The 123,663-nt window shown below is 44.8% G+C and overlaps 4 protein-coding genes across 5 annotated transcripts; 2 read left to right on the plus strand and 2 right to left on the minus strand.

Moving 5' to 3' along the window:
• Positions 1 to 16,632: 16,632 nt before the first annotated feature.
• Positions 16,633 to 25,047, minus strand: ERH (ERH mRNA splicing and mitosis factor). The gene is made up of 4 exons (XM_065636580.1): positions 24,941 to 25,047; positions 21,576 to 21,663; positions 20,330 to 20,450; positions 16,633 to 17,122 (listed from the first exon to the last, which is right to left on the minus strand). Exons 1-4 carry the CDS (start codon positions 24,941 to 24,943, stop codon positions 17,020 to 17,022), a joined length of 315 nt encoding a protein of 104 aa, XP_065492652.1. The 5' UTR covers positions 24,944 to 25,047; the 3' UTR covers positions 16,633 to 17,019.
• Positions 25,048 to 25,372: 325 nt separating this feature from the next.
• SLC39A9 (solute carrier family 39 member 9) lies at positions 25,373 to 49,309 on the plus strand. Of its 2 annotated transcripts, XM_065636796.1 has the most exons (8): positions 25,373 to 25,549; positions 25,822 to 25,939; positions 31,248 to 31,356; positions 37,346 to 37,537; positions 39,825 to 39,893; positions 41,048 to 41,133; positions 42,955 to 43,089; positions 44,921 to 49,309. In XM_065636796.1, exons 2-8 carry the CDS (start codon positions 25,844 to 25,846, stop codon positions 45,149 to 45,151), a joined length of 918 nt encoding a protein of 305 aa, XP_065492868.1. In that variant the 5' UTR covers positions 25,373 to 25,549; positions 25,822 to 25,843; the 3' UTR covers positions 45,152 to 49,309. The 2 variants fall into 2 exon arrangements, with proteins under 2 accessions (XP_065492868.1, XP_065492866.1); XM_065636794.1 differs by lacking the exon at positions 25,822 to 25,939 and having other exon boundaries at positions 25,533 to 25,549.
• Positions 49,310 to 59,367: 10,058 nt separating this feature from the next.
• Positions 59,368 to 87,614, plus strand: PLEKHD1 (pleckstrin homology and coiled-coil domain containing D1). The gene is made up of 13 exons (XM_065636428.1): positions 59,368 to 59,706; positions 68,351 to 68,444; positions 69,383 to 69,472; positions 69,972 to 70,048; positions 75,776 to 75,867; positions 78,345 to 78,397; positions 80,359 to 80,453; positions 81,381 to 81,474; positions 82,794 to 82,972; positions 83,731 to 83,863; positions 84,439 to 84,583; positions 86,548 to 86,697; positions 87,295 to 87,614. The coding sequence occupies exons 1-13, from the start codon at positions 59,558 to 59,560 to the stop codon at positions 87,453 to 87,455; spliced, it is 1,512 nt and encodes a 503-aa protein (XP_065492500.1). The 5' UTR covers positions 59,368 to 59,557; the 3' UTR covers positions 87,456 to 87,614.
• A 20,939-nt stretch (positions 87,615 to 108,553) lies between these two features.
• Positions 108,554 to 114,377, minus strand: CCDC177 (coiled-coil domain containing 177). Its single transcript, XM_065636481.1, has 2 exons — positions 114,191 to 114,377; positions 108,554 to 113,501 (listed from the first exon to the last, which is right to left on the minus strand). The coding sequence occupies exon 2, from the start codon at positions 113,491 to 113,493 to the stop codon at positions 111,592 to 111,594; it is 1,902 nt and encodes a 633-aa protein (XP_065492553.1). The 5' UTR covers positions 113,494 to 113,501; positions 114,191 to 114,377; the 3' UTR covers positions 108,554 to 111,591.
• Between the last annotated feature and the right edge of the window lie 9,286 nt (positions 114,378 to 123,663).

The raw sequence follows: 123,663 nt of genomic DNA on the forward strand, positions 1-123,663 counted from the left end.
AAATGACTGAAGAAGTCCTCCTCATCTGGCTAGGCAGGCAAGTATCATTTCTGGCAAAAGTTAAGAGCAGTTAATGGACTGGCTTTTACATGGTGAAAGAAGCAGCTGGGTTTGGGGGGAACTAATTCTTCCTGGTACACCCTCCTTGATCTTTTCCTCAGGCTGTCAGCCTGCCTATTCCTCACTAAGCCTTCCAAAGGTCTTTTCTTCTGCTGCTGACTTGAGGGCAGGGAAGCATCCCCACCCACAGATGCCTCCTAGCATGTGCCTTGCTGAGCCTTGAACACAGTGACTCCCCAAGTAGGCTGGTAAGCTTTCCTAATTTCACTTTATAAAAAAGACAGCAATGTCAATTTGGAGGCTTTGAGTTTAAAGTCAGAGCTTAACTGTCTGCTAGTTCACCCGCAGAGACTTTTTCAAACTAGGATCAGCTGGGTCTGCCTCTACAGAAAGCAGCTGTGCCAGAGGCTCTGTCTGGAGAAGGAGGGTGAAGGTGTGCTGGCAGTTAGCTAGTGTGGAGAGAAATCAGTGCTTCTCCATGCTGACTGGTAGTGGATCTGCTGTTTGGGTGCTGTGGAAACTCAATAAAAAGGAAAAGAGGTGAGGCTTTCTCTCTTCGTGCTGGTTCTGTAGCAGGACATTGGTTGGGCTGTGTCCCTAGAGTCCTGCCACGCATGCCCTGAGCAAGTGCTCTAGAAGCCAGGAAATTCTCAGGCTGTAATGATGCCTGGGAAGACTTCAATTAGTCCTGTCTAGGAAAATGAAATATTGATCTTTTCAGGAGCCAAACCTGGGGGAGGGGGTGAGGAAGGAGAAATGAGTGAGGGATGGGCTCCCCTCTGAGGAGGACAGGGTCAGACATGTGGTGGTCTGGCACATAAATGTGGTAGGGAAGAGTTTGAAGTAGAAACAGTTACATCAAAGGGGCCTGGTACCAAGTGTGGCAAAAATCACAGGGGAGTAATTTCTTTGCAGGAGGTTAAAAACAGAAGTACCACATCCATAGCAGTCACGCAGTTGGATCAAATTCAGCAAATGCTTTGTCTCAAAAGGCAAATCAAGTGTTGTTTGGATTTGTTGTGTTTTGTTGTTTTGGTTTGGTTTTTTTTAATACTCAAAAGCACAAAGCAGATTATTTTCTTAGGAGCAGAGGTGTTGTCCAGGCTACGTTCAGTAAGGAAGCTAGGAGATCTTTTTCTGTAGTCTCTTAAAAGGGACTAGCTTGATACAGAGACCTTAAGTGAGTGTCTCTTCATTCTCAAAACCCTCTGCTGTTGGTCTGCAGGGTTTGTTGAGGTGGATATCTCTATCCCTCTAATTGGACTGCTTCAGCATTTTAGAAGTACATACCAATTGCAGAAGCTCTGGAAACCTGAATGCTGCTCTCCCCTCAAGCACACATCCTAACACACTTCTTGCATCCTTTTTTTTTCAGTCAGTCCCTACTGTTTGGCCAACGCAGCTGAAAAGCTCCTGTATCTCTCCCTCTTAGGGGGCCTAAGATTCTTTCCTTCCTTGTGACTTGTGAGCATTTTAAACAGAAGCAAAGAAGCCCTGGAGAACTGCAAATGTTGAAATTAGATGTTTAGATCTACCTGAAACAAAAACTTGTTTCAGTGTTTGTTTTGCTGCTGTGGCAGCAAAAAAATCAGCAGTGCACTGCCCTGTGAAAATAAAGAGGGTGTTTGCAGCGTGCTGGGCTTCTGGCTCTGCTTCTGCAGTGGAGAACTCTGTGCCCATGTGTGGGCAGGAGGTGCTGCCCCTCGCCACTCTCCCAGCTTGGGCACCAGGTAGCGGGGCTGTCAGCCACATTTCTAGGGCTTTGTTGCTGTAGAGCAATTTGCAAACACTTGTGGTACGGCCCAGAGCTGGATCAAAAATATTTCTGTGCCACAGCATGTTGCAAAGGTGCTGCTGGGCAATGGAAGGCTGGGAGGGAAATGAATGACTTTTTGCTTTTTTGACTGATCTGCATCTGTTTGAGAAATGCTGTTTAAATCTCACTAGTGACTGATGAGTAATTAAAACCAGGCCAGAAAGAGGTAGTACTTTGGTGATGGAAATGACACTGGGTAAATGTTCAGACCTGCCTATTTTGGAGTTGGGGACATCCTATCTGAATGGAAATAGTGGCTACTGCTTAACATATCGATGAAACATGTGCTTTACAAATCCGAGTCATTAAAATAAATCCAGCTTCATCTGTACTGCATGGTGCAAAAAGAAAGAATGAGAGAAAAGATAAAATAATCCACTTGAGACAAAATTGTGTTTTAATGTGATTTTGGTGGAAACCAGCTTCTCTGGTTTTGATTTCCATGGAAACTAGTACAGCAACACTGCTTACCACTGCCTGCAGCAGGCCTGAGCTTGGCAGGAACAACAGCAGCAGTGCGCTGGGTGATGAGCTGGCCCGTGCCTGGGGGATGCTCAAATTCATGAGTGTGAACTGAACAAAATGGGGTCACTGACCCCAAAAGCCACCCATGGGTTCCTCTGCACCTCCTGATCTGTCTCAGCTTTCTTTGGCCAAGGGCTCTTCTCTATAAATTTTGTGGTTAGAGCCCAAGGCTCCTTTGCCTTCTCCCTATCTCAGTCTCGGTGGGTGGATCTCAGTATCACCTTCTCCATAGCAGCCGGAGCTTCCTTTAAGTGTGGTGGCTGATGGCTCCTGGGGTGGTCATGAGCTCCCACAGGCTTCACCACAGCTCTTGAGTCTCCCTTCACCTTGTGCCCTGGCACATCATGTCCCATGGGACTGCCATGGGGTCTTCTGATTGTTATGTAGTTTTAACCTGTAGATCTGCTGTCTGCTTCCCATCAGCAGCTGGGCGACCAGAACCGGTCCTGTGGCATAACTCTATTTTGGAATTGATCGCAAAGGTTTCAGAGAAGCGGGGTAGCTGCATACAAAGTAGAGAAAACAGCTTATTTGAAGAATCGACATAATTTTATAATTCACCAGTGTTTGTGTGAATTTTTTTACTGACCAAGATACCTTGTTTCCCAATCTTCCCAACATATCACGAGGGCAAACCAGAAATCATGTCAATGCTGGTATATTTTGAAGATGATGGTTTGCATTTTGCCCTTGCTAAAGAGAAGCAGCATTGTGCCCAGTGCTGTGGCAAGCAGAAAAGCAGTGGAAGGAGAAGTGCTGAAATAGGTATGAGGACACTCCAATGTGGCCATAGTTCCCAGTGCAGAAAAAATGGGAAGATGGCTGATGAGTGCCTTTCAGCCTGATCAGCAACAGGATAAAGAAGAAAGGGGTGTGGAAGTAACAGGAGTCTGCCTATTATGGCTGGGAGTGTTTCTAGGACAAGAGGACTGTGGGTCAGGCTCTGACAGCAACATAGACCTGTCTCTTGTTTCTAATCTCTGCTTTCTGCAGCCCTTCTGCAAGATGTCTCTCTTCTGTTTCAGGGGACAGCTTGGCTTGTGCCAGGCAGCCAGCAGCACTGGGAAGAAGAGTGCTCAGGCTGTGCCTTTCAAGCCTGGCTCCCACTGGAGGGATGTTATGCAGCCAGCAGCAGGGCTGCACCCGTATGAGGGTGTCTGTATCTCAGGCTGCAGCAGAAAGCAGGGCACGGGGATGAGCTGAAGCTGATGTCCCAGCCCAGATGTTGGATCTAGTTGCACACACCTGCTTCTCTCCTTGAGGGTCTCTGAAATAGGCCTGAGTCTCGTTTCTCAGCAGCTCAGTGAGGATCAGACAGTCCAAAGGTGGTCAGGCTTGAACTAGATGATCTTTTCCCCCCATCATCCCAGTGATTCCTTACCTTTTAAAATAAACACAGGAGCTACCAGTGCTACAGCTGGAAATTCAGTGGAGAACACATAATGGGGACTGGTAATACTGAGTTTTGCCTCATCTTACCAAGGGACAGTGCAAAAAGGATATGATCTGGTGTCAGCTGTGATCCTCAGTTACTGCAGACCAGTCACATCAGCTCCCGGTACTCCCTTCCCTTCTCCAAACTGGGAACAGTTCCATCTGGCTGTCACATGAAGTGAACTTTAATTCAGCCACCTTAGAAAAGCACTTTTTCCATAGGAAAGAGGAACCATTTTTGTAATTGGTGTTTCCTAATCAATCTTCTCCTGCAAGTTGTTTAATTCTTCACTGAGTTTTTCTTTGCTTGCTCAATTTCTAAGTTTGCTCTGCTTGCTGTGCAGTGTGAGAAAAGCGAGTTGTCCCTCAGGCATTGGCGTCAGCAAGCAGTTACAATGCAGCTGGAATAATTACCTGTAAAGGTTTGGTGTAATAAACAGTCTAATTTCTGTTCTCCTTTAGCAAGTTTACATCGTTGTGTACAAGTACTGTAGCATTCTTTTGGGACAGGGACCTTTATTTCCCACGTAGTTTCACCATTAATTTCCTTTGAATGAAGTCCGCCTCCATAGATTTTGCCAAGATATATTTGTGAGGATCGGTGTTCCAATGAGGGGGATTCCCTTTTGCCCATGCTCAGGAAAATGGGTGCGGATCCAGCAATCAGATGACCTAGCTATTTGTTACGGTTTAAGCCAAGCTAGCAATCACAACCATGATAGCTGCTTGCTCACTGCCCCACCACCACCCCCAAACAGGCGGGAGAATTGAAAGGGGAGGGAAAAACTCATGGACTGAGATAAACACAGCTTAACAGAATAACAAAATAATACTAACATACCACTACTCGTAGTATATATAGAATGGAAAACAATATAAAATAAAATATACTCAATGCAATTCCTCATGAACTCCATCTGCACTGAACAGGCAGTCCCAGGAAAAGAGAGACCACCCTGGTCCCGAACAGCTGAACCTGGGGGAAGAGGGGAAAAGGCAGAAAGGCCCAGAGGCCACTGCAAAACTGCAGAACAGGAAAAGGTCAAACTAAAAGAACTCCCAAATGGAACTCAGCCAATGCAGAGCAGAGCTGGAATGGGTCTCCATCTCCCTAGCCAGAAAACCCAATTGTCATTAAATAGGAAGCATGATGCTAATGGCACGGAATATTCTTATTGATCAGCCTGGTTGTCAGTCAAGATCTGCCCCATCTATGTGCCCCCTTCCTCGATGCCTCACACCTGCAGAGAGAGAGCCCAGAAAGACCTTGGCTCCCAGACAACAACTAAGATAAGAGTAAGTTCTTACATTCTCTTTGTTCCAACTCAAAAACACTGGAAAGTGTCCTGGAGTGTTATATTTTTGTTCTCAAACTAAATCCAAGCAATGACTGTGCTAGCTATGAAAAATGAAAGTTTCTAACTGCATCAAGAAAATTAACTGGCTTTCAGTCAAACCAGCACACTATTTTAACTGTCTTTTGAATGAGATCATGACATATATTCGATTCCCATGGACTTCCTGGTTTTGATTGAGTCTGCAAATTTATGATTTAACATTGCATGAGGAGCCCGATTATCACCCTTGTACAAATACTTAAACACATATCTGAGAAAAGGAATTAACAATATTAACAATACGCTGAGCAGAAGGGCGAGTCTTTGCACGCACTCTAAATTCAAATATGACTTAGCATCAGTCCAGTTACAGTTCATGAAGTTCTGGAGAGCTTCAGCTTCAGTGGACAGACTCCTTCAGAAGTCAAATTCTCCTCTGGGGCAGCTTTTACTCAGGTATAATGAATCCAGGAATCTATATGCTTTGCCTTAATGGCTGTGTAGGTATCTAACAGTACCAAATAAGGTCCCTTCCAGTGTTCCTTCCGGGGCTGATCTTTCCATATCCAGACAAACACCTTGTCCCCTGGTTGGAAGGTGTGCACTGGAGTATCTAAAGGTATTGGCGCTCTTTCATTTAGATACCTGTGAAGGGAATATAAGGTATGCCTTAATGATAATAAATTATCGGTTAACAATTGTCTTCCTCGTTTCATGCATCTGGTCATCTTTCCCTGCTAAGTTATTTACAGGACAAGGCTTACCATACAGAATTTCAAAAGGATTTAACTCTTCTCTAGCTCTAGGAGTAACCTGAATCCTCATTAATGCTACTAGGAATACATCTACCCATTTCATGGGAGTCTTTTGACAAAGTTTCAAAACCTGTCTCTTTAAAGCTGGATTTGTTTGTTCTACTTTCCCTCTTGATTGGGGCCTCCAGGGAGCACGTAGATCCCACTTAATCTGTAAAAATTTAGCAACCCCTTGTACTACCACCTCAGCTATGAAGTAAGGTCCATTACCAGAGGACATCCCTTCCAGAATTCCGAATTGGGGAATTATTTCTTTCAACAGAGGTCTAATTACCTCCCTAGACTTGCTGGTACAGCATGGGAAAGCTTCTGGCCATCCCGAGAAAGTGTCTACTGACACCGGTGAATATTTGTACTGATTACACTTGGGTAGTTCAGAAAAATCAAGTCGCCAATATTCTCCAGGAGACTGTTGCCTTTTGACCACCCCTGGAGGAGGTATTTTCTGTATTTTTGGATTATTCTTACAGCAAGTCAAGCATTGTCTTACAGCAACATTGGCCAGTTTTTGCATTCATGGTCCTATAGTGTATCTTCTGATACTGGCTACTATGGCATTGTTTCCTATATGAGTCTTTTGATGAACCTTTTTTATTAAGTCTGTCATTACTGGAGCCATGGCTATTACTTGTCCATTATCTGTAATCCACCATCCATCTTCGGACTTTGTACACTTCTGTAGAGGAAGCTGAGCTGATGTTATAATTGTTTCCTAGGAAAAATTTCTTTAACCAGAACTTCATACACTTGGCTATTTAAGGAAGAGAATACTTTTTTCTTGCATTTGCCTGTAGACACTTAAGCCCCTGCTGTGATCCTTCAATGAAATGACATGCAGAGCTACATACAGAATCCAGAAAGAGATTTACCTACTCACCAGTCCTCTTTGTAACCCTCCATTTTCAATATCTCTATGGCATTGCACCGTTGTGTCACTTACCACCCTGCCGTGGAGCAGGAACTACTGAAGTCTTGGATCAAAGGGTTGGTGTGTGCTGGAGTCCACACAGCATCCTGCTCCCCAGCAAACACAGCAAGACAAACTGCGCAAGGCAGTCAGCGTGTCCCATCTGGGTCACCAGAAAATGTCATCCGAAAATCAGGGTTCTTTACCCAATGTGCAATGCACCAATCGTACACACAGAGTTGAGCTATCACTTTATTACGAGATTATGCAATGTCAGGTGTTAGGACCACAAAACGAGCATGCCTTCTTCAGGGTAATTACATCATTTATACTTTAGATTTTGGTTAGTACCTCCCCACATTTTCACTCCCTTTCCAGGATTGGTTAGTAGTTCACATGCGGTTACACAATCATTTTCTTGTACTAGGCATGCTCATGGGTTAAGGTCTTCACCTGTGCAGGGGTCTTTTGACCTGTGGGTGTGATTTTTAGTATTATAATGAGTTTATAATGAGCAAAGTTCATCCAAGGGACACTATCTGACAGTCTTGAGATATATGTTAAATAAACTAATTATGCATGTTCCAGGATGTTCAAACTGCAGCTCCTGATGAGGAGTTCCTTAAATCACTCTTATCTTTGTCTAAAGAGTAGAGTGACTGGGTACTGGTCCACTGCTTGCATATCTTAGGTTAGTCATTGCTGACAGGATACATTCCCTTGATTTGTAACAACTACACTATCTCGCGTTGTTCATCTGTAATACTGCTCAATACACTGATACTTCTCCCCATTAAAATCAGCTTAATGACAGCTGCTGTTTAGATGAAGGCTTAGCTATATGGGCTTTATAATATCTTCTGGACTGTCTTTGCTCCCAAACATGCTGCAGGGCAGGAAGCATGTACATGGTGTTCCAGCAATTCAGGCACGGAGCGCCTCTTGGAGGCAGGAATCATTATTTCTTGGTAATTTCTCAGATTTTTGAGGAAAAGTAGCAAATTGCAGCAGAGACTTGATTCCAAATTGCTGGCTTTACTCAGCTTGGTGTATTAGGCTTGCAGGCTGCTCTGTCCTTTTGGCTGGCCCTGAAGAGTTTTAAGCCATCCCCTAGACCAGGCTTACTGGCACAGGCTGGCACAGTGTGGCTTGGCTGTGGGCTGAGATACTCAGCTGCCATGAGGGAAAGTTTGGTCCCTCGCTCAGGAGTTGCTCTTACCTCCTGCCACATCTGGCATTTTCATCGGAGCTTTCACCTCCAAGAGGTTTTTTTTAGTCCAAATCCCTCAGCCTTTGAAAGCTGATGATGCTGCAGCCATAAATATCTGCTGATGAAAACGGGCATTAAAAATGCGACAGATGTAGCTAAGTCTAAAAGCATACCAACGGGTCTTATGCTTGGGGTTAAATTACAGAGTGTGAATGTTCAGGCTTGCTCTTTCGCAGCTCTTCTCAAGGCTTCAGTACAGCACGGTTAATCTTTTGTATTTTAATTCTCTTAAATGCTATTGTGTGAGATTTGTTGTGTGTTTTTTTGTTTTGTTTTGTTTTTTAACTAGAGGCTATGCATTAAAATGCTGTTGACAAGGACAACCAAATGATGTCAGAGTCCTTCTAATTATCCAAAGCTGAAGTGTCGCCTCTGCTTTCTGTCTGAGTAGATGAAAGCAACTTTCAAAGAGACCCACTTAATACCGGAGCATTCTTCAAGGCAATCAGCTGCTCCAGGCTCTTTTCCCCCCAAGCAATCTAAATGCTAAATAGATCTTTAAAATAATTACCATATCTAAGACGAGGAGCCATTTTCCCCTGCAAACACCTGATGCTCATTAGAAATATTTAATGTGTCACACATCACCTCTGTTTACTCTAAACTTTTTTGGCAGGAGTTTGTCAGGTGTTTGCAAGTTCTGAGCCAATGCTGAAGAGCTTGGGGAAGCCTCTTGAGCACAAGTCCTTTGTCCTGAAAGAGAAGGACTCTGGATTTTTGCAAATCTTTTCCCTTTATCCCTCATTTCAGCTTCATTTTGATCTTATTAAAAATAAATAGTGTCGGTGAACGACACCAACCTGACACCAGCCAAAACCAGGTCCTCATATTGGAGATGAGCTGAGCCCTGAGTTTGCGAGGGGCAGGGCGACAGAAAAGCTGGCTTTAACCTGTCTTTGCAGCTCCTCTTTCCCAGGTCAGGAGAGGACACAGCTGGGTCACTGCTGGCTGCTTACAGCATCGAAGAGCCCTTGTCAGGTGCAGCGGCTGCCAGCGCGGTCACAGGAGTCCCTTTATCCAGGAACCTCTGTAGCACACACTGAATTGTGAACCCCACAGGGCTGTTACAGCGGGTTTCCCGCAGTAAGGGGAGCCTCCTGCCAGGGGAAATCTGTAGGAGGGATCTGCTCGCTGCACCTCATGTGTCTGTCAGGAATCACTCCCCGCCTCGTACCAATGCAACATGTTAATGAAGGAACAGACCCTCTGGGAAAATGGGGTTGCTCGAGGAGGAGCTGTTCTTAGCTCTGACTGCTAAACCTGCTCTACTTTACACCTTGCATGATAATAAAGCTGAAGTTGGACGAGGCATGTATGATTCTAGCCTAGTGGTTCAAGAGCTTTCTGTCCCTGGAATAAGGCCTAGAGCCAGAGATTGCTTCAGGAATTACTTTGCATTTTTATTGTGTAACCATTTAATTTCAAGTTCATAAACAGCCTTTGGAGGAGTGCCTGGAATGCAGGACCTCCTTGCCGTGCAAATGCCCCAACTGCTGCTAGAAAACTGTAATTACTTTCCTTCTGGTGCAGGTCATCCTCAGATATTCCATTCCATACCCCACCATAAGACATTCAGTGTTTTGCCCTCTAATCCCCCTGCCAGCCCCAAACAAGCCTATACAGCTTGGTGAAACAGAGAAAGCAGTGATTTCTGTGTTTATTCTCAATGGCCGTGCTCTGGGAAGGCTTACCAAATCAAGGGGGATGAGGAACACCTTGTTTATGACTTACCTAAGCACTTACAGAGGTAGTATGAACACAGCTGAGACTAAAGCACTTCTGGGTAGGTGTTGGAGCAGATCCTGAATTGTGAAGACTGGGATATGTGTGTTTGAGGCGAATCCAGCTTTGGACAACAGCTGAATAGAGGCTTTTTGGATTCTAGTGTGAGATCTAATGATTCAAATCACAACTACACCCTTTGGATCTGGGCTTCTGGACACCATACATCACCTGGGGTGCAGCCTGGAAAAGCATCTGAAATAATCTGATTTTGAGCCCTATATTTTGATTGGGATTCCATACATCCTCCTTAATGCACGCTTCTCAAGTTCTGGTGCTTCATCACCACTGGGGTTCTTTATCCTGTAATATACTGCAAATAAGATCGAAGGTCTTGAGTGAGTGGAGGTCATGGGACCCTTTCACTGGTGTGCTGTGCATGGTAACGCTATCATCTGTGACCTCTGTGAACTCAGAGCCTCTAGACACCATGTCCATTAGTAAAACAGATTACAAAATCTCAAAGGGGTTTTTTTGGTGTTGCTCAGAGGAGACACGAGCACTGCTGTAGAAATTTTCTCTGAATTAGATGGTAATAAAACCTGACACGGAGGACTGTGAGCATGTGTGAGATGGGTTATCTGGGGGCTCTTCCTCACACCCCCGGGGCCCCACCATCTGATTTGTTCAATCATGTCTTAATCTGACCATAATCCCAGCAAGCTAATGAAAGGGAACTGGCAGAGAAGGCTCTGTGCCTGCTCTAGCGATGAGTGACCAGGCAGATCCTGGAAGCTATAAAAGGTTTTAAGGGGATCAATATTCTCTGTGCTCTCATTTCTAATTGGGCTTTATTGGAGGGCTCTGATTCACACAGAGTTCATTAAATGGACTCAGATGGAGTTTCTATAACTGAGTTTATACTCCCAGGGCATAGGATCAAAATAGCAGCAGCAAGCAATTGTCAAAGCCCCTAGAACTCATCTGGAGAAGTAATTGCAAGAGTGCTGAAGTATTAGACTTCAAAGAAACATGGATGTGGCTAAATCAGTATTATTAATTGCATTTAAGTTTACAAAAAAAGTTATCTGTCAAGTTAAGAGTCACTCTAAAAAACACTCAGTGCCGTGAAGTAGATATTTCAATTAATTTGTAGTACCATTTGCATTCTGGGGCAAATATTTTCTGAGTATACAGCTCCTAAACAGTGACTATACCTGCTAGAATTACATCAACTCCAGTTCTCTCATTCTCATGACACCATACCCAAAACACCAAGCTTGTGGAAAATATGCTAAAAAAAAAATGGAGAAAGACACTCCTTATCTGCCTTAGGTCTATATACACACTTTCATCTTCCCTGCAAAACATCTGTGGAAAATATTACTTGAATAAAAAAAATCCAATATAAACCCCCAACATAGAATGCTTATGTGTATCTGATCAGATAAAAGAGCCACCTAGTCCATCAACCTGTTTCTGCCAATGATCCAGACCAAGAGTCTAGGGGAAAATGTAAGAACAGGGCAATTCCATAGCGCTGCTCTCCCAAAACACTGTTAGGGCCCTCAGTGATTTTTAATGCATTGACATCCTGAGCCAGGGGTGGCATCTTTGTATCTAACAGCCGTTTGTGGATTTCTCTTTACTGGGCTTATCTAAGTAAATAGGAAGAGGGGTGTGTTTCTGTTCTCAGAGGATCTTCTGCATTAACCAATTAGCACTACTTATTACTAGATAGGGTGAGTGTCAGTTTTTGATGGGTGGTAGGGTAAGAGCTATCAGTTAGGTAAATGCACATGTGAGGAGGGAAATGGGGAACTGGATCAAAGTGCTCAGCATTAAACTGCTCATCTGCTGTTGGGCTGAGAACTGTATTTTGCTCTTATGTTACTCCAGGAGCCAAAAGAGAGCTCAGGCAAGTCACACAGGTAGGTGTTTTTTTCCAATCTGAATTACAAGTCAAATGCCTTTGAGGGTGGACCTCCCTTTTCCCTGCAACTAGATTTAAGTGATGTCTAAATTCTAATGACAGCATGCCTGGAGGTACTTATGGATTTTTCTACAGAAACAGTTTAAATGGAGAACTCAGGTTTATGGAGCTTAAAATGTTTTATTTGAGGTGTCTTGGTGCACAGAAGGAGGTTGATAAAAAATTTACTGGCTGCTGTTCCCCTACAAAAGGAATCTGGGGCTCCAAGTGAGATGCCCAGGCTTCCTGTATGGAGGGAGAACGGGGTCTGAGGAGTAAGACAGAAGCCAGTGTGCCGAGCTTGCTGAGTTGCCAAGGTTTTGCAATATGCTAATAAGATGATTAATCCATTATGTATAAGATGGAGGGAAGTGCCTATTTTTCATTGGGATTTTTGGAAGGGAAATAGTTCCTGGAGCTACAACTGACCTGATTTGTGTGCCTTTCTGCCAAGAAATACAGCGGCACAATTTTGTGGTTAATGTAGCCCCCGTTCTCATTTCAGACAGACCTTGAGTCCTCTAGAATATCCCAGGTGAGTGTCCTCATTAAGATCATGTGCTTGGTTATTTTCTTGTGTCTCTTTCTCAGTCTTTCTAGGTGAAGTTGTTTCATTTTGTATGAATAATGAATGCTTTCACTTGGAGATGATAGAGGAAAGGGATAGAGGGTGCAGAGTGATCACTGAACAATTGTGTTGTAAACACAAAAACCTCACATGCAACTCTAGGAGGCATTAAATTATTCATTCCTGGTTAAGACTACGAAGATATCATTACCACAGTACGAAAGACTGGCAAACTTCATTTAGAGCTGCAGGTGCCCAGGATGATAACTGTGTTCAATCAAAGACAAACTTAGACAGAAAAAGAAGAAGAAAACTGTTAAGATGAGCAGAAGAGAAAGCAACCTGATGTTCAAGAAGAAACTACCAATCATATATTGCTAATTTAGCAAAATCGAGGTGGGGAATGATTGCTTTCCTGGGAGATGAGGACAGAAGTACTTGGAGAAAGAATATAAAAAGATGCTACTAGCACAAAGTGGATGCAAATTGAAATGAAATTCACTTGGTCCAGATTCTAGAAGGAGGTTGATGAGCTGAGAAGTGTGTTCTGGAACAGCATTACAAGTGAGGCAAGGAAAGCTGCATGGGTTTGGCACTGGCTGAGCTTCTGGAGATGGTGGGGGTGGAAAAGAAACAATTCTGGGTTTGAGAACTTCTTGCACTTCTTCAAAGAGAAAGCTTGAATGCTGACTCTGCTTGTTCCACTCTGGTTATGTCTTGGTGCTTCTGCTGCATTCCAGTGTCACAATGGAATAGATGTACAACCTAAGAATGCCCTCAGAAAACAAGTCATTATATTGAAATTTATTTATTTTTCACATTTCCTTCCTGGTCAGAACCTGAGAGTAGCTGTAGCTAAGAATAAAATACAGACTAAAGTTTATTTCTAGGCCTATTAGTGCTGACTTTCTTCTTCCCCCTGCAAGTACATTCCTGGATACTGCATTAGGATGCCTTTGCCTCCCAGAGAGATTAGCGGGGGTGTTGGGATGGAGATGGGGCATCGGTGTGATTGCTTTTCTGTCTGTTATCATGCACAGCCTGTTCTACCTTCCCCTGTCATTTTGTTGTGTCCTTGAGTTTTCCCTATCAGTACATCACAGATTTCTGAGGCCTTTTATCTCTTACACAGATTTTTTTTTTTTAATTTTGTTGGGGGCTGGAAAGGCTTTTGGTGTGTGCAAGTGTATGGAGGGGAAGGGGGGCTGCTGGGTGGCAGTTCTGATGACCTCTCAGAACTAAACTTCTGTGACAAGGCATTATCCTCACTGTCCCATACGAACCTTCTTTCATTCAAAGAGAACATCAGAACAAGATCAAATCTGACTGTTCTGCACCCTGTCTTTGTCACCAGGGATTAGTTGCACTGTCTCAAGCCCAGTGAACACTATTGTTGTGTCACACAAACCCACCCATGACTACTTGCTAGCCTGCCATTTGCAGCATTGTCCTAGGTGGTCTGAGGAATGCCAGCCTCAAATGCCTGTATGATATCGGTCAGAGTAGGGATTCAAAGCTGAGGTTTCCCATTTTTTGTTAGACAGGACTTTCCAGTATTGAGTCCAATGGAATGATGGATAACTTAAGTTGGAAGAAAGCTCCAGAAGTCATCTAGTCAAATCCTGCTCAGAGTTGCTCTTCTAACCAGATCAGGTTGCTCAGTGCTGTGTCCAGCCAGGTCTTGAACATTTCCAGGATGGATATTCACCGACGCCTCCAGGCAACAGGTTTGTGTTGGGGGTGTGTGAAACACCACCCTCTGGGTAACTAAGAAGGTAGTAGTTTAAACTTTGGAGCTGTTTCCTGCACAGTCAATGGAGCGATGCAGAAGTTGTTTGAACAGCAATCAAATGCACTAGATGGAAGCACCGGTGCATTAGTGATCTGGGCCGTACAGGTGTCAGTTAGCCAGTGGCAGAGTCCAGAAACACAGCCCCTAAGCACACAGCCCAGTTTGTCTCTTATCCAGGTCTTGTTGACTTACACGGCACAAACGCAAAGCTGTGTGTGTATCACTGATGGCTGACCTAAGACAACAGCACATAGTAACAATCTTAGTTGGAAGGACTACGGAGACATTGTGGGGGTTGCAACAGCAGATCGACTATGGTGTGTACAAAATTAATAACAAATCCCTTGCTAATGCTCCACCAGGGATGGCACTGAGCTGGGATATGCGGCATGGAAGTTTTGCTTGTGTGTCATATGCAAACTCAGCACAAACAGTAGGAATAAAACCTATAAATTGGAGCTTTGCACAAGCCTCATCCAGATAAACTGTTCATACAGGCATAGTTCAGATTACAGTAATGAGGAAACTAATTGCCAGAACAGGATGCTTCCCTGTAACAAATCCAGATGGGTCTTACTTTAACTTCAATCCTTTTCAGACACAGTGAGGCTGAAGCATTTATTAATGGGTCAGAATAGAGAGATGCCTTGTACTGTGCAAACCCAAACATCTCCATCAGTGTATTCCAGTGGCAAATTCATTCCACTGCTATTTCAGTGAATGGAACATTATATTCAGCCAACACTAAGTAACACTACAGCAGACAAGACACTCAGTGTAGAGAGCCTGAGAATTGACTAATGTGGCAGAACTTTAAAATAATTTTCTATTTCAACAGATTTACTCTTGCAGTTTAGGTATAGTGAGTACATGTTATGCGTCATTTTATCTTGAGAGAAATACTGAAGTTGGCACTCCCAGATTTCAAGGGAAAGTGGGTACCTAAAGCGAGTGGTTCAGATGCCCAGTGAGGCTGAGACTCTCCACAGTTACCAGCCTCAGCCACAACCTGTCTCCTGCTGGAGAACTGCTAAATTATGCTCCTTGCCCCCCTAAATACTCCTCTTCCCCCAACCCTATCATAATGGTAAACCAGGAAATTTATAAATTATGTCTTAATGCTCTCCAGGGTCTAGCAGACACTTAACAGTTTAACAGCAGTTGAAAAACAGAAGCTGGAAATTGTTTTGTATTTGTAATCCAGCTACTGTTGATTTTTCAGTTTATTAGCTTGATGGATTGTTTGAGTTTCCAACACAGCTGAGTTCCAGTAAAATCTGGCCCTTACAAAGCAGTAATTGCAAGTGTACGTAACTGTTCACGTGCTCTAAAGCAAAATAGCTGGAGCGTTCCCCTCCTCCCTCTGAGAATAAGTCATCTTGAGGAGCATCCTTGCTTTCCGTGCATCACGAACTAGCACATTACTTGGTTATGAGATCACAACCAGCAACTTTGCAACGTTCTTGCCTCTGAGGCCAGTGAAAAATCCGGTGGTTCTTCCAACCTAAAAAATCCTACGAGTGGTGAAGTCTCCAAGTCTTCAGCAGCTATTACGTATCACTTCAGTGAAGTGACTTCATTAAAGTGAAGCTACTTCATTAAAGCTCTACTGTAGACAGTCAAGTTGACCTCGTGTTCTTTTAAGCTGATCCATTTGCTATGAGGTCCATCAGAGACTATTGATGTGCATTAATAAGTTAACTGCACTGAAGAGAATTACATTCCTCCATGAATCCTGGAAATGCTCCTGGTTGAGTATACCTGTACAGTCTAAGACTCAAATCTGTACTTATAGTAGACAAATTCTAGGCTAACACAAAGGAACGAAGCACCAAGCCAGCCTTGCTTTTCTACCTGCTGCACTTTTTGGTCTAACATATCCTTCAATTCAAAGATTCTCAGTAGGAAAAATTACAAAGACATCAGCATTCCAGATATCCAGGGGCAAACAGAATTTTACAGTGTGTGCAAGCAGATAAGTCCTTATCCTTTGTAAAGAGAAAATGCAGTTTGGGGCAGATTCCCATCAAAACGATTTGCTTTGCCTGTTCCCTTATCAGGGGAAGGCTGGAAATAAGACTAATTCATGGGGTCTGTGATGTGATACATTCAGCCTGCACTTAGCCATTGCCTATCCCAGAGCAGACACACTTACCTGAATATAAATGCCTGGTAGAAAGATCAAGTTTAGAGTGTGAGAGGGTTGCTTTGTTTCCCAAAGATCCCCAGGAAAGAGAGCAGTCAAGACTAGGCCAGAGAAATTAACTTGGCAGGCCAGAATTTCAGCCATTCTGTGATGCAGCAAACAACTGTTGGTTCTGTCCACATAAGCTTTCAAGCCCTGTTCTTCAGCAAACAGGTGAGGAAGTTTTCATTTGTTGTTTGGCAAAAAACACAACATTCAGCACTCAAAGTTTAACTAAAGGGTATTTTTTTTATTCCCCATTAAGACCGTCTCAAGGACATAACTAAATGTTGGAAACCCCACAGAAGGGCACATACAGTGAATGTGGTGAAGTACAATGTGAGCAGCCCCAGGGGTTCAAACAAGATGGGACCATTAGCTAACCAGAGGAAAAAAACAAAAGTCTGCTAAAGATGTTGCACTTTCTTCTCCATTTACACTGAAAAAAAGTCAAATCCAGCAAAATCCTTGCATCTCTAACAATACATTCAGTCCTGGCTAAAGAGTTTAACAAGATGGCAACAGGATGACTATAATACAAAACGTTCACTACTACACTCTGTACACACCTGTTGTCCAAGCCCTCCCCCAACCCCACGTAATGCTGGTGCCCCCATTATTTGCTTGCTTGCTGGGCCTGCCTGCGGAGGAGGACGTAGATCTTCTCCTTTATCCAGTCTTTATTGTACGGCTGGTATGTCTGAGTATCAGCACGGTAACTGGAGAGGAAAAAAGGAATTAATATAACGTCAGTCTGTTCTCTAGTACATCTACCAGAAAAACTTCACAAATAATTAAGCATCTCAAGTGTACGAGGCAGAAAGTTGTGTACAGAACAAAAGTTATACCACAAGTACATGGGAATTGACATTTAACAGACATTCATCCTGATTCCTAAAAAACAGCCAGCAGATCAGAAAGAACCCAAAATAAAACTAAATGCTCCAAGGACTACTGAGTGACTGGATCACAGCATCTTCGCATTTTAATTTATGAATATAATTGCTAACAGGAGACAACAAATGGAGAACCTTAACATTCTGGAGCTCAGAATGAAGAACAGTTCCACCAGGAAACAATCTAATTTATCTTAATGAGCCAAACACTTCTTTACAACTACTTTAAGCAAGTGTTCATATGGAGTTTTCAAGGGTTCCACTTCTGTCTGGAATTTTGAGAAAACAAATAAAAGCACAGTTTTCCAGGAGCACTGTGCCCTTGCGGCCAAGAAGGCCAATGGCATCCTGGGGTGTATTAGAAGGGGGGTGGTTAGTAGAACGAGAGAGGTTCTCCTTTCCCTCTACTCTGCCCTGGTGAGACCTCATCTGGAATATTGTGTCCAGTTCTGGGCCCCCCAGTTCAAGAAGGACAAGGAACTGCTGGAGAGAGTCCAGCGCAGGGCCACGAAGATGATTAAGGGAGTGGAGCATCTCCCTTATGAGGAAAGGCTGAGGGAGCTGGGTCTCTTTAGCTTGGAGGAGACTGAGGGGTGACCTCATTAATGTTTATAAATGTATAAAGGGTGGGTGTCACAAGGATGGAGCCAGGCTCTTCTTGGTGACATCCAACAGTAAGACAAGGGGTAATGGGTTCAAGCTGGAACACAAGAGGTTCCACTTAAATGTGAGAAGAAACTTCTTCTCAGTGAGGGTGACGGAACACTGGAACAGGCTGCCCAGGGAGGTTGTGGATTCTCCTTCTCTGGAGACATTCAAAACCCGCCTGGACGCCTTCCTGTGTAACCTCATCTGGGTGTTCCTGCTCCGGCAGGGGCATCGGACTAGATGATCTTTCGAGGTCCCTTCCAATCCCTAACATTCTGTGATTCTGTGAAGATACACTCGTAGATGGATGACAAAGGATTCTTGCCAGTGACAGCAAGCTTACATCTAACAAACAAGGACACTTCATAAAAAACAAACTGAAAACAAGAACCTACAGACATATTTTCTTCACTACTCAGGGACAGTTGAGAAAAGCAGAAAACTCAGTTACTCAAGACGCTATTGAATTGAAGCAGAATTATACTAAAAAATGAAAGCAAATTGCGTTATCTGTGTAGATTCATGCCCTCCTTTCCCCCCTAGCTGTTAAAAGTCAAATGTTTTTTGATTAAGATGGTACTTCTAGTGAATTCTTCAAGAACTACTGAAGTCCTAGTCAGTCTTTAAATCTCAGTACACATATGTCTAATCAGATAAGAAAGCTGAGATGTCCATTAGTAAAAAGCTAAGTAAAAATCCAGAGTTAACTCAATCCAGAATAACTTACAGTGCTTACCTAATGAAAAAAACCCTAAGAATACTGTTTCTAAGAAAACCTTGTTATTTAAAACCCAGCATGACTGGTTCAAGCCCACAGAAAGACTTTCAGTATATATTGATATAGTAGTAGTTAGTAGTTTCAGTGCACTATAAGAAATATTAGTTTCAGAAAAAGGATTCCCGCCCCTGCCTCAATCCATTCATAATCTTGCACTGTGAGACCAGATAGCAAGTACTTTAGGAATCTCCATGAACATAAACATGGCTGGTGCACTACGTGCTCCATGTGCCATCTGGTGGAAAACTCTAAAGCTCAAGTAGAATTTGGCATGACACTGAGTTTACAAGCCTCATTACAAAAGGCACAAGACTGTACTAGAAAGCAGTTGCTACTTCCTAAAGCAAGAAGCTAGCTTCGGTCTGTTAGATAAACAAAACCAAAGCGTATTTTTCAAACTGCACCAGCCCAGCACTATGACACCTGAAGGTCAAATGTGGCAGAATGTCTAAGGACAAGGTAACTCTGCAGAAACTGTGATCCTGTTTTACTTATTCTACTGAAAACTTTGGTAAATGGCATTTGTAACAAGTCGCTATCAGTAACAGATTCTATATGTACATGAGAATGCAAAGGAAAGCAATCTGATGCTCAGGGTTTTCTTAAACAGCTTTTTACTATAAACTGGAATTAACTGGCAAAGACTGTTCACTGTGCAGCTACACAAGTACTCAAACAGGGATTTCTGACAAAGCAATACAGCTGCAGGAGTGTCCACACTAGATACTCACTAGCTGAAAAAGAGTTTCTAGAATTTTGAGATTCAAAAGCCAAATACCATGTCTTTTGTTATGTGAATATGAAATTTGTATCCTTATTCCTACAGAATTTCCACAAAGTTGATACCACTGTCATATCAAACCATTAGCCTGAAATTTATGGTATGGGAAATACTCATGATCTGGACTAAGTGATTTAGTTACAATATTATGTTCTGAATAGTGAAACTTAGCATTTGATTTCACAGTGCAGTCAGAATGGAAAGTACACAAGACCACCTTTGCTTGCCCACAACACATAGATGAGAACTGGAGAGAACATATTCACAAGAACACTTAAACAATTAGCTAGGGCTCCCTGGAGGATTGATCTGTTCCTCAATCACTTCATTAGGATTTACAGAAACTTCCATCTTGTGGTATCTTGATCAAAATAAACAGTTGGCTGCAACACACTTCTGTAGACTTTTACTGTACTAGTATAGCCCTCAGCTGAGCAAAATTCCGTAATCATTCTGCCTCCTTAAGAATCAGATCAACTGCACAAAGGCAGATACAGCCTCAATTTAAACAGATTCTAGCATTAATAAAATACGAAGATGAATTAAACTGTTGGACTTCAGTATTTGAAATGCTGGGAGCTTCAATGTGATGAAAACCCAAGTGGAACTGTCAGTTTCTAAGCTTTCTTTAGAGATAACTTTATTCCAATGCAGTTAATTGGAGTGGGCAACAGGGCATGCCAGCTGCAATACTGCTGCCTTGCAAAGTTATTGCAAAAAACACCCAGAACCTTACCGGATTTCACAGAAAACATCTAAGAGTTTAGCTGGAAGATTCTGACTTCTCTAAATCACTGAAATGGACTCGTACAACTGAACTTACACAAGACAGCTGAGGTCTGCCAAGTCATCAATGAAGTCAAACAATTGGCTGATATCATACGTAATGGATGGACTGTTGGGATTCATTCTCTTCAGATGCTCTTCATACATTTTACATACTCCTATCGAGAAACAAGATTAACAATATAGTATTAAAAACCCAATAACTGTATTTGCTGAAACTTCTTCAGCAATTGAACTAGAGATATCAGGGAAGTTCAGAGATGTCTACCATGAAAATAGAGACATAAACGTCTTAGATTTTGCAGAGCTGAATGCTTTTGTTCTAGCTATTTGCATTGAAACATTACACTAATATTAGAAAACCAGGTAAGATGCATGGAAAGAAGCAATATCATCATCTAGAGGAAAAAGTTTCAATTATGTCACAGATGTAACTTTCCATACTGTAAGCTCCAACAGAAACCTGAAAATCTTTCTAATAATTTTAAGACAGCAATTGCAACATGAATTCCTACTGTACAAACACCTGAGAAAGCGAAGAACTAATGTTAAATAAAGTTACTCAGATCTCAGAAGAAAGATCTTTCTTGATGAAAGAGTCAAACGGGGACACTGAGGTAAGAGAGACAGCACAAGCCTGTCTATGAATTTAAATCTCTTTTATTTAAGCTACCCCACAAATAATTTAGAATGCTTTTGTTTGCCTTGCAAAACTTCCTGGAATTAGAATTTCTAACATTAAGTGAACTTTCACCTTTAAATCATACAGCTGTAGTATTTCCATCTCCTTTCCAAGCTTAGCATGTGCCTCTTAGAGTCACACAGGATTTTTTTCTTGGGAACACATGCCATGAGGCTGCGAATTATGTCTCAACTGCTCACATACTTTCATTTTATATATTATTTCCAGTAGCAATCTTTCCTTTACATGGCTAGCACACAAATTAGTGAGAGAGCTAGGCTTTGATCCTGCAATGAAATGCATTCGGGCAAGCCTGCTGCATGGCCTCACCAAGAATATTGCCTGCTCTCACAGACTGAATATTGTCCAATCTAGTTAAATCAAAAAGAGATGTTTAACATAAAAAGGAAGTTTTAAAACAAAGAGTAACTATTTTCTAGTCTGCTAAAACATTAGTAAACTAAAAGCATGTGACATTTCACATTTTCTTAATTACCTTGGGAAAACACAAACAGCAACTTATTTTCTTACTAAGTAACTTCAGGAATATGTAAAAAATGGGGTTTTAACAACAGTTTTTGACTACCATATCTGCACCCACCTTCCATGCACTCATTCACCGATTCATAATCAGCATATGTTCTGCCTTCTGGCCTCTTGGTAGGCTGGACAAGTAGAATTGTGTGAGACTGAAAACCAAAACAAAATAAACATGAAGAAAGCAGGTTACTTGCAAAATTTGACACACAGACATTTTCCAAATAGCATTTACTGTTCGTGTAAGCTGTGTTAATAATTTTTATTTCTACTCAGTTCTATCAATCCTTATGTAACTTTAAAATGTGTAAAATCACCAGTAAAGCAGTTACTGTGTTGAAAAAAATACCACGGAAATAGTCATTTCTATTTAAACACAAAAACAAAGCTATAAAGCCAATGTATGAAAGTTATGCCCTTAGTGCATTTACTTATTTTATTCCAAACACAAGCTGTTAATAAGACTTTAATTAAAATAATTAAAGAACAAGGAGGGAGCCCAACTTCACTGTTAATCTCACCTTAAAGATTTTAACAGAAACAGCTTTTTTAGTTATTCATCTAATACCTAGGGAAAATAAATTATACAACAAATCCCTGCTTAGTATTCAAGATTATTTCCCACAAAACAGATGCACTGATTTTTCATACTTCAGTGAGTCTACTGAACCTGTAATAATGGCACAGATAACTGTTCCAAATGTCAGAGTCTGTAAGCTTATTCTTCTGCAGGAAAGACTTAAACCTGTGGCTTGCATTAGTTCTGTAATATTTTTCACTTGGCTACAGCAAGTAATTTGAGCAAACAATAAGCAAGATTTCTGAAGTGTACACAACCTGTGATCCAATTAACAGGTTACACAGCAGAGAAAGTTTGCAAGCACACTACAAAACACCATTTCCAGTGCTGCTAATTGGATCTGACACATTCAATGCTGATACATGACGTGAGCACAGAACGTGTAATATTCATGGAGGCAACTGCAGAGTAAGACACACTGGAAACAAACACCAAAGCATATAATTGGGCTTAAACTAATCAGCTGCTGATAGAAAAAACCCTGACTTGCACTTCGGACATATGAGTGAAGATACCAGTTCAGTGTCCATCAAATGCAGTGATGAAAAAGAAAAATGGCAAATATTAGGATTTACAAGGAATGTGTAAGAAAACAGTACAAATTTTTATACGACTGTAGTTTTCAGTACTTTAAATTCTGTCTCAAATAACATGGCAGGAGATTCAGAAAAGCCCAGGAAAAAGTTAGACAGAGAAACAGAAGCAGTAAGACTTTTCCCAATAATAAACGGAAAAAGAGAGGAATTCAGAGCCACACACTGTAACAAAAATCATACAAAGGAGATGAGACCACTTCAGCCCACTTTAGTGTACGCCAGAGGATGCTAGATTTGAAAGGAATTCCCCAAGAGGAGCTGGTATCTGGCTGTTCCTAAGTGCATTGTACTTGAATAGGCCTGTCTTACCACGGAGTCCAAATGACTGCCAAACTTTATCATAAAATACTTTTCCCAGCACCATCATTTTTATTTGCTGGTCACTGATGACAAGGGTTGGTTCTAAGACTTGCAACTCTCATTTCCTGGGAGCATTTGGCTAAAGATCTCTTATTAACAAGAATGCACAAAGTGTATCAGCCAGTTCAGTCAGTGTGTTCTAAAAAAAGCTGTGCTATTTAAGCATCAGAATGTCTTGCAAACTGTACTTGTGGTGTCCGATTAAATACACATATTTATCTCTTTCAACTAAAATCAGTCTTAAAAAAAAAGTTGTGTGTGTTTGACAAAACCTAAGAGAGCATAGATGAAACTGACCAGGAGTTACAGAACTGCATAACTGAGTGAATTCTGTATTTGGCCTCTCAGTATCTCACTGGTGAATCATTTTAAGCTTTCTGGCCTGTAGATATCCAGGCTATTCCTCCCATTATTTAAGTGTTAAATGAACGTATAGATTCTGAAATTATCCCAATAATCAGATTATAGAAAAAAATATCAGTGAGCCAGACATGTAAGCCAGTTCTTTCAGAAATTTACAGCAGAAATTATTTTGGCTTCTGACTTTAAACCATTTATCACTTCAGACACTTTACAATATCCATATCAGATACTGGCCTGGAATTATTAAAATTAGTGCCATTGGGACCATCTGTATTGTAGAGCTAGTACAAGAAAGTGACAAGCTCAGAAGGCTGAGAGAAATTTCCTCCAGCCAGAACCAGCCCTACTGAATATGCGCCTAGGTGACAGAGCAAAAAAATCAGTGCCATGAAAAACTATTCTGTTTTCCTATAGGTATAGATCTTGTTGTTAGGAAAAAAAAAACCAAACCAAGAAAAGATCCATAAATCTTCATGCGTTAGGACCAGGTTATCTGGAAGAGCCCAATACAAACTCTTATTATTCTGATGCATATGTTGGGTTTTCTTGCGTTTTCCTTAAAAGCACAGTTGTACTGGCTGCTGCTAAGCAGGACACTGAATGAGGTACCACATGGTTTATACTACACCAATACTGGACTTCTAGAGAGCACTTTAGAAACTGCTCCGATTACTGAAAAGACTAAACAATGAAAAAAAAAATAAACAAGTATTGTAAGAATAAGATGCTCAGTGATGCAAATACAAGTAGTATCCTGCACACACCTACATGCCTTTCAGCTACTTCTGATAGGCAGAAAAAGGGGTTTAAGTGTCACCTTTCACTTCAGAGAGCAGCGACAGGCTTTGTGGCTGCTCATCCTAGCAGAAGCTAACTGTTTTTGAGCAAGTGCCAGGCAGATGTAGAACTTTGCTGGAAACCCAGAAGCAGTCATCGTTCCATCACAAGGCAAAAACTTGCTTCAGCATATTCACATTTATCAGGCGAACGCAACACACTGCTGTGGCTGGTAGGCCTTTGTGTTTCAGCGAGCCATTCAAACGGCCCACTCAGATCCCTCCCCCAAGTGCTGGGGAGGAGCAGGGAAAGCAGCGCGGGCAGCAGCGGCCGCAATTAGCGCCGATCAGCCATTTAAGGCGGACGCACCGAACGGAACCGCGCAGCCGGCGCTCGCGAGACCGGGCTGCGCTTCCCGGAGCGCCGCGGAAGGGGCGGGAAGGGGCTCCCGGGCGAGCCCGCTCCACGCCAGGGCGGGGAGCGCCCCCCGGCTCTTCCCCCCAGAGCAACCGGCCCCCGCGCGGGGAGGCCCCGGCGCGCGGCGCTTCGCGAGGCCGCTGCCCCGCCAGCACGTGCTGCCCCCCGCCCGGGCCCGCGGCCGCGGCCCTGCCGCACTGCCCGCCGCGCCTTCCCGCCCACTGGCGCCGGCGCCCGCCCCCCTGCCCCAGGGGGAAGGGAAAGCGGCCTAGGCGGTGCCGATTCCCCCCCCGGGCAGGCGCGGGGTGCCAGGGGCCCCGGCCCGACCCCGCTCACCATTGCGGCTCCCGCTCCTCAGCACCGCCGCGGAGAAGAGGCGCCAGACGATGCCCCACAAGCCCCCGCGCCCACCGGAAACGCTACGCTAACGGCCGACCATAGAGCTGGCGGCGCTAGAGTGCCGCTCAGCGCACGCGCACACAGGCCCAGGCCGGCACTCGAGCGCGCGGTGCCACACGGCGGGACGCAGAGGATGCCGGGAGAGGCCGAGGGCACCAGGCTGGAAGGGGCGGGGCGCGCGGCCATCTTTGATGAGGGAGCCGTCTCTTCCCGCCGCGGCTCGCGCGAGGCGCTGGGCGGCCGCGGCGTCGCCCGCCATCTTGAAGTCGGGAACGGCGTGGAGCAACGTGAGCGAGGGCGGGACGTGCCCCGGAAGGGGAAGCGCTGGGTCTGGGGCTGCCACTTGGCCTGCGAGGCAGCGGTGGGGCGGTGGGTGAGGGGCGCTGCGGTGCGCGCCGTCCCGCAGGTTCCCTGCGCCTTCTCCCCACGGACGCGGCCCGCATCAGGCCGCCCCTCCGCGAGGAGCCGCCTCGGCGCCCGCCGCTCCCCGCCCGCCTGCCTCCCCCTGCGGGCAGCGGGGCGTAGGGGAAGGTGCCGCTGCCTCAGGTGAGGGCCGGGCCTGCCCGGGGCCGGGCCGCTCCCTCCCTCCCTTCAGCCGCGCAGGTGTCGCCGCGCCGGGGCTCCCTGCCCGTGCTCCCTGCCCGCCCCTGCAGCGGTGCCGGGCGGCCCCGGCGGGAGCCCGGCCGCTGGGGGCCGAGCCGGCCGGAGCCGCCGGGCAAGACAGACATGGCTGAAAGCCTCTCCTGGGAGCTCGGTGTCTGCACGGGATAAGGCGTGCGGGGCGAGGTGGAAAAGTTGCTGTTGAATTTCACTTTAAGGGACCGGAGGGAAAGCAGCGAAATGGATGACTTCCGCTCCATCTGCCTGCTGTCGCTGGCCATGCTGGTCGCCTGCTATGTGGCAGGAATTATCCCCTTGGCAGTTAATTTTTCCGAGGTAAGACAGCTTTGTCAAATTGCCAAACCGCTCGTTGGTTGCCAAGGGGGAACAGCAGAAACTGGATGGAGAGATCAACCAGGAGGGGTTAGTGCAGTCCCCTTCCAAGTGTGGCAGTGCTGTTAGGGGTGATGTTGTAACTTTATAAGGCTTTTAAGGAACTCTCATTCAAAAGTGCAGTGTAAAATTATGCTTGTTCCACAGTGTGTATAAAAGCCATTTAAGTGGGCCAAATTTGATCGAAGCATCTTGGCTACAGATGAAGCAAAGTAGCAGCATGTAGTGGAAGGGCATTATAGCAGCTGGACATAGTTATTCTTAGACGTGTCAGAAACTTCTGATGTCAGAGATTAACTTCTATTAAGTGTCTAAACTTCTGTTATGCCTCAAGTTAGGGTTTCTAAAAACAATTTGGAGAACATTGTCAGAAAACCTAGTTTTGGTTCACAATTTTGTTCACAACTCATGCTGCTGAAAAGTTAAACTCTGGCTCTTTGATGACAGCACAACTTCAAGTCGTGCTTCTATCCTATGGAACACAAGGCACTCTTTTGGAAAAATATCTTGGATACGCAAGGTGTTTTTAAAGGAAAGGGAGACTTTTATGGGTTGAATGAGTTTCCAAGTGGTACAGGAGTTCAAAAGTGAATGTATTTGGGTGCTTCCAAGAGATGATTTTTGAGGAAATTATGATTGTTACAGGCTCTGACAGTCTCCTAATATCCTCTAATACCTGAGGGGTTTTTTATCTTTCTAAGTGATAATTGTTGTATACAGATGTGGTGTAGTGAGAGTTTAGTTTCTCTGAGCTAGTAAGAGCTCTCTCAGGAAAGGTTTCCTGTTTTTGCTGGGACCAGTGCTGCTTTTGGAAAGTGGAGTTCTGGAAGAGAGATGTGACTTGTTCTTGCATCAAGTCAGAGCTGGTTGCCCCTGTCCTTTGGTCCCTTCATTACTAGGAGGCTTTGGGAGCAGCAGGCTCTGGACAGCGTGGAAAGAAAGGTGTTCATTTTGCTAAGAGTACAGTTCAGCTAAATGGGTTACAACATGAGAATATATTCTGAAGTCTTTACATAAACACGAGCATAGTTCTGTTTTGCCAGTGCTTTGTCTGATGCTTGGATGGTCCTTCACTTATATGACTTCGAGGCTGTTGCTTCCACTGTCTCACTCTTCAAAACTCACTTTTGCCCTGAAGACTACAAAGGATGTTCTTGCACATTTGCTGAGAACACTGCCTAGCCTGCTAATATTGTCTCTTTTGTTATTTAATTCTGCATTCCCTCATGTATGTGCTTGGTAGTTACCTGGTTTCTCTGACATTATATTGTGTTGTTTGAAGGTAGAGTTCTTGTTCTGTGTTTATGAGGCTTATTTATATAGTTGGATCAGGGGGCTCCTAAATCTTTTGGGGCTCCCAACAGCTGCAGGAATAGAGATCTGTTGTGGATCCAAAAGCATAGCAGTCTGCATAAGCAGTAATCACATATCTATTAGCCTTTTGTGTGTGCAGTATTTTACCAACGGTGCACAAATATGCAGTCAAGTTTATTGTGGTATCTTAAGCTCTTGGAAATTCTTGATTCAGTTTTACTCTTGTGTTAAACAGGATATTTTAAGGATACTCGTGCTATGCTGGTTTAAAAGGGGAGCTGAATCTCTCTGCAGATTATCTGCAAGTGCTAACTAATCCTGGAAGTGTCTAATTAGAAGTTAGAATTGTTTTGTTTAAAGTGATTGCTTGGGCCTGTGCAACATGGACATGTCAAACTGAAATGACTGAACTTTGCACTCTACGGTTTGCAAAAAGTTTCACGGAAGGCCTTAGTGAGGAAAAATGTCTCCTTCCACTAGCCACCTATAATGGTTAGAAAACAAAAATTAATGCCAGGTGCTGGAGAACAATAAAAATATTCATTAGCATTAATATGTGTTTCTCAGATGAGTTTTTTTGTCATGGAACATATTGGTTGTGTTCTGATTTCATGCTGGTTTCTATTCTTTTGATTAGATTTGGACATTCTTGAAAGTATAAAATTTCAGCAAAGCCAGGTGTGACTAAACATTGGTGGTGAAAAGTTACAGACTGAACAGAGCTTCACTTTTTTTCTATGTGCAGATGTACCCTTTCAGTTTAATCCTAATTGACAGTACTCTGTTGGGCTGGAAACAACGCTGTACCAGCTCTTGAGACTATCTCTTAAGTTGCAGCCTAGATGCAAAAAAACCCCAAAAAAACCCCAAAAACCAAAACAAAACCCCCAAACATTTAAAAAAACCCCAGAGTTCTAGCAGTTTGAGTCTTGTGCTGGTGTAATAGAGGTGGGCAGTGTTGACTGGGGTGGGATGGCTTGCTGCTGGAAGTAGGTGTGAGCTTTTAGATAGGTCCAAGTAAGACCTTCAGTGCCGTGCAGATTTAAACCAAACACTGAACAGTGGAACGGCTTGCTCATTTAATGAATTTAAGATTTTTTTCCCCATGCATTTTTTTTTTAGCACTATTTAGTGCGTTGCTTGTGTTTTTAACAAGAGAGGCACAATTGTGTTCATAACTGAAATGATGTGATTTCTTGGATAAAATAGATGACTTTTGCCTGTCTGGGTAGGCTGCAATTATCAGATTGCTATATTCACTGTGTCTACATATTTCGTACTGAAAAGGAGTTGGAGACTTCTTTTGAAACAGTAACTTGTTAGTGTGTATTATTTTCATGGATCTTTCAAATTCACAGTTGCCCAAATGAAAGCAAGCAGTACTCTGTATTTGCAGTTGTAATAAAACAGTATTACTGCTGACACTTTTTCCCCTGTATGTAAAAGATATTATAGTGCTGCATTGTAAAAATAATCTTGGTTTTCGATGTTAAGGTACTGTATTTTTGCAAGATGACTTTATGAGCAATAGGTGTTGAAGATTATCTTTTCATGTAGCCCGCCACTGTATAACAATTTACCAAGGACAATTGTAACAGACGCCAGTGTACAGTGCATGTTTTTTGGAAACTTTGCAGGTGTTTTCATCTCTTGCATATTACTGTTTGATTTTTCCCAAGTAATGCTGTAATTGTTTCCATCTGGTCACATTTGGCTTGCTTCAGAAACCTAGTTCTGCATCTCTCTAGAGCTTCCTATTCTGTACAAGTGTTGCCTATTTTGGTGAGATTAAACGCTGTGGTACACAAAGGTCACCGTGGTACATAAAGGAGAACAGGCACGTGACAAGTGGTTTCCCATTAGTCAAATGCTGACCTCTGTCTCCAGGTCCTCAGTAGTTAACACTGTTATTTTGGTAGCACCCAGGCATCTCATTGTGCACAGAAGATGATGATGATGGTTTTGCCACAAAATGTGTGCTACACCCTTGTTACGAGGATCTGAACTCCCATGGTTGCTACGTGTGATATGATAAGGGGTTTTATGGAAATGATGAGAAACCACCTCTGCAAGTTGATATATGTTAGACTCGGTTAAATGTTTATATAACTGGATTTTCAGTACATGGCTTTCACTTCAGCCTGTTGGTGTTGTAGTCATGGAAGCAAAAAGTAATAGTAAGCTGTTCTTATATGAGTAAAACACAGTTCAGTTTGGGAGGGGTGATCTCTCTAAGCTTTTGCCCTAAATGAGGGTATAACTAGAAAGATAACCCTTACTGATAATAGCAAGTACTTATAAGCTCTTTGTGTGTGGTTTTTAATCTTGTTATAGAAATTCTTCCTGGAATATGGACTAAACTATTTTTCTTTACTACAAAAACATAAAGTTGATGTATTATTGTTAGGGTTTAATTGCAAATCTATTTTAGAACCTGCCTTTGCAGAGGGAAAGGGGATTGTTGTTGTCTGTACTTACCTGGAGAGTGGAATACCATTTTATATTGCCCTAAATGCATTTACAGTCTTTAACTCCTTTTAAAATGCTACTGGAAGGCTTAGAAATGGTTGTAAAACCAATAAGGACTGGTCTGCATTTATGCATCTCCCATTCGGATCAAAAAGAAAAAAAAGAATGACATGAAATGTGTATTAGCACCATTATTAGTTTGACAGATGCAGTTATCTCATTCAAACTTTCATTTGAGTAAGCCTTTTAAAATTATTTTTTATAATTCTGCTTTTGGACCTATTTTGGGAAGTCAGTCCTTTCTACCGTATTTTGTAGCCACCTGACAGTCTGCAAATGCTATGATAACTAGTTCTAAAACTTCATCTGGCACCTTAGTTGTTTTTGCTTTTGTTTTGTTTTTGTTTTTTTTTTTTTTAAATACATGGAACACATCATCAGATCTTTCAAGTACAATTGCAGTATCTTACTCTTGTGTTACTTTTTTATCCATGGTTTTATGTTTTTAAAGAAGGTCTGTTCTTCAATGATACCCTATTAAACAGAAGGCCATTAAAGGAGAGCAGTTTTAAGGACAGGCTTCTGCACAAGAGTGATGACTGGTTTAGAGACTGAAATATATTAATAGTTCATCTATCATGTAACTGCCTTATAAAAACTTCATTTCTTCCATCTCTCTAAACTATAGGCAAAAGCAGAGCGCCTGCTGCTTTTTTCTCTCTCTAAAATATTCAGTTTCTGTAGTTTTAGAATTTTTCCTAGCCCTTTTCCATATTATAGCTGCCTTAACAGTTTATACTCATACTTGACTAATGTACTTCTGGCTGTAGTTGCATTTGCATTATTGGTTCTCTTGTCTTTCTGTATTTGCTTTGGTAATTTAGTTTTCTTGCTTGTATTTTCTTTTATTATTTAGATTGACTTTTTTTGGGAACAGGCAATTTACCTTGTGCTGTGCCATACCTAGCAGAGGTTTTTGGGAACTTTCATTTTTAAGTATCGTTCGTAGTAGGAAGGATGTCTTTGAAAACAAACTCAGAATGAGGATAAAACGTAGAGTTGCAGACATGCTTTTAAACTCAGGCTCTTTTAATCTTTCTTTGTCTCTGCAGGCCTTATGGTTTGAAGGCCTAGAGGGTGAATTAGACCCCAGTAATCATTAGTGCCAAATATAGCAATTGCTGCTATTTTCAAGTATGCTATGTTTCATTTCTTTGTCTGATGTTAAGAGTCAAATGGGTCATCTTTAACTTTCATTTCCTCCTTCAGTTGATTGCATCAGACACTGGATACGTTCACTTTTCAGAAAGTTAATCATTAGAAATACAGGACTATGCAACTGGGGCCCTTGAATAGAAACCAGCAAGAGGTTTTACAGGACATTCTCCCTTCCTCCTGTGTTGATGCGGGAGAGTAAAGAAAGTATTTTCATTCTTAAGGATGATCCTTGCTTTGTGCTTTGTTGCAGGAGAGATTAAAGTTGGTGACTGTTCTGGGCGCTGGGCTGCTGTGTGGAACTGCCTTGGCTGTCATTGTGCCAGAAGGAGTACATGCACTTTATGAAGACATTTTGGAGGGTAAGAACCAAACCTATGTCTGTAGGTGGCCTCGTTCAAGATAACTTAGGTCATGGTGTTATGATCTACTGGGGCTTGTTTCTAGGGCTTTTAACATGAGATTGGGGGGCGAGTTTCACAGCAGCATGACACAAAGCTGGCATAGGATCACAAAACTGCCATAGGCATGATATTGTATGTTTATGGTGATTTGACAGAGAAATGTGATCAGGCTGTGGATCATATGACTCTTGCTGAGTGATCCGGTCATTTGTGGGTCCAGGTACTGTTCACGGAACCACAGCCTTTTATGCCAGGTCATCTGTGGCATTCCTTATTCTGCAGAGAGTTAAAACTTACACCTCCTTTGAAGTTGCAGTGAAAGTTAAGGGTGCCTTTGGCAGACAATGAAATTGTAGGCTATTTGCTCTTGCTTTTTGTAGTTTAGATTAGTTCTCATTAAAGCAATTGCAGGAAGTGTTTTATAGATCTATATGCACTTGCATCAGAATAATTTCCTCATTTGAAGCTGAAGAGCATCTTGGAATTAAGTTACCTTAATATACTTGGCTGAAAATTACGGTTCTATGGGGCTAATTTGCAGAGTAGGGGGCATTTCTTTCTTGGGTGGTAGTGTCCATTACACATAGATATCTGTGCGTGGTTCCAAGTTCAAGCATCCACAGTTCTAGTCTGGTGTCACCAGTCTTCAAAGCCTCATAGCCCCTAATGAATAGCTCAAAGCTAACACTGATTGTATGTCTTGTAGGGACATGAGTGTGGGGAATATCTTATTCCCAAAAGTCTTAGTAAAACTCAGTGTGAGGTTATGATGTTATTTTAAATAGTCAGGGCTCATTACCTCTGTTTGGAGTGCACTTTAAATCTTGCTTTAGCTTGGAGTCTGGTGCTATTACATTACCATTGCATGTATGAGATTTTTCCGGTATTGTCAGAATCAGAAATTTGTCTGAAGGTAAACAGCAACAACTTAGCGGTCACAGGAGAGAGGACTATAAAGTTGAAGCTGTAGAAAACTTTGCAAGTGTCTACCATTGTTACTAATCTGAGATTGAGAGATAATTGTAATACTCTTCTTTTCTTGTGCTACCTTTTTTTTTTCTTGTTTCTACACTGGTTTATATTTCTTTTTAGTAACATGCTTTAATTTTTACTGTTTCAGTTTCTACTAAATTTATGTTGTGGAGCTTAGATTTAAAGTAAACAGAAGATAATAAATAAAATCATCTTTATCAGAAGTGAAAGAACTTCTGATTATGCTTTTATACTGTACTGTAATTAGTGCACTCTAATGCAGGGTGTCTCTAATGAGCTGTAGTTGTGGGTTTGCTCTCCATTCAATTTTAATTCTAAGTAGACTAAATTTTTCTTGTAATGATATGGCTAGCAGTAAATACAATTGCTGTGAAGGTTTGTGGTTTTTTTTCACTAAGTGGGGCATACTGTTCATGTATGAAATCTACAGCCTGCTGTTTAGAGCCATATGCTATATAACTTAGTTTAGTATGTGGAGAAAAAAGGCACTTCCCATTACTGCAGTAGTAATACCGGAAGTATTTACATAGGAAAAAATAATTTGTTGTGTGAATGAATTCACACTCAATTCCTAACTCAGAGCATCATGACTAAAGATACTCTATCTGTAAAGATTTTTTTTTTTTTTTTGTATTGCAGAGGGGCAAAATTCATGGCTATTATAGATTAAATACAAAAAAATATTTCTAATAGTTAGGATATTCAAAGTTAAACTTAAGATTCTGAGAATTCAACAGCTTTCAGTAAATTTTCTTTATAGCTTCATCCATGTATGTAATTAAACCTAGAAACGTGCCTAACGGAATGTTGAAGTGTATTCATAAAACTGGAAAAAAAAAAAGTGAAGGGGAGAGAGGTGTCTGCATTTGTCCAGTTTAACTCAGAGACTGGTTGCTGGTTATCAACACAAGTGTTTGTCATTGATGCAAAATAATTTACTATTACTTCTGTATTTTCTCACAGGCCACAGAATAAATAATTTCTAATTTTTGAGCTTGTAGGGTGAGAGCAATTAGTATATCAGGATACAGATTATTATTTGACCATAAACCTATGTGTATGTAGTGAAACCTTGATTTGAGTATTACCAGCAAATAAAATTCCTTTGGCAACTTCAGTCCTTTGTTTTAACGGGCAAAACTGCGTAACCGCTGTCAGAAAGATTGCCCTAGGTTACCCACTATGTTTTATGGCTTGAAGTGATCTGAAGCAGTTAAATTTTTAATGTAGGTGGCAACAATTTTGTGTGGTGTAAAATTATTTTATTAATTGATCTTGTTCAGCAATGATATGCTTGCAAAATCTTTCAAGGGCCACTAAAGCTATTCTGATGTGCTTTGTCTGTAGTGATGGCGTTGTGCCAACATTTTGCACAGTGGAATGGCTGCACAGTTGTGTCTCATCCACAAAGGTGTGTGAATACTCCAGCAAGAGATGATGTGCTAGAGTAAGTCAAGCTTTTGCTGTTAATGTCTAAAACTTCTGAAGAGTAGTTGCCAACCAAAAGACCTCCCCAAAATGATGAAAGTTTTACTTTTGTCACTTAAGCCACAGATATTGGGAAAGCCCTAGTGTATGATATGCTCTGTTTTGTGTGTCGCCATTCTTTTTTTTAAGTTAGGTGCGTGAAAGTTGCACTGTCACTCACTTTTTAAAAAAAATTATTTAGAATGAACTTCAAGAATGCAGGGTTGAAACAGGAGCAATAGTGTGTGTTGAATTGTAATTATTATAATCAATTTAGGCTTTAATATCCTTATCTGATTCAAGCAGAACAAATCAGCTGTTCCAAAATAAGAAAGTTTTCCAGTGCTAAATGACTCCTCCAAAAGCCTAGTTCGTTCTCATACTGAGAAAACATTCCTTGCTGTTAGACCAATGAAATAATCTAGTAAATACCCTAGTTTCTTTTATGTGCTATACACTAGTCCTCTTACCATTAAATGTGATTAAAAAATAAATCGGTAACGTTTCTAGTAAAGATTTTTTTGAATTTCTGGTGGAAACTTCTTGCCTAATCAATGTTGTTTCTATGCAATATTGTCATCAAAGCATTGCTGTCCTGTGAAATAGCAAGAAATACAAAATGAAACCAGGAGGGGTTTGCACATGTTATTGTTTTCAAGTCACTTTGGAAGAAGTCTTTCAGAAAAGAGAGAGTTCATCTGATGGATAAGGTCGAGTAGGTCATTCCAAACTTCAGGAAGAATTAAAAGGGATAGATAGGAACAAGTGATTAATACATAAGACTGTTGTTTTTACACCCTCCCATCAGGTATTTATATACATTTGGAAGATTCCTCTGAGCCTTCTCTTCTCCAGGCTGAACAGTCCCAGCTCTCAGCCTTTCCTTATAGGAGAGATACTCCAGTCCCATAGTCATCTCTGTGCCCTTCCAGTATGTCCGTGTGTGTCTCGTAATGGGGTGGCTAGAACTAGACCCAGTGCTCCAGGTGTGGCCTCACCAGTGCTGAGTACAGTACAAGGATCGCTGCCCTTGACTTGCTGGCAGTGCTCTTCTGAGCATAGCACAGGGCTTGCATGGCGCTTTTTTTTTCTCCACAGGGCACACTGCTGGCTCTTAGAATCATAGCAGCATTTTGGTTGGAAAAGACTTTTCAGATCATGGTAAACTTTGTGTCCACAAGGACCGTGAGGTCCTCTTCTGCAAAGCTGCTTTTCTGATTGTTGGCCTCCAGTGTACCGGTATCTTGAGTTATTCCTCCCCAGGTGCAGATCTTAAAATCAAGTCAGATCTTAAGAGAAAATATAGTTCCTGATTAAGCATTTGAATATAACAGAGTCCTCTTCATGTTCTTAGGTTATGTTGTAGTGTTAAGTGTTGCTTTGTGAGGAAGTGAAAATTAGTGTGTCGCTTCTTTATATCGGACTGTGATTCCTATTTTCTCTAGGGCACTGGGGCTTTGCAAATGGGTTCTGTTTTTTTATTTGTTATTCAAAAAAAATTTATCTTGAGTTCCCATGTTCCAACAGGAAGGTTGCTTGTACAAGTAACTGTGTTCTCTAAGCGTAGGGGAGGGACAGGAGATTTTACAAAAATAATTACAATTAGAGATCGTGATACCGTCATTGGGTCTAGCACAGAAGCATAGAAGAAGCAGCATTTTAGTAGAACTTTAAAGAGATTTGCTGATGTTAACTGAAGCTGCCAAATGTGGTGGTAAGCATTGACCGTGTTCCGGAATAGAGGCAATGTGTACTGGATCGTAGGTAGTTCAGGGCCTTGGAGTATAGCATGCAACTTAAATATCTGGCTTGGCTTGAGGTAGGAGATGTGGAAGTAGATTTACTGTGTCTGTTCTCCCACTGGAAACATGTGAGTAATACTGTGTGTAAAGCACCTTACCTGCTGTGCAAGTACAACTGTTTATAATAACAAATACGCCAAGGAGCATTAAATGCCTCTTTTGCATCACCCAAAAGGGTTTTCTAGCCTGATGTCTTGTCTCTGCCAGAGGCCATAAAGGGAAATAGAAAAAAAAAATAGTATCTTATTCAGGTGAGCACAGAGTCTGAAGCCAAGAGATCAGATGTTTACTGTGCTCTATATGGTAGCTGGGAACTTAATTCAAAATTCCCTATTCCTGATCTTTGCTTGTACCTTTCTAACAGTATTTCTGTATGCTGTTGGGAGAAGAAGGCTTAGAGGTGAGTCTTCGCTAATATCAACTGGAAACAATACCTAGAATTTTGCTAAAAAATAGCTCTATTAAATCTCTTCCACATAAATGTACTAAGGCAACTCTTGCCAGTCTTTGGCCAATACTGAAAAAGTTTTGTCCTTTTGGACACTGTTCTCCGTGTCAGATGGTATTGCAGAAGCAGTAATTTCCTGTGGTCATGAGCAAGGTTGGAGGATCTCATGGATCGATTTAGGGAGCTACTAGGCTGAAGACTACTGGAAGTGTTAAATACATGTGCTGGAAAAGCCTTCTTTCTCGTCAAGCCTGTGTAAATTCAAAGCGAGACTGATGTAATTTCTGTTGAAATGGGTGGGAATTTTGTATGTGGTGAGTATTTGCTTGTGGTGAAGATAAATGGCAACCTGTAAAAGTTGGTAAAGTTATTACATCTTTGGTTTCTAAAAGTCATTGTAGGTAGACACATTTATCACTTACTAACCTATGAAATATTTGAAAATGTTTCTAAGTTATGAACTGTGGAGCAAATAAAGCATTTTATACTATGGAAACTTAACTAAAAACCCATCCAGCCGTCTTCCTTCTTCTTGCAGTTTTAGAGTCATTCCAAGTTCACCTAGTTTCAGGGTAGCTCAGTGAGACAAAGTAAAAGTTTTGGGGTAGTTATGGAATTAAAGCTTGTGTAAGGAAAAGGAACAACCACACAACATTCAACCACCGGGCTTGGACTTTGGGTTTCTAGGATGGTACTGACATTTGTAGGGCTGTGTGCTGACTTGACTGTTGTTCTAGTCTTTATCAATGGAATGTATCAATTCTATCTTGTTTAACTAGACACTGATGCTTTGAGATATAAAGTTCATCTTCTTAGAGATTAAATTAGATCTCTTAGTAAATGGAACCTATTTGATCTCATCCTGTATTTTCTCATTTAAATGAAGATTATGACTTAACTGCTTGACAGTATCTCTGAATACTGACAAAACTGGCAACTTAAATTAAAAAAGGAATTATTCAGCAATTTTAATCAATCAAATTGTTTTTAAAATGCAGCATTTAAACAAAGTAGCGTGGCTTATCAAGTATTAATGCTTTCTTTGTTTTTCCATGCTGAAGATGTATGGGGAGAGGCCAACCAGACAAATGCATGCTTCCCTAAGTAAATGGTCTAAGACTGATCTTAGACCTGTGTTGTCTAGAGAAAGCGTGAGGAATACCTTCAGCAAAGGAGGAGAAAAGTGACCATGCCACGTTCAGTCCCGTCTCCTAATCCATTTGCTTGCCTGCCACAGGGAAGCATCACCCAGCGAGTGAGATGCAGCGTGTGATTGAGTCTGAGAAGGCAGTGGAAATCCCAGCTGTACATGAGTATGGCCATGACCATTCCAGGTTGCACGCCTACATCGGTGTGTCCCTTGTCCTCGGCTTTGTCTTCATGCTGTTGGTGGATCAGATTGGCAGCTCTCATGTGCACTCTACAGATGGTAAGTAAAGACTCACTTAAATTGGACTTGCTAATTTGTTTTAATTAACACGTTGGAATTTTTTTGAAGGCTACTGAGACTTAATTTTACCTAGTCATGTGCAGAGTTTCCGTAGGTGCTTTACAAACTTAAGCGAGGTCTGTGCGAAATATTCTTGCTGGAAATTTGTCTTGGAATTCAGCATATTTTAAGAGCTTGCTTCTCTAACATGAAATCACTGTACAAGCACGTATGGTGGAGGGGGGGAGGGTGACTTGACACCTGAGTTATTGTCTGTTTTACAGTATCACCCATAGGGGATTTCTTTGGCTTTCCAAAAAACTTCAGGTTAGTCTTGTCTTTGTTTACTTTTCCTACTTAATTGTCATAGATGTAGGTACCTTTTTGTTCTTTGCAAATTTTATCTTAAGTAGGGCTGCAGAAATGACTAGATGTAAGCTCTGGTCCTTTACTGTAACTGCACGGTTGAATTCCCACACTGGCCTCGAGCCTCACTTTCTTCAAATACTTCCTGCTTAGTCCAAAAACTTCATTGCAAGACTCTCAAAATGCCTACAGTTGCTTTGTTTCCTGCTTGTGGCAGGCCCTCAAAAGTTAAGGAATCGATCTTGAAAACAGAGTAAAACACACACACAATGGGGATGTGTTCTGGGTGGATCCTTGGCAGTGCACAGGTGCGGCTGCTCAGATGCTTGTGTGGAGGGACAGATGGGAGGCTGGTGCACGGGCTGTGTCACCTTTGTGCTCCTGGAGAAGAAATGAAGGCACAGCTGTGGCCAGCTGATTTTCAGAGCTTTTCAAAGGAAACAAAGGCAGTGAGGATGACAAGGGGATGCAGGCAAACAACATTCAGGAAAATCCTTGTTTTGTAGGGGTTATGACCCTTTCATGTGTCTCTCGTCAGAGCAAATACCAGGAGAAAATTGGTTATGATCTGCATTACATACGCACACTACAAAATAGGATATTAAATAAAGTTTTATCTAGTCTGTACCTCTGTCACAGGAAATGTAGGAGTGTTTTTTGTAACATTTTTAAAGCTACTGAAGAAAAACATTTTTCTTCTTTGAACGAATATCTGGTAGTTTTGTTATCTCCCAAGTGGCTAGATTTTACTTTTGTCTAAACTAGCAAAATTCTGTAGACCAGAATGGAGGCATGAAATTAAATGTGAACTCTCTCTTTGAACAATTTTAGTTCTGGTCAATTCAAAACAAATTTAAAGGAAATATTATTTGTGAATTTCTCCTATTTGACACGAGTATACTATCGCAGTCATCCAAATGCAGCTCATGCAATTGCTCAAATAGGCTCCCCTTGATTCAGAAGATCAATCTGACCAGAGAGAATACATCAGTTTTTAACCAGCTTACTTCGCTGACCTGATTCACTGGGCAACTATATGGGTGCCTGGGCATGAAGAGAGGGACTGGAGAGCAGGGAGACAGGCAGGAGGAAAGGAACAGGACTGGACTTTCTGTATTGGTGGCCCTGGGTAAGTGTACTTACAGTCACCTTACTGATCACAGGTATAACTAAACAGCTGTTCAACTGTTTGGAATTAAACAGTTGAGTAATAACATGTTTGTCTGCTTGTGTAGGACTTATCTCCCTGTCCTTTGCTGTGATTCTGAGTAACAGTTTCACTGGTGGTTGTTGCCCTGTTGAGCTGTATGGTGAACAAACCTGCAAATGTCCTCGAAGGGGCAGTCAAAACACTGGATCTCAGGCAGCACTGGCTGCATTTCTCTTCTGTAGTGCATAATGTTGGAGGGGAATCTTTATTACTGCTGCCATTATGAGTAGAATTTATTGCTTACTGAGTGTTACCAGAGAATCAGTGCAATAGAGACTACCTCAGACTGTCACCTGAAGGAGAATGCCAACATTGGGCTATGTGGGGAAAAATAATCTTGACTTTTGGAGTAGCTCTGGATTCTGGGGATGCAAAACTAACTTTTTCTTCCCTTTGGTGGCATAGAACTTTAACATTTGGTTTCAAGAGGTTAAGAGAAACGACTGCTTCTGCCTGTATCAATGATCCTGTAAATTGCAAAGAATTGTGATTCTGCCACTTGTAGGTTGGCAGAACTTTAGGTGATTTGAAGGTGTTGGGTATCAGACTACTTTAAAGTAAATCTAATGCAGAAATACGAAACCTAATAGTTTTTGAAGATAACTGCCTAAGCAGCTGGTAGAGACATGTGCAGTGATACTTAAACATTTTGTTCCAGCATAATTTATGCATTTGTTCTCTTTATCCTAAATTGACTCATGACTGTTTCAGATCCAGAAGCTGCAAGATCAGGCAACTCCAAAATCACCACAACACTGGGACTGGTAGTCCATGCTGCAGGTAATGTGGGACATATTGTTAGCACCTGACAAGGACTTCGGCTGCTGTGTGGCGCATCTTTAGATGTGATAGAAACACTTGCGCTTTTCTTGAAGGTGGCTTTTTATTAAAAACAAACAAACAAAAAGGCAGGATTGGGAGAACTAAGGATCTTCCCCAAAACCTACTGGGAAAACTTACTGCAGTGCTCAGAATATTTTGTGGAATTTTATTTGGGTACAGGATTTTCATTCCTTTATTCTCCCCATCTGAAAAGTTGTCTGATGCTCACTCTCTGCCTCTTTAATTCCTTTGCTGGCTGCTTTAGCTACTAAATTTTGCTACATGCTAACACGTTTCATAAGTAGTATGAAACACCTCTGGGTTTGCTTGTCAGTTGACTTTTTTTTAAAAAATATTAAGTTTTTTTAAAAAATACATTGTGGAAAAAAGGACGTTATAGGGTGGAGCACAAAGATTTGACTGAAGCACATTTGAGCTGATCTGCAAGGACTGAAAAAGTTATGCATGTGTTGCAGTCAGTCCATGTTCGTGTTGTAATTCTTCACTATATATGTGCGGTATGAATATGGTGCTTTTTAATCTCTCCTGGTGAAAGTTTTTGTCTAGGTAAGTCGTAAGATGTTGAACAGGAAGATATTTCTTCATTAAACAAAGTGTCTATACATTAGGATTAATATAATATCAATTTCCTATTTCATTTAGACAATATATTAATATTAAATGATAAAATTTGAAATTTGAAAATTCATTTACAGGGTAATAATTAAAACTTTCAATGCTTAGAAGCTAAAGCAGATTTTTTTAATTTAGACAAGGAAGCCACTTCTACTAAAGAAGGCTAAAATAAACTTGTTACCTGGTTCTAATTTGTCAAGAGTGTGTCAGTACTGAGTAGATTCTTAGTATGGTTTTTATGGTCTTGGAGAAATATGAGACAGCTCCTGTTGAGGGTTGTCTGAAATCCTGAAATTGGTGTGGCTGAAGAAACAAAGGGGAGTGAATCACATGTTGGGCTGGTATTGTTAATGGCATTTTCAGTAACACGACTTATCAAATCAACATGTTTTGTGCTTTCAGCCATTGAAGGGGGGTGGTGGGAAAGCTGAAACTGATGTGGAGGAATAATCCATGGTTTTGTACTCCTGTTTCAGCTGATGGTGTTGCATTGGGTGCAGCAGCTTCTACTTCTCAGACTAGTGTCCAGTTGATAGTGTTTGTTGCGATTATGTTGCACAAGGTAAGTCATCATCCAAAAAATCTTATTTTTCTTTAAAAGACTCTTAAAGCATACAGAAATTACTGAAGATCTTAAGTTTCCCTAGTGATGTAAACTGGAAACGTGTAACACCGTTGAAACGAACAGTTTAGCAGTATAGCTTCAATGGTGTGATGTGTGACAGAACAGCAGATGATGGATGCTAAGTCTGAATGGGGTACACATGACAGAGGATTTTGGCTGCCAACCTTGTTGCAGTGGTTGGGAGAAGTCTTTTAAAAGTAGGGAGAGAAGAAGGGTGAGAGGTTCATGAAGAAACATGGCAGCTTCACACCAACTTTTTCCAAAGCTAGTGTGGTGGTGTGGGACTTTTTTTTTTTTTGAAAAACAAAAATCCCCAAGATTCTTACTGCTATAAGAGATGTATTCAGAGAAGTTCTAGAGGGTGAAGCACAGAAGTATGTACTAGCATATTCAGGGATGAAAAGCAGTTTTATGGTGATTATAACAGCATTTTGGTTCTGTGATATATTAATAAAATAGGAAGGATATTTGTTATAAAGGGTTAGTCTTTTGAAACCACTTAATATCAAAGTACTAAATTACAACTTCTGGTTACCTCTGTTATTGTGGTAGCTTCAACATCAGTCATGTGCCATTTCTGCGGGAAAATATTTTAAATGTTTTTCTGATTATAACAAGCAAACAATAGGAAGATCTTTTTTCCTTAGTGTTTGTGCAAAGGTATCTATTAGATAAATGTGTGCAGATACATTGACTTACAGTAGCACATGCATATATTACCATAATTAGACAAACATTAATCCAAAATCTTGCTTTCATAATTGCATGTTCAAAATGTTAGGAAATCCAGATCTAGCATGTCTTTTTGCTGTGAATTTTAGTTTATGGCTATTACCAAGTGGAACTTGCTTTTTATTGTTCTTAATGTTCAAATTAACTGACTTCTGAAATTGTACGAATTTCTCCTGTGAAAGACTATAAAGAAATATTTGGTATTGAAAGAGAAATTTATTTCTTCTTTGGTGTCTTTCTTATTTTTCTGGTCTTCTGATACTGACTGATGCTCATCTTATCTTTTTTCCTTCACTCATGGTTTCCTCCTTCTAGGTTTAAAAAAAAAACCAGAAAGGATTCTGTGTATAGAAAATGCTCAATACATTTTACTTTATATCTTATCTTAAAAATGTCAGGGTGGACTGCTATTGTCTTTATGCAGGGGAAAATATAGTAAACTCCTTGAGTAGTGGAACAGCTATGACTAGTGGAGAAGAGACTGGATGCCAGCAGAGGGAGAAGGAAGTATTTTTTTGCTTCCCAGTGGGAACAGAAAGGAAACTGAATGATGAACTAATCAAAAAGCTTTTAAGTCTATGTTTATGTGAAGGCTGACAGTTATCTTTCTTTGGGAATTTTTCTCCCCTCCATGTTAATTGTAGAATTTTTCTGCTGTAGATAAAGAAACTGTCCCATCTAATGATGCATAGTAGTATCAGGACGAAAAAAGAAATTACATAAGTTAATGAAGACTTAGGGATTATACCAATGATTCATGTCAGAATGAACATTTTAGTATTTATAATGACTACACAAATATTTTTACTCTGATAGCCAGAACACGGGTTTCCATGAGGTACTGTTATTAAGGTAGGGCAGTCTGTGGAATTCTGTTGATTTGGGTTAACCGTAACATACTTGTACTCTCCTTGAATTTCTTCCGATTCAATGCATTTCAGTGTAGTATGTCATATTTCAACTTTATCTCAGATTTCAGGAGATTTTAGAAGGTATTGTATTACCAGTGAATATTGTTTTTTGCAGGCACCAGCTGCCTTTGGCCTGGTTTCCTTCCTGATGCACGCTGGGCTGGAACGGAATCGAATTAGAAAACACTTGCTGGTCTTTGCGTTGGCAGCACCTGTTATGTCCATGGTGACATACTTAGGGCTGAGCAAGGTAGGTCTGCAGTTTCGTTCTGCCCAAAATGTAGCTTAGTGGTGGATTTTGGGGTGAAGAATATCATAAGAGGTTCATGAAACATAATTCCAAGCTGCTTGAAAAAGTTAACAGAATGGAGATAAAAACAAAACCAAAACAAGCAAAGAAAAATCCCAACCAAAACAAACAAAAAACCACACCAAAACCAAATGGATAAAAAGATAACAATATGAATGTGTGAAACAAAAAATAACCGATGGTTTCCATCAGAACCAGTGATACAACTCCACTATAGAGTTTTGTATAGCTTTATTTAGAAGGTTGATTGCTGTCTTTTTTCTGCTGCTCTCCACTAAGAACTTAACAATTTACTCATATACCAGCTTTTATCTGATGACTGTATAACTGAGTAATTTTCAGTGTTGCTGCGTGTATTCTGATTTTAATATGCAGGTAGCAACTAATCTTTGCTAGTTTCCCGCACCAACCCAGAATCGGTCCTATGTGTTCAAAGTCCATTTCACACTGTGTCAGAAGTTGAATTCTCAGCAAGAACAACCTTACTTGCTTCTCATACTCCTTAAAGCATAGTCTTCTCTTGGGTCTATACAGCAAATGGCTACTACGCATAAGTGTATCATCTCTGTCCAAATTAAATGTTTCTGCTTCTCATAGCATTTCCTATGACACTCCTGTGTTTTGAACTGCTATGGGCCATGCTGGTGGCAGACTATGATGTTATTTTGTAAAGAATTTAACATGATCTCATGAAACTCGAAGTATGAGAGTAAAGATGAAGTAAATCACCTGGGCTAATCCCTTTACTTGCTGGAAAGGAGTTATATTTGATATTGAAGTACAGGAGACAGCAGAAAAGGTGGGGTTTGTAAATAGATATAAGAATGCTGTTTGAGCATTCTTTTGATGTAGACTCACATGAGTGAGATGTAGACTCACGAAGAGCTGGTTTTGCATTTTGCACTTCAGAAAGAACAGAGAATTGATAAGGCAGAAGGGCTGTCATGGTGGTTGCGTAGTTCCACAGCACAAGGTGTATCTCTGCTCTTTGGAAAAATAATCTGAGAGTATGCCAGAGAACTAACATCACACTTGAGTTGGAAATTGTTCAAGAAGTATTTTGAAGCTGATATGAGTGTGTTTGCATTTCATTACATTGAATGATGTGTAGAATAATATGATCTTAATCCTAGTATGCATGTGAAGAGGTGCTTAGTTTTGATCCAGAAGATGCATTTCCTTATGAAGTTTGCATGGAAATTCTGGAAAAGTTTTCCATGTTTACTTGTACATATGAATGAAATATTGAAAGAGTGATGATTTGGGACTTAAATCTAGCAAATCTTCTCTGACCAGCAGGCAACCAGATATTTAAAGGCTAACATCTACTTGTTTAGAAAAAGGAAAAAAAAGTCAGTCTTGAGTGTCCTTCCTAAAATTTGTTGCTTTGCAATCTGAATTTTATTTTGTTGCGAAGCACATTTTGTCGTTTTGCCATGTGGAAGTTGCTGTGACATGGTCAAACAAGATGCTTCTGCACAGACTGTGACTTTTCTTCTGTAAGGGTTCCTAGAAGTCAGAAGTGAACTAACTAGGATGAGATGTCTTTCTGCCCCTACGTCAACTTCAGAATGCCAGTTGTTGTGCATAAGGTGCAAAACACAAACCAACTCATTAAACGATTGTTATTGTGAGAGAACAAGAGTTGACGGAAATCCATCTATGTCTGGACATTTACAGATTTTTTTTTTTTTTTTTTTTTAGTATTGGTTTAAGGGTTTCTGCTTATTCTATTTTTTTGTCTTTTTTTTTTTTTTTCCCTCCATTTCAGAGCAGCAAAGAAGCCCTCTCAGAAGTCAATGCCACCGGAGTTGCTATGCTGTTTTCTGCTGGGACTTTTCTTTATGTTGCCACAGTTCATGTCCTCCCAGAAGTAGGAGGAATTGCTCATAGCCACAAACCTGAATCAACTGGAGGAAAAGGACTCAGTCGTCTGGAGGTGGCAGCCCTAGTACTAGGGTGCCTTATTCCTCTTGTTTTGTCCATTGGACACCATCACTAAATGCTCAAATTTCACGGTTCTCCTCCTCAATCTGACATGAACAGTAAATGTCAGCTGCTTCCTTTATCATTGTCTCTTACTCATCATCCATCCCATCCACTTTATGGAGTTCAGAGGGAACGTTGGTTGCAAAATGAGGAATACTGGGAAAGTTTTTAGTGTAGCAACATGTACTTTGGCAGCCGGACATAAATTCTGTGTAACTTTCTTTTCTGAAGACATTTGCTATTTTAATTGTTACTTCTGGCCCTATTCTCAGGGAAGATGGAATTTGGAGTTTAAGAAAGGTGAGTGGGGAAGAACCTAGCGACTCGTCATGGAATTGCAATCACCAAAGTATCCGGCAATTCAGCTTTCATAGCTGAGGGCAAAGACAAAGGATGGCTGCCTTGTGAGAGACTGAAGTCTTACTAATGAAGAAAGGGGCTCTCCCCCAGTCAGTTCTATGTTGTCCTGACAGTGCAACTGGTCCCTGTAATGTTTGTCACTAATTGTATTGCAAAAACGGTCTACACTTGGAACTCTGGACAACACTGCTCTTGTCACAGAAGTGTTGCTGTTAGGAAAGAGGTGAGGTAGACAAAGCATAGGATTAGAGTAGGAAATCAGCTGGTTAAGAAAGTGCAAATGAGTTTTGCAGTGTATTCCGTTATTTAAGACAAAGGATAGAAGCAAGGAGAATATTGTTTTGGTTGTTTGTATGCAATTGTTAATACATTTTGAAAAGGTGGTGTTCCTTGGGAGTTGGTCTTCATCCAAGTCAGTAAAACACAGGCACCAAAAATTTTAGCAGGAATTAAGTATTGGGTACTGTGATTACACTACTGCTACTGTTGAGAGAGAGATCCGTTGTGTCCTTTAAAATCGAGCAGTTCTGGGCTCTGAGGAGTAGAAATCTGATGGAGACAGCTGCACCAGAGAACTTCACTAGCTCATTTTCAGAAGTGAACTGCTGAAATCGGTGGGGGTGTGGGGTTTTTTTCATTAATTGAAAGTTATTAAGGCTAACAAAACTGATATTTAGTTAAATATATGCTGTAGATAGAGTACAAAGTGTTTCTAGAACAGTTCTAAACAAAAAACCCCAACAAACACAAAACCAAACTGGTTAGGCATTTTGCTTTTCCTTTGGGAATTGTGCATTCGCCTCTTACTGATAAGTGTTATTTTTGGTGAATCTGCTGGAGGACTCACTGCCAAGTGCTGATGTCTCTCACTGCAGAAGAGCGATGAAAGATCCCTCCCTTTCCAAGGCACAGCCTTCTCTTGTCAGGCACCATTTCTCTTATGCAAAACATATTGTATTCTAATAACTGTAGTGCATTGAAAAGTCAGGAATGCTTGATGTGCACAGACTGAACGTAAAATTCTTACTTTAGGGGAAAACTTTTTAATGCCGTACCCTTTTTAAGCTATACTCTGTCTGCACTTTTTAAATATAATATTGCCAAATATATTTTTCTTTTGATTTTTTGTTTGTTTGTTTGGATTTTTAAGGCTTGAAATATCTTCTTAACTGAAGTGCTTCTTGTTTCTATTTGAATGATTGTGTTTTGTTTTTCATGACACTTGTTACTTATACTACACAGGCGATCGTGCCTCTCAACTTCTTTACATTTCTGTCATTGTCCTGTTTGTCTACTAGTTTAACAACGAGTATGGCCTGGCTATTGGACTGGTGATTGCTTTGTCTGTTGGCTTTATAACAATACAGGTGTATCCCAAGACTGAACCTAGTACTGATCCCCAGGAGCGTTTGTTCATGTGTGTGTGTTTTACTATATAATAGGTGAATTTAAAAAAATCAGTGCAAAATTATTAGAAATCTTCTTTTCCCACAAGACAGTATTTTCAAATGTAGTTAGTGTTTTAGGCATAAACAAGCATTTTTGACATTAGACCTTCAAAAGTTAGTTCTGTTCTGAAAAGCCACTGCAAAATTGATGGCATGGATGAGGTCCTCTCTTGCACATTGTTCAACTTTTTTTTTTTTAACATACATATGCAACTACTAAGTTACCTGTTTAAAACATTTAGTGATACAGGTTGCTGACAGATGAGGATGATACACAGAGATGTTTACACCAGGGCTCCCAGCGTTTTTCCTGATTGCCCCCTAATTACTTTCTTCTTTGATAATCTCACTGCTTTACCTTGCTTAATCTTTCCACATAAATGAATTGTTACCCAAAACTGGAGAGTTCGCAGGGTCTGCAGCAGAAGCAGGAGATTGCTTAGTGCAGCATCAGATTGGTTACATTTTGTAAACCAGTCAGGTTTTTTCTTTAAACTGTCACCTGTCACTTGCTCGTCCACCCCACCTCCTCGGGCCAGCTGGCATCCAGACCATGTTCCACTGCAGCCTCGTGTGTAACAACTGCAGCAGTTTAGGGAGGTATTGAGGTCAGGTCCCATTTCACACATTTTGTTCCAGTGTTGGAGCGCGTGGATCGTACCTTCTCGTATGGATGGTTGTGCATTGATGAGGAGGTGGCAGCCAGCCTTGTCACTGCTGACAGAACCTCTGGCGTATTAATCCTGCGAGGTGCCACTGCTGAGAGGTCTTGTTGTCTTTCTGTCCCTCAGATCTGTTTGCAGTTTCTGAGGCAGCCACCAGAAAAGGTAATATTTGGTTTGTCGGTGCAGGAACTATAGATGCCAAGTTACAGCAGCAGGTGAGGGACTTTAAATAAAAACATTGGCAGCTTAAAATTGGCACCAAAATTCTGATAACGTGTACTTTTCATTTCGGCACTTGGTTAAGTGATAGAAGACTTCTGTGTTTTGGTTGTTTGGTTTGTTGTTTTTGTTGTTTTGGTTTTGTTTTCTCCTCTACCTGTTTAGAAGTAATGACAGCACTTTCTTTTGACTGCCTCTATTATCTCTGTGTTGAGCTATTATTTTCAATTCTGTAGCTGAAACTGCAGTGACTAAGAAAGCTCTTGGTTATGTGAGAAGGAGAGTATAAAATTATTTTCTTGAGGGAGAATATTTTAATGAGCTAAATAAAATGGTCCATTTTATAATATCTTCTTTTTTTAACCTGTCTCCCCATCCGTCACAGTAAATCCAAGCACTGCATGTAGTCAGGGCCATCTGGTATCATTTTCTACTCCTCAGGGGCCCCTGGTGCAAACAAATTCCTTGTGCTCTCTCTGTTAACAGTCATCTCTGCCTCTGTGTTCTCCTGTGAGGTAGGTGGCAGCAGGTCTAGCAGGTAATTAACCAAGTGCCAGGCACGTCCCCCTTTCCTTCTGTAAACCCCTCTAGGAAATCTATAATCTTCTCATCAGCTGTTCTTTCAGTTAATGATTTCTTAATTGGCAATAGGAATTGGACTAAACCCATTTCCATTGATCCCGGTGTGTTCAGGTACTTTCCTTACTGTTTAATTCTTTTATTGTTCCTTATATAAAGAAGGGAAATATTTTTTTTTTTCAACACCTGATGACAGCTGCGGAAGCTGCACTGACATAAACTTGAGGAGGGCAGAGCTGTCACACCAAGATAGGAATGTTTGATAGCTATGACCTGTCAGGTGGCCGGGTGTTAAACACAAACTCACTGTTGACTTCAATCCTCCTGGAAGTGGTTCTATGTCTGAAAGGCTCATGTTATCCAAGAGACCCAGGAAAACTACTGTGCTTATTCAGGAACTAGTTCAGTCTTCAAGGAGCTTTTAACAGTAGCAGATGTGTCTGTGTGGTATCAGCTCTGTGCAGAGTAAGAGAGATGCTGTGGGACCTAGGAAGAAGAGGAGGGCAATGTCTTTGTGTTCTTTTTGGTGTGGAAGGAGGAGGAGTGGTTGCGGGATGGTGAGAAAGTTTATGATGAATTTCAGATTCTTCATGATGAATTTCAGATTCCTGTTCACCTCAATCTTCTTTTAAAAATAAAAGAAATATATTTTTTTCTTACTGTCCTTTTATTACATCTCTTAGCAGCCTTGGCTTTCCAGGGAAAACATTGCGTGGTCATTGCTGTTTACCTGACTCTCATGTATGGAACTGTAATTTTGTCTCTTTTTTCCAAACCATTTGTACACAAAATCATTCCATGAATGGCTGCCTTATAATTTTTCCACTTAAATTGTGAATGGTTAAAACAATGTTGCTGTTTTCAATTTTGTTTTATTATATTAAATTTTTACTAGGTGCAGTGCTTTGGAGTTGTCTTGTCATTTACTGCATGGGGTTTTGTGACAGCTCTGACAAAGAGAAATGCCATTCTTAAATGGGATGCAAGCGGTGCAGACAGTACGTTTTATTTTCATATGTGTGTGCTGCTTTTCCTAGTGATGTCTGAGCACCTCCTGGAAACCTGAAGTGTGAAACCGCATGTTGGGAGGCAGTCTAGTGGGTCAATTTGGACATGGGTATGAATGAGTTTACAGGTGTAAATACAGAAAGGATTTGATGGCTCTGCTTGAGAGGGGTGTTTGACAACTGTCTCCCACAGAGTGTTTAGGAGCTGACATTGCCCTGAGGCTCTGTCTTCCCCACCTCACTCCCAGGGGCATCTCTGAAGCTTTACAAGGCAGACACTTCTTTGGAGGGCCTTGGCTTGGGATTGCTCCAGGCCACACTTAAAAGGCTGGAGGACACATTTGGGCTGAAGAAAATGGAGAGCACAGGATGGAGTGAAAGGAGTCTTGTCAGCCCCAAACCCTAATGCAAATATCAACTCCATTCTTTATGGAGGCTTTGTGACAAAGTAGCTTTTCTCATATATATATATGTGTGTGTGTGTGTGTATATATATATATGCCTTGGTGATTTGGATTAAAAGTCGACTTGAAATATGTTTGCAAACATGTGAAGAAAAGCCTAGCCTGCTTTTTGTTCTTGTGTTATGGGGAAAAAACGCTGATGAAATTTTTCTTGCCCCTGTTTTGTGGTTTGAATTTTTTTCCTACCATCTTTGTTGTTTTCAGGCACTGAGTTGCAGCTCAGCTTTCCTTGTGACTGCCCTGTGGTCCTACTGCTTGCATGTTTGCAGCTCTTCACTGTTGCTCTCTGTCTTCACAACTGGCACAGTCGTTCTCGCAGGCAGCTGCCTTCTTTCTGCAGCGTACAATGAAATGAAAGCCTGTGTTAAGCCATAGCTACCTAAGTTTTCTCTCTAATGCTACTAATGGTGGTCTTCATAATTGAGAGTGAATTGTGTTCTTGCTATGAAAAATCATTGTCTTCTCAGGCTCTTAGATATCTCTGGAAGGGTTTTATTTGGCTCTGACATAATTTTGAGTTGCAAACAATAGCTGGAAATTAAATTTTAGTAGTGGTGCCTGAATTTATCTGGAAGGGGTTTATTTGCCTCTAACGTAATTGTGAGTTCCAAAGAATAGTTGGAAATTAAACTTCAGTAGTGGTCTCTAAGAGATGCTCAGGCAGGGATTATGAGGAGAGCTTTGAAAATTATGTTTTAACTGAGCAAAGCCTTGCATCACAGTCTTTATTTTCCTATGGGACACTTAAGACTCGCCCTCATGTCCCTGATGCAGGGATGGTACCCACCAGTCTGCCAAGTTTCGTAGCACATGGTGGGAAGGCACTGGCTGAATCCAGTCTAGAGCGCTGATTGCAGAGTGGTGGAGGCTGGAAGGCACCTCTGGAAGGATTCTGGTCTAACACCACCCCTGTTCAAGCAGGGCCATTTAGAACAGGTTGCCCAGGACCATGTCCAGGTGGCTTTTGAATATCTCCAAGGATGGAGACTCCACAGCATCTCTGGGCAACCGGTACCATCAGCCATGCCCACAGTAACAAGGTGTTCAGAGGGAACCTCATGTGTTTCAGTGTGTGCCCATTGCCTCTGGTCCTGTCACTGGGCACCACTGAAGAGAGCCTGGCACCATCCCCTATGCACCCTCCCTTCAGAGACTTATATACAATGATGAGATCATTCCTATAGTTGCCGACTTGATGCTGTTTATAGAGATTCTTGCTCTCCATACTCTCCAGCTGCCCTGTAAGCAGGATTGGGGTTTAGACATTGATTTCCAGGAAAGGGGAATGATGTTCTTATAGGATGGGTGATGTATGCATTCCCAAAATCTTCATGCATCCATTTAAGAGAGAATCTTGTTGGAGATGATTTATAAGCAATTCATTTTAAAAAATGATTTTTTTCTTCAGTTGCTATCTACAGACTTATCTGGGATTCTGTCACTTTAACAGTGTTTTAGCTATTTCGTGCAAGCAATAAGCAATCTTCTCAGCTAATTTCTTACTTTTGATTTTTTTTCTGGTAACTTGTGTGGTTAGGAAACAGTGTAATCTCTCGATACTGGCCTAATCACAAGAGAATACGGTTAATGTGAAGTCAGTAGGAGAACTGGAGCAAATGACAGTGTTGCTGTTGTAGCTAGCACAGGCGGATGCAAGACCATAAGGATGGGAAGCTAGCGCGTTGCCAGGTAGGCTCTTGGTTTTTCGGCAAGCAAAATTCAGTTTTAACGGTGCAGCATTATGTGGTATACTAGCATTCTTTTAGTGTGTTTAATAAAAACATCGTCTTGGTGAGTGGAGACTTAACCACTGCACTAAATCCTTTTGGAGATGTGAGGAGGTGCTTTTACCACTAAAAAATATTGAGGAGCTCTGGTGTTGCCAGTTTCTTGATGATGGCTGTAGAGTGCTCCTTCATTTGGTAAGGAAAAAAAAATTTTCATCAGCATTTTTATCAGGGACTCATTAGGGATGAGCACAACAGCAAGAAGATGATGAGCTGTCATCTGTTGTTCCAGCTTACAAATTAAGCCGTTCTCCTACCAATAAGCGCAAGCCTTATCCAAACATCCCTGCAGGCAGAATTGCACAACATTCCACCCTCTTTATCACAGCACTTCTGCCGCTTGTCTGAGATGTCTGGAGATTAACCAACCCTTCTGGTGGATGGCGTGTTAAGAAAAATGCCTCATTCAGAAAACTTGTAGAGCTAATTAAAAGTAAGCTGTATCATGCTGACTGACACCAAAGCTATATAGTATTTAGAAAATCTAAAAGGCAAGGTGAAATTATTAGGGGAAAATTGCTTGTTCTGTATCTGAATGCACATCCAGTGTCTGAAGTGGTAATTACTTTATGATACATGACCATAGTTATGTTGGAGTCTGAAAGTTAATGGGCTTCTGCTGTCTGAAGAAACACTTCAAATGAGATACTCGTTGTTGCACTGGGCTGATAAGGGCTGCTACAAACCCTGCTTACAAGCCTTAGTACTAATCTGAATGACTCTTGCTGTAACACCTCTTAGTCAAGCTCTCCTTGCTTGTGTTGGAAGGGTGAAGCTGTATGTAGGCTGAGTCACATTTTAGGGCTGCAATGGATTTCCCATGTTCTGTTTTCTCTCTTTGATAAGAGAAACTGAGGGATGGCTGATCTTGAACAAAACTTTGCGCTCCTGGTATCTGCTCTGTGCAGATGCTTCATGTGAACGTGCTTTGGTGCACGTGAAGGGTTAAGCAATGGGTCTGCCTGGGAGGTTTTCTGTGCTCATCCCTGCAGTCTGCACTTCAGCAGTATCAAAGAGGCCTCATCTACAAAAGCTGTGTGGCAGCATGGCTCACAGGAGGGTACATGGAGATGGGTGAGGGATGTGGCCCTCTTAGCCTGCTCTATTTTGTGGAGAGTCGTGTGTTGATGTACTTCCTTGCCAGGCAGTTTATCTTCCATCTGGCTGACCGTTCTCCTCAATGCACAGGGTTTGCAATAGAGCTGTCATGGTCTCCTGCCATGATAGATGGCATCAGCAGATCTTTGCGCCTCTGTATTTAGATAACCACTGAGAATGTGGATAAGAAGGAGGCAAGATGCATATCTTGTTCTTGTCCTGTGTCTGCACACAGCACAAGCTCTGACCTTGCAGTGACTGGCTGGGAGCAGGACCAGGAAAGTGAGAAACTTGGAGGCTGCTGCAGATCAGGGCTGAAGGGTATAGCAGAACGTATAGGTGAAGGATGTAAAGAATATTGGTGTTGTGATCCCTGCAGTCTTCACTCCTGAATTATGTCCTAATTGTATAGTGTCCTTAGCGTTCAATGACCATAATTGTAGGGGTAAAGAAAACATTGAATATGTATGCAAGAGCAAACATGGTCTCTGTGTGCATGTGCTGGGCATTTTATGGACTCTAGGTTAAATAAAAACATAGTTTAGCCAATCCTGTATTCTGGATATGTATTTATTGTTTAAAAATTAAGCCTATGACCTCTTTCCCTCTTTTGACCAGAGAGAACAATGTGGGTGGAAATTAGTGGACTGCAATCAATATCTAAACTTTCACAGCTGAGAAACACCTTGTAGGAAGTAGTCCTGCACCTGACCCTGTTTCAGAAACTTGGAGTGCAAGTTCAGATCTACTGACTAGTGTTGAACAGCTAAGGAGTGTGCTTCTCCAGAGTGGGCAGCCATCAGCCCTGGATCTTGTTTACTTCTTGCTGGGCTATTTTGTCAGATCTTAAAGGTGTTGATAGTGCTCCAGTTGTTTGCCTGTGTTTAATACATAGAGGTATTACATTTTTTTTTCCCCTCCATTATTCTGCCAAGGAGACTCTAACAAATCCTTCTGTTATGCAGGATTTGGCTGGCCATTGTACCCAAAATACTGCACGGGTATATGTATTCTTGTGATGTTTGGGATTTAGTACCAGTGTCATAGGTGAGGAGCTGTGGCTGAGAGAAATCAAGTTGCACACTTAAGTCAGGTAGGGATATTGCCAGGGCTGGAAACTAAGCCCCAGTGTACTAAACTCTGCTTCCACACCCTCATTACAAAGGCAGTGTTTTTCCTGTGCTCAAAATTAACAGGACTGAGTAAGCAATTGCACCTTGGTTCTCTGTGCTGACCCCCAGAATAACTGCTCTAAACCTTGTTGCTGATCTTTTGCTGGATCTCTGAGTGTCCTGGCACCACAGGATGCAAAAGGCAAGAAAGGCTTTTAAAATTGCTGAGCTGGCCTTTATGTAGCCCATGCTACTCATGTGGCGTGTGTGTGTGTCATGGGTAGCCCTTGGCTTGGCTCTGTTTTCTATGTAGAAGGCTTGCAGCAGAGCTGGCTAAGGTGTCGCTGCTGAGCTGTGTCACCTTGTCCGGCCATGTCCTTGGTGCGACTCTTGTCAACTCTTGTTGCTGCTGTTACGTTTGGGATTGGGTTGAATAACGTCGATCACAAGCGGGTAAGACATGGGTAAAATGCAATGCTCTAGGGAAGGTAAATAGCAATGCAGGTGGTGTGCAGGCTGAGCAGCAAGCCTGTCAGTGCTGAACACCGTTACAAAACCTTATTGGGGAAAGGTTTGTTCTTCCCTGTCCCCATGCGGAGGTTCAGCTCCCCGCAGTGAGGAGGAGGGTTCCCGTTCCCCCTGCGCCCTCCCACAGCCGCAGAAGTGGGGCTGGCTGAGCGCTGGGGCTGGTCTGGCAATGGTCACTGTGGGCAGGCTACACCACCTGGCACAGGGAGGAGGGCTGGGGGTTCATCATCTATAGAAAGAAAGAAATCAAGCAAGCAGAGCTGTGTTTATTTACTACTGTTGAACAAGCTACTGGTTGGAAGCAGCCTGTTAAACAGAAAATGCTTAGTACTGGAATAGTTAATGTAAGCCATGTGATCACTTTCTTGTATTTAGGCTTAATGGGGGGAAAACCAGTGTCTTGCAGGAAGCCGATGGGCTGTCTTCTGGAGGAACCTTATTCAAATGTAGCTAATCACTCTGATGTATTCTAAAGTCCCTAAAAATGCCTTAAAAACCAAAACCAAACAGAAACAAACAAAACCACCGGAGTGAACGAGTCTTCTTTCAGAAGAGACCTCTTAGTAGGATTAAATAATAGTAAATAAAAAATCTCCTTTAGATGCTGAGAGAAATGGTCGCTGATTGACCATGATGTTAGTCCCTGAACAAGCCACCCCCCAAAAGCCAGGCTGTGAGCACTTACTCTCCATAAGGCTATGGGGCTGGCTGTTTGCTGTCAAATCCTTTTGCTTCAGGAAACTGGCATCTTATTTTCTGTCTTCCTGTAAGTCTCCTGAAGTGGTGCTACATCCACAGCTAATAGTTTGATTAATATGACTCATGGGTCATCCAATGTGGATCTGGGTGTGTTTGAAGGGGTGGGACTGATGGAGGGCTTTGGAACAGGGCACCAAGACCACGTGGTTGTCACCGAGGGGTGATGTCAAACGGAGTTATGAATCTACAGAGGCTCTTCACTTTAATGCCCATCCGCTGAATAACTCTTTTCTTTGAGCTCTGCAGGACAGGTCTGACTTCCCATCTGACACTGAAAATAGAATTACATGTGAAAGAAACCTCATTTGTCAAGCTATCACACTAGAGATGGATTGGCGGTTGCTTTTGTTCTGCTTAAAATAGCCTCTGCACACAACTGTACATCTGGGAAGCTGGAGCATCATTTTGATAGGTACACATGACGTTTTGTCTTTGCAAGAATGATATACCATAAATGAAACCTGAGCGAGAACCTCTCTTTGTTTCTCCACATTGTTCCAGGTACCTCTCATAATTGCTAATGGTTCTCTGGGTTGAAAATGGCTACAGAGCCTACCAGAAGCCGTAAGAGAAAAGGGAATCTATACTGGAAGGCAAGATCTGAATCTTTCCAACTCTGCAGCAGCTCTGATCCAAATCTCAACTTCCTGGCCCCAGCCCAAGGATTAGGCTGTTCTTTTCTGCATAAAGTACTATTGTAAGGCTGCCCAGAACTTAAAGGTATAACTTTTCACAAAAAAAACCCCAAACAAAACAACAACAACAAAAAATCAAACCCCAACAAACACAAACACAAACACCCACCAAACCACTTCACTGGCTGCAGTTAGCCAGTATCTGTATCCTTAAACTGAAAGGGTGTACCTTCCGTTTGAGGGGTGTCCTGTGATGATGGAGTGTTATTTCTGTACCAGCTTGCACTACTGTCAGCTTCAAAGTTGGTTTTTGAGCAAAATTTTAATGGCTTGATATGTAGGAAAGATAGGGTCAACATACTAGCAAATAACCTTTCTGTGGAGAGATGGGTTGTATTGATATAGGAATTTTCCGAGTGAAGCTCTGGTGGTTTCTCTTCAGGATGTACAGCTGTGTTTCCCCTACAAGCCATCAAGAATGAAACATCTGTCTAAAATCTTGAAATTATTATTCTGAAACAAAAATGTTTCAGAGAAAGCGAGTGAGCCTGATCTGTATCCCTGGAAGGCAGGGCTGCCTCAGGTTGCTGTGCATGTATTGGATCCAACCAAGTAATGGCTTTTCGCCTATGCCGCTCTCCTTGAGAGGCAATTCCACAACCCCCTTGCTGTGACGGTTACACATCTTCTCATTTATTAATGGCCAATTTAGGCCCATTTGTTTTATTGCATGAATCGACCTTTACCAATGCATTAAGAGGGTAAAGAATGCTTGAAACTAGACATCAGTCAATTTTTCCCCTTTGCTCTTGTTTAAACAAGTCCTTTTAGTCTCCTGTCATATTATGAGTAGCTATACCTGTGATCATCTCTCAAGTACTTTTCTGCATCTCTTCAGGGCCAGGGAATCTGTTCTGCCAGAATGGTACAGAAGGGATCAGGTGTGGGTCTGGTACAAGCGCTTATGTCTGCCCTTGCTTCTGGTGCAGATGATGGTGCATTCTTCTTTTTGCCCTGGTGTAACACAATTGTCCTGCTAAGGTCTCGTGTACTTGGGTCTCTCCTCTGCTCTTATGCAATGATGAAGTCCCAGATTAAATACATATTAATTATCTCTATATACGTCTATGTGCTTTTGGGGCTGTTAGGTTTCACCAACATCTTGCAGCAAAAAACAAATCTGCTCGTTTGCTTGTGCTTCCCTAAGGATTTCTGTCTTCTGGAACTTGGAGAAGGCACTTCTGCAGGACCAGACTCTCCCTGCTTACCATGGAGTACTCTTTTTCTCTTGACTGCATTTTATGGCAGAGTTTTTTTTGATCCTGAAGATCTTGACCAGTTGAAGGAAGTTTTGTATCTGACAGAACATTGAAGAACCTTTAAGCTGTCCATTATGCCATTAACTTCTGGTTTTGAGAGACAAGTTGCTTGGACCTGTTGTGTTGCTCTCCTGTTCTTTCCTTCAGACAGGCCCCCAATTTATTTAGATTAGTACACACATCAAGGAAATGTTAACATAACCACTGTCATTACAAATTAATTTGCCAAGACACCAGCAGTTAGGAAATTCACCCTGCTTCTGTTTAGTGTCCTCGTATTGCTGGCTCCTGCCCATGTTTAACTCTTGGTCACTTGACAAAAGCAAGTTGTTCTTTTCCTTCCCTGGAGCTGCCCACTCTGAACAATTTGCTGTGACTACTCAGGCCCTTGCTTGTCCTAGAGGAGACAATATCTCAGGTTTTTTTGATGCTGGCAGCTACAGACCTGTTTTCTCTCTTGGTCTGTGCAAGATAAAAATAAGTAAAGAAGCAAAGGATGAAAATCTGCTTTTCCTCACTGCAGGTCACTGCTATAGGGTATTGCATTGCTGGCTCAGTACAATGGCAGGGGCACAGGATGACCCTTACGTCCCCATGTTCTGTGACTTTTCACTGCACATTTATAAATTAAGGTGATGCTGTTGGGACCAGAATCCTTTTTACCCTTTATGCAAAGTATTTCTGGGGAAGCTTTTCCCTCTCCTGGTTATGATTAGTATTTTATTCTCAGTGCAGTGTACGGAATGGTCATTACAGCATTAATACTTCTCTTCTGCAATGCAGTGTTTTATTCAAGAGTTGGGGCTCAGGTGAGATAGATGCAGTATCTGCTGCTCTCCCCTGTTCTCCACTGTCTCCCATAATGTCACTCTGAGATGGGCTTTGATGCTTCTCAGGACACGTCTTGTCTGGGACCAAAAGGCCGGTCACAGACAGGGTGACAGAAAGTAACACAGCACCGAGTTTGCTGACTCTCATCTAACGATCAATACTGACTCTTCTCAGGGACCTGCATCTATAATTTCTCTAATACCACATGCAGCCTGTGAGCTTGAGGCAGACTGTCTGCTTTTCTTCTGTTTAAGATGCTTTGCAAGTGCCTGTGACCACATAAAGCTCAATGAGCCTGTGTCTGGTGCTGCGATCCAGCCTACACTATGTCCTGGGTTTCTAATCTCCGGGAAGGAGAAAGGACCGTGTGTCTGCAATGTGTCACTTCTGAACATCTGCCTTGGAAGGGCTGACGTTTGGCAGTTATAGCATCAAAATCGATTTGCATAGGATGGCACAAGTTAAAACAGGAGCAGAAGCCTCACAGCCTGTATGTGTCTGTATTGTACACGATACCCCAAAACTCCAGATGCTTTACCAGGCACGATGCAGGCAGTTCTTCCCCAAATCCTAATCCTGGAGGGAAGGCAGGATGCAGGAAGGAACAATATGATGCTAATATGCTGTCCTCTGGGCATAACAAAAGTCAGGTTCTTTTGGAGGACTGTGTTTGTGTCTCTTCAGGGAGGGAGGGTTTCAAGAGAGGAACAAGGGCTTGGAGAACCAGAATAAAAAGCTTGTTGTGGGAGTACTAAACAGCAGATGAATGGAGACTCACCTGAGCTGTGTGACATGTTCCCATGTCTCTGTGCTGTGGCCAAGAGGGAGCTGGTACCCAAGAGGCAGGGCAGAGGCTGTGCTTGCCACATTTCCAACATGCAGCAAGGCACAGAGACAGGCAGAATTTTATGCTCTACCTGTGATCAGCAATGGCCCTTTAAGGCTGAGAACGGCGTGCAGCATGGACACTGCCCAGTCTAAACCCAGTAGCCACGTGAACTGGACCTGGGTGGGCAGTGCCAGGCTGGCACAGCAAAAGCCTCCTGGTGGCAGAGGGAATCTGATGGAACTTGCTGGCTCACACCTCCTCTGCTCCTCTTTTCCTCAGGACAAATGAGAAGAACCCGTCTCCAGGCGCAAGGTTTTGGGAGTATGTGTCAGAGATGCCTGACACTAAAACGTCCATCTCGCCCTGATTTTTGCCGGGGGTGCTGCAATGTCGAGTGACATAACCTTCTAAGCTGGCTCTGGTGCAGCGGTATTTTGGCTTATGTTATTGCTGGGAGCATTCTCTCTGGTGAGCTCTTTTTGCCTCCCTGCGTTCCTGATCTCTGGCTCTCTTCGCTCTTTTTTTTTTCTTTGCCTGGGATGCGTTCTGTCTGTAATGCATCAGAAAGTAATACGCAATGAGGAAACTCTCATCATCTGTGCATCAGGGAGAGAATTATTGACTGAGTGCTGAGCAGTCAAGTTATTGATTCAAACCGTAGCCCAGTCTCTCCGTCTGCCGCTTGGAGTGGCTGGTTACGTCCTTCTGGTTCATTGCATTTAATTGGATTCCCTGAGCTGCCACGCAGAGGGAGAGAGTTAGAACCAGATCCAGCTATAATGTTTTCTTCAAAATCCAGCTCCGTTTCCCCTTCTCCATCCATGGAGCAGGCAGATTCAGACGCTCTGGACATCAGCACCAAGGTGCAGCTCTACGGTGTGCTCTGGAAGAGACCTTTCGGGAGGCAGTCGGCCAAATGGTCCAGGAGGTAAGCCACAGTCGCTGGGGGATGCTCAGGTGAAATACAGAGCCTAAGGGTGCTGTGGTGAGTGAGAGCCTGAGTGCTTTAGCTCTTCAAGTGTGGAGAATGAAACTTTGGGCATACCTTCCCTGCTGTTCTGAGTCTGCTTTACACACATGGCACCCCAGGGTGACATCTTCTTCATGCACCCAGACCCTGTGCTACAGACCCTTCAGGTGGGAATAGGGACTGGCTGCCTCCTCTGGATAGTCAGCCTGCAATTGTTTCATGAAAGAGGAAGAGTCAGCTCTTGTATTTTGCCCCTAAACAACTTGACTTTGTTTAATAGCACTTGTTAAGGCTCTTTGAGTTCTTTGGGTATGAGAGGTCTAGGTTGAACTGACTGTGTGTGTGTGGTCTGCGGGGGGTTTGTGGACCAGCATCAGTACTGGCAGTGATGGCACACTGGGAACAGAAAATGCAGAATCCCTTCCCTGGGGGGAAGGTGGCTCTGAATTCTCTCCCGTGTGGTGCCAGGGAGCTGTAAGCTGCTGTATGTTGTGTATCCACAGCCAGGAAGTTTGGAGCCAGATAACATTTGCTATAACCTTTTACCAAGGATGGAAGTATGTTCTATAATACCGAAGTGATGGGTCAGTTTGAGGTTTAAAGTTGATGCAGTTTCTTTATGTGAATCGCTGAATCTCACAGGAGAATTTTCTGCTGTTTGTCAAATGATAAGACGTGACTGTTTATGGATGGGAAGTTGCACAGAAACATGGCACAGCTCTTTCTCATTGCTCACTGGGGATACATGATCCAATGGATTAAGCCTTCCAGCATTCCTGGATGGCAGATTAATGTCACTGCTGATAGACATCATTGGCAAATGACTCAGAAGACTAGCAGCCGAGAAACTTGCATTTTCACCCTACCGCTGCCAGAGATGTGTTTTGTGACCCAGGATTTCTTGTTGTGATCTATGAAAGAAGGATAGTAGTACTTACCTGCTGTTAGTAGTTTGATATCTGCAGGTGAAAAAGTCTGCCAGAAAAGCAACATAATGTTGTTTTCTTGGCACCCCTCACCTTTCCACTGGGGAAAGGCACAAATGAGTCATCAACAAAAGGCAGCACAGGAAGCCTGGTTACCTCTGGAGCTGAAAGACAGTTTTGTAGCCTTTATAGCATAGTGTCTCCAGGCTTTTTGGAAGAATAAATTAACTTGCACGTGAGCAATGTCTGTCAGCTACCTCTGGTACTTAACCTTTTGTGGGTACCTTTTTGCTGCAGTCTGCAGTGCAGACACAACGCATCCAATCCATTCCTAAAGCCAGTTTTCCCAGTTCTGCTGTGTGTAACCGCAGTGCTGTCCAGTCTAAACCTGTGAAGACTGCATGGCCTGAAAAAATAGTTAGATGTTGCTTGGGAAGCAGTTTTCTGTTTGTAGCCATCTTTGACATGTGTGCATATTTTATTCTGTACTTCCCCTCTCTCTCCCTGAAAACAATGGCCTTTTTTTCACCCCAGAGAGAGTTTGTGCTGATGCTCCCTACTCAGCTCCCAAACATTGATATTTAAATGAATTATGTCTGGAAACTAATGTGACTGTTATAGAAAAGAAGTGCACAGAATGACGGAGGGGAATGTAATTTGCCATGGAGTAAACATTCTTAAAAGGCTTTCCTCCTAATCAAAATTTCTTGCAGGCAAATGGCCCATCTCTGCTCTCTCTGTCATTATTTATTCAGTGCTGTTCTATTCCTAGAAGTCACTGCCATCTTCGGCAAGTGGTAAATATTTAAGTGATAGCAGGTGGGCAGAGGTGGGGGAGGTGGCCGTGGGGCAGGGTGATGTGGAAGGTTAGCTGCAAGCACGGCAGCTGAGGGTCCTGGGGGACCAGAGACACGTCTGTGGGAGGAAAACACAGGGAATCTGTAGGGTTTGGGAGGGAGGGGTTTATGGAGTAAAAAGACTGGAACAGGAGGAACAATAAGTTTTTTTAAATCAGAGATTTGCTTTAAAGTAAAAAAAATATTTCACGTTATATGTCAGTCATTATGGGGGGATGAGGAGGAATTCGTGCGTTCCCCCACCTGTCCCCCGTGCCCAGCAAAAGACACAGCTGGTCAAGTGCATTATTTTGTGAAAAGGAGATTATTTTATGAAAAGGATGTTTCCCACTCCAGTTAAATGAAGAGAAAAAAATGACTATTGCTAGATACATTTGAGGATCTGATCTCTGAGCAATGTAGATTTCATCCTGAAATCTTGGACCACTCCTTTTTATCTATTTAGTATTTACAGGTAGTACCTTTGCTGTGAAGTAATTTTGCACCGGACAGTAGTACTGCTCCTTGTCCCAAGGAAAATCTTTCCAAGCTACAGGAGATAAGCCAGCCTGCAAGGGGAGGACTGATCACATCAGGCCATCAGCCATGTGAATGGGTCTGTGTAGCTGTTCGGAGATGCACGACACTTTCCGGCTTGATCCCATTCATTTAGATGTAGCAACAGTGCTGCTGGAGACACTGAGAAGGAAAACAAATGTTTAAGGGGAGGATGGAGGCTGACTGGATAACGGATCAAGGAAAAAAAGTCCAGGCATGGTGTCCAGAGCTTTGGTGATTGAAACCCCAGGTTTGGGGATTTTGCAGCAGTAGAGGTTATGCAGAAAGGGATAGCAGAGCCCTGGTTTAGGGCTGGCATCTGGTGGCACCTGTGAGGACAGTAAGACTTGATATGAAGCAGTTGTCTGGAGCACTTTCAGCCCTTTCCTTTGCCCACACAACGGTCTATCCTGCAGTCTCGGGAATTGTATGCTGTCGCAGGTACTGATCAAGAGTGGGCTGGGTGCTCCTTGCATGGGACCAAAATGCCTGTGTTTATCTGCCAGGTTTGAGCGTGCTGCCTTTCAGAGATTTATTTTGAAATGCCATTAGCAGCATCCTAGCTCATGTCTCTCCAAGAGAAGAAGTTTTATTCTTTGGCTAATGCGAATTTTCTTTCCTTGTAAAGTAATATCCTTCCAGGAGACATGCAACCATTTTCTGGGTTTACTGGCACTTTTGACGAGCACAGTTTAAGCTGGAGTGACTTTGGAAAGTCATACTCTCTGTCCTTGACTTCCGCTCCTCCTAAGCTGCACCCCATTCTTCCTTCCTATTAACAACAAGCAGTTTAGCCTCTTCTCTACTACAAAAATTGTTCTGGTAACAGCATCAGCCTGGCATGGGGTCTGGAATGAAACGCACAAGGTACGTACCTGCTCTGGATGTGGCGTGAATGGGACTCTGCAGCTTTGCAGGTAGGAGGTGACAAATCCTTCTCTACTGTGAATAATCTCAGCCCCATACAGAAATGTCAGGCTCTGAGCTGACTGTCAGTCTTCTGGTGTGAGACCCCAGGCTAAGGAGGACAGTTCCAGGAGGGCATTTGCTCGGTGATCAGCCAGAGTCAGAAAGCAAGGTGGAACATGAAGAATTGAAAAGAGCAGAGAAAAAAACACAAAATATGCTTGTGCCTCTGAGTAAATCCATCAGAGGTGCCAGGTTGTGGCTGGAAGAAGGGAAGCACAGCACAGTGAAGAGAGATTTTATCTTCTCTCGGACCAGTCCTGGCTGTGGCACTGCAAAGCATGCGCGTAACCTTGTTTTCCAGCAGACTGGCTGCCAACGATCACTGGATGCGGTCACAGGACAGATGGAAAGGGTAATTGTTTAAGGGTGTTCTCTGCCCTAAAAAAGACTAGAAAAAGGGCAGCATGGTTCCTGCTGCTGAGCAGCATGTGTGTGCCAGTGTGCAGCACAGGGGCAGCCGGCGCTGCCGAGGCAGCGGGGCTGAGTCGAACAGACCGTGTGCTTTGTGCTTCCCTCGTGTCCTGGTACTCTTCCCACTTGGCTGGTTGCTGTCAGGAAGCATCCGCCTCTTCCCGCTCCCAGCCTGGCTGGGCGCTGCTGCAGCTGCCAGGCAGCGGGGCAGGAGGCAGGCGGGACAGGAAAAGTGAGGGACGCGTATTGTGGTCTCTGAGCTGATGTGCTGATAAAGACCGTTTGCTCACGGTTTTCCTGAGCTGTCCCCAGGGAGAGAGAACTGGGCTGATCTGGTAACTGGGATTTGCTTCCTGTGCTCCTGGACTGGTGCCCAGAAAACCTTCCTTGGAAGGAAGGACCAGTGAGACTGCTGAAGTTTTATGAAGTAAATACTTAACGTGGGCCATTGTCACTTCAAAAACTTTCGCAAAGATCAGCTGATTAATCTTGTTAGCCCTCTACAATACCAAGAAAGCATTTTATCCCCAGAGATCAGGTATTTCTACTTGTCCAGTATGGAGCTGTTGTGTCTGATCCTTGCAGATGACACCTCTGGCTTTTCATCCAAGTCAGTCTCTTACTGCTTCTCTTCTATTCCAGTTTAATTACACTGAGCTTTCAGTGGTTTCTTAGTGCAGGATCTAATGATGGGGTGAGTGACCCAAAGGAGCTAACCACGTGTGAATGGCTCTTGTATTCCTTGTGCTGCACGTGGAGTGTGGATGGCTGTTCTGGGTCTTCTTACCTCTTTCTTGTTCGTTGCTGCTCTCCAGGCTTTTTGAATGCTGCTCTGTTTTTAAATCTCTTCTTTTTTTTTTATTTCTTGTCTTTATTCAAAGTCTCCCCCTGTCTTCCCCACATTCCTTTTACTTCTGCTGTCATATCTGGGCATAATTCACATACGTGTTCAGTATCTTCGGCCCCTCAGTCCCAGCCCTAACTGGGTGTCTCTGCCCATTCTCCTCTGGGCCTTTGCCCTTTCTGCTTTTTCTCACCTGGCTCCTGCTTTGATCCTTACATTGCTCTTGAGTTGTGCAACTCTTTCTTCTTTTCTTTCTCACTTCATCCCTCTTTCCATCATGCTGCATCAATTGTCTTTGTGTTGTTGTATGGAGATTTTGTCCTGAAAGTCAAAGTGGTGATCTTGCTTACTTAGATGTTGCCTTCCAGTAGAGGAGAGATGAGGGAATATGATCTGAGCATAAATACATTATGTGCACCAGCTAACCAGATTTTCAATGCTTTTCCTTCATTTTTACCTGTGGGGGGTTGGTACTTATTATTATTGTAATAGGAGTTAAAAACTCCTATTTTTTATATTTTCATTCTAAATCCCCAGAGATTCTGTCCACATCTGTGAGCTCAGGTATCTAAAAATTTATCAATGTGCCAAAGGCACATCATTTTTCTGACATCTCTGCTGTGCTTTGTTCTCAGTTTGTGGTATGTGGGGTTTTTCGTTACTTGGTTGGTTTGGGGTTTTTTGTTCGTTTGTTTGTTTGGGGTTTTTGTGTGTGTGTGGTAGTGTGTTGTGTGTGTGTGGTTGTGGTTTTTCTTTTTTTCCTCCACTGCAGCATAATCTATACTGTGGGGATTATCAGTAGCACTGAACACACAAAAAGTGTGTAACAAGTTAAAACCTGGATCTAACTGTGGGTTGACATTTAGATTAAAAATCTCACTTGGTTAAAGATCAGTATCTTTACGTGTCTTGCAAATGTTTCTCAAGGATGTTCAGACTGAAAAGACTGTTGAAAGAGTTGGACAGACTTTGTCCATTTCATATGGTGTGTTGTTTTTTATTAATTAGTTATGTATTTGTGCCCGCAGTATCTGGTTCGCTCTGGCCCACTGGACCAAGCACAGCCCATTGACCAGGCAGGATCTGTTTGTTCTTTAAATATGTTATTTCTGTATTTATTGTGCAGATGGGGTAACATATCCCTCTAAAAAAATCAAGTCCTCCTTGAATTAGACATTAGAGATACAAAGTGAAGTCATAAGAAAACTTCGTCATAGAGCTAATTATGAGGTGGGAGGAAAAATGAAGCAGGAGGACAAAAGGCTGCTGCTCACAGAAATGATGTGGGCAGGAGGAACTGGGAACAAGCCCTGTCTGCTCTGTGAAGGTCTCTCTCATACCCACCTTGGCCAGAGTCAGCTCTGAGCCTGTGTGGGTCATGGCTGCCTTTGCCATTAATGCAAATATATCAGAAAATACTAATCCTCGTTTCACACAGAGGTGAGGCCTTGATGAATCCTCTCTATTGGGAGTGTGTCCCACAGAGATGTTCCTAATGTATCTGCTAAATGGGCCGGTGGCCAAAGCTGTGTGAGCGGTTCAGCCCCCCACCTTCTCTGGGACGCTCCTTCCCATCCCTGCCTGCCACCACAGGGAAACCCTTTTGGTCCCTGATCTGGGACTCTGGCAAGAGATTTTGAGGATGGCAGTTCCCATCATAGGGAAAGCAAGTTGGGTCCATCCCCCCGTGCATCTTAGCCACCTCTTCTACAGGTAGGGTCATGCATTGCTTTCCCAGCTGAGGGGACATTAGCTGCAACTCCTCCAGGAGATGCACTGGGACACAAGGTTGGCTGGGAGGGATATGCATCCCCTGGGTGGAAGGTGAGTAGTAATTGTTCCTGCTCGAACAACTTGCTGGACAGGCCACACTATGAATGAGCACCTTTTCAGTCCTCTACCAACTAAACGAGCTCAATGAAGAAGAGTTGGGGTTTTTTTTCCTTTTTTTTTATCCTAACTCTCCCTCTTCTCCCCACCCTCCCCGCAGTCATGCTGTTCTGCTTAGGGAGGTTTTGCCAGGCTGTGGTCAGGAACAAGAGGTAAAGTTAGGCAGTCAACCATGATGTTCCTGGAGTATCAAGTGAGAAGACAGTGTCCTGCTGAGGCCGCGGGTTTTCTTCTCCTCCCCACGTCTGATGACAACGTGAGTAGGTATAGATGAGTGGACAAGGAGAATAAAAAAATTGTGGGACATGAATTGCTGCTGGTCTTCATATGTTCAGAATATTTCTGGATGTAGATGTTCAACGACTGTCTCTTTTAAACATTTTAGAGGAGGTACACAGTAGGTCCAGAGCTCTAGTTTGCTGCAGGAGTTCAGAAGTTTTAGCTCTCTTGTCTTGTGCCTTTCCCTCTGTGAATCTATGGTGATGTGCCTGTGACGTGTGGCATTTTCACCTGTGTTGCCAGAGCCACAGCAGAAGAGCAAGAAACACGAGCTGGTGGAAGTGCTAAAACTTTCCCCTGAGTCAGTCTACACTTGGTAATTCTCTGCCAGCTTCCACTTCTTTCTTTAGCTTTAGAAACTAAACTGGTACTACATCGATGTTCTTGTCGGTGCTGGAGGCAGCGCTGTGCTCCATCTGATGGGGCCTCTGTTCCAGGAGAGGACTGGGGTGGGATGGGCATGTGGAGGTGTTAGAATTGCTCTTGTGGACCAGATCTCAGCCCACAGCCCATCGTTAACGCTGGCTTTGGAGGATGGTGCGGGAATCCTTGGGCTGCACAGCTGGAACGCGCTGCCCAGAGAAGTCTCCTCCTGACCTCTCACAGCGGAGGCTTTCTGCCCAGAAGCAGGAGGATTTCCTTGGGATGTTCTCATTATTCACAGAAATGCCTTATCCTTTCCAAATTCCTCATAAGCTCTTGTCCTCGGAACCACATGAAAGTGATTTACACAGCGGGGTGTTGTGCAGTGTAAGAAGGGCATTCTTTATTCATTTTCAGCTTATTGCCTTCCACTGTCTTTCAAAATCCCTCTTTTCTCATATCAGAAAATACAGTGCAAAATATTGTCCTTTACTCTTTTGAAACCTCCCTACTAAACTCATCCCTGTTTTTTCAGCTGCTCTTCAGCATTTTTGAGTGCTGCAGAGATTTAGACTGATTTTAAGCTAAGCTGGACATATCTCCCCTATACCACTGCCTGCAGGGTAAATTCAACCTCAGTTTTCAGAGAGGGACTCTTACAGGGGTATTTTGAACATCTAAATAAGCTATAAAGTGGTACTCCTTTAATCACAATTTTGAGGACATGCTCCAGTAAATTAGAGGCTTGGTTTACAGAAGCTATGATATCTTCTGGCTACTATGCAGTGTTCATCAGAGCATACCTAAGGCTAACTGAGCTGAACAAGGAACATTTTAATGTGATCCATATAAGGAAAAAAAAATTCCTTTGTATTTACAAAAGTCAATGACAGGAGACTTTGACAGGACCTCTGCTTAAAAATACCTCCAAAATTTATTTCTGCTCCTGAGTGCTCTCATGGCCAAGCTTTTGCCTTGAGAGTTGCTTGGGGATGCCAGCCTGTGACTGTCCCTGCCACATGACTCCGTGTTGCAGCGGGAACACTTCCTTTCTGGCTTATTCCGAGGGTGGGAGGGAGTAGATTGCAAAAATACGCTTCTAGTTGCTCTGAGCCCATGTGAGAGAAACCATTGACAAAAGGAGCAGCTCTCTTCCAATAGAGTGAATCCAACATATGGGCTAGATAGAGTATGCACAGGTCAAGATGCTAAAAGCTTTGGCTGTGCTCCTGTCTCGGATGCAGACCACTGCCCCATTCCCCTGTCAGTCAATGATGCTATGGTTTGCCTCCAACACTGGTGTGTGCACACTGTGATAAAGTAGAAGCCCAAAGCACTTGAACTTGGTGCTCAGTGTTAAGCACTACCTCTTGGCTACGAACAGGAGTCAGGAACCACCTTAGGGTTGCATGGGAATAGTAAACCCTTCTGCTCAGAAAGCTGCTTTAGTTAGGTGGAGATTTTCTTGTGCTGTGAAGCACAACCTCTTGTTCTAACAGAAATTATTTCCTTTCTCTGTCTTAAAGGTTCTTCATCATTAAGGAGAGTTTCCTGCTCTACTATGCTGAGAGTGAGAAGAAGAGTTTTGAAAGCAATAAATACTTCAATATCCACCCCAAGGTGAGCAGCATTTGCATGGCAGAAGGGGTTATTCTGTTTCTAGCTCCTATCCCCTCCCCGGGCCCAGCAAGTGAAGAAGAGGTAAGTCACAAACTTCTCACAGATCCAGGAAAGCCTCAAAAAAAGGCAAGATCATGTCAGCACCTCTTCAGGCTCCTTAATGATTCAGCAGGTACATGTCGTCTTTTTTTTTTTTTTTTTTAACCTGATAGTAGATGTATTTGCCTTGTTTTCTTGATCTCTTAATCAACTAATCTTGTGGCTATGAGAATACTGTTGGCAAAGCCAGTGGTGGGGCTAGCAGCTTTGGTTGCTGCTTGTTCCTAACCGGTATTTGCACTTGGAAGTGATGACAGCCAGCCCCTGCTAACCCCTGTGTCCTTAGCCCTGAGAGGCATCCTCTGTAGCTCTGCCTCCTGGAGCTCTCACGGAGGGGACTCTGTGCCCTGAGTTTGCTTTTATCCTCTGTAGTCACTGAAGGCTGGTGAAGCACGTGTACTTCCAAAGATGCTGATTTCTCCCAGCCTGGTCAGGGGCAGCAGGCCATCCATCCATCCCCACACAGCACACATGGGTTGTTGACCTATTGGTGGTGACGGTAATGGATACAGAACCTCTCTCACACTGTGGCTCTGCAACATCTGCCCCTGTTGGGAGATCACCTCCTGCTTGAGAAAAGAGCTCCCACTTCCATGTTCTAGATAGCAGCCTTCCCTCCAAGCTGTAAGCAGGAGACCCATCTTTACCCCCTTTCTACTTGAAGATCTCCTAGTGGTGGTAGGAGTCCCTCTGCTTTTCAGGAACTGTGTGTATTGCCCCTCCTGGGATAGCCAAGGCAGGGCAGGGACCCACATGTGACCAAAAGTGAAAGTTCAACTCCTGGTTAGTTAATAGTTCTACTTTATTTTGCTTAATGGAGTGCTCTGGTTCATCCCCAGGGTGTCATACCTCTGGGAGGCTGCATCGTGGAGCCCAAAGAAGAGCCCAACATGCCTTATGCCATAAAGATCTCTCATGAAGACTTCCATGTAAGTAGATTATTTTTCTTCTCAGAAATAAATAAATGAAGCATTTACTGCTGATGAGCAGAGCTGGATTGGCAGTCTGTCCTGCCCCACCGAGGTATGCCTACCCTCTCTGGGGAGAGTATCCTGTGAGAGAGGGTGGCTTAGCATCCCAAGTCACCTCAAGGCTTTGCTGCTGCTCCTGCTTTTACAACCAACAAGGGAACATGCTCTTTCTGACAGTAGGTCTTGTGATACTAGCAGACCAGTAGACATATATTCAGGAGCCCTACAGCTCATGTTACCCTATCATTTTATTCCTAGTGTGACTTCTTGCTGTGTGCATCTCTTTCCAAGGAAGAATGTGTGGTAGGCCTGGGTCATATTTGCTCCCATGAAGGTGGAAGCCTGTGGTGGGCTCTCCTTCTACCACAAATATGTTAGCTGTGTTCATTTTGTGCACAGAGGCATGTCAAGCACCAGCCTCTCTAATCAGGTTTTTTTTTCCCCTCCTCTCTTCTAGGGTAACATTGTTCTAGCAGCCGAATCAGAGTTTGAGCAGGCTCAGTGGCTGGAGATGCTACAGGAATCTGGAAAAGTGTAAGCTGCTTTCTATTCCGTATTCTCTTTGATCTGCTCTGTAGATGTGTAAAGAATAAAGAGGAAAAAGCCTGACTAGAAGGACTAATGGGAGGAAGAGAAGCTGCTCAAGGCTATTGAGACCTTCACTTGCCTCCTAGACCCATCCCTTCCCTAAATGAAAAGCTGACACAAAGCTTTGCGCCTCGGTGTGCAGTATGACTATGCTAACAATCTCAGGCTGTCATCTGTAGAAAAACTCCCTACACCGCAGATGTATGAATTTGGGGTAAGGTAAGAGCAGAACGGGCAAGGCACAATTCTGGGGAGCAGCTGCCCATGTGGCTCTACACGCTGCTGGTGAGCAGGGACCTCACCAGCCTGTCCCTGCTCTCCCAAACACCACCTGCCACACCGAGATGTCAGTAACAGCCCTGAGGCCATCGTGTGCCCATGGGCTGTGTGTGCATCCCCCTGCCCACATCCTGGGGTGCTCAGGCCGCACAGGATTTGGACTCTTGAGGCAGTTTAATCCTGAAATGCGGAGGCAGGTTAAATTCCAGGGCAGGAGGTTTTAGCCAAACATTTCCAGCCCACCCATATGGATGAAAGGGTTTGGTTGCTGTATGTATACAATATTGAGTTTATAGTCTGAGAGAGCTGGAGAGATTTGCGTCTTGTTGGCCACCAGCCCTGCAATCCCTCAGCATTCAGAATCCTGACAGTACTATGAGCAGCTGTCCTGTGAAACCAGAGCAGGGTCTTTATAAATTTCACTAGATGCAGGAAGAACTAACCTTTAAACAGGGATTTGACTTTCCTAAGCCAGGTAGAAACTTCCAGAGCTGTAGAGCAGAGCCTACTATTCAGCTATGAGACTTAAAGCAACAAGCACTTTACTCTGCTCTTCGCGGCTACGTTACAGCGTTTGTACATGATCTTTTGTGACTGTAGGGACAAAAGCTGCCCTTTCAGGCAACTTTAACTTGTAATACTAATGTATGCATGCATGTATGCATGATAAAGGAGGTATCTTGGTTAATTCCAACTCCATGAGGCTGAAAATGTTCGTTCGTAGTTAACGGGTAACACAGTGTTATGGTGGATCAGGCTAAGCCAAGCTCTGTGCTGCTGCAGTGAGCCTGGTTTTGGCGCTGGAGCAAGCTCAGCTACCTCCACAGTACTGTGTGCAGTGCAACACTAAGCTGTCCATTAAAGCTTGATGGGAGCATGAGCCCCATAGGACACAAGACCCAAGGCAGACCTCTGTCACCCCTTCAGCATGAGCAGGCTTGGCCACCGCAGAGGATGAGGAATTCAGATTTAGCCCTTGAGTAATTCAGAGGTTTTTCTTCAATAGCACAGGTCTCCGCTTGCCTTCACCAACATTAGACTTAACTGCACAGCTCAGGAGGGGTTCTCACATGCAAGTCCTTGCTCCAATATTCCAGCACTAGTGTTTAAAACAGGAGCTAGACAGTGGCTGCTGTCACACAGCAGACCACCTGCACCTAGCTGAAAATCCGCCTGTGACACCCCCTTCCCTCCCCTCTCTGCTTCTGTTCTTGCATTAGAGGAGGAGAGAGATGCAGTTCCCGTGCCAGCCTAATCAGTGCTGATGATAACCTGTATGTGAGGAAAAGCACAGATTTATGCTCCCAAGGACAGGTTGGGAGCCAAGCAGCAGCCAGAAACTCACGGCAGGGGCCAGTAAATTGAGCTGTGATGAATGAGAAAGCTAAAATGATGCAGCTGAAATCTTCTAGGCAACCTGCTTTATTGTCCTGTTCCTAGACAGAGATTGTACTGCTGATGGCACTGCAGAATTTCCAGTTTATTGTGATCATCCTACAGTCTCCCTCATTATTTAAACCCAACCAAAGGATAAAAAACCCCACACCACACTCAAAAAAAACCCAGCCTCATAGGCTGAGATTTTGTTAAATAAGGGAAAGAGCTAAAAATGAACCCAGGGTGGAAAGGTTCCTCTAGCCTCTCTTCTTTGTTTCCATTTTCTCTGCCGCCTTTTGACATCTGCGGCTGGGGTGGGCGGCAGGCAGTGCCTGCACAACAGCTTATTACCTCCACCCTCAGTGTGCTCAGTGATGCCTTCAGCTCTTCACTCCTCTCTAAGCCTCCTGGTTTGATAGGGAAGCTGCTTAGGCAGTGTGGAGGGGAGCTGATGATCTTTGTACCCTTCCAATGTGTTGTGGCTAGGATTTACCACGCTTGCCAGATCTCAAAAGATTTTCAGACGTGCACAAACGAGGGCAATGCACAAAGCCCTGACTCCCAGCTGGCTCTCTTCCCACCCCAGAGGCTTTTGCTGCTGTTAGTAGGGGAGGGGGGCACACATGCTCTCTCTATGTCCATAGCAGCATCCCCTCCACTAGTTAAAAGTAGACTTGGTGGGCAATGAGTAAGAAAAAACACATCACCAACTCCTTTTGTCAGGAGAAAGGCATGAACTAGGGTACGGCTGAGCCCAGCTGAGAGCAATGCTGAGTGCTTGTTCTGAGAAACATGCAAACAGTTGCCACACTGTGTGCCTATCTGTGACACTCTGCTGGGGACTTTTTGTGATTGGCATAAAAAAAAGTCACCTGGCATTTCAGGAAGGATTAAAAAATGGGTTGTCCTGGTTCTCTTGTTTCCTGGAAGATATTTGTGGCTGCTGCTGGATAAGAACCAAATCTATACCCTCTACTCCTTTAGGCCCTTGGCAAAACCACACTCCTTCCTTTCTTGACCCTCACGCTCCCTACTTAGGCAACTCTACTTTCATATACCCTGTCTCCTTGGATAGTCATACTTTAATGTCTCCGCTCTGCTAATCCCCATAACTATAGATGATTATCCATCCTGGGCTATTACCTAGAGAGAACTAGGTAACATAGCACATACATCCTGTGAATCATGAAGTGCTAAGTGTCTCCAAAAATTGGTTGTGGATGCTCCTGAGAAAGGTAAAATGCAGGCAAAGCTAGAGAGATGCTCCCAGTGCTGTGAAAGGACTGGAACAGTTGGTGTTTGAGCTGTATAGCAAATGGAGATACTATAAAGCTTTGGGGTGTTTTTGCAGAAGTGGATTATAAGGGCACCTTCTACGTGTCTCAAGGGCATTCCTGTCCCTGTGCTTTCCAGCATTCGAAGCAATGTGGCTTTTTCTGATGAAAACTAATTTGGTAAGAAGTACAGAAAAAAAGCACTTGCTCGCCCCTCAGCTGCAGTCAGAGCCTGTACCTCCAGTTACACACTGGCAAAGGTTCCAGCAGATGAAAGGAATAAAAGCTGAAATGCTACACAGTGATATGGGTTCATCTTCTAAGTTATACAGTAGTGGGCGTAAGAAACTTTGAGTTATGGAGAGGAAAGTATCTTGGTAGGCTGGGAAAGCAGAAGGAAGTGAGCTCTGGAAAAGTGAACCTGATAAACAGACACCTTAAAGGGTACAGACATTTTGAATCTCTCCAAGTGATCATATGATGAACTCTGTTGTGTTTCCACCCTTGAGCTGTTTGCTGTTCCTTTCTCTAGAATCAGATTCATCCTGTATGAGAGGATGTTAGGGGAAAAACACATTCACAGCCACCTCTTCTCACTCAAGATGAAGATGTCTACCTGTGGGCACAACATCACCTTTTTAATTAGCGTGCTAATTTCCTCTGCACTTTAGAAACATCCTAGATGCTCATTAGCTGAAAAGAAACCCAGCTGACTGCGAAGAGCACAAGGCAGTGCTTGGGCTGCTGGAGCTGTGATCTGCCTGGTCCCTGGGGTGATATGTGTTTAATGTATTTGTCTGGCTTTTGTAAGAGATGAAGTACAGGTTGCCTTGAATTTTTTTTATAAGAGGTTGCCAACTTAATGGTTTCTGAAAAGCTACAATTTCAAATGGCTCACAAAGAGGCCTGGTACAGGAAGGCTTAGGAGTATTTAATGTTAATAAACTCCCTTAGGATTTAACAAAGATGGCAGAATTTCTCGGCAGCAATTGCTGTTCCCGTATGTGCATCTATATAAATAGATTTGGATTAATTTTATGTATGCATTTTATGTATTTGATGTGTGTAGATAATTTTTTTAATGGAACATGAATGGAAGTCAGCAGCAAACTCCATTTCTGGTTCTGTTTTTGATTTGTGTGTCTTTGTCCTTGGTATTTAATATGTCATCAACTCAATCATTAATATGCCATCAACTCAATCAGTAATGGGCATCTGCTCCACAGACCTTTTTGCAGCTTAGTTTTATAATGTGTTCTACAGACCTTGAGATCCCTTGGCCAATGGTCCTACAATAGCACAAGGTACTCTTTGAATATGTCTGCTTCCTTTTACTCTTCCTACTTGCCGGCATCTTCTTTGGCTTGTATTTCTGTTTTTAGTGTGGGGGTTTTTTCTTGGTTTTGGTGTCGTGGGTGTTTGAGGTTTTTTGTTTGTTGTTTTGTTTGTTGTTTGGTTTTTTGTGTGGTTTTTTGTTTGTTTGTTGATTTTGGGTTTTTGTTGTTTTGGTTTTTTACAGGGAGAGGCACTTAACTCACAGTGTAGGCAGACACCAAATCCTAGTGGCTTACAAGTTTAGCAGAGGAGGGATTGATTGGTCCCAAGTTGGATGATGGGTACCAGAAAGGCTGATGATAGAAGGCTGTGGGAAGGAGTCAATAATCAGTTAGTGTTTGAATGGAAGGAGTGGCTACAGCAGCAAAGTATTGGAAAGACTGCAGAAGACAATGTCACTGGCAGATGGGAAGTTAGTTGAGTTAACAGCTAAAATCTGGTTCTAAAGTCTATTGGGATCCATTTAATGGTTTCCAGGTACTGCTGGAGGCTGTGCATGTGCTGGGTCGGTCTGGAGAGTCCTGAAGACTAAGTTCACTGTAGAAATCTCCAAAACATTGGGAAAACAAAACAAACCAAAACATTTGAATAGCTGCCAGCTGTTGATATACAGCTCCCCTATTTAAAAAAAAGAAAACATTTTATATATATATATATATATATATATATGGGTTGAGAGATGTTCTCCTTCCCCTCTACTCTGCCCTGGTGAGACCGCATCTGGAATATTGTGTCCAGTTCTGGACCCCTCAGTTCAAGAAGGACAGGAAACTGCTGGAGAGAGTCCAGTGCAGAGCCACAAAGATGATTAAGGGAGTGGAGCATCTCCCGTATGAGGAAAGGCTGAGGGAGCTGGGTCTCTTTAGCTTGGAGGAGACTGAGGGGTGACCTCATTAATGTTTATAAATATGTAAAGGGTGAGTGTCACGAGGATGGAGCCAGGCTCTTCTCAGTGACAACCAATGATAAGACAAGGGGCAATGGGTTCAAACTGGAACACCAGAGGTTCCACTTAAATATGAGAAGAAACTTCTTCACAGTGAGGGTGACAGAACACTGTAACAGGCTTCCCAGGGAGGTTGTGGATTCTCCTTCTCTGGAGACATTCAAAACCCGCCTGGACGCCTTCCTGTGTAACCTCACCTAGGTGTTCCTGCTCCGGCGGGGAGATTGGACTTGATGATCTTTTGAGGTCCCTTCCAATCCCTAACATTCTGTGATTCTGTGATATTACTGAATGCCAGGGAAATTTCTCCATTCATTTGTGGAGAAAAATTTAGAGAATTTTTCTCCCATCTGATGAGAGTCTCCATGTTTGAACTGAACGATTGCTGGGCTGAGTCCTCTGCCTGGGTCTATGGGACTCCTAGCTCTCTTACATTGTTTGCTTTGTGTCTGCCTTCCCCAGGACCTGGAAGAATGCCCAGCTGGGAGAAGCCATGATTGAGAGTCTGGAAGCCCAAGGACTGCAGCTAGCCAAGGAGAAACAGGAGTATTTAGGTAGGAAACTCTTACTTCCAAAAGCCATAAGCCCCAAAATAGCCATTTTGCTTTTCTGGAGTTGTCAGTGTGGTCAAGCCAAGCAGCTACAGGTTTTTACGACTGACTTTTACTGGTTGAAGCTTTTGAGCAGTCAGCAGCTGAAATTCAGGTTTTGAAAGGAGTCAAAACATTAAAATGCTAAGGTAGGATCTGGACATCTGTGTGAAAGGAAGAACGTGCTTTGGCCAGCATGCTGCAGTCCTGCAGCTCCTCGTGGTTGGACTGCACAAATGTTTGCTGCCTTTGAGAAGCTTAGATGTGCTGATTTCAGCTGCTCACCAGGCAAACAGCCAGTACATTTGTCTCCGTGAATCACACAGGACTGGTATTTCTGAGGCTGATCACAACTTTTTGTGCACAGGTTTTCCTCCTCTAGCTGTTTTTTTTTGGTCTTATTCTACTTGGTCTTTGTCTGCCTTTGCTCGCACTGTTCATATTGGAAGTGGGAGCATTTGCATGAGCTTGTTTAAGGTGTCTAATGGCAGAGGCTTGTGGTATCCACTCTTAATCATCAAGCCACTGGAGGAATCTTGAAGAGCCTTTTGCATTTCTGCATCCATGCTGATTAGCAGTGATCTCAGTATATGGTCTCACATGTAACAGAGATCAAAATTCAAGTATCAAGGCATGTTCATTCTGCCACCTAAGCGCCATTCACATGTATGAGCTGATGAATGGGCTCCTATGTGAGGCAGGGAGGAATGGTTCCACACCTGACAAAGGGATAACATAGAGTGCTGAGGGGAGGACCTGGAGACACAGGAGGAAAATTAGAAACCAGAAAGTTTTGTCAAAACATTATTTTGCAACCATCAGAGCAGACTGAAGAGCATAAGAAACTAAAGAGGGCCACAGTATGACAAAAGAAAAGGTAATGGAGGCATAGAGGAATGCATGTTCTGTGGCAAACAGGAGATATCTGGAATATAAAATATAAATAAAATAAAATATATATTTCACTGGGTTCTTTGGTCCATGACAAGAACATTCAGAGCTGGTCAACTGTCACAGTTGGTTACTTTCTTCTGACAGCAATTGTCTATGTATTCCTATATAAGTACTGAGGCTCCTACCTCATTAGCCTGACCTTCAATGATCTGTGTCCATCCTGTAGTTAAGCTTTGAGGTCAGGAACTGCTCCTGGCAGCAGTTCAAGGCTCTGTGGAGGAAGCAAACAATGTTCTCGGAAATTCCCTGAATCCCCCTGGAGTTACCTTCCACCTGCCCCAAACCCAGCTGAGATGCAGGTTTCTCTCTCAGGTAGGGAACTTGCAGAAGCCCATCAAGCCCTGAGCTTGGTCCTCCCCAGGAGGGGCAGAAGAGGGAAGGTGGGACAACCTCCGTGTAATTGCAGTGAGGTTGTGCTGGGTCCTGGCAAGGAGGGAGAGGGCTGGAGTGGGGAGGAAAGGCAGCAGTGGTGGACAGCAGAGCTTCAGCAACACAACACTATTGCTCTGGATCCAGGAGCCCTGCTGTGGGCAGGAGGAGGAGGTCTGCATTCCTCCTAGCAGTAGTAATCGTGCCAGCAGTAGTAATCTCTTCGGTTCCCTAGTACAAAGGAAACTGGTAGCATCTTCATCACCTGATATGGAGAAGACTTAATCATGAAGTGCTACAGTGAATCTGCCCCTGCTCACGTGGCAGCTGGATGGCAGAGCTGAGAGCTAAACCCCAGGCTTAACCATGAGGAATGTGTTTCTGTCTAGTTCCCTGTGAGCATGACTAAGAGCTGCCTAAGGCAGGGCCTCTGTTTAAGGTAGCACAATGTAGGTACATCAGGTCACAGTGTAAGGATCAGAGCAGAGTCTCTGGTGGGCATGTGTCTTCAGTAGATAGGAGCAACTGATGTTGAGGGGAACTATTATTAACAGCTAAAGGTTTCGGGGCTAAGTTAGAGGATTCGTTTCTGTGCTTGGCTTGGGACATCTCAAGGTGACAATAGGGATCTGGCAGTGATGTCCAGGAGGCTGATGGAGAGGGTGATGTGCTGAGCGGGTAGGGATGGGGCACCGAGCTGCAGGAGGACTGACTGCTGCTACATGGTGTGCAACCCTGTGCACCCACTTAACCTTTCTGTGCCTTTGCTTCCTCATGTGTGAAGCGGAGATAAGATTACTTCCTGACTCAGCTACAGGATTGCTAAGGTTAGTTTGTTAATGCTCTTTAAGAACACAGAGAGGAAACCTTCGAAGGAGTACACAGCAATATGGTTGTTTAGTTTCTCAAGTTATTTGGCAGAAGGGAAATTATAGAACATCCCATTAGCATCATCTCAGCTTTTGGAGCCTCCCAGACAGATACACAAAGAACAACAGGGAACGCTGCATTTTCAAGCTTCAAACAGCCAGTGTTTCATACTCATAAATATCCCCAGGATATAAATTGCTTTTCTCTTTGCTTTTCTCTGCATTTGGCCTGTGTGTGTGTGTTTGTAGATAAGCTAATGGAAGAAACGGAAGAGCTGTGCCTGCAGAGGGAGCAAAAAGAGGTGAGTGTTCATCACAAGCCGATTTCCTTCAGTGTGACAGGACTGGGAGGCTGGGAGTTGTTGGTTTGAAGGCATGTCGGGTTTCAGGTAGGGATCCTGTGGAGCCAAAATAGTCTTCAGCCAACCTCTGGGCCCTGTGGATGAAGAAAAGAATAAGAGCTGTGCCATGAGGTGGGTCCTGGAGATGTAACCCTGCTTCTCTTCCGAGGCACTTTCCATGCAGTGTGCTTGTGATTATGTCTCCAGGACGAGGATCAGATTAAATTCATATTCACTGGGTTGAGTTATACACTTGTTATTTGGCAGATTCGAGAAGACTGTGGCAATCAACTTGTCTCTCTCCACAGTTAGAAAGCAAATAAACAGACTTGACATTGTTCTGGTGTAGAGATACCATAGTGAGAAAAAAGGAGCAGCAAAAAGCAACATGGTTTGCTCTTTGGACACACCAGAGATGGGGAGAACAAACATTGCACTGGGGAAGACTTGAGACCACTCCCTTAGATGTAATTATTATACTTTAATTTATCAAGTTTATTATTTTTTTCCTAACTTATATTTGCTTAATATTTTTTAAAGTAGCCTATTCTCCTATTTACACCAGATCTATACCAGGTTTTTTTTATAGCACCACCATAAAGTTGTTGCAAGATAGCTTTGCAAATGGGTTGTCCTATTACATGGTGGGAAAGCCTGCATGGATGTAGACCACTACACTGCAATCTTGCAAACTGCTGTGTGTTATCTTTCACATTTAATCCAAAATCACCATCGCCCTTCTTTAGCAAAAGATGGCACTACCCACCTGGGCTTCTTAGTCCCGTGTCGTTCCTCTGTGCATTTCTGCAGAGCTAAAATTCAAAGGTGGCTTGGACACTCCTTTAGGGCTAAGCTATTTCTGCCTCTGCAGGGAGACATCTCTTTCTGGTGAGGTAGCCAGCTGCACAACCCACAGCCATAGGGAGGGAAATGCCCTTGTCTAAAGACCCTGGAACACGTATCTGCTCTTACAAAGCCAGGCACAGTGTCTTCATTGCCCACAAAGGGCAAATGGGGCCAGGTTAGTTCGAAGGAGTTTGGTACTGATGAAGGAACGAATACATAGCTCGCTGAGCCGTGGTGGTGTGACCTGTTGTGAGCCTGAAGGCTTCAGAGCAATATGTTGCGAAAGCAGCTCAAAGCATATATCTGCACCATGGAGCAAGAGTCTTATTATGAATTCATCTGGTGTTAGTGCTGCTTTGTGGCCTGCCTGGGCTTGCAGCAGGAGTTCTGTTTAGCAGCTAAAGCTGCAAGGGGACCTGATCAGGAGCAGGACCCTCACTGTGATTTGTCCTTGTCTCTCTCCATCTGCACTAGGTCTTTTCCATACAACTGCTTTCTCTAAACTAGGGGAACAGACTGTTTCACTGCTGGAGGATACCTTGTGGTATTCCATGCTCTTTAAGCATGGTTTTATTAGCACAAAGATAGTGGCAGGTTGTTTAGACTAGGCAAAGCCGTAGCTGTGCAGTTTGTCTTTCCCTGTCCCAGTGGGAATGGGAAGCAAGGCCAAGCTAGTAGAAATATCACACTTCAGGTGTAGCAGTGCTGAGGCTGTCACATTCCTGGCCAGGCTTTCTGTATCTGCACACATAGGTGCCTGGAAATGCTACATGCATGTTGAGTCCAGCTTTCCCAGGGAGCTTTGGACCTTCTGTATATATGCAGCAGAGCTGATCTGTGCAAGCAGCGTGCCAGGGAATTCCAGGTGCCTGGCAATGGGGCTGGGACTTCTGGATATCTGGAAATCCTCAACCAACCTTCAATCCCTTCTAATTGCCCCTGGACAAAAGTGTGGTGGAATCGGACACCCCATGGCTCTATGTAGCTCAGGTTAAAAGTCCCGGTCATTGTTAACAGGGAAGCCTTTCTCTCCTGTGTGCCAGCAGAGTACGTTTCTGTCTTCTCTTTTGGTTCAGGAACTCGAGCGTCTGAACCAGGTGCTGGAAGCAGAGAAGCAGCGGTTTGAAGAGGTGGTGCAGGAGCTGCGGCTGGAGCAGGAGCAGATCAGACGGTAAGGGGGCAAACTGCGCAGCGCATGAAAAGGATACAAACTCCTGCACTGGGGAGAAGTGCTGCTGTGGCGGTCAATCAAAACAGTTTGTAAAATCCACCTATTTTGTGCGTGTGGGAAGGAGATCGATGCTATATTGATCACAACAGGAATGGTTGAGATGAGTTTATCTGCAATTGTTATCACTTGTGTGACCAACAGAATTCAGCTTAGTTTCATTTTGCATTCAGGGCTCCAGCAACTTAATTTTCAAATGGCTGCGACATGAGCAGACCCCAGATTAGTTGGGGTGGCGTGGCAATGGACAGGTGTGAGAGGATTTCAGAGAGGCAATTAGTTTGATTGACTGACCGGCCATGTCAGCTCTAGACATCTGAATCTTGTTTCCCACCATCAGCTGAATGACACTGGGTGGATGATGAAGTTGCCTAACCAAGAATAATTTTGTCATTTTTAGAGTTACACTATGCACAGATGAACAGCAAATGTATTTAGAAGGGGAAGGATACAAGTGCTTTGCCCTTAGTTGAAGGGATATGTTTTGCCATTGCCTTCTTTTTTTTTTTTTCTCTCCCTAAACATCTCAGAAAAGCCAGTTTGATTTTGCAAACCGTTTTTCTTTTCATAGACCTACATCTGCTTAGACATGACTGCCCTGTCTGAGCTCTGCCACTTGCAATCGTAGCCCTGCCCTTGCTAGAGAAGCACACGAACAGTTGGTTTTGGTTTGAGGATCAGGAGGCACAGTAAAGCTCCTGGACAACCATAGTGTGTTTAAGGCATGATGCTTCTTGGCAGGCTCCTGGCTCTCTAGGGCTGCCTGTGCCAGCCGCCACTCGCAGGTCCTGCACGAAGAGATCCACAGCCTGTGCAGTCTGTGGGGATAGTGTTCCCCTGCAATAGCTGTCCCCCTTTCTGCTTCTTTAGGGAGCTAGAGCTCACAGCCCGCTCCCTTAAAGGAGTGGAGGAAGAAAAGAAAGAGTTGCGAAGCCTGACACAGTCCTTACAGAAAACCCTAGAGGTGAGTGACCATTTCTCCCCTCTGAGTGACAGCATTTTGGGAACGATCCATGAGAACTGACCAGGGCTGAAAGCGATGCTGTCCTGTGGAATGAATCGAACATCTGCTAGTGCTGGAGTTAAGTCCTGTGCAGATAAACAGGTTCATTCGATAGCTGATATCAAGGCCAAAATCCCCTGCAGAAAAGGACTAGAAGTGACTTGGAGCCCGGCAGAACCAAACCAGGTGATGTGATGTAGCACAATGACCATAAGTTGCGGTTTGGGAACCTCAGGTTGAACACTGGGGAAAGATTTTTCACTGGACAGGTAGGCAGGCAGTGGGGAGAGGCTGAAGAGCCTCCATCTTGGAAGGTTTTCACATCTCAGCTGTAGAAAGCCACAGATGACCATATCTTGCTGTGTTGACAGACCAGCTCTGAACAGGGGGCTGGACTAGAGCCTACCAGAGGAATATTCCAGCCAACATGGCTGTAAATCTGTGATAGCTTTCTGATTTTTTTTTTTTTTTTTTTTTTCCAAACTGCAGCTCCCTAAGTCCTGTAGTAAATTGGAGCAGGAGAGGGGTATTCTTTCTTCACAGAACGGAGCATGGTTCCCAGGGAATTATGTACCATACAGGAATTTAGGTAATTGGGTGTCAGTGTATTAAACCCTTTCCTAACTTGGTATCACTCTGGTGGATTGGTGGAAATTTCTAAATGTGTATTTTTGTGAAATTTCCACACAGCTGACCTTCTGAAGCTTCAATGTCATCCTTAATGTTCACGTCAGATCCTGCAAGTTTGTCCAAAAATCTGTTGGTGATGCTCATTTGAGCACTTCTCCTTGCCCACAGTTATAGGTACGAAAAAAAGAACTGGAAAGCTAGAGAAGCAGCATTCATGCTGGGGTTGCAGAGCAGACTGAACACTTCACAGGAAAGCAGTACGATATGTCCTATTGCCCTGCAATTAGAAGTACCACCAAGGGGCTGCCTCTAGTTCACACTGAGGAGCAAGGTGAGAGGGGAAGGCAGGGAAGCTGCCTGCATCAGTAATGCACTAGGGAAGCACAAGGATCCAGTCCACAGTCTGGGTCCTTACTAGCATGTTGTGTCAAAGGAGCTGCAGGTTCTCACACCTTGCATAGGGAAGGCTATGGTGGAGGCTTGCTCCTGAGGAGGCAGGTAGGAAGGGAAAACCACATTTTGTTACTCCTGGTTTTAACCTGAATGAGGAATGTGGATGTGAGGATGGAGGGACTCAATAGGGAGTAGACAGGCAGAAACAGAAGCAGAAATGTTAGACTTGGCTGATACAATCTTCACCTTTCTTAAAGGAGCTCTCCCTGGAAAAGCAGCAAATGCTAGAGATGCTGGAAGAAAATGAGAGTCAGCTCCCTCCTCCAACCAGCCCCAGCAAAGAGCAAAGCCCCATCCAGGGACTGCACTGCAGCCTGCAACAGATTGAAGAGAAGATGCAGCAACTTCTGGAGGAGAAGCTCATGGCAGAGAAGAGGTGAAGTGAGGACTGGGGCTCTTACAGTGGTGTCAGAAACAGGGATATGGGTTGTGATCCAGTGTGAAGAGGGTGGTTGGAAAAGAGGTATTTTTTCCTCCTCACAGGTGGGAGGCAATCAGAAAAGGTATGGCTAAATATTTTCTGGCTTAAAATTAGTATCACTTCAAAACTGTTCCCCTGTTTCTCCTGAGACCTGCAGAGAGGCAAGATCCTTCATAATTTCCTTTCTTGGGTGCAGTAAAAGGAAGAGGACACTTTGGTCCTGCTCAGGCTTAGTGGTGCCAAATGACATGGCTATCTGCTGACTTGCTTTTTGCTTGCCAACACAAGAACAAGTCTGGAAGCTTGTCTGGTTCCTATGGCAGGAGTACAGGTTATAAATACTCCAGAGGGGACAGTGAGGCAGGGCAGCTGAACTCCTTGCTGCTGCTTGGGCCTGCTCCTTTCATGTCAGAACTCAGGAATGTGAATCCATTTGGTGTTCGTGGACTTGTCCATAAGAAGTGTCTGGTGCTCCTGGACCTTATCTGGGGTTGAGAATGTTCCATTCAAGAACTGTCCACCTGGCTTTCTCCAGGAATGCTTGTGTTATTGAGGTGAAACGCAGACAGTGCTCCTGTTAGTGCCTCTTCACTCAGGGCAGCCAGGTAGTTAAGCATGCTCCATCACGATACTGAGCCCCTTCCCTCCTCTGAGATGTGCTGGGGTGGGAATGGTCATCTTCATTTGTCTTGCTTTGCTGTGCCCTGCACCAGGATGAAGGAGAACGAGGAGCGATCCCGAGCACTGGAAGAGGAGCGGGAGTTTTACTCTTCCCAGTCGCAAGCGCTGCAGAACTCACTCTCGGAGCTGACTGCAGAGAAGCAGCAGACGGAGAGAGACCTCAAGGTATCCCCTGCCTATGTTGCATGTTGCTGTCCCTGGGCCCAGAGTTCTTCTCCTGGAAACTTTCACTTGGCCAAACTAAAGCTAAGTTGACCTAAGCTGTGTTAGTTATTCTTGTTTGTGAAGCTACTACTGATATGATCCTTTTCTTCTAACCTGTGTTTTGTTTCTGAAACGAAGTACTGTGCATCCCTTTGTGGGAACTGACTGCCTTTATCTCAAGTCCATCTCAGCTGGAAAGATGTCCTCCTGTTCTTGCTCAGCTGCAAGTACTCACATAAGCACAAATTCACAGATTGAAATACCATCTTTGATTCCACATAGTTCATACAATGAGAGGAAAGCTGTGAAAATGAAAGTCAGAGTAAAGGAGGATTACTAAGATGAACTGGACTTCAGATTCTGTCTGAAGACATGAGGAACAGCTTTTTTGTTTTCTTACAATATTTCTCTTGGTTCTCCTTACTGTTGTCTTTTCATTTTCATCTGCTTGGGGGGTCCTTCACAGACCTTGTGAGTTAGCAGGAGGGTTATTGAGACACAAGCTGTTTTTCAGCAATGCTTATTCTCTTTCTCAGGCTGAGGTGAAGGTGCGCATGGATCTGGAGAAGAGACTGAGAGAAGCTGAGGAAGCATTGCAGAGCTTAGAGCAAGGCTTAAATTCTCTGGATCGCAACAAAGAGAAAGAGGAGAAGATGAAAGCAGATGTCAGTAACTTGAGAAGTAAGTCAGTCATCCACCCTCTCTACTGAGGAGCAAGTCCTGAGAGAGGAAATATTTCTATCCATCTTCCCAGACACAAAAAGAAGTTCCCAAATTAGCAAAACTCCACCCAATGTGCTCTCCTAACTCCTTGTACCTCAACCACATCTCCCTTGTGAGGACTCAGAATGTGCTATGCAGGCACTTGGTGTTTTGCCCTCAAAGGAGAGCAAAATTATCCCACCCCACCCTGTTGGGTGGAAGACAAACCAGACACTTTCCAAAATGTCAAACAGGGAAGCTGTGGCAGAGCTGTAAAGACTGACTAGGTCTGAGTTATAAAGATCCTCTGATTACCCTGAAGATAAACTCTTTTCTCAGCCTTGGTTACGAGAACATCAGCAGTTTAAGGAGCATCACAGTTGCTGTAGTAACATGCTGGTAGGTGGCTGAGCAGGTGAAGTTTGGATCCTTACTCAGAGCTGAATCACTGCATCAGCTCAGCACTGTGGTGCTGAGACAAATGCAGTCCATGGGTCAGGTGTAAGGCTTGAGTTCCTTACAGCTTATATCTGTTTCTTTGCCTTTTTTTTTTCCTCCCTTCTCTTCTGTAAGATGGAGCATTACCCTAGCATCTGGCTTGACTCAAGTTCAAGAATTGACGTTAGTAGCTTCAACTGGTTGAAATATTCCTTGTTTTCTATCCTCAAGTATAGTGCAGGGGAAAGCTGTTAGGAAGATGCTGCGTCTGTGCAGTTAAGGCTTCATTTCAGTGAAAGGTGGATGTATTGGGCCAATATAGAAAAGTCAAAAAGTCCTCTGGCATTCTGAGCACTGTTACATATACAAGTATAAATACACGTCTAAATAGTTTTTATATATATACACATATTTATAGTTTATATATAAATATATGAAACTATTATTCAACAGTTTCTACATCAGATTTCTAAACTGAGACAAAAGGGCATGATTCTGAAATTCATCCCACTGGCTCAGAGCCATGGTAAGAAAAAGTGGATGTGTTGAGCTCAGCATTCAACTACATCTGAGCTGCCTGCACAGGGCATAAGTGAGTAACCTCTGGCACTGAATGTCTCCTGACACTCATTTCTCATCTCAGATTTTTGGGAGTGTTTTCTTCAAAAGAGTAAAAGTGTACTGATGAGCAAAGCCCTAGAGAACGTGAGGGACCAGCAATGTTCCCTTTAATGTCAGACCCAGCACAGATTGCCTCAGTCCTTCCAAGTGATTCCTGCAGCTCTGCCCTGCCCTTTCATGTAGGAGCTGGGGCTCATTGACACGCGAGCCCTCTGAACAGCAAGAGATCAGTGACAGGCAGGAGGACAGCAAGACTGGAATGGCAGAAGATATGTTGGTTAGACCATGAGAGGGGAAATCAGCCAGGAAAAGCAGCTTATGTGGCAGATCAGGACAGAATAACATTGCCATAGTTTGGACATAGGCTTCTTATGGAGCCTGTGATGTATGCATATATGTGCTAGTATTTGCTATGCTATTTAGAAATCCCTGCCCATATATGGCCTATGTGTGTGTTCCCGTGCCACTGTTGCCAGCACCTCCCTGTCTGCAGTTAAACTTGATGGGTTTTAAGTGTCCTTCAAAGAAAGTGCAATGAGCAAGGCTTCAGAGCCCTCTGTTGCAAGAGAGTTGAGAAATTTTATCATATCAGAGGCTTTTGGAAGCTGAATCACAAGCAGCTGTGGGAATGATTGATGAGGTATGGATGGTTGTGGTTCTTTCTATAATTTGAATATGCATTTGTTGGGGACTGGAGGTTTTTGTCATTTTGAACTTGTTCATTCTGATGATACTCCAGAGCTTCACAGACTGTTGTTTGTGAAGATCTAGGGAGGTGTTAAATGTCATTATCTGGCTCAACCCATCAGTGAGTGCAGTCCCTTGTGGCTGATTCATTGCTTGAAGTGTCTCTTCCATCACTGCTCACAGTAGTGTCTTCTCAGAGTTCTTTGAAGAGTGCATCCGCAATGCCGAGCTGGAGGCCAAGATGCCTGTGATCATGAAGAACTCTGTGTACCTCCACAAGGCTGCCACTCGTCGCATAAAGAGCTGCCGCTTCCACCGCCGGAGAGCCAGCACTTCGTGGAATGACTGTAGGTATTGGGTAGCTGCTGCTTCTACATCCTGCAGGAGCAGGTATGTGCAGATGGGGCTGACAGCAGTGAGGTCTGAAAATGTGATTCATATTTCATATGCCCTAGTATTAGAATGGAGCTACAGAGAAACTTGGAGCTTCCTTATACCAAAGAGCAGAGTCTGTGTACTGGTTGCATGTCTCTTCATGTGGGCTGAAAGGTAACTGCTGTGGTGGCCCTGGGTCCCTAAAAAACCATGCTCAAAGCTGACTTCATCTGAATGCTTATCATAGGTTGAGTTAGGTTGGAAGGGTCACCTGGACATTGTCCAATCCAATCTAGTGCTCAGAGTGGCTATCTGCAAGGTTAGATCAGTTTCTACAGGGAACCCTAAAACAGAGACAGCTGTCAAGAAGACAAGTGTGTTTCCATGCTGTCAGCATTTTCCTCCTCTGCAAACAATACGGTGAACCTGTTAAAGTGCAGTGCTTAGCTCATCCCTTGCCAGGCTCTGAGTTGTGTTGATCGCATGGCTCATGTGCTCTAGTGCAGCTTTGTCTTCTGTTTGTGTCCCTGACGGAGAGTGCTGACCTTTCTGTGCTGCTTTTGTTTCAGTGAAGCAGTCCCAGTCCTTCATCTTCTCCCATTCAGAAGCTGAAAGCCTTGAGGAGCTGAAAGAAGCGGCCAAAAGACTGAGCCAGGACCAGCACTTCAGGGAAACTCTCTACCAAATCATGAGGTCACAAAAGGATTCTGCTTCAGGGGATGAAAAGTGACTCTTGGTGGGAAGGGGCTTCTGTTCTCAACTTGCCATTCAGCCCCGCAAAAGTTACACCATCAGGTGATAGCGTCAGAAGGGAGATTTGCCCTTTGGTGGGGAAAGTGGGGGAAGGTTGTGTGTAGGTAATTCCCTCAGTTAGTGGCTTTGCTTTAGTTTGAACGCTCCCTGTAGCCTAGCAGACCTCTGCTGATCACTCCAGATCTGTTTGCTTCAGCTGCTTACATTAAACCATGTTTTGCCAAGATACCACGGTCGGTGTTAGAGTGAACCACAGACCGTAGCTTAGGAAGTGCCTCTTCTTTCCTTTCCTGTCTAGTCTGCTGCCAAACACAAGTGCTTTTGCAAAAGCCCTTTATCAGCCTATGCTCTAGACAATGTAACCTCCCCGACTGGACACAGCTTACCCTGTTCTGCCTGATCTCCTCTAGGAAACGTCTCGCTGCACACCCCCAGTCATCAGCACTTCAGTGGGACACATTTCCTGAAGACTGCAGCAGTTCCAGCCTCCCAAGCACAGGCAACAATATCAAACACAGAGCAATCTCTTGATGCTACATCATTTCAAGCAAATGTTAGCAACACTAGGTGAAGACAAGCTGAGGATGCTGTGGATTTGGCTCCAAGGATGATCACGTGCAGGGAAGAGCTTATAGGTAATGCAGTGGCATCAATGCAAGCTGGAGGGAGGGTTGCTTTTGTGCTGACTGTGGGCAGAACTTCCTGGGATCACCTTTGTACTTTTTTTGCACTGGGACATCTGGCTGTGCATTGCCAGAAGGAGGAGTAGAGCTATATGCTGCAGAAGGTGTTATCTATAGGCTACTTCAGTATGGTAGGTAGGTAGCTCTGATGGCCTCCTCATCACCTTTGTAAAACAAGCTGGAGGACATATGGGTGAGTGTCCAGCAACAAACCCCATCACCATTTGGAGAATTAAACCTTGCCAGTAGCAAGCTGTCAGGGCTGTGGAGGTGGGAAAAGTCATTACTGTATGTGCTGCTGTCAATAACCTACGTCCAAGGCTTTGTACTGCTCTCTACCAGTCCACTTAACTGCAATCCAGGTTATCTTGGTCAAACTGGGACCTCTAGCAAGTCAACACTAGACTGGGAGAGGCACTATGGACAGCCTTGTCAGAGGCTGGCTTCTGTCCCCTCCCAGGTGCTCACCATGTGGTTATCACAGGGGAGGCTTGTCTTGCACGTGGTCCTCTCATATGTCACAGGAAAGGAAACACTTTGCTGTGGAAACCTTGCAGCCTCTCCCACCTTCTTTAAGCAAGCAGCTGGCTGCGGGATGCTTACAGGGCACATGACAAGAACGCTCAGAGTGACGCTGTTATCCTTGGGGTATAAATTGGGAAACAAAGGTATAAATGATACAAAGGTGATGCAGTAACCAGCAGAGGTACAGTTAGGGCTGAGGGGCCCTCGAGTGCAGATTTACTGGGGCGTTCTGGGCTGTACCCCTCATTAGTACCCCTGGGTATTGCATATGTCCAGTGACACTGGGGTAGCTCCTTATGTGTCCCATGCAGACTGTGATGCTGTCCGGTCTCAGGCTTTGACTTCTGGCCACCTAAGTCATTCCCTACCAATTCAGTGCTGTTTCTAGGGAGAAATCAGGGATGAGGCAGGGAAGGGAGCCCTTGCTTGCCAGCCAAAGAAGAGGTGCTGATGCTGGGTGCAGGAGCATACTGAGAGGGTGTGATGCTCCTGGAGAGAGTCATTGCTGAGACCAGAGGAAAAGCATTGAAGGCACAGCCTGTATTTTCCATTTCAGGCAGTTACTGACCAGTATTCTTCTGCCAGGCAATGGGAGGTTTTATATAATCTGAGGGTCCAGCACTGAAGGCTGACATTTTTGTGATGACAGATGATACAATTGGAAAAAATAATTTGCATCTCTCCTGATCGTTATGTGTCTTTTCCACTCATGCTTGTGTGCTAGAAAGCCACAAATGAATTCTTGCTCCTACAAGGCTGAATGGCTGTGAGAAAGCAATCCAGATCTGGTTTTCCCCTTGACACTGTCCTCACATAATCTCTGGCTATTTTCCAGTTACAAGGTCTATATTATGTGATGCTGGAAGGGACAGAAAAAAGGACAGCCAGGGAGCATATCTGTAATTCAGGCAAGTTAGGAAAAATCACCCTGTGGCTAGCAAATGCAGCACCTTTTGATCTATTACCATCAAAAGCCACAATATCAGACTTTACAGAAGTATTGTACTCAGGAGGTAGCCACATCAAGTCTTCCTTTACTGTGCATATTGACAGCAATAAATAAATAAAAGTTATGCTGACACTAGAGTGAATTTCTGTGTGTTCTTGATACACTGTCACTGAAATGATGTTAAATTGCCTCTGCAGGAGTTGAGACAAATCGTTGTGACATACTTATTTACTGCCAGCGCGCTTCCTCTGCTTCACTGGGTTGTTGTGTTACGTGCTTGAACATCACCTCTCAAAAAGACTGGCTGTATGTAAAATGATTTACCCTTGCTACCCACTTCCACTTTTAAAATGTGTATAAACCCAGGATGTATCAAATCTAAAGAAGAAATGTCCGCTTTGCTTACCTGAAGCCAGTGAGCAGCCCTAAACCACCTGCAGTGATATGCTTGTCATCAGTCATTCCTTGCTGCATATATTAGTCTTGCAGAGGAATCTACCAGCCTTGACCACATAAGATCCCTGGCAGAGTCAACACAGAGCTGGATCTGTGTACTGTAGCATCTTAATTGACTGTCTCCTTGTTCTGTTTGAAAGGACACAGAATTACTAATTCCAATGCTATCTGTGTGTTTTTAATGCAATGCAGTAACAGGAAGATGGCTTAGGGAGCAACCCTCCTCTGTTCAAATAACCTCCACTAGTAATCCTAGGTCAGATTGTTTTCTCTTACTGGGAAAACTGGGAATGAGATGAGAACTCCCTCTGCTGAGGAGAGTTGCTTAAATTTTTCCCTCGTGTCTGAGAATAAGAGAAGATACAGGATGGTCTACACCTCTAAGATTAATCTTCAGAAGTTGCAGAACAGCTAGACTGGCTCTGAAAAGCTTGTGGCCATTCTTCCACCACCTCTGCCATCTGGCTGTCATCTGGGAACGTCTCTTCCCTTTGGACTTTCCCTGTTGTGCCCTTCAAAGACAATTTAAAACACAGTTTCATTTGCAGACACTGCCAAACGTGAAGCCTGCTGATTCTCCTCTGTGTTGTCTTGCCTGCTTTTCACAACGTGAACAGTGGCTCTTGCTAAGGTCAATTTAAGGGTTCATTTTGCCCTCTGCATAAGATGCATGAAGCCTCCAGGATGTTTCAGTCCCTGGTGTAGAAGAGTGGCTCCTGCTGAAGGACAGGGCTTTGGCGGCTCCCCTGGTGCTCGCAGCCCCAAGGCTTTGCTCTCGCACAGAAGTAAATGGCAGAGAAAGGAAGGCAGTGCCAGCCCCGCTGCCTCCCATATGTGCTGCTCCTAAAGCAGAGAAAGTGGACAAGAAATGGAAACTGCCCTCAGGGTCAGAAGTCAATAAAAGGTAAACGGTTGCTGATGCGTGATATGCATTGCTGTGCACAGCACTCAAGGGACATAGGATGGTAGCAATTTTCAGCTACGGAGCGTGGCTTTATTTTAGCCCAAGGTGGTAGGCAGGCTTTCTACTTCGGGCATTAGTGCATTACCTAGGAGATAGGACGGTAGCTTTTCACAGAAATAGTTTGTTTTGAATGTTTTCCAATGCAGTCACTTTTTTTGTGGGGAAGCAGGCTTCTGTTGTGTCTAGTAAGGAGAAGTTTGCTCTCAAGAAGGTGGCCATGCTCTGAAAGCTTTGTCCAAGGCTTGGCTTCAGGCAGGTCCTGGGGCTTGCCTGGAAACCCCATGCTTTTTTATACTGTTGTGACTGCAAAGGATGCGGTTATTTTTAACATCTTCCAACTGAGACCCTTGGCATAAGGATAATTCTGCAGTTTTACACCTAGTCCATGCACGATTTGTTATCCACTTGGCCTGAGGGTGGCCATGAATGGGAGAAATGAACAAGCCATGGGCTGTAGTCAGTCATGTGAGAGCTGGGTCTGAGGTGGTCTGTCAGGGTGACAGTCACCATGAGAGGGGCCAGGTGGGACCATGAGATCGGCAACCACACGTGTTTTGTTGAAAACCTGCAGTGCTTTTCTGCCCACTGAGATATCTCTTCTTCCATATTAAGCAGCTAATTTACTTCTTACTGCAGGCTTAACTCTAAATCTGAAATGGAGAAAGATCCAACTGAGTACTTGGGTCTGTGAGACCTTTCTGCTCCTTTTTGCCACCAGTGTTAACTGCAGGATACGCTGTAGTGCTGGAATCAACATCTAATTTTTTTCGATGTTGGCAGATCTGGCAGAAAAATTTTAAAGGCCATTTTGTGGGAGCAGCAAAGGCACCTTTTGCTAATTCAGAGGTGTTGCAATAAATAACTCAGCAGGATCACATGTTCTTACTTTGCTGCATTATGAAAAGTGCAAACTTTGCGTTGCTTAAAATAATAAATGTACTCTGCTTACCTTTGAGTTCTTTTTGACTGCACCCTTGTCTCTAACCTCTCTCTGGAAACCACTCAAAGCAGAGGAACAGGTCCTCTCCTAGAGCTGCTGCTCCCATCCATTTCTTCATCGTTAATTCCGTGGGCAGGAAAGAGCTCCTGTTTTCTTCCATATGTCAGCGGCTGCCTGTAGGAGATGCCAACCCCTGCTCCTCCAGCATCAGGAAAAGAGGTTCTGGGCTTTGTTGGTGTTTGCGTTTTCTAAGCTCTACAAAATAGGAGTAAATATTTTTAACATCTCCATTTTAATAAGGGGGCTTGAAAGTAAGTTGCTTATGGTGGGTGTGAGAAAACCGACTTGCTGCAATGGGATTAGGCCCTGTTCAAAAGAGGTGCTGCCTCTCTCAGCCCTGACGGAAGTACAGCTGGAGGCTTCTGTTAGAGTGTCTGCTGAAAGCACAGCCACAAACAGGGCAATAGCACATGTGGCAGAGCTCTGTCTTTGGGAGCGTCCACAGGCACTCAAGGGCCCTGGGTGTCAGAGGCAGGCTGTGCTCTTAGGTGCACTCATCTCAGTGGCATGTGAAGCAGTGAGAAGAATTGGTGGGAAGGCGTGAATGCTATGTTTTTTGTAGCAAGATAGAGGAGCAGGCTTGCTGCAAAGATTGCCAGAAAGAAGGGATTGCAACTCACTTGGGGAATAGCTGCTGCTTTCATTTTTCCTTTCCCTTCCTGATTCTGTCAGAGGCACAACACTCGTGCTTGCTGCGGGCCAGAAGAAGGTAAGGAGGCTTCACCAGGAATGAGATTGAAAGGTAGGAGTTGCTCAGAGAACAAAGGGATCTCCAGCTAAGGTCCTCTTTTCCTCTCCCCAGCTTACTGCTGCTGAGCAAGATGCAATGAGAAAACACAGCTGAGCTTGCAGTGGCATGGCCCAGCTGGGTGATACGGGGATGTGTCTTATGGTTGTTCTCCTTTGCAGGTAGCTGTGTGCATGCAGTGGCTCCTCAGGGGGCAGAAGTCAGTCTTTTGGTGCTGGAAAAGTTTTGGGTATTTAAGTGTTGCCTGGCAGAGGCTGGATATCCCTGCAACTCTCAATGGACTTGGATGTTCAGAAACTCCTCTAGCCTGGAGCCAGCAGCCCTCTAGATCCCTCTCTGATAAGTCTGCAGTACTTCAAACAGATGCTCTGACCCATAAAGTGGTGCAGGGAATAGCAGTGAAGCCAGACACTCTCTCTTTCTGCTTCTGCTCCTAAATTTCTTGTGTTGAGTTTTGTCCTCGAACCCAAATACAGAGTAGGTATGGATTAATGTGGAACTTATTTCAGATTAAGAGAAACAACGTGGGCTCCCTGTGCAGGCAGATCTGGCTTTCTTCCTTATGGGGGGTGAATGTGGGCTCCAAAATGAGGACAGAAAATTCCCAGCCATTCAGAGGCATCTTGAATGGGTAAGTGTACTTATCACATGTGCTAAGCTTGGATGGGAAGGAGTAGCAGGACACACTGTATTCAGAGTTTGAAGACAGCCTGCAGTAAAGGAAAATGGAGTTTGTTTGGAGAGGGAGATGTCATAACCCCTTTCTTTGGCTGATGCTGAAGGAGCTGGAAGAGAAAGCGTTCACTGAGCCCATGTTCTCCTTTTAGCTTGTAGCTGTCTCCTGGTGCGGGCAAGGGGTTAGGTTTGGTGGCTGCTCGTTACGCAGAAAATGCCTCCATCTGTGACGGGCTGCTGCTGAGTAATAGCTTTGTTTCAAAGCAGTAGTGATGGCTGTGGCTTCAAGGACCACCCCTGGACCTGTATGCAGCAAAGGACAGGCGTGACACCCCTCCCAGCTAAACTCACAGTGACCCAATGTCATGGGAGCCTCTGGCTTGCCCTTGCAAGCGAACATGAGCTCCGCTTGCAGGTCTGGGCTGGCACCCAGGAGCAGAGAGCCCTGTGCCCACTACTTGAGCTGCTCCTGCATCCCAGCCTCCCAACATGCCAGGGCAGACTTCTGCCACCAGGCTTTCATCCAGCAGCAGCAGCTGGAAGGAGGAGATCTAATGAGCCAGCCTGGGGAAAGGCCATTGGCAGCAGGTGTGAGAGCCATTGCATCTACTTCCTAAAGGGACAAGAGCATCTCCCTGTCCCCATGGTGCTCTGTCATGAGCACTATGTTTGGCTCCGCAGTGCAGGCAGGACCCAGCAGCTGGCTGTCAGAGGAGCGGTACATGGGCTTTGCTTCATTCCCAGACCTGGACAGAAGTGATGGGGAAGGGAGAACAGCTGCTTTCCAGGCGAACTGTAAAGGAAGAGCAGACCTTGCAGGGAAGCAAAGAATAGCTGTTGCGGATAGTGCCCTGCAAAGGAATAAAGCACCCTGATAAGATGTCTCTAGGCCTCAGTTCTGGTGCATTCCCTGTACCAGGAGTTTTGGTCCTGTCTGTACTTGAAGAGGGTCACAAAGTCAGCACACAAATTGCTTTACATGAGGAATGTCTTCTTCCTTTCTCTTCCCGGTCCTCCAATCTCCCCAGCCCCAAACACGAAGGGCAAGCCAGCTTCTTCCCACCTTCCCCTCCAGGCCTCTCCATCAGCCTTCTGTTTGCTCTTCTTTGGCCAGTTGTGGCTTCTTCCCCGAGATGGGAATTGGTGTCACTGTGGCATGTGGGGCAGGAGTGGTGGGAGGAGGGTGCTGGCCAAGGCGGAGGGGAAGACACCTCACCGCGGTGGAGCCGGGCAGCAGCTCCCCTCGGAGAGTGCAAAGGAGGTGAGACGTGGCCTGCGGACCATCGTAGCTGCTCGTGCCTTTTTCATAACGCTGGCTTTCTGTCTAGAAAATATTACTCATCCTACTTCAAAACTCTTACAGACTTGAGCGTTTCATACAGAAAATGTGCAGAGATGGGTAGTGAACACCCCAGGCTGTTAACCAGGCACTTTCCTTCCCATCGCATCCCACCCCACAGGTAGCCGTGGGCCAAACCCCATGGGTGCAAAGGTGTGTGGGGAGGTGCCTGGTACCCCCTAATTGCGCACCCGGCAGCGCAGGCCCTTTTGAGGTCTGTGCCCAGTGTGTTTCATGGGGCAGGCTGGAAACTGGTGCCTCTGCCAAACTAGTCTGAGCTTTTGCTCTGGGGAGTTGGCTGAAAACGTGTGTCCATTGCAAGCTGCTAACTAGCACTGAATCCGACTCATCTCTCCCCCAGCCACGTGTTCACACACACACACACACATAGATACATATGTGCACATGGATACATATATGAAAGGATAATGTGTGTTAAATGTATATCTCAAATTTATGTCACTTATCAAGAGAAATACTTCATAATGAGTTTGTTTTGTTGTTGGTTTTTGGTTTTTGTTTTTTTTTCCTGAAAATAATTTCTAATTTTTCCTCTGATATTCTATCCTCACAGGCAGAGAGCAGACTAGAAGGTTTTACCTTCAGGTGAAACATGATGTGCCTTATAAGCAAAGGTCACCCAGGAGGCTGCGTTTTGACTGTAGCTGCCATTGCCAGACCCACAGAGAAAGCAGCATGCGGGCAAACGGCCCCTGGCAAGGACAACAGCCTGGTAATCCTGCATGTGGGGACATCGCTGCTGCTTGCTGTACCCTGCAGCAGCCAGGTCAACAGTGGCCTCAGTTTTTCTGAGTCTTTCAGTGACCTGCTCAATGCAGCTGAGCATCTTTCCAGCTCCCCTGGCTGAGGGTCAGTGGTGGCAGCTCCCTGTGGCATGGCCAGGCGCGCAGCCCCCGGGTGCAGGGCAGTGCCAGGGAAGGAGACAAACAGCCTGTCCCAGGGCTGGGGCTGGGGCACGAGGCTTGAGGCTATGGCGCATTTTGAAGTTAGCATATAGGAAGCCTGATGTGCCCTTTTCCTTGCTGCTTCCTTTCTCTGAATGAATAGTTTCACATCCTGAGGGCTAGAAAACTAGTGCATTTCCTAGCGCTAGCATCATGTAAATAAGCCAGGTCACACAGCTGGTGTGCCAGAAGTTTCCCCAACATTTTCCTATTTGCATGATTTAACAAAATACAACTATATCCTAAGAGCTCTGGAAATGCATCACTCTTACATGCATTGGGGATGTGTTAAGTATCTCTGAATGTCACGGAAAAGAAGACGAGTTAACTGTTTCCCCTTGGAGGAGGTTGTGTGAGTGTCCCAGCCAGAGGTCTTGTGGGGACGATGAAGGGAGGGAGCTGCTGGGTTTCTGTAGCTGCAGTGCAGCAAGGAAGAGGTGGTGTTATAAAGAAATACTTCCTGATTTAAGGCACTGAATACATTTTAATTATTTTGCAGAATAATTGGCTTGCACTTATTACAGCTGTAACGGGATAGCCAGAGAAGCAGAAGCTGTGGCTGCTGCTGCAGCAGGAGACATCAATTATGGAGGAAGGAGGATGTGCTGTATAAGGTCAGGAGACAGGAGGACAGACGGTATTATATTCTGCTTTTTCTCTGCCTGTCCAGGTGATGTTTGCCGTGGTAGCATGTGAGCTCCCAAGGTAATATGAAATGAATCCTGTCCCCTTTCTAAGGAGAAATGGGTCAGTATTTGCCATCCCTACAGCCCAGATACCACAGCCTGCCATGTTATGGATGCTAATTCTGGTAGTGAGGTCATTACTTGAGCTCACTTTCTGGAGGCTGTGTGTGAAGAAACGTGAATTATGCAGAAGGGGAATGTGAGTATTCATCTTTGGGTAGACAGCTGTGCCCAAGACAAATCAGATTTTATTTCATGGAATCTCCTCTCTCCTTAATCTTCAGAGATTTATCAAAAAGCTTAAGGTTAGAAAAGACCACTACAGTCTCTAATCTCTTCTGTCTCTCACAGACAAGTATGTTTTACCTGCTTATCCCTGGGTGAATTTTAGTGTTGCTCTAATCTACGGTGAGAAAGGTTTGGGAACGAGATCTGCGGCACACTGTCTCTGGAACTTACTGGCAATTTCCCCACCTGCATTAACGTTGCCTGGACTGACACACACCTGAACATGCCCCAGCATGGACCCTCCAGGAGGTGTTTGGGAACAGCGGCCAGCTAGGGAGCACATGGACTGGTGGCCTCGGTGTCTGGGCTGTGCAGAGAGAGCTGGAAGGCAGAGGATTCCTCAAGGGGAAGCTGGCAAACCCAGCGGGCAGTGCCAGAGCAAAGGGAAGGGGAGGAACTCAGGTGCTTTTTGAGGGAGCCTAGCTCACACAACAGGAGGGATCTTCAGGCCACACCATTTTTGATGGTGCTGGCACCACTAATAGGGAAAAGAAGGAAAGCAGTGACCAGCCCAGGCTCACTGCTGGAGGAGTTGTAATTAATTAGGTATATTTGCCAAGGGCTGTTGGTATCTAAACATATATGGACCATTCTTTTCAGAAACATGTATTGTTACCCAGGCTAGTTGTTGTAGCTTTTGGAGTGTGGGGACCAATGAGTCCACCAGAAAGATGATCATGTTCTTGGTGGCCATACTGTCAGCTGGAGCATGGTGGAGATGTAGAGAAGTTGTGAGTAAAGTCTACTAGTAGGGAAGAGATGAAGCTCAATGAAATGGGAAAACTAGTCCACGCAGGGGTGCCAGGCTGGAGCTTTGTGGGAGAAGAAGGCAGTTCATGCCATCCCCCAGCTGACCTGGTAAACCTGTGTAGCCATCGCCCTTCCTGGGGAGCAGCTTCTAACTTGGCCAGAACAAGCTCTGGGGTACGTAACCAGCTGCAGCCTGCGGCAGCACCCGCGTAGAGAGAAGCACACAAAGGAGAGGCAGAGCAGTGCTTGACTTCAATGTGGTTGAAAGTGTTCCTTGCACATCCATGCTCTAGAGCAGAGATGTGGTTTTTGTGAAGGGGTTGTACAGATTCCTGCTATGGCCAAAGTAACACTGAGACTTGGGTTGTGGTGGCTGCAAATCCTGAGGCGGCAGGAACAGCGGCCATGGGAGGGACACTGAGACAACAGAGTCTCTGGCAGGCTGCAAGGCAGACAGTTCTCACATGCACGTTCCCTCACCTCTGCTCTTGGGCGTCACTTAATGGAGAGAGGGATCTTTTTTCCTAGTTAAGAAAAATGTACAAATATACATAATGTCAGATTTCCCCAAAGGCACAGAGAAATGCAGGTGGGAAAGGGAGGGGAGCCGAGGAGCAGCAGCCAAGTGGAAAATCTGAAGCTTTATTAGCGCTCTGTTTTCCACATGGAGCACTGTGGGGTTTTGTCTTCTTTGCCTGAGATAAGAGATGTGCAGCTAGCTCATCCAGGTGCCTTGCAGGGCAGGCAGGTTATCTGTTCTGCCTGCCAGTCCTGCCTGTAGTTTGCTTAAACATCTCTGTGTCTCTGCTGTGCCTTAGCTGTTGGACTGGAGCTGTCAGAGGTGGGTGTGTGGAAAGGGCAGGACGATGAATAGAATCATAGAACGTCCTGAGTCTGAAGGGACTCACAAGGATCATCGAGTCCAACTCCTATCCCTGCATATGACAACCCTTAGATTCACACCATGTGTCTGAGGGCATTGTCCAGTCTTTTCTTGAACACTGTCGTGCTTGGGGCTGTGACACCTCCCTGGGGAGCCTGTTCCAGTGTTCCACCACCCTCTGGGGGAAGAACCTTTTCCTAATATCCAACCCAAACCACCCTGGCACACACGTAACCTCAATGAGCCCTTCTTTGGGGAATATGTGCTCTTCGGATGCAACACATTCAGCTCAAAAAGCTTCAGCTACCCACTGCCCATCTGGCTTGCTTTCCTATGAAATGAAGTGTTGGCAGTTGCTCTGTCTCTCCCACCTCCCCTAGTTGTGACCTCTGTCCACCAAGCTTAATGGAGACACAGAGACCTCAAAGATGATCTGACTCTTCATGTTTCAGATCTGAAAGTAATAGAAACTTTTTTTTTTTAATTTATAGCTGAAGAACAGTGGAATTTGCCAAGCAGGGTCTGGGCTAATCTCGTGCCTCAAGGTGGGAGCTGCTTCTCTCACATCCCATGCCAGTGCTGCAGGAAGCATCTCTCAGTGGGAAGATGGAGGAGACCGGGGCCTCTGGCTGCGGGGTGATCTTGGCTGTTCATAGGTAAGGCACAGGGACTTGGCAGGGTTTGGGTATTTCACAGACAAATGATAATAACCATGGTCTTTAGGGAGCAGCTGGACTGCAAAAGGCAAGATGTACCGAGGGAGATGGGAAAATGTCCTCTGATTGCTTAGCTGCTCTTGGAAGGCACAACAAGGAAGCTTTAGTGCATTTGTCATGTCAACCAGAGTCTTAGGAACCTGGTCTCTTGACTGAAGTGGAGAGCTGAGAGTTCCTCCTCTGCAGTTACTGTCATATATGTGATCTTGAAGGAGTCACCTGGGGAGTTGTGAGCTATTTGTATCACCCAGCTTTCAGTAGAGAGCCTTATCTTCTCAGCCTTTTTCTGTAATCTCATTTTATACCTTCCCCATCCATGAAAAGGGGCCGATCTCGGGCAGCCACCAGGCAGGGGACAGTGGCTCATCCTGCCTGTGTGTGCACAGAAGGTCCCAAGGTGCTAACAGCAAAACTGCTGGAGCTGATGCCCTGTGTTAGTCCTGATAAGAACCTGGTTTCACAGCTCTCTGTGCCAGGAGTTCTCCTTGCTCTTTTACAGTGGCAGCAGACCTGGACTCTTTATATTTAAATCTTGAAAGCAGAGCTTTTTCAACAATGCCTTAAGTTGCCCTCTTGCAGCCCAGAGGGCTGCCCCTGTATAGAGTGAGCTGTGGGGCTGGCAGGCCCTGCAGCTCTGCCCCAACAGGACACTTTATGTGGGAATGAGACCCCCCACCTTCTGCTGAAAATAATGCACAGCACCCTCTGAAACCCTATTCCAAGACATACGTGTTTCACCCAAGGTCACTTCTTTTCTGGCTCAGACTTAGTGCTTGGTTAGTTCTTCACAGTCGCTTAAAAGCTCTTCCTGTGTTAATGTCCTCTCTTTACTATACAGTACCCAATATATCCAACCATCAAAACCTTTTGCTCTCAGAGGGACAGGTTTGGCATAGGGGGTGTTTATGGGAGGGCATCATGTGTGCACAAAGCTGAATACCGTTTTTCCTGTGTTTGTCTTACCCTGCCACCAAGAGGCACCTCAGGGCAGGTGGGAAGAGTCACACTGCACTTTCATAGCATCTTGGTGGCATTACTCTCCCAGAAACAGTAATAAAGCTGTGGCCTGTGGGCTTGCAGTGACAGTTAAGCTCCTCGTTTTGTTCCAAGCCCTGGCTGTGTTATCTGTCAGGAAGATAATTCCTTGACCTTGCGGTTGGGGGATGAGCGCTTTGCTTAGTGATTAAGCCACTGCAGTAGATAACACACTATGTTTAATCCCTTTGGTAGTTGGTCCCAGGAAGAGGGGGGGATGCAGAAAGGGCTGCAAAAATACAGCAGCTTGCAATAGGTCTGGAGACCTCAGAAACTGTGGCAACAGCACAGAAACTATGGCTGTATATGCCCATCCTCCTAAGTTAATTTGGTGGCAGACTGGGAACAACTGGCCTATCTAGGGCACTATTTTATCAAGTGATAGAGCCATATGGTACAAAAGCCCGCAGCCGTCTGAGGGCTTAGGCATGTCAGAAATCAGGGAGTCTCTGTGTGTATTGATCCTGTCTGCTAGCTGGCATATATAAAAAGAAGATTTATAATTATTTTTCCTCCACTCTGTCAATGGGGGAAGGGATTCCTGAATAACCAAGTAACCCTTGCTGACTCGAGCCAGGGAAGGATGAGATACAGCCTTTTGTGCTGCTTCAAAGTTGTGCCTGAGATCTCACTGCGAAGCACGCAGCTGGCGTGCTGGAGAGAGCCCCACAAGCCTGCCTTGATGCCCAAGCAAGTGCAGCAAATGCTTCAGAATGTGGAAGCATGACCAGGTTTCAGGATTGTACAAGTCATCGAGGGTTGAAGTCCACTCCCCTGGTGATATTTAGGGTCCTGCCTGCAAGTGAAATCAGAGTCAGAGGTTTGACTGACAAGGGCTGACCTAGGAGGTTTCATCCTCCCAGCCAGCCGTCTGTCCCCTTTTCTGCTGAGAGTCTGCTTCTTGCCCCTGCCAGAGAAGGAGAAAACAGGGACATGAGCCAACATCCAGCCTGCCAGTGGTGAAGCACTATCTTTCTTGAGGGTGACCCATTATTTTTTGAGCAAGCCTCTCTTCCCATACCATCACCGCATAGTTGAGGATTACGATTTGCCTTTAATCTGTCTTTTCCCTTCCAGAAGGTCCCTGCCTTCCTTGGAAACAGCCCCAGCCTCGGGTTGCCTTTGGCTGTGTTGTCACCCCTGTTCGGACACAGGAATGTGCTAGTTGTCACCGTGTGCTTGCCTTTGGGCAATTGACCTTATCAGGCATAAACGCAGCCCTGTGGTCTGATGACTGAAGCGAAAGGGCTGCTTGCAGATAAAGCCGTCCATGGATCTGGCCTTTGTGTGAAACTGCCAGCCAGCTCTCCACTCTCCTAATGAGAACTGTGCTACGGGCATGTCGTGGGTCTCTACCAGCCCCTGTCAGTTTGACATTAGATTTGGTATTTAAGGGAAAAAAAAAAAAAGAAGAAACAGAATTAAAACAAGCTTCAACAGAAATGTGCTTCCTCATCCTCTGCTCTTGAGCTAGATACCTCTCCTGCAGCTCACCCTCCTGATCCTAGCACTGACCCACCATAAAATCCTTTTAGTGACAGCTCACATTCAAATGCTAAGAGAAATGCTCCTCATCACTCTCTGCTTCACAGGAGCCCCCTGTGCACCCTTGGCTGCTGCCCGAGAGCCTAAAGAGTAGCAGGTTAGCTCAGGCTCCCTCCTGGTCTACGGTCATGGGGTGCTGCCTGCCAGCCCCCGCGGACCAGCACCCACGCAAGCATGGGCTGGGGGAAGCCACTGGGCTGGGGTGCTTCAGACTACATATCTCTGCTAGTGTTAAAGGAGGAGTCTTCGACAGGAAGGAGACCTCAAAAAATGCAAAATTCATCGTGACTCTCATCTAGGATCCCGGTCCTATTTTTGTTAAATTGTTCACTTGTTTAACTCCTCCATGCACTTATCCCAGCCAGCTCCACGGAGCTTGTTTCTCTTTTTCCTCCTTACTCTTACCACGCATTCAGGACTTGTTTCTTTGCTGTAGTGGTATGAGAGCCATCATCGCTGGAGATGTCTAAAACAGCTTTTATACATTTCTCCACTCACTCAGCTCTCCAGCCACTCCCAAGCCTTGTTGGAAAACACCTCTCCTTTCTTACCTGTGGTCCTAAGTACCTTCCACCATTCTTCATTCCTTGAGGGTATCTGAAATGTTGTGTGAAAGGAGCTGTTTGCCATGCACATTTCTGTTGCACAAGACCTATAAACTGCATCTCCTAGGATTTGAAGGCTATTTAAATCTCCCATTTTGCCATTTCTTTCTTCTCTCTCACATGTACCAATTCTTTCCTTTCCTCTGGGAAGACATTTTATCCCTTTGCATTTGTGCCTCCAACTTCTTCCAGACAAAAGACATTGCTAGCATTATACCCTATACATCTGATACATTGAATCCCCAGCCAGCCTTGCCTGCTTGCAGGATGCCTCTCTGTACCTGAGCACATTGTGGTGTGTTGTCATGGAGAGGACTCAGGCAGCATTGCTAGGTCAGCTGGTGCCATGCAGTATGCGAGTTTATAGAGTGCTGGCATCAGGATGGAAGGACAGGCCCCCTGCAGATTCCAGGAGACTCTGCAGAGGTTCCCTTGGTAGCTGCATTACAGTAAATTTTCTGTGCATTTGGGGACTCGTAGGCTGTGACTGAATCACGTGGCATCTGTGTTATAGCACAGTGTCTTTGCAGGGAGAGATCTGCAGGTTCCCAGAGACTACAGGAGCTACGAGAAATACATAGAGTGGGACAGTGTAGTCTGATCAGAGACACTTGGAGAGGACAGTAGCTCTGGGTGTGAACATCACTGCCATCATTTTCTACTTTCACAATTTTTTGATCAAACTGTAAATAAAATGCATTGAAATACCTGACTGTGCAAAGAAGTACGTGCAAGTTCTTAGAAATGCTGTAGGAATCAGAGAAAACAACTGTTACAAGACAGAGTGCCTTCTGCCTGGAAAATACTAGGACTCACAGCACCCAAGAAATGTGAGTTGGAGTGACAGCTACCCTGCAAAGTGATATGGAGTGTATCCACAGCAAACCTAAGATGTCAGGTGCTCTAACCAGTGTTGCATAAAGCCCCAAAGCGTCCCTCGGCCTGCCCACCCGCCTGGCATTTTCTGAGAGCAGGCAGGTCAGCTCTGGTTTTCTAACACAATCCTCCCTGGCACGGCAGCAGGTGAAACTGCTAGCAGAAAAAGCATTATCACGACTCAGAGTTGTTATGATATGTCTAAAATTCCCTTCATGACAAGTCATGCAGGCCTATTTAAGCTAATTATTAATTTCCTGATAGAGCTCAGGATGGGTTGAAAAGCTCGTAAGGGTAAGCTGGAGAACACTGGACCAGTTAGCCCACCCTAGGCTCTTCACTGCTAAACTGCTGGGGGTGACTGAGCTAGCCTGTTTAACACTGACTTGATTATATCCACACCTCACTGGCAGTCATTGCAGTGGTGACAGGGTGGAGGTACCTCAGACAGGCTGCAACCTCGCCCCAAAGCACAGGCGATGATGACTGCAGAAATGAAAGCTTCTCTCTCATGCAAGAAGGGACATCACTTCCCATGCCAAGCACTGGTCTAACCACGGAGGGCAAACACCTGATTTCTTCTAGTGCTGCTAGTGCTCGCCCCATTCATGTTACACTGTCTGGGAAAGCAATTCAAGGGAAGCAAATTAGCAGTGGTGCTGCTATTTAAAAGTCAAACAGTGGCAACCCTTTGCTATGCCGCAACACCCTAGTCCTTCTGTAGGTTTTCAATCTACACCACCCAAAGCTCAGTTTCAAACAGTTCCTGCAGTTGCCCATGCACGGGCATGCCTCAGTTTAAGGAAGAGCAGAGCAAATTAGTTGGCTTGAAGCCTCTACAGGCAAGTGGAGACTTGGCTGCACCTTGTGGCCGGCTCCCCAGGTACCAAGCTGCAGGCGTGAGCTAGGAAATAAGGACACCTTTAATCTGGTGGGAGCAGAAAAAGGTGCAGAGGCTTTTAGCGTCTGGATGAGGGCTGCAGAAATCCCTCCATGAGAGCAAAATGTCCCTTCTCCATTGGGCTTCATGTCACACGTGGGCTGAGTCCACCCAGGAAGGCTGTGTAGCGGTCCCTCCACAGTGAAAATACTGCTTTTCTGTTAATGGATCTCACCTTGTGTTTCTTTGATCTCACTTTTTTCTTCAAGTCTGAGGAAGCAGCTGTTACTGAGAGGTAAATATGTAATGTGGGCAGGAGACAGGTGCACAGGTAGCAAAGCTTGCGAAAAGAATGGGTTCTCTCCTAGGGTCTAACAAAATTAGTGCAATTTGGCACTTAACAAAACTCCCAACTTCTGGCATAATGCTCAGGGCTTTTTTTCAGGAGGGAAGGGAAAACGTCTTTCTGCTTTACCTACACATTATGTTTTGAGTTTCCTTCCTCATTTATTTTCCCGTCTCTTATAAATCATTAAATAATTGTCAAAAATAGCACTGCTTACTTTGGAAGTGATTAAAAACTAAATTATCCCATCACCCTCTTACAAACCAAAACATTACTACTAGCATCTGACAGAGCCAAATCTCTTACTCCCCACTGTTTAGCTTGCTGTCTGACAAGGTGCCTCTGTGCCAGCTGCTCTTCCCTTCAGCTGTGCTGAGCTGTTTAAGCAGATATTGCTTTGCAAACACCCAGGAACACAATGTGCAACATGGGGTATTGACAAGCTTGTCACCCAGCCTAAAAATAACAACTGATGTGTGATCCTCCCATCCCATTGCCCGGGTACAGTGCAAGCAGGGGGAAATTTCCACCAAGCTCTGGAAGCATAACCTATCCCAAGCCATGATGACTGACATAAATAATAAAAAGGTTAATATATCTAGGCTGTATTAATTCCTGGAGTAACTGCTGGCTCTAGGTAGGTAACTAATGGGATGAACTCTGCCCTGTAACTTTAATGTGCCAAAAGTAAGTGTTACTGTATGCTGTCATACATACGGATGTAAGCAATTCTAGCTAGCCAGGATGGTATAAGGAATCTCAGTCCATGCCTGCTCTTTCATTAACATTTCCATCTGCAGCTCCTGCCCATTTCTGCTAATGCACATTTCTCCTACTCTGCTTCTGTCCTGAGTTCCCAGCGCAGCCTTGTCTGTGCCACTCACCTTCAGCCTCGTCATTTAAAAGCCTACAGATAAATTTTAGACCATTCCAGTGCTTCAAGGTTTGAGCGCAATGCCCAGAAGTGGAGGCTGGCACCTTAAAACCTTCATCCTCCATGAAACACCAGCTGCAGAGCAGGAGCCACAGGAGCTGCCACAGCAGGGGCACAGGGACATCCTTCCCTTGCAACAAGGAGCAGTTCATTAGAGGGCTGCTCAGGGAACACGGAGGATGTGAGTGAGAGCTCCAGCTAACCGAGTGCCAGCGTGGCCCGGGGCAAGTCACATCAGTTCTTTCTGCTTCAGTTTTCCCGTACTTAGGCTGCTGGCAATAACTGGTTTAACTCACAGCCAGGTCCTGAGATTGGATGCGGGGAGCTGTGTAAAGCACGTAAGAACAAAATAGCACTGGCAGTTTAGTTTTGTAATACAGGATATTTCTTACTGCGAGAGTGGTTTTTTAATGCGAGGGATTTCTTGCTGAATGGCAAGCATGTACGAGATGAATGCAAACTTGCCAGAGAATTTGGGTCTTTTCAGACTAGAATGCTACAATAACAAGCTTGTGTTTCACAGCAAAGAGCAATGCTCCAAGGATGGGCCAAAGACAAAGAAGTCAGACCTAGAATTGAATTTTTTATGCCCTCACATTAAGAGGCATACAGGATGTGGGGCACATCCCATTAAGAAGCCTCTGAACACTGGCCTTCCCCAGAGCGCTGGTTGCCCTGCACAAATGGAAAATATGTTTCCAGGTATCTTGTACAGAAGAGTTTTGCATTTTTTCCTCTTCCCAGTGTTTTCCCTTCAAAATACCATCTAGTAACATCTCACCAAAAAGAGGGGCAGAGCTGCCTCCTGCCTAAGAAGCAGGGGCATTTTGATTTTCTCACCATGTCTCAGTACTGGCTCTTCTCAGTGGGTGCTACTTGCTTGCCAATGGCTTGTGGGGCTGCACTCCCACAAGAAGTTGCATTAGGGGCCCCAACACCTCCTGTTAGAACATGCCTGTACCGTGCTGCACAGTAGTGTCACGGGGCTCATTTCCAGATGAACTGTGATAAGCCAGTGTCTTCCTGATCTTTGCCTATGACAGCCTTCTTTTCAACTGTGGCAGCTAAGTCCAGTTCTAACTAACTTAATTCCCTAGGACCCTGACTCAGCAAAGCATTAAACGAGCTTAAACTTGTATGCTCTGAAGGGAGTCCATGTGATCTGAGAGCACCTCTGTTCCCCTGGATGTGGTGGCTGCTCTAATGAACAACAGCACAATCCCAGGTCCGGAAAGCAGAACTGTCTGCAAGGAGAGGCACAGTCATCACCTGCAGTGTGCTGCATCTAACTAGTTTTGTGTCTCATTTGTATACTCCCATGCATATCTGCTTTACGAAGAACAAAAAAAAAAATACAAAAAACCCACCAAAACCACAGACAACCCACCCCCCGCCCCCTAAAACCCAAACAAAAACAAAACAAAAAACCCCTTGAAAAATGGCATGGTAACTAACATTTTTGTCTTCACAGAGGAAGAACACCCACAGCTGAAAGCAAATCTCTTATTTTGTGTAACAACTGGTGGCAATGAGAAGCCATCCTCAGGTAGGATGTAATCAGCCTGGCTTTCTCTGAGGTCATGTCCTGGAAAATGTCACTTCCTTGAAGAAGTCACTTCCCTGATGACAATGAGCAGAGGTGGCTCTGGGGCTGTTTTTAGTAGAACTTCTGGAAAAACTAGTGGTTGATGGACTTTGTATTGCAAATTCTGTGTTTCCCACATCTCCCTGTCCAGGCTTGGCTTAGTAAAGACATGCACATGAAAATATGTCCCCTCTCAGACCTGTGTGCACTGCATATTCAGCATTTGTTTAGTGAACAGAATTCCCCTGGCATCAGGATAAATTTTAGCACAGAATGAGCCTGGAGCCCCATAAACATAATGAAAGAAACACAGTAGGTAACCAAGGTGAGAAATCTAATCCTCACATCTCTCTTATCCACGCAGTGAAAACTGGGTTAAAAAATACCTTGTAAAATATTAACTAGTTGTGGTGCAGCTGCTCCTCCTAATAGCTTTTGCATGGGTCAGCCAAATTCAACCTTGACAGAGAGGTTGTTTTAGTGATGAATTTTGTGAGAAGAGGCAGCATGCAGAGGAGACTATTGGCACTCTCACTGGCACTGAAGGGCTCCAGCTTTAGCCCCGATGCTGTTAAAAGCTAGACAATCCACATAAGCAAAATAGTCTGTGAACACTCAAAATGTGTGAAAGATTCAACCAGAGCTCAGGGAAAAGAAACTGCTCTTTAAAGATTCTCCCCAACATGTGAGTTCTCTGATGTCTAATACAAGATGAACTAATCCTGCAGCCTTGGTTTCACTGAAGTGAGAATCACAGGGCACCCGTCTGTCTGACAGACTCTTCCAGTACTGTGTGCTTGATCCTGTTGTCTCACTAGGCAAAATGTTAATATATAATGATGGGAGTCCTACCTGAAAATGAATCCCAGGACTTGGTCCTGGAGCTCTTTTTAGAGGTGCATCCATGTGTCAGTGTTTGGCTTTAGATTTGAATGTTTAGTGGCATTGGATCCAGTGGTTGTCCCATTAGATCTACGGGATCCAATGTGAAATGGGGAGCTAGACTCCAAGTGTTCAGCAATTGAAACCTGGGAATTTGATCCTTTCTGGATCTAAGATGTATTATCGGTCAAAGAAGTTTCCTGGTAATTGTTCTTTTGTTGCTGTTGCTTTTAAAGCACAGGTATTTCAAGGTCCAGTGGTCATTCCGCTGCATGCACACACATGGCCTAGAAGCAGTTATACCTTATAATACAGCAATAGCCTAAAACATGTTTTCTAATCCCAGAAGAGGAACAACCTAAGTTATTTTTCCGCAGGAACTAACTGAATGCCACCAGCTGCTCCTCTGCTCTAAATAAGCCATGATCTACTTCTGAGCTGTGAGGCAACATGTTGCTTGCTTTTGGTTCTTCCTGACCTGCAGCTCAGTATCAAAAACATCATATAAGCCTCATCTAAAAGGGCCATATTTTTTACATGTGTCCCAGGGTTTAATTTCTGTTCCCACAGAAATCCAGGAGTAAAACTCCTTCTCAAATAAACAGAAGCATAAGCAGACCCAAGAAATACCTCTCATGCCTCTGCCCAACTTGCTGACTTAATTTTCCATGCTGCAATTTTAAACAACTTATAAATTCCATTGACTTTCATAGACTTTGGACTAGAACCACAACAGAAATAAAAAACATACATACACAAATTAATGTATTTTGGAAAAAAATATTTTTTCTTAGATTGCACATTCAAAACTTGAGCTGCACGCTGCATGATACAGGAACAGTAGTTTGCCAATCCAGTTACCACTATGTAGGTGTGTTTTGATTAGTTTGGCTGTAGCCCCTAGGTATCAAACTCAGTCAGCAGCAGGAGATGGACCCCAGATGTAATTACAGTCAGTGGCCAAGACATCTCAAGGGCTGTAAAACGTTCTCGGTCAACATTAGAAATGCCCTGTCAGAGGGAGGCTTGGACAAAGCCTTCACATAGACTGCAGTAGACCATCAGGTGAAAACTGCTGTTCCAGTCAGAGCCTGTGTCTGCTCATTCACCCACCACACTTTGCCTTCTTTCTGCTGTTTCCCAGCTCTCCCCATTTGCCATCTGCTAAATGGACCAAGCAGTGAACTTCAGCCACGATGCGATGACAAGAGGAGCAAGAGCCCTCACATCCGTGCTGGCAGGCTTTCTCTGCAGCCCTGAAGGCTAAAAACAAGTTGAAATCTTGGCTATGCTGGAGTCACTGCAGGTTTTATCCCAATTCCAATGCTGCCAGGGAGCAAGGGAAGTTTTGTGCAGGCTGGATTCGGGCCTCTGGGCATCTCTTTTCTAGGTCTTTGCAGCTACAAGGGCACACACGGACCACTGCAGTACAAACAACACATGAAGACAACTTTTTTATCAAGGACATTCTCTGGTGTTACAGCAGGACTGGTTTCACTGTTCAGACTGATTGCTGTTTCGAGGGTGAGGGTGGGGGGACAGACTCCGAGCTGGAAACAGTAATGCAGCTGCCCTTCCCACAGCTACCAAGATTTTTAGATTTCAGTGTTAATCAGTGCTTTTCACCAACAGGTATGTTTTACTTGAATAACCACTCAAATAAATAAATAAATAAATAAATAAATAGTACTTTGTGCTTTGTTAGCATCACTTGTCCAAAGTCTTTGAAGTGTTTTTTCTGAGTGTTACTATTTCCTGCAAGTCCCAGCAATCCCAAGAGCCTGACTCTGCTTCCGTTTATATCAACAGGAGCAAGCTCAGCCTCTGGGGACTTGCCTGGCATTACACAGTGAGCCAATGACTGAGGGAGCAAACGTCACTCAGGTGCCCTAATTCCTGCTTTTATGCTGCCTGCCCTCAACAGCACCAATTGTACCATGATTCAAAGAGCAAGTTCCATCAAAACCAAAGAAAATCCCCACTTGCTTCATTTTCAACACTGTTTGTATAATGTCTCCAGCCCTGCAGGGTACCAGGGTGTGTTTGGTCTACTGTTGCTGCTGTTCATTTAACACTTTCCTTAAAGCCTTCTAAGAGGTTTTTGACCTGCTGTCACCTCCTGGGAAATTCTGGTAAGCAATCTATGCATGCAGGACTGCATGTCTGTGCTGTATGTCAACCTTCTGGTTTTCTCTTCTACTGTGCTGTATGTCAGAGACATCCACAAGGAAACAAGATCCTGGCTGTTCTTGCTGCTTCTCCTCCACATGCCAGGTCCGATGCTGTCACCACAGCAACCCAGCACAACATCATGGATGGTGGAACAGAGAGCTGGCACTGCCCGGAGCCAGAAAAGAAACAGCAGAAAGTGCCTGGTTCGGTTGTGTGCTCATAACTGCAACCCAGCAGAGAGTAAACGTGGAAACCTGGAGCAGACACTCTTTTCTTGAATACTGTGCAGGGCGGTAGGTAGGCTTTTCACATTTCCAGTGCATTAATGGCAGAAAGACTCGGTTCCCTCTAACCCGTACTGAGTTAGAGTTATAAAAAAGCTGTGCACCTCATCTAAGAGAGTCTGTAATGTATCTTATTTTGTGCATCTACTCTTTCTTGTGCCCTATATAAGAATACATCTGTTAGCACCAGTGGACAGACAAATGCTGCCCTGCTCAGCAGACTATGATAAGAGCTGGGTAAAGGTCTCATTGTATGCAGCTCATAGAACCATTAAGTTAGAAAGGACCTCTGGAGGATACCTGGTCCTACCTCCTGCTCATGGCAGGCCAAGCTGGATCCGGCTGCTGAGAGTCTCCTCATGTTTTGAGAGTTCCCAAGGGTGGCAATTTCTCTATGTAATCTGTTTGCAGATTTCTATTTACAAATGATTGACAAGTTTGGCACAAAGGCCAGATTCCACAGGTTCATTCATTTTTATATCCTAATGAACAAGCGGGTTGTGCGGGTGCCTGTCAGTTTGTGGATTGCCCACAAACTTCTCTCCTTCTCCTCTTCCTCTCAAAGAATAAATTGTACAGATGTTTGCAAGAGAAACTTCGACAGGAGAAGGAGAGGTGAGGATGCCTGGCAGGGGCAACAGTTGCAAACAGCAAAAGTGAAATTGTGTTGTTGAGCACTTCTAACAGCTTCTGCCCAGCTCTGATCATAATGTCTACTTACATGGTGTTATGAGGTCTTGATCTGTGCTTTCTCTTGCTCGGTACCAGCGGCAGGTGCAGGGGTACCCAGGGGCACACGACATTTTGTACTCCAGCCCTCCTCACCTTAGGCACGGGAGGGCAGCCACTTTGAAAATGCAGTCCCGTAACTTAAACCAAGCTGCCTGTCACTCAAGCCAGAATCAGCTGGGGTGGTTTTGGTTCTTAGACAATAGGCTCTAGTAGTCAGTAGTTTCTGCTGTCTGCATTTCCAACTGAAAAGAGTGCAGCTGTAGTCAGCTCCAGTGTAGACAATCAATCGGTAATTCACAGGCTTCAAGGAGACTACTTCTGCAGCCCTCTCTGAGAAAACACATGTGCTTGTGGGGTGGAGGACAAAAAAATCTCACTTCCCCTCTATAAATATGACTGAGGTCAGTCCTTAAAACATGCCTGGAACAAAAACATATTTTAAAAAGTACGTGAAATAGCTGCCACGTTTTTGTGCGGTACCCTGTTCCCTCAAAATAATTAGGGTTGCTGTTGGTTGCTGTTGTTTTTTAAATGTTAATATGAAGGAGCTTCCTGATGCATTAGCATGGACTACCAGTTATGTATCCCAGCTCATCCACGACAAAGCCTTTCATTTCTTATTCAGGTGGGCATGCAGTTCTGCTTCCAAGGCCATCTTGTCAAAGGTGCGCACGTTTGTCTCCTCCCGTACTTTTTCCCGGACATGGAAGGACGCCCGAGCAACAGACCTGGCATTTTCTAAGACAGTCTTCTTCTCCTTGAAGATCTGCTCACTCCTCTCCAGCTTCCTCTCTATAGAGAGGAGGATCTCCCTGCGCCGTAAGTCCTCATACTGTTCCACCTTTTGCTTGTTCATCTTCTGTACTTTCTCTTTCTCCAGACGGCTCAAGACCACCTTGCGGGCTTTTTCTTGGACAGCCTCTTCGGCTACCTGGGCAGCATGCTGGAGCTTTCTCTCTGTCTCTCTAGCCATGGCCTCCAAGTGCTCTTTCTGCTCTCTTTCCTTCTTCTCTGCTGCCAGTTTGGCTCTCTGGATCTGCATATCCTCTCGCCTGGCCTTCTCCCTCAGCTCCTGGTTTCTCTTCTCCACTAGCTGCTCATAGTTCTCCTGAGCCTTGGTCAAACTCATCTCCAGGGAGGCCTTCAGCATTTCCTTCTCTTCTGCCTCTTGCTTGGCCAGTTCCTTGAGCAACGCCTCGTGCTTCAGCTTCTCTGCTTGGTTGAGCAGTTTCTTCTCCTTCTGCAACTGCACCTCCTTCTTCAGCCTCTTCTGCGCAGCCATGGACAGCTTCTCTTGCAAGAGCTGCTCCTCTCGCTCCCGGTGCTCTTTCTTGCCCTCCTCCTTTGCCTTCAGGTTGTGCTCTTGATGGAGCTTCTTCTGCTTGTCCTCCTGCACAGCCCTCTCCAGCCTCTCCCTTCGCAGCCGCTCCTGCTTCTCTGCTTGCTCCCGCCACCTCTCCTCACACACCAGGCGTTGTCTCTGCTTCAGCAAGGTGACCTCCTCCTGCTCCTGGCTCAGCCTCCCACGCCGCTTCTCCACCTGGCTCTCCCACATCCGCTGGCCCTGCAGGAGAGCCCTCTGCTTCTCCTTCTCCTCCTGCTCCTTGCGCTGCTCTGCCAGGCGCCGCTGGCTGTCCCACTGCAGGTGGGCCGCCTGCCGCTGCTCCCGCAGGAGGCTGGCCTCCTGGTGCTTGGCGATCATCAGCGCCGCGATCTTCTTGTCCCTCTCGGGCACCTCCGACAGGCCCTTCCTCCTCTTCACCTCTCTGACGATCCTCTCCACTCTCTGGGCGGTCTGGGGAGAGTGGCTGAGGTCGCCCAGGCTGAAGCTGCGCCCCAGCAGGGCGCCGTTGGTGGCGGCTCCCCCCCGGCCCCGGCCGCCCCCCTTGCCCCCACGCTCCCGCAGGCTCTCCCCGCTGTAGGAGGATGAGGCCCCCGACTCGGAGGAGGTCTTGCCCCAGCTGCCCTCACGGCGCTTCTGCAGCGAGTCCAGCGAGTGGCTCTTGGCCTTCGCGCCCCCCGCTGCCCCGGCCTTCCCCCCGCCGTGGGGCCGTGGCCCGCTGGCGGTGGCAGCAGCGGCCCGGGGGGCGACGCGGGCGGCGGGCGAGGGCGGCAGGCTGCCGAGGGGCGCCAGGATCCGCCTCTTCTCCTCCCGGATAATCCTCTCCCGTTCCTCCCGGCACTGCTGCAGCTTGCGGCGCCGCTCCCGCTCGTAGGCCTCGTAGAGGCCGGCGGCCACCCGCATGGAGCGCCCCGGGGCCTCCCGCAGCAGGTCCCCCAGCGCCCGCGGCAGCAGCTCCACCGGCCGCACGGCGCAGCGGGCACAGGCCTCCAGCGACCGCGGGCTGGTCAGCACGTACCGGCTGCCCTCCGCCGCCGCGCTGTCGAAGTTGTACAGGTCCAGGTGCAGCAGCGGCGATTGCTCCCTGGGACGGGCCGGCTCTCCCGCCGCTGCTCCCCCGGGCGCTGCCGGGCAGGGCTGCGGGGGAGGCTCAGCCGGCGGCTCCACCATGGCTCGGCCTGCAAGAGAGAGAGCGGCGGCGGGTGAGCGGGGCGGCGGGCGAGCGGGGCGCAGGGTCCCCTTTTGTCTCCCAGGGAAGGCGCAAGGGCAGGGCGTGCAGGAGGAGCTGGAGAGGGGCCGCGGGGTCTGCAGCGGGGGTGCCCAGGCTGGGGGAGTGCAGCTGGGGCGCGTCTGCAGAAGGAGTGGGGCAGGTTGCGTGGGTGTTTGGGGGGGCACGGTGTCTGATGGGGTGGGGTGGGTTTGGGGCAGCGGGATGTTTGGGCGGGCAGTGGGGGTGTTGGGAGTGTGTGCTCAGGCACCGTAGGGTGATGGGCGCGTGGGTTGTGCATGGGGATGTGCGTGGGGGCGTTTGGGGTGATGGAGGTGTTTGGGGTGCCGGTGGGGTGCGTTCAGAGTCCCTGCAGTATGTCTGGGCTGTGGGCGCAGGCGTGTTTGTCTGCGAATGGGAGTGCCGGGGGTGCATGGTGTCTGCCTGGGCCAGGGGTGCGGGAGTTCGGGTGGGGGTGTTGGGCTTTGAAGGAGGATGCCTGTGGTGCTCCGGGCTTGGCAAAGCGGCGGACGGGGGTGTTTGGGGTGGGGGGCGTTTGAGCGGTGGACGCGGGTGTCACGCAGGGCTGGGTGCGGGACCGGGACCTCCCCCCCCGGGCCGGTGCCCACGGCGCAGGACGGAGCCCCCCGCGGCACTCACCGGGCGGGCGCGGCGGGCAGCCCCGCGCTTTGTCTCGGTGCCGGCAGCCTCGGGGATCAGGCGGGCGGCGGCGGCGGCTCCTCCATGGCACCCCGGGCCCCGCGCGACGCCCCCACCTCCGGGGCGGCGGCGGCGGCGGGCACGGCGGCCGCCCGCAGGCTGCGGCGCCCCGCGCTGCCCGCTGCAGGCCCCGCGCGGGGGGCGGGCGGAGGCGGGCGCGGGGGGAACCCGCCCCGCAGCCCCGCGGTGGGGCCGGGCCGGGCCGGGGGCAGCGCCGCTGCCGGGCAGGGGTCCCGCCCCTCGTCCCCCCCCCACCACGAGGGGCCGGGCCGGGCGCTGCTGCGGCGGGAGCGGCGTCGGGGCTGGCTCGGGCAGTGGGCAAACGCCCGGCCCGCCAGGCGTGTATCCTTCTCTGCAGGCATCCTCCGTCCGTGTGCGCATCCCTCCATCCCGGCGTCCTGCCGTGCATCTGCCCCTCCGTGCACGCATCCTTCCCTGCAGACCTTCCCCATACGAGCGGCATTTCCAGGGTCGTGCCCCCTATTTTGCACTGCGCCTTCATGCAAACAAACCCATCCGTATTTACAGTGAATATAAGCAAGGATAAAAGGGGTGTAAGAAGGAGGAGGGGATGCTAACCTAGTTTTACAGATGGCAAACTGAGCCACAGGGAGATGAAGGTGCCTAGCCTTGGGCCACCTGGGGAATTCGTTCCAGAGCTGGAAAGGAAAGGCACTGCTCTCAAATTTCAGTTCAAAGCAGTTTCTAGCCATGAAACCCTGTTCCTTTTAGCGTTAATGCAAGCTATTGCTTGCTGCAGGGATGTGTCAGGACTGACAAAGGGGGAACTAGAGTGACGTTGTAGGCAATACAAGACGCCTTTTCGGGCACTCACTTTGAACATGCTGGTTGCAGTTACTTCGATAGATCCCACGTCTCTGCAGGGATCCTGGGCTCAACAGCCTCTGTGGGGTTGAGGAATGCCCTGCTCTAAAAATGTCGTTCAGCAAAAAGGGGATTGTTGCTGGCTGTGGAGCTGCAGAGCATCTGTGCCACATAGTGGAGCAACTCTGATTTTGTCAGGCAGAGCAAATGCACCATTAGCCACTCTGTTACGAGTTCAGTGCTTTTCAGCAACGTCTCGTTTAACCTGTACAGGCGCAGCCTTAGTCTGCTTTGCTTTAATGAGGAAGGACCTGGTACTCACCAAAGGACTTCCAGGATGGCCTAGGACAAGGATACAGAGCAAAAGAAGGACCCAAGAAAGGCTTAGGGAGTCCTTGGGAGAAAGCTGAAGAGCTGCAGGTTGGTTGTGATTTCAAATTGTACAGGCAAAGACTTTGAATTGTGCTCATCTCTGTGCTGATGAATGCAAACAGTAATGATACATCTGCAGCAACTGGGCAAACTCCACCAATAAACCGTATTGACTAATCTGATCTCATTCATTCATCATCATAGTCTGCAGGGGACAGTTATAAAGCTCGGTAATTAATTATGTGAAAAATCCTCAGGCCAGAGAACAGCTCTCTGCTGTCTGAAGAGCCCAGCTCACTGGCTCATGGGGCTAACCATTAATACTAGCTGCAGCACTGTAGTTGTCAAGCCGTGGCTGTGTTCCCTCCTCATGGAAAATACTAAGCCGGTAAGTGTATATGCCAGGTAAGGTGTGGGCTTCTTGGGGCTTTTGGCAGGTTGCTGTTTCAGCCTCCAGTGGAGCTGTATTTGGGGCTTGATCTTTCAGGCTTCCTTGTGGATCTTTAGGAGTCCCGTAAGTGTTCTCCAAATGCAATTGGAAGGGGATTTATTGGGAGATTTTAGAAGCAGCTGGATATGACCTTAGGAGGCATTAACACACACTATCTGAACATGGAGTCATATCCCTACCTCATCAAGACTACAGGAGATTTGGGATGGGGCAGGAGGAGATCTGTGGAGAAGCTGAAGAGGATCACTGCTAGTAAGTTATTTTCCCACACACATTATAAAACCTAATTCTCTGTTGGCTAGAAATGTCTAGAAATCCCTGCACTCAGGCAGAGCAGTACTATAAGGTTACGCTCCTGCTTTCATAAGTATTTTCCTTCTTTGCATTGCTGTTAATGATAGCGAGAGAAGAAGGGCAGTGGAAAATTTGGACTACAGATTGTGGAGGTGGAAATATTTGTATCACTTCAATAAATTCTTCTGTATGCTCTTCATTGCACATGTATTAATTACTTTCTTCCCATCCAACTTTAAAACTGCTTGTGCCTGGGTTTTTCCCTGCTCTCCTTGTGAGAGCTATTTCACAACCTACTAGAGCTCATTGGTAAAATATTATTTGTTACTTTCAGCTTCAGTTTTTCGTCTCTTTGTTTTATCTTCTCTAGCAACAAATTTGCCCTTCCTCCTGCTTGGGTTTATGCCTTACGAATGTTTGTAAACTGTTTCTATATCCCCTCAGAGCCAAGGAAAACATATTGTCATTGCAAATCAATCCCCTGCAGTTGCATAAAAAGCTATCACCTTTCTTCTGACCTCCTCCCAGTGTGTCAGGCTCTCCCAGCAGCTGCTGCCCTGAACTGAGCAGTGGGCTCCTGCCCAGCACTTGCCTCTGTGCTGCCTGGCACAGGATAGCTGTGTACACAAGTCCTGGTGCCAGTGCGTTGCCTTCCTCCTCACTTGCATCTCCTCGTGTCCCCTTCTCTAATTTGCTAGCTCTTGTAAGGTTTGCTCAACACAGTTTGATTTTCCGGAACTGTTCCCCACCTCTGCCATGGGGAACACTAGTTGGTGAATTATCTCCTCCTTCCTAAATAGCTTTTGTTTTCCAGGTTGAATCCCACCTCCATCTACTTTACGTTTTGTACTTTCTCAAGCTGTGTTTACACCGTTGTTGGGAGGACCCTGACCTAGCTATCGTGTAGCTACTTCAGCTCTCACCCTACTCTCTCCTGTTCAGACTGCTCCTAGTTTTGTACCAGAATATACCTGCTCCTTACTGAACTGTGAGGATAGGGGGAAGGTGACAGCCTTGGGGAGAGGAGACCGCAGCCCTCTGACATAGCTACAAGTAGCTGGTATCTCCCAGGCGTGGGATCCTTCCCTTTGTAGCTGCCAATGGAGCACAGGCACCCAGTGCCTTCCCAAGCGTATCCTTTTCCTGCCCAGAGGCAGCTCCTGCACCCCTCCCAGACACACCAGAGCCTCTCCAGCACAGCCTTCCTCTGTCAGCTGGATGGTTTAAGAACTAGTTTAAAACTTTAATGAGGGCTGAGTCTAAGGTCTTACTGATCCCTTACCCCATGATACCCTTGGTCCTTTCCCTCTAAACAGCCCCTTGCCACATGCCATAATCCTTTGTTTACAGACTTCCACCCGAGTGACTTGGCGGCCCTCTCTGAGCTAGTGCTGGACACGAAGTCCTGTGAGATTTTACATACTGGCCTTGCCTGGTAGCCAAGGACTGAAACCCAGCACGCCACAATGTCAGTGTAACAACCTGACAAAAGCCAAAGTCCTCCTCCAGGAGATTTCAGTCTTGGATCTTTTTATCCATTCCTGTGCTTTGCCTTTTGCTTTTGTCATTCCCTGCTTCTGCTCTGCCCACAGCCCTGCATGGCCTGCCTTTCCCTTCCTCTGTAGGATGGCTATTTGCTTTCCCCCTTCTGCTGCCACAAAGTGCTTGCCTGGGAGATGCAGGCAAAGCCTCCCTCCTTCCCTGGGTTGCAGGTGTTGTTCTGCAGCCCCTTGCCAGGCTGTTCCAGTGAGCTTGCAGCACCCAGGGCAGCTCAAAATAACTGCCCAAAGCCAAGGTGCCGTCCCCTCCTCTCGCAGCCCAGAGGCTCTGCTTAATGTTGTCATCTGTGGCTGAGCTTCATCCACTTCATGTGAGTCTCTAGGGAAATGGAGCTTCTGGCTGGGGCAGATGCGCAGAGCAGGGAAGCAGAGAAAAAGCAGTGCAAGAGGAGGTAGCTGTAGCTAACCACATATGGCGAGGGACAATGCAGAGGGCTACTGCCAGAAGCAAATTGTTTGGCAGCCACTGGGGACAGACTTGCACTACAAATACTACGTGCTTCGTTCTGAAGCTGTAGTCTAAGGCCAGCATGTGAACCATGCTGATGGTGAGTTGTTATTAGTGTTCATCTTGCTGGGTGACACAGTGGCACGTGCTGTTTGTTGTCTCACCAAAACCACTTGATCCTCCATAATGAAAAGGTTTCGCTGGTCCCTGGCTGAAAGGAAATTGATGCCCTATCCCTGGAGACATTCAAGGCCAGGCTGGATGGGGCTCTGAGCAACCTGATCTAGTTGCAGATGTCCCTGCTCATTGCAGGGATTGGACTAGATGAGCTTTGAAGGCCTCTCCCAACCCAAACTATTCTATGATTATGTGATTCTATGAGCTGGTGCTCTGTATTAAGAACTGACAGCAGTGTTGCTGCACTGATGGTTTCTTGGGGTCATAGCGAAGAGGCCTTTACTCAGTTTTGTGCAAGTTTGGCACATCTGCAGTAGTCTCTGTATTTGGGTAAAACCTGTGCAGTCACCAGGGATGTCTGAAAATATATGTTAGGCTGGCAGAGAAAATTTTGAAAATGAAGGAAAAAACCTTGTCACTGCATATTTCCATGGAAACAAGTATAGAAGTAAGAGTGGATTTTATTTGCTTTTGGGGATATTGTGTTGTCAGTGGTTATTTTTCGAGAAATGAGAATACTGGCATATTTTGGCTCAAACTGAATCCAAGATGTAGCTGCTGAACTACGTACACTCAGTTCTCCTGTCAGGCTTGGCTTTTTATGGAGAGCTCATGGGTCATGAGGGAACTAGGGAACCCTTGCACATGGTGAATCATGGAGGATAGATTTGGCCCCAGGGTAACAGAGCAAACTTAAGATGAAGTAAACAAATACATGAATCACTTGGAAATTAGTGTGAGGGAGTCTTTGTTATATGTGAGGTCAGAGTACACCATTGGAGTGATCTGTGCAGGACTACAAACTACATTTCCATGAGCTACTATCCACATATAAATAGTGCGGTGACCCAGAATCGTCTCTAATAAGCAAGTGCCATCTCAACAGGAAGATTACAGGCTAACTCTAGTTACACTTTAAAGCTGAAGCTGAAAAGCAATTATGTTCCATTCATTTACTTGAAAACTGTTGGTTTTAAGCAAATGATTAGTCTTGCATGCTGCTTCAGTTTCCAAGCTGTGCTATTTATTCTAGCACAGCCTGGAAATCACAATGTGAAGCTATTGGAGAACAGTGGGAAATACAACATTGCTGGTGATGCTCTTCAGGGGAAGTAAAATGCAAAGTGTAATCAAACAGAATAAACTGTTAGATTAAGACTAGAGATTTAAAATTATTTTTGTTTTAAGTAATCTGAGATGTTTATTAGCTGAATAGTAAGAGATTTTTTTCTCTTCCTGTGTGATTTCTACCTTGACCACAGCATGGATTTTATCAGTTAGTTATTTTTAGGAGAACTGCAAAAATGTCACATTACTCCTTCTTTTGCTGTCAGAAGCCACACCAAGGCATAGTTTTCCAGAGTATAGTATTTAATGTTCCAGTCTAAATACGAGCTTCTTTTGCATTCCTAGATTATACTTGCTCTTGCCAAGGAGCTCACAGACAGAAGGAAGAGATTCACTGTTTGTTTCTGCTCTCATCTGGGAGTGAGCTGCTGCAGGGAGTACAAGAGAGGGGTCAGGAATTGGGAGCTGGACCCTTCCTCACTTTGTTAGCCACATAGCTGTGCATATGTGTAAAAGAGATTTGCGGGGCTTTGCACTCAGCCTGCATTTATGTACATTGTGATCTAAGGAGAAAAGCAAAAGAAGTGCTGAGCCCATGACACATGCCTCCCGAATTCAGGAGAACTGAAAGATGAATATGACACCCGTGGAGGCAGAGCGATCACACACAGGCAGAGTCGCATCACGCACCCACATGGGGCCAACACAGCGGTCGCCCAAGGCTGCGTTGCCCCTCCTGTTCTAAGACTGTTTATCAATAACCTGAGCTACCGAGTCTGCCTTGACTATAGCCAACCCCCTTATGAATAATGCTGTTTAATTACAGGCTAATGTCTGCAGCTGAAGCCTGCTACTCATAATGATAGGATTACATTTAAATTCCTCAATGTATACCTATATCTGTATGTTTAGACTGTGGAGGGGATAAACTCTTTTGTTCATCTACAGCAAGAGCCTGATGCCTCATTCTTTAGGCATCGAAGAGTATCCATGCTGAACCCCAGAGGCCGTACCAGTTCCAGTGCAGTTCAGATCCCGGCATCTGAATCCCATGTCATCAAAACCTCTCCAGGAAGGGAAAATGTTCTACCTGAAGAGTGAGAGACTGCAGCTGGAGACAGTGCCAAATAGATTTTTCTTTTCCCTTGGGCTGATAATCTGGGAATTAAGCCAGCTGGAAGACTGCTGGAAAGAAATCTTCCTAGCTCTGATCATATTTGCAATCAGTTTTTATGCCAGATGTTGCCTCAGAAAATATGAAAATCAGCAGACAGTAGTTTTAATATGCAGCTTTGCAACTTGAAAAGGGCTGAGTTTTTACAGAAAGGAAAGAAAATGAAGATTTACTGCTTCCTTGAGGTGTACCGTGTCACTGTATGTAGCCAAACAATGCAGCATCATGTGGAAAGAACAGATGGGAATCCAAGAAGTTAACAAATGTCCCATAACAAAAACCTACTGCGTAACAGAAAAGTTTTTTGCAGCTGCCCTTCATTTTAAAGAAGAATTAGTCAAGAGATGCCTGACTTTCTTAATAGAATTTTCAAAACTGACAATAAGAGGAGAAGCCGAGCGTAAATCAGGCTGCTTTTCACAGGAGATCCTGGAACATGAAGTTCTTGTCGGAAAGACAGAATATTTGAGGACAAGGGGAGTTAGGCAGGAACAGGTTCACAGAATCACAGAATCACAGAATCACAGAATGTTAGGGATTGGAAGGGACCTCAAAAGATCATCTAGTCCAATCCCCCTGCCAGAGCAGGAAAACTTAGGTGAGGTTACACAGGAAGGCGTCCAGGCGGGTTTTGAATGTCTCCAGAGAAGGAGAATCCACAACCCCCCTGGGCAGCCTGTTCCAGTGTTCTGTCACCCTCACTGAGAAGAAGTTTCTTCTCACATTTAAGTGGAACCTCTTGTGTTCCAGCTTGGACCCATTACCCCTTGTCTTACTGTTGGTTGTCACCGAGAAGAGCCTAGCTCCATCCTCGTGAGTTCAGTTCTTTGCTTTGTCACTTTTTTACCTAAATAAATGCTATGACTAGATATCTTTGGGGATCTGGGCCTCCCCCTTCCATCTGTGAAGAGGAATAATCGCACCTTCCCTAAGCGGTGCATAGCCAATGTGATAATGAAGCCATATATTAAATATATTAGCTAAATTTGGCAGCAAGAGGATCTCAAGATGGTTGGAAGGTAATTTAAATTAATCACAAGATTTTACAGTGAAGGAGAGTTTGTCCTTCAGCCTCACTGAAACAGTATCCCTCAGAGAAGCAAAATGGGATCCCCTGTACCTCTTTCTTGTAGCACATTGGCAATGATACAGCTACAAAAGGCAGCCTCCCTTGCTGGAAACACCAGCACTGTTGAATGGATACTAAAGGGGGCAGGATGGATACTTTCCCATACCAGTTCTGTAGAACTGGTATGTCATATATATGACTATATAGGTCAGAGTCTGCACTTTCTGTGCTTCCACCAACAGTTTCACTGGACTCAGTAATTTTGGGTTTGTTGTGCCTTTATTTTTCCTCCAACCCTCATGCTTTTTAGCGCAGTGTAAGGATGAGATTCATGAGGTGGTGCTGGACAAGCCGGTACAGGTCCACTGTAGAATACCACACGAAGATACCCATGCAGGATGGCTGCTGTACAGCAACGCTGTGCCCAAGTGAATCATTCTGCTGGGATTTGGGTGTAAATCTGTTGGGCATGGGGTAGGTGCCGATTGCAGGGTAACTCTGAGCTACCCATATGAAGCAAATGCTAAGAAGTCCAGCGTGATCTGGTTTATTAGGCAAAGTGTCTCTGGTAGAGATGAGGGTGTACACCACCAGTTTGTGAGGTACTGAGGAGACCCTGTCCAGAACACTGCGTGTTATTCTGGTGCTAGGAAATTCTGCAGGCAGGACCCTGGTCTTAAGATTAAATGAAGTTTGAGACAGCAGAATGAATTAGGATGATCAGCAAACCAGTAAGCTAGCCTTAGGACAGGACACTAAAAGACCTTCAATCTTTGAGCCTGTAAAATGAAATTTGAGGCAGGATGTGGCAGATCTTTAAAAATACACAAGGGACCAAACAACTTGCTCAGCCGGTGCCTTTCAGGTATCCTGCATTTTGCTGTGCTAACCCAGGGGCATGTCACAGTCAGCCTCAGAAATGCAGACTCTGAAGAAGCTGTTCCTGTGAAAACCAGAGTGGTTTTGTTGTTGACTTCAACCCAAGCAAGACCTACAGGAAACTCCCTGTTCCTTGCTCTGAACATTTAGCCCTTAAGTGAAGTGGAATTAATACCATTGTGCTGTGTGGCTTGAATCTAGCTCAACTGGAGCAGAAGTCAATTTGCTGTATTTGAAAGAAAATTAATTAAAGCCTCATTTGTTTCCCTCAGAGAGAAAAGCTCTGGGTAGTTTCCAGGAGATGATTTTTTTTTTTTTTTCTGAGCTCCTTTGGTACAGGCCTGTATGTGCAGAACAAATGTCTTACAGCTTCAACCTCCAAATCCCTATAAGCTCCAGGCTGTGACCTGGGTCTTCTGGCTCCCACAGCGGTGTGACAGCCCCAGCGGCTGCTCACAACTGTGTGCTGCATTTCAAGGCACAGAAAGGGACATTATAGCTCAGCGCAGTCAATGTTGGCAGTACTCCGAGAAGGGAAATGTCATGGCAGGTATGATGCTCGTAGCCTGGTTTAGCCTCACCTGCCTTTTATTGGCGGGCTATGAACTACACAGAGAGTAAAGCAAAATGGAGATGAGGGGCTCAGCATCATCCTCTCTGCTTCTAGAGTGCCTCAGCAAGGTAGGGAAGTGGATAGTGTGCCAAGTTTTCTGTTTTGCTGTTATTTTTCCCATGTTGCTTCAGTAGTCTTTTGGAGTTGAGCTTTTCTATTTACATCCAGTCTGAATATTAATAAATGAGTAAAGCTCTGCTGAACGTGGAAAATGTGTATGGGTTCCAATGTATGATCCTGGAAGAATAAAAGGGCTGGCAGAACAGATGTGTGCAGAAGGGAATGGGAGAAAACACAGCAAAACAGGAGAGGTAAACCATACAGGAGGTTAATGGGCTGTGAGAATTTCAGGAGCACTTAAAAACTGATCTACTGCTGCACAAATCCCACTTCAAACAAGTTGCCGATTAATAGGTCACAGAGGTGTTATCAGCAAGAAGGCAAAAGAGCAAGACCATGTGTGGCTGTCCTGGATCCCCAAGTG

The sequence above is a fragment of the Caloenas nicobarica genome, chromosome 5 (assembly GCF_036013445.1).
Source record: "Caloenas nicobarica isolate bCalNic1 chromosome 5, bCalNic1.hap1, whole genome shotgun sequence".
NCBI lineage: Eukaryota > Metazoa > Chordata > Aves > Columbiformes > Columbidae > Caloenas > Caloenas nicobarica.

Excerpts from the sequence above, each read along its gene's own strand:
- ERH (XM_065636580.1), bottom strand. Across the intron at positions 20,451-21,575 it reads GGTGAATGAGTGCATGGAAG|GAGTATGTAAAATGTATGAA; the intron begins GTGGGTGCAGAT and ends GTTTCTCGATAG. Across the intron at positions 17,123-20,329 it reads GCAGACCTCAGCTGTCTTGT|TTACCGTGCTGATACTCAGA; the intron begins GTAAGTTCAGTT and ends TTTCCTCTCCAG.
- SLC39A9 (XM_065636796.1), top strand. The coding sequence starts at position 25,844 with ATGGATGACTTCCGCTCCATCTGCCTGCTGTCGCTGGCCATGCTGGTC. Across the intron at positions 25,940-31,247 it reads TGGCAGTTAATTTTTCCGAG|GAGAGATTAAAGTTGGTGAC; the intron begins GTAAGACAGCTT and ends GCTTTGTTGCAG. Across the intron at positions 31,357-37,345 it reads TTATGAAGACATTTTGGAGG|GGAAGCATCACCCAGCGAGT; the intron begins GTAAGAACCAAA and ends TGCCTGCCACAG.
- PLEKHD1 (XM_065636428.1), top strand. The coding sequence starts at position 59,558 with ATGTTTTCTTCAAAATCCAGCTCCGTTTCCCCTTCTCCATCCATGGAG. Across the intron at positions 81,475-82,793 it reads CCTTACAGAAAACCCTAGAG|GAGCTCTCCCTGGAAAAGCA; the intron begins GTGAGTGACCAT and ends CCTTTCTTAAAG. Across the intron at positions 86,698-87,294 it reads CAGCACTTCGTGGAATGACT|TGAAGCAGTCCCAGTCCTTC; the intron begins GTAGGTATTGGG and ends CTTTTGTTTCAG.
- CCDC177 (XM_065636481.1), bottom strand. The coding sequence starts at position 113,493 with ATGGTGGAGCCGCCGGCTGAGCCTCCCCCGCAGCCCTGCCCGGCAGCG.